At 43.2% G+C, this 144,179-nt stretch overlaps 2 protein-coding genes and 1 long non-coding RNA gene across 6 annotated transcripts; 1 reads left to right on the top strand and 2 right to left on the bottom strand.

Annotated features, from left to right (window-relative positions):
• Positions 1-24,886: 24,886 nt before the first annotated feature.
• Positions 24,887-57,245, bottom strand: EDEM1 (ER degradation enhancing alpha-mannosidase like protein 1). 3 transcript variants are annotated; one of them, XM_016940339.4, is made up of 13 exons: positions 57,139-57,245; positions 56,509-56,642; positions 49,543-49,615; positions 45,118-45,221; positions 42,888-43,059; positions 41,662-41,845; positions 39,571-39,745; positions 37,541-37,661; positions 36,551-36,721; positions 34,599-34,672; positions 33,637-33,733; positions 31,324-31,527; positions 24,887-29,022 (listed from the first exon to the last, which is right to left on the bottom strand). In XM_016940339.4, the coding sequence occupies exons 2-13, from the start codon at positions 56,628-56,630 to the stop codon at positions 28,933-28,935; spliced, it is 1,587 nt and encodes a 528-aa protein (XP_016795828.1). In that variant the 5' UTR covers positions 56,631-56,642; positions 57,139-57,245; the 3' UTR covers positions 24,887-28,932. The 3 variants fall into 3 exon arrangements, with proteins under 3 accessions (XP_016795828.1, XP_016795825.1, XP_016795827.1); XM_016940336.4 differs by lacking the exon at positions 57,139-57,245 and having other exon boundaries at positions 56,509-57,126; XM_016940338.4 differs by lacking the exons at positions 49,543-49,615; positions 57,139-57,245 and having other exon boundaries at positions 56,509-57,127.
• A 123-nt stretch (positions 57,246-57,368) lies between these two features.
• On the top strand, positions 57,369-102,969 carry LOC107970547 (uncharacterized). Of its 2 annotated transcripts, XR_010155487.1 has the most exons (4): positions 57,369-57,868; positions 58,316-58,403; positions 86,887-86,976; positions 101,052-102,969. It is a non-coding gene; the product is annotated as an uncharacterized LOC107970547 (long non-coding RNA). The 2 variants fall into 2 exon arrangements; XR_001713144.4 differs by lacking the exons at positions 86,887-86,976; positions 101,052-102,969 and adding an exon at positions 68,960-69,469 and having other exon boundaries at positions 57,450-57,868.
• Positions 64,076-121,676, bottom strand: ARL8B (ADP ribosylation factor like GTPase 8B). Its single transcript, XM_001142369.6, is given in 8 exon segments — positions 64,076-66,157; positions 70,364-70,434; positions 70,694-70,761; positions 72,025-72,118; positions 72,542-72,615; positions 74,181-74,261; positions 121,256-121,432; positions 121,434-121,676. Coding segments are annotated over 8 exon segments (831 nt in total). The 5' UTR covers positions 121,650-121,676; the 3' UTR covers positions 64,076-66,107.
• Positions 121,677-144,179: the final 22,503 nt, after the last annotated feature.

The following is a 144,179-nucleotide window of genomic DNA, read 5'->3' as shown; positions in this document are numbered from 1 at the left end:
CCTAATCTCAAGTACCCAGGGACACAAACGCTGCGGAAGGCGGCAGGGCCCTCTGCCTAGGAAAACCAGAGACCCTTGTTCACATGTTTATCTGCTGACCTTCCCTCCACTATTGTCCTATGACCCTGCCAAATCCCCCTCTCTGAGAAACACCCAAGAATGATCAATAAATACTAAAAAAAAAAAAAAAAAAAATTGGTAAAGGTAAAGGAAAAAAAGATGATTGCATTCACATCTACTTTCATTACTATTGATAATCAAAAAACAGCTTGCTCATTGAATTTGGTCCTGAAGTTTTCATGTCATATTCTCTTATGACTTGTTTTGGTATTAGATTCCTGTTATCATTTTAAAGCAACTTTACAGTCTCCCGAAACAGACTGGTAAGAACTGGGACTAATCACAGTATATTTTGTTGTTTCTATCTGGGTTACTATTATGAACACTTTATCAGGTAGTTGTCTTTTAAAAATCATATAGTTAAAGGGTGAAAAGTTGCTCATAGTTGTCTAGCCTCTCTGATCTAAGCCCTTTTTGTTAGGGAAAGGCATCGAATGTGGCACAGGAATATATAAAAATAAAATTAGCAATTGTTAAAAAAAAGAAAAAGAAAATGACGATAGTCCATTAATTCCATCAACTGCCCATGAAATGAAAAAGTAATTACATAGTCAGCCAGGTATGTTGGCTCATACCTGTAGTCCTAATTACCTGGAGGCTGAGACGGGAGGATTGCTTGAGTCCAGTAGTTCAAATTCAGCATGGGCAACATAGCAAGACCCCATCTCTAAAAGTAATTTTTTTAATTGTAAATAATTCCATAATGTTGTGAGGGGTCTCAAGGTCTAGGTAAGGGGTTTTTCTGAGGGGAATCCCATGAAATTTGCAGATAGTTTATATAAGCCCCTGATAGGATCCAAGAGGATGCCCAAAATCACCTCTATACCTTCATGGGACTCACAATTCAAGACGCCCATTGTAGTCAAAACTAGAATAGCCAGAATCGGTGAAAACATTCTAGATCAACGGAAGAGGCTGTGCACTACTATTCAGGAACAATGATAATGGCACCACTCACTTTTCATAGTGACATCAGTAAGGACAACAAAGACTTTTTACCTAGAGCCCTTGCTGGCAACAAAACATGAACTGGAAGGAGCTGCTACAATGGTCCTGAGACTTCACATCAGCCAGTCCACTTATATTATCTGCCTGGAAGGGATGGTATTAACGCAAGGTCTCTTGTAAAAAGGAATGACATCCAAGGTACTTCCAAGTTTCCAACCAATAATAAATGATACAATCTGCTGGCTCAAGCACTTGCTTCAGACAGCTTTGAATCCCAGCGTAACACTATCCTACAAGACCCTAAGAAAGTCATGTTGACCTCTTTGAAACTCATTTTTAATAATCTGTAAAACAAGGAGTTTGGACAAGCATAAAATGTATTTCTTAGAATACTAGAATCCCCTGAGAGTTAATTCCAGCACATACCTAATTTCTTATAAGACACTTCATAGGTCAGACCAGAAAAAGGGAAAAATCCTGTGATCAAATAAATTTGCAACATGCTACATATTGAATCACCCTTTAGAAGAAACACAAGATGTATTGACATATAAAGGTTCTGATAAGTCCTGCATTAAAGAAGCTTGTTTCACTTTGTTTAACTCAGCATTTCCAAAACACGTTGAGGAGAAAATTCATTAGTACTCCAGGAATGGTTCCATAAAACCCATTTTTGGAAATGCTGGGTTTTGTTCATTTATTCATTCACCAACACCTATTCTCTTAGTCTTACCAAATTCCAGAATTCTTTCGTTCAACCTTAGTTAGTTTGCTTGTTTGAATGGAACATCTGCCAAGGAATTTACAAGGGAACAAACGGAGTCAGAACCAGATCAGAGACACAACGTGCTTTCTGCTAAATTTGACTCTGGGACAGCCCCAGGTCCTATCAATAGGACTGTGGTTGCAAAAATATTAGCCAGTGAGTTCTCCAGGAAAAAAAAAAAAAAAGCCTGGGCCAGGCGCGGTGGTTCACACTTGTAATCCCAGCGCTTTGGGAGACTGAGGTGGGCAAATTACCTGAGGTCAGGAGTTTGAGACCAGCCTAGCCAACATGGTGAAACCCCGTCTCTACTGAAAATACAAAAATTAGCCGGCCATGGTCACGCCCACTGGTAATCCCAGCTACTCGGGAGGCTGAGGCAGGAGAATCACTTGAACCCGGGAAGCAGAGGTTGCAGTGAGCCAAGATCACACCATTGCACTCCAGCCTGGGCGACAGAGCAAGACTCTGTCTCAAAAAAAGAAAAAGAAAGGCTAACAGAAGCACTGAGAAATAGTTTTATCACCATGCTGATCGTTCCTATCTTTCCTGTTATGATGTACTACCATGATTCAGTCACTGCCTGGTTCACCAAGGTAAACCATTCTTCCTTAATAGCCACCCAAAATAGCAATAATGTTCTTCTCTTTCCCAGAAGTAGACAACTCTGAATAATTTTCTATTGCTTTCCTGTGAACTGAATATTTACCTTGCTGCACTCCAGATAAAATGACTAATCCAAAGACAGCAACTAGCTTTCAGACCTATTCTCTCAGTTTCTTGGACTTCAGGGGAGAGAAGGATGTGAGGCCACATCCAGAGTCATCAGCCAAGAGCACCGTGATTGATTAATGATGTCAGCCAAGGATCAGGGGGCAAAGACAAAAGCCTCTGATTTGTGGCCCTGGCTCTGAACTAAGATAAGGTGAAAGCCACCATCTGGAAACAGAAACAACAGTACGATTACAAAAATCACCACAAAACTTAGTCATATACTAGCAGGGGAAATTTAAACAGATGCTCTTTGTGTGTGTGCGTGTGTGTGTGTATGGTGTGTGTGTGTATGGTGTGTGTGTGTGTATGGTGTGTGTGTGTATGGTGTGTGTGTTTATGGTGTGTGTGTGTGTATGGTGTGTGTGTGTATGGTGTGTGTGTGTGTATGTATGGTGTGTGTGTATGGTGTGTGTGTGTGTATGGTGTGCGTGTGTATGGTGTGTGTGTGTATGTATGGTGTGTGTGTATGGTGTCTGTGTGTGTATGGTGTGTGTGTGTATGTATGGTGTGTGTGTGTGTGTATGGTGTGTGTGTGTGTGTGTATGGTGTGTGTGTGTTTACTATTGCTCTCTTTACACCACTAGCACTCAAGAAAAAAATGTGTGAAAAACGAGTTCATTTTATTACACTCCCAGATTCTGCTACTGATTCTAGTGGGACTGGAGTTAATAAACCTCTGAGATGGAAGATTGAATTGTAGTTGCTGCAATCCCCGTTTTATTTCGTTACAGAAAATATGTACTCGCCAAAAGTAACTTTATTATTCTTCTGACATCTTTTATCTAATTCAGAAATGGGCAATTTCAGCCATGAAATGAGCATGCCACACGCCAACATTTTCAGAAGTTGGGCAAAGCCCTGAGAGCTGGTGTGTGTGGAAGAGCCATACTCGGCCCCACTGGATGGAAATATACTCCCGGTGGCTGTGAGATCAAGTTCACAGGAGTGTGTTAGTGACAGCTGCTTCCAGTGTTCAGTCACTACCTCGTGGTGAAGGGGGCAGGATTAATTGAGCTGCTCTGGTCCCCGCTTGATTTTATAGTGTTTGGGGAGCACCCTGAGATCAAGCAGTGTAGAGTTACTGACTTCTGCCCCTCAGTGCTCAGGATCTCCAAACTGAGTTATAGCATCAGGGAATCTGACCATACATAAGACAAGGCATTTCAGGAGACCTGGGTTCTAGACCAGCGCTGTCCAAGAGCTGTTTCTGCCACAGTGGAAATTATTCCCTAAACTGCAGTGTCCAGTATGGTAACCAGATGTGTCTACTAAACACTCCTAATGTGGCTGATGCCACTCAGAAGAGGGAATTTCTAATTTCATGTAGTCTTAATTAACGTAAATTTAGATAGCCACTATGTGACTTTGGTCAATTTACTTAATTTCTCCAGCGTTCAGTTTTACTTCCTACAGACCTCCCAAATCCATCCACTTCTTTCCATGCTTCTGCTGGCACCCTCATTCTCCAATTCCAGCAACACAGGCTTTCTGTACCCCAGATAGCCAGAACAATCTCCTAATTAATTCTTTTTCCTGACTGTGAATGGTGAGCACTTCATAAAATTAAAATTGGATTTTAAAAGTCTGTCATTGGCTTCCCAGTGCTCTCCAGAGAAAGGCCACAGTCGTTTACATGGCCCATTGATGAAGCTCCGTGTGAGTGGTCTGGTCCCTCCTCTCTCCCCAGCCTGGACTCTCACTGCGATGCCCTCACTCTCTGGGCTCCAGCCACTCTGGCGTTTCCCTGTTCCATGAAGCCCATGTTTCTTTCTTCCCCAGGATCTTTGTACATTCTTCCTTTCCCGTTCTGTCCCCTCCCTTATCGTATTCTCTCCCTTTGCACAGATTAACTCTTTTACAACCTTTAGAACTCAACTTGGCCGCAGCAGGTCACGGTGGCTCACGCCTGTAATCCCAGTACTTTGGGAGGCTGAGGCGGGCAGATCACAAGGTCAGGATATCAAGACCGTCCTGGCTAACACGGTGAAACCCTGTCTCTACTAAAACATACAAAAAATTAGCCGGGCGTGGTGGCAGGTGCCTGTAGTCCCAGCTACTCAGGAGGCTGAGGCAGGAGAATGGCGTGAAGCCGGGTGGCAGAGCTTGCAGTGAACCAAGATCGCACCACTGCACCCCAGCCTGGGCGACAGAGCGAGACTCCATCTCAAAAAAAAAAAAAAAAAAAAAGAACTCAACTTCGCCGGGCGCGGTTGCTCATGCCTGTAATCTCAGCACTTTGGGAGGCCGAGGCAGGTAGATCACCTGAGTTCAGGAGTTCAAGACCAGCCTGGCCAACATGGTGAAACCCCGTCTGTACTAAAAATACAAAAATCAGCCAGGTGTGGTGGCACACGCCTGTAATCCCAGCTACTTGGGAGGCTGAGGCAGGAGAATTGTATGAACCCGGAGGCAGATGTTGCAGTAAGCCGAGATCATGCCACTGCACTCCAACCTGGGTGATGGAGTGAGACTCCATCTCTAAATACATATACATACATACATAGAACTCAGCTCAAGCATTCTTCCTCTCCAAGGAAACTTCCAGTTTTGGTCTCCACTGTCTGTCATACAATTTCTTAGAATTGAAGTCCACTCCTTCACAGATCATCATCTGCCAACTTTAAGTTCATTGCTCCAGTGATAAGAAAAAGCACAACCTTGTCAGAATCTTAGTAGCACTCAGAGTAGAAGGGCAAAGTTGGAATATTTAGGAGATTCAGGGGACTGGTTTAAGGCACTTCCTTCAACACAAGGTCTGATCGGGTTTGGGCAAAGTTCATAACATAATTGTTTCAAATTTGTGGACACAGCAAGGCAAGGCTCTTGAAGCTGTCTTGAAAAGTCATTTGATAAGCCTAGTTAAGGGAGCTGTTGCCTTGAGAAAGGGTTATTTACCCTAATGAGAGCTAGTTGAGAAGTCTCTAATATGGATACGTGGATTTTCTATATACCTATTTGCAACTTCAGCTTCCAGGACAAGAGTTTCTTGGAATGACAAGTCATGTTAATATGGACAGTCAACAGGAAAGTTTTGTTAAAGAAGAGATGGGTGTTTGTAGATGGCACTAGTTCTGAGTACCTATGAGAATTTGTAATTTTACAGTTTGGTGATTATTGTATGATTATTGTATTTGCAGTACATCTCTCTCTCTCTCTCTCTCTCTCTCTCTCTCTCTCTCTCTCTGCTACAAACTCCATGAGAGGAGGGACTCTCTGCTTTTTGAGTCACCATTGTATCCCAACACTTAATCCTAGCATGATGTCTGGCAATAAATATTTAACAACTAAATAAATAAACAAACATAAGGAAGGAGCGGACCAGTGAGATTTTCCATAGAATAAGAAAGTTAATTATGAAAAAAAATGCTGGGAGGAGGAAGAGCTGATTATTTAAGGGGTAGAGGGAAGCGGCACAAAACAGAGACCATGCTGCTGGACTATCAAGTGTGTTTCTGGCTACAGAGACTCTCAAAACCCAGAGTTGCTTGGCCTTCTGTCTTCAGCATCCACAGCTGCCTATCTCCGTCCCTCGCTCTCTCTTCCTGGGTATCTACACCCCCAGAGTATCCCCCTCCCACCTCGCCCCTTCCTGTATCAAAACCTTAGATTGATTACATCCCATCCATCCCCATAAACCAATGTCACGATAGCCTTTCTCCCAGAGGCTTCTTCATCTGCGGATTCATTTCCTTTTGGAGAAGCAAAGGATTTTCCCCGAATAAAGGGACCTCAGGCTGCCTCTTTCCCCAGCCTCAAGTAAGCAGAGGATCATTCCATAGACCTGCACTAAACCTCTTCTGTGTGTACAAGTACTCCTTGAGCAAGCCTGAGGCAGAGAGCTGGGCTGATGACACTTCTGGCCGTCTGCAGAGATCTCTGCTGACAGGCATCCAAGTGGTGAAAGGCCTTACAAGCAATCTTGCAGTCCTTCCCGTGCTAGAGGGTTCGCTTGTTGGTCTCATCTCCTGTGCTAGCAGATTATAGTTAGAATCCCCACGAGTTTATAGAGAGACATCTATGAGTGCGTTGATGCTAATGTGCATATTCACATCCTCCAGGTCACAGGAATCCTGAATTAGGCCTATTCCCTTTGTAAAAGACAGAAACTCAACTCAAACCAGCTTAAGCAAAAGACGAGAGTCTTGGTGCCCATTTCTAGGAAGTCCATGGATGACTAGATCTGGGGCTGAAACTCGTCCAGAGGAGACTGTTTCTCCATTTCCCTGGCTTTGTTAACTTCGTTCTCAGCCAGTCTCTGGGCTTATTTGATCCTGTCTATTCTCAAGCTCCAAAGGGAAATTTTCTTTATCATTCTGTATCTACCTTAATCCCTCCAAATACACTCTGAATGTCCCTACCCAAGTCGTATGCTGACCTGTGCACCACTCACCGGTTTTCTGACCCACCTGAGATCTATTTCCACCGCTGTGCAGCAGTGTTTGGGCACCCTTGGTTGGCAGCCCCACCCAGACTACAGAGGGTGAGGAGGAGGCAGCTGTCCAAGAGAATGAAGAAGAAAAGACCAAAGAGTGGCAGATGTCCACTGCTCTGGTGCTTCCACAGTGTGGCCTAAAGACCAGCAGCAATGGCATCCTTAGGGTGCTCATTAGAAATGAAGACTCCCAGGCCCCACCCCAGATCTGCTGATTCTGAATCCCTGGGAATGGAGTCCAGAATCTGCATTTGAACAAGGCTCCCAGGTGATTCAGATGCATGCTGAGGTATGAGTCCACATTTCTACTCACTGTTCAGAAGTCACAGGCTGAAAAGGAGTAGTTGTCCAATGGGCAGTCGCTCCTGGAAGCACACATAAGAAGTCTTGAAACAAGGCCCATCCAGCATTTCCACAGGCTTTTCCATCATCTAGTAATCACTAAATGGGCACGACTACGTGTCAGGCCCTGAGTTAGAGTCTGCAGATCCAGAGACAGATATGAACCCATCTTAGTGATCTAGAACCAAAGGTTTTCAGTCTAGAACGAGCTGTCTTTTGTTTTTTCTTTTTGAGATGGAGTCTCCCTCTGTCACCCAGGCTGGAGTGCAGTGGTATAATCTCAGCTCACTGCAACATCTGCCTCCTAGGCTCAAGTGAGTCTTCTGCCTCAGCCTCTTGAGTAGCTGGGATTACAGGCATGTGCCACCATGCCCGGCTAATTTTTATATTTTTAGTAGAGACACAGTTTCACCATATTAGCCAGGCTGATCTCAAATGCCTGACCTCAAGCCATCCACCTGCCTCAGCCACCCAAAGTGCTGGAATCACAGGCATGAGCCACCATGCCTGGCCTAGCATGAGCTTCCTTTATTAATTAATTTTTTTTTTTTTTGAGATGGAGTCTCCCTCTGTCACCCAGGCTGGAGTGCAGTGGCATGATCACTGCTCACTGCAGCCTCCGCCTCCCGGGTTCACGCCATTCTCCTGCCTCAGCCTCCCAAGTAGCTGGGACTACAGGTGCTCACCACCACACCTGGCTAATTTTTTATATTTTTAGTAGAGACGGGGTTTCACCATGTTAGACAGGATGATCTCAATCTCCTGACCTCGTGATCTGCCCGCCTCGGCCTCCTAAAGTGCTGGGATTACAGGCGTGAGCCACCGTACCCGGCCTGGATCAGTTTATATACAAATCTTGGTAGCATTATTCATCACAGAAAATAAAGACGGCAATCAGGATAGCCAATCATAGGAGAATAGCTAAATAAATTATGATTCATTCATGAAAAATCATATTTATGACTAGTTTTTAATGGCCTGGGAAAATGATTTCCTTATAATAGTAAGTTTTATAGAAGCACAATACAGGCTTTGTCTGTTTCCACCTCCCAGAACTCTTTGTGCTAGTTACCCACTGCAGGGCAGCAAATTACCCACGAACTTCGCAGCTTAGAACAGCACCACTGATTATGTCACAGTTGCCGTGTGTTAGGAACTCAGGAGCAACTTGTTTGGATCCCCTGGCTGCGATTCTCTGACAAGCTTGCAATCATCTTAAGAATCAACTAGGCTGAGGTGGATGAATCACTTCAGGTCAGGAGTTTGAGAACAGCCTGGCCAACATGGTGAAATCCCGTCTTTACTAAAAATACAAAAATTAGCCAGCCATGGTGGTGTGCGCCTGTAGTCCCAGCTATTCAGGAGGCTGAGGCAGGAGAATCACTTGAGCCCAGAAAGCAGAGGCTGCAGTGAGCTGAGATCACACCACTGCACTCCAGCTCTGTCTCAAAAAAAAAAAAAAAAAAAAAATCAACTAGGGCAAGATCAGCTTCCAGGCTCATGCTGGTGGTTGATGGCAGGATGCAGGTACTCACCAGAGGCCTCCTTCCATTCCTCACCACGTGGACCTCTCCACAGGACAGTTCACATCATGACAGCTTGCATCATCACAGCAAGCAAGCAAGAGGGCAAGCAAGAGTGTCAGCAAGACAGAAGTCACAGTCTTGGATCCTAAACTTGGAAGGGACATGCCATCACTCCTGCCAAATTCTGTTCATCAGAAGCACCTGCTCATAAGGGTTCATCCTGTAAAAGTCCTTGCAGGCAGCGTCGTAGTTCCTTCCTGTGCTTCTGGGTTACCCATTGACCTCAGGAGTCACGCTAGCAGTTTTGTAGTTAGGGTCCACATGAGCTTGCAGAGAGCCCCTGAAATCCAGCCCACACGCCAGAAGAGGGGATTCTACAAGGTCGTGAATACCAGTAAAAGGAATCGCTGGAGCTATTGCAGAAACAGCCTGCTTCACCTTCAACTGTCAGCCAGAGGCCGCCACCAGCAGGAAGCTCTCCTGGTCTTTCCCATGACCTTTGGTAATGCTTAGAGAACAAAGCAAGTTTTAAGCACCTGATGGTCTTCACTGAGCCAGAGGCCTGAGCACACGGAAGCAGCAGATGCAAACAGTGAGAAAAGAATTAAACATTTAGAAAGCTTGCCTCATGTAAACACAGACTGAAGCTCACCAATATTAGAGAAGCACCGGTTAAGCAGCTAGAGGAAATTCTGGTCCCTAACTTGAGATTAAACATCCCCAGAACCAGGGGCTCAGCCAGGATCGAAAGTGACTTTTTCACAGATCGCCAAAAAGAAACAAAACAGATACTCAGAAAGGTGATGCTGGGAGGCTGTGAGCCCCACCCAGATCTCCTTTCCTGGTAGGGCACCCACGCTTCCCCATCCCCACACTGCCCACCAGGAGTGTTGGTCACTAATGGTGTACAGTGGCCCCTTGTCCTCAAATGTCAGAAGCCCACTCTCCCAGAAAGTTGCATGCACACCCCCACCTGGGGTGACACCCTGCCTGGCAAGGGGATGGGGCTGTAGTTCAAGGTGGGACCACCCACATCCGCGTCATTGCATAGCTCCCTGCCCTTAACTATCCTGCTCCATCACTCTTTCACAGGCTTTTCTCCCCGCCAGAAATCACATACATCCAAGTCCCTGTCTCCAGCTCTGTCTCTAGGAAACTGAACTAAGGTAGTGATAAAAGATAGAAGATGCCAGGCAGTATTGAAAGAGCTGGTCTTCCAGGATGTATGCCAAGAGCTAGGATATTTGATTAATCATAGTTGGTAAAGGCCAACTGTAACAGAGGTCAGTGTCGGGAAGTGCAAAGAGCGGTCCTATAAGGAGTATTTGTTATTGTTAAGTGAACTGGCATTACAAACTCAGGGAGAGAAACAACGGAAGAGAGCTGCTCAAGAATAGTGCTGCTTTTCTTCTTATGAGTCTCAAGGTGGTAGATTGATCCCAGGCCATCGCTGAGGGGTTACAGCTAGTGGCTGCCAAGAGGATCATGTCAACAAGGATTCTGACCCTCATCTTCAGATCAGTTAAAAAAGAAAAAGAAAAAGCAGGATCAGGCCAGGCATGGTGGCTCACGCCTGTAATCCCAGCACTTTGGGAGGCTGAGGCGGGTGGATCACCTGAGGTCAGGAGTTTGAGATCAGACTGGCCAACATGGTGAAACCCCATCTCTATTAAAAATACAAAAATTAGCCAGGCATGGTGGTGGGCACCTGTAATCTCATCTACTCAGGAGGCTGGGGCAGGAGAATCTCTTGAACCTGGGAGGCAGAGGATGCGGTGAGCCGAGATTGCACCATTGCACTCCAGACTGGGCGACAAAGTGAAACTCCGTCTCAAAAACAGGATCAATTAGCAATAGTTAACCTCAGTGCAGGAGTGAAGTGCCAAGCCTGCAGGCTTTCAACAAGCCATCTCTGGACTGTAGATGGGAGAACTAGGCTTTGGAGCCTGGGAGGTCTATGTTAAAATTCTAGAACAACTACTTCCTAGCCCTAGGGCCTCAGGCAAATATTCAACTTCTCTGTGTCTCCTGTATTCGTTTCCTACTCTTCTACGGCTGCTGTAATAAATTACTAGAATTTTATTTTTGAGACAGGGCCTTGCTCTGTTGCCCAGGCTGGAGCACAGTGGCACAATCTTGGCTCACTGCAACCTCCACTTCCTGGGCTCAAGTGGTCCTCCCACCTCAGCCTCTCGAGTAGCTGGGACTATAGGTGTGCATCACCACACCAAACTAATTTTTGTATTTTTTATAGAGACAGTGTCTTGCCATGTTGCCCAGGCTGTTCTCAAATTGCTGGGCTCAAGCAATCCTCCTGCCTCAGCCTCCCGAAGTGCTGTAACAAATTACCATAAATTTGGTAGCTTAAAACAACACACATGTATTCTCTTACAGTTCTGAAGGCCAGAAGTCCAGAAACAGGTAGATCAGGTTAAAGTCAAGGTGTCGGCAGGGCTGGTTCCTTCAGAAGACTTGGAAAGAATTCTTTGTTTAAGGTGAGGTGCGGCCACACCAGATCTTAGGGTGGGGGTAGCTATACCTGACATTTATGGGGTGGGGGCTGGCCACACCAGAAAGGACCAACCCTGTGATTAGGGTGGGGCATTTGGCCAAGCTGTATCAATTGACCTGAAGTCTGAGTTCAACCACGCAGGCCAGGAGTCCCCAACCCCTGGACCACAGACCAGTACCAGTTTGTGGCCTGTTAGGAGCTGGGCCACACAGCAGGAGGTGAGCCTTGGGTGAGTGAGCATTACCACCTGAGCTCCACCTGCTGTCAGATCAGCAGTGGCATTAGATTCTCACAGGAGATCAAACCCTATTGTGACCTGTGCATGCGAGGGATCTAGGTTGCATGCTCCTTATGAAAACCTAACGCCTGATGACCTGAGGTCAAACAGTTTCATCCTGAAACCATTCCCCCAACCCCATCTGTGAAAAAACTGTCTTCCATGAAACTGATTCCTGGTGCCAAAAAGGTTGGGGACTGTTAATGTAGGCAATCAATCAATCGATCAATTATGCTTACATAATTGTGCCCTGATAAAAACTCTAGTCACCAAAGCTTAGGTGAGGATTCCTTGGTTGGCAATCACACATCAATGCCAGGAGGGCAAAATAGAAGAAAACAATATAATTTTTGCATTTGCAACTCTTCCAGACTCTGTTCCATGCTTCTCTTCGTTTGCCTAATTAATCTTTATCTGTTTCTGGGTATAAGCTGTAATCATGAGCACACTAGCTTTCAATGAGTTCCATGAGTCCCTCTAGCAAGTTATCAAACCTGAGGGTGATTTGGGGAGAGGATTTATCCCTCTGACTTTGTAGTTGGCTGAAATTCCTTGTATGTTGTGTCAGAAGTGAGGGAGGTCTTGTGTAGAAACTGTTCCCTCGATCTTTGCGTTTTGGTTAACTCCAGGCAACTATTTACTAGCTCTGTCTGTGACTTTGGACAAGTCATTTCTCTGTACGTCAATGCCCCAACGTTGAAATGGGGAAATCCGATGGGGTCATGGTGAGTATTAAATGAGTTGTTATAAGTAAGCACTCAGAGGACTGACTGTTGCATGCAGAGTAAGCACTAAATCATGTATCCTTAATGGGGTGATATCACCAAAGGGACAAAAATGGTTCTTCGAGACAAAAAAAAAAAAAGAAACAATTATTTTTCTGTATTAAATGCGGATATACACACAGTACATAAACAAGTATATAGTATATCTGTTGTATTAAAATTTGCCAGGTGCAGTGGTGCACACAAGTACTTCCAGCTACTTGAGAGGCTGAGACGAGAGGATCACTTGAGCCTGGGAGTCCAAGGCCAACCTGAGCAGTACAGTGAGACTCAGTCTCTAAGAAAATTATCTTTTAATTTGGTGGGAGATCAGAAGGGATTAGGGGGGAAAAAAACTATAAAAAAGTCTCCCAGAGGGCAGTCAATAAAAAAAAAAGATTAAAAAGCACGGTGCAAGATGGATGCTAACAGGGAAGATGGTCGTGACAGATAGAGACCAACTGCTCCAAGTGGCTAAAATGCAGAAATGGGCTGTTTCTGTTACTTGGGCAGATTCCCAGTCTAAGGACTGGTCAGTCCTGATTGCTTCTCCAGAGCCCTCACCCCATGGCACCCCCATCTCAGGCTGCCGGAGTTGCAATCTGGGTTGGGCTGTTCTCAGCTGGAGGAAATGCTGCCTGCCTCCTCCATCTGAAGCTCATTTATGCACGGCCAAGCCTGGCAGCTCTGCTCCCTCATCTCCACCCCTGTTTTGCATATTATTAAAAGCAAATCATTTGGATGTCTGCACTGAGAGAATTTTACTTCTGTCATCATATAAATCTGTTCTGAAATTGATGGATGTGAAAAAAAAAACCACAAGCAATGTAAATTGGCCCCAGAATGACTGACTTTTCTGTAATTCTGAGACGAGAGAAAGTGCTGCCCTAAGAAGGTGTCATCTATCTGCACACAATTTAGTTTAGAAAGAGAAAATCCTTATCAGTACCTTATTATACATCTCTCAAGCCAGCCGCAGAAAACACAGTGATTTGAGACAATGAATATCATCAATGCTGTGAATTCGATGTAATTGTATTTCATTGAGAAAAAGAAAAATGTCTCTACTCGGCACACTTGTGCACTGTACCATCTGGAGTATCAGAATAGAGAGAAAAAATAGACCAGCCACTCACCCTGTCATTGGGAACTCAGTCACGTGTTTCCTAAACACAAAACATGAACACCATGAGGCTAAGGTAACAGAAATCAGCTTGACAGCTTATTATTTTCTGGAATCCAGCCACTGGTTACCGAACACCCACTGCTGGCCACGGGCTGAGAGCCTCACAGGTTCTCTCCCTTTCCCGCATCCTCTTAATCAGCCCTTCTTGCAGAGGAAGCAATTGACACCCTGAAAGAGGCAGACGCAGGTGTTGAATTGCGTGTTCCCTGGGTTTAGTATTATGACCCTTTGCGTTTCAAAGGACTGAAACACGTTCTGCCGAAAATGTAATGTGTGGGCTCGTGAAACTAAAAAGTCCAGTGCTTCAGGTATGCCTGGATCTACTGCAGCAGTCCCCAGCCTTTTTGGCACCAGGGCCAGTTCTGTGGAAGACAATTTTTCCACAGACCCAGGGGTTGGGGGTAGGCGGGTGTGGTTTTGAGATGATTCGAGCACATAACATCTATAGTGCACTTTATTTCTATCATTATTACATTGTAATATATAATGAAATAACTATACAACTTGCCATAATGTAGAATCAGTGGGAGCCCGGAACTTGTCTTCCTGCACTAGACAGTCCCATCTGGGGGTGGTGGGAGGCAGTGACAGATCATCAGGCATTAGATTCCTATCAGGAGTGCACAATGTAGATCCCTCACGTGCATAATTCACAATAGGGCTCGTGCTCGGATGAGAATCTAATGCTGCCACTGATCTGAGAGGAGACAGAGCTCAGGTGGGAATGTGAGCAAAGGGGAGGGGCTGTAAATATAGATGAAGCTTCACTTGCTCACCTGCTGCTCACCTCCTGCTGTGCAGCCCAGTTCCTATCAGACTAGGGACCATGACTTACCAGTCTGTGGCCCAGGAGTTGGGGACCCCTGATCTAGTGGGGTCTGTAATGAGGACTCTCTCTTCCTCTCAGCCTCACTTTCTCTAGGTAGGCATTGTTTTTCAGGGAGCTTCTTCCCTCTCCGTAGTCCCCAGAAACCCCAAGCCCCAAGCCTTGCAGCCCAGTGACATCAGCAGTTATGAAGAGAGGTTTTTCATTTCTCTCTTTTCAGTAGTGTCTAGGAAAAGCCCCGGGATTGAATCTCCTTTAGGCAACTCGTGCCCAGTGCAGAAGCATTCACTGCTAGAGGCAGAGAGATGAATGCTTTGATTGGCCAGAAATGGGCCATGTGCCTATCCCTAAAACTGCAGGGGTAAGGAGGGTGGAAATTTTGAATTGACGGGGTGGGAAGAAAATCAAGGTGCTTTTCTCAGAGCAAGCACTAAAGGGCAAACAGAGATTCATCCTTTATATCATCCAAGAAAAAGCAAGTGGCCCCCTCTTCTCTTTGTGCATTCCCCTCTCCCACAGCGAACATTCTATTCTCTGGTTCTGCTTTGCCCTCAAAGCTATTGCCACTCTAGCATTATAGCAGGTATTTATTTTTTCATTCATTTCTTCATGTATTTATTCATTCATTTCTGCATGCATTTATTCATTTATTTATTTCTGCATGTATTTATTTCTGTGAAGGCATAACTCATCACTATATCCCCAGTACCCAGAACACCTGGCACATAATACTATTTAGTATTAGTTGAATAAAAGAATGAATGAATCAGAAACACTGCATTAGGTCATTCTGGGACTGCTATAAATAAATACCTGAGGCTGAGTAATTTATAAAGAAAAGAAGTTTAATTGGCTCACCGTTCCACAGGCTGCACAGGAAGCAAGGTGGCCTCTGCTCAGCTTCTAGGGAGGCCTCAGGAAACTTACAATCATGGCGGAAGGCGAAGGGGAAGCCAGCACTTCACATGACCTGAGCAGGAGGAAGGGAAAGAGAGGGGAGGTGCCACACACTTTCAAACAACCAGATCTCATTAGAACTCACTCATTATCACAATGACAGCACCAAGAGGGACGGTGTTAACCCATGAGAAACCACCCCATTATCCTTTCACCAGGCCCCTCCTCCAACACTAGGAATTACAATTCTACATGAGATGTGGGCAGGAACACAGATCCAAACCATATCAAACACCAATCTACCTCTCAACTATAAATATATGGTTTAGTTGACAGGGCAAGATAGATGCGACAATGAGTGATCAGCGGTCAGCACACTTAGTAGGTGCTTAATAAATGTTCACCACCTGCACACTCAGAAGAGTGGAGCAGAACCCCCACACCCACCCTTACCCCTACCAGCCTAAGGTTGGAAGAGACTAGATTCCAAGATCTGTCAGGGTTAGGAGGGTGTCTGCCACTGGCCCGAGGAATCACCTGGAGTGCTTGTTACAGCGCAGGTTGCTGGGTCCCATCTCAGAGTTTCCCATTCAATGTTGGGTGGGGCCCAAGAGTTGCCACCACTGCTGCTGTAGCTCCAGGAACCATAGTTTGAGAACCGAGCCTTCCTGCTGTCAAAGACAGCATCTCCTACTAGTTATTCCCAAGGTGATACAGCAGCTACTGAATGGCAGAGGGTCCTTAGGAAGGTGCAGCAGGGAGCCACCTAGAGGGGCCAGATTTGCAAATGAAATTAAATTGTGATTAAATCTATCCCCGAAGGGAAGCCTTTGGTGCAGGTTCCCCTAGCAAACTCCCAAGGCTGTGGTTCTCAAACTGTGATCCTTTGACCACTCACTTCAGAACCCCCATCCCTCACCCCTGGGAGACAGTTCAATGTAGATTCTGTCCAAGCCATCCAGCAATTGTTTAGCAATCGTGCCAGCCACTGCCCCCAAGGACCATAGGGTTGTGCCAGAACCCGATAGGTCAGAAACAAGTGTTCTGTGAAGTGCTGTCAGAACTAGGAATAATGACCACAGAGGCAGCTGATCAGAGGGCGAAGGAGGAAGAAAGGGAAAAAGGATTTGCTCAGTAGACCCATCCACCACACGCCAGGCCCTTGATACACTTGGTTGCTCGAATCTCCCACAAAACCCTGTGAAATAGCTAGAATTAGCCCCATTTACAGATGAGGAAACTGAGACTCAGAGAGGTTTACTAATTCACCCAGCTAATGAGCACAGTCCAGATTTAAATCTAAAACATTGACTCCAAATCCTGCCTTCTCTCTGCCAAATGGGTTAATGGAAACTGCAGGCAGGGTGGGAACTAGTAGGAGGCTCTAGGAGATGAGGCTCCACCAGACCGGAAGCTGCCAACATCCAGGGTAGAAGCTAGTGATGAGAGGCTGCAGGGAGGAGAGGCTGCAGGAGCTTTCGTCTCGGGAAACTCCCAATTGTGCAACATTCTGTGAGTGCTGAGAGATGCTGGGCATCTTCCCAAGCTTTATCTTCAACCTGATTTCATATCAGGCTGAAAGCAGCTTCATGGGATGAAAATTAAACCACTCAATGCCGAGGAAGGTGCTCTTCCCAAATAATAGGTCTCCATTTCTCCCTCTCCTTACTCATCCTTGGTGCTGAAATATCATGACCCAACTATGCAATTGGTGGCATTTCCCTGAAGCTCAGTTTTATTCTCTGGAAAATGAGAATACTGAGACATCACAGAATTGTGAGTCTTTTTTTGTTTGCTTGTTGTTTTGTTTTAGAGACAGGGGCTGCCTCTATCTCCCAGGCTGGGGTGCAGTGGTATGATCGCAGCTCACTGCAGCCTCAAGCTCCTGGGCTCAATCCTCCTGCCTCAGCCTCCCACAATGCTGGGATTACAGGTGTGAGCCACCATGCCTGGCCAATTGTGTTAACTGTGTAATACATATGAAAGAGCTATGGTCTTGGGACTAAGCCCCTATAGAGATACACAATGTCATCATTGTGGTCATCACTATTACTCATGTTTCAATCAGCAGCACAAGCCAAGATTTAGAAACAAGATCCTGAGGACCATGAAATTACATTTCTACGCACTGTCTTTAAAACATACAACACGGCTGGGCATGGTGGCTCAAGCCTATAATCCCAGCACTTTGGGAGGTCAAGGTGGGCAGATTACCTGAAGTCAGGAGTTCAAGACCAGCCTGGCCAACATGGTGAAACCCCATCTCTACTAAAAATACAAAAATTAGCTGGGCATGGTGGCGGGTGCCTGTTATCCCAGCTATTCAGGAGGCTGAGGCAGGAGAATCACTTGAACCCAGGAGGCGGAAGTGGCAAGTGAGCTGAGATCGCCGTTGCACTCCAGCCTGGACGACAAGAGTGAAACTCCATCTCACAACAAAACATACAACACTATTTTCTTTTTCTGTACCACTGGGTTTTTCAAACTGTTTTTTTAAAAGGCATCTTTGGAAAAAGTGAAGCAATAGTGGTCTCTTGTGGAAGTGAGCAGTATTTGCAACCATTTTTTATAAACTAAATGGCAAAGGACTTTTTAAATTGACAATAATCGTACATATTCATGGGGTATATAATGACGTTTTGACGCACATAATGTATAGTAATCAGATCAGGGTAATCGGCATATCCATCGTCTCAAACATTTACCATTTCTTTGTGTTGGGAAAGCTCAATAGCTTCCATCCAGCTATGTGATGCTATATATTATTGTTAACTGCAATCATCCCACGGGAATTTGATGCCCATTGGTGGAAAACGGCCCATTTTCAGAGTGGATGGCTTATGGAAATGCACGCATAAAATCTTAGCCTATATTTAGGAGCCTTTCCTTGGGAGCAGGAAAAGTTTTATTTTTCCTGTTGGCCGGCAGCTTCCTACTCTGTGCTCTCCAAGCCACCCAGGCGAGCCCGAGCAGGTGTTCAGGACGTAGTCTTTGAGATTCGGGGGTCCAGCAAGTCCTGCTGGCATTGTGTGGCGCACATCATTGTGTTTTCATTAAACACTACTGTTGGGGCTCTGAAAACAATACCCCAAAAATGAAGGCCTCAGAAGCAAAAGTTTTTCTCTGACCTTCTCTTGCCCTCCCTTCTCTCAGTTCCACTGCCCTTGCCAAGGCTAGCCGTAGAAACTAGAATCCCTCTTTTCCAAGGCAGGCCATAGAAACCAGAACCCTCTTTCCCCAAAGCCAGCCATAAAACTTAAAAATATTACTCTAACTTTCCCTCCACCTTTCTATGTAAAAACTGGCCATAAAGAAATTATCTGGGCCAGGCGCAGTGGCTCATGCCTGTAATCCCAGCACTTTGGGAGGCTGAGGCAGCAGGATTGCTTGAGCCTAGGAGTTCAAGACCACCCTGGGCAACATAGTGAGATCCCATCTCTAAATAAACTTTTAAAATATAAATACTTTTAAAAAGAAATAAAAAAATTATCTGGCTGGCTGCAGTGGCTAACCCTGTAATCCCAGAGTTTTGGGAGGCCAAGATGGGAGGATTGCCTGAGGCCAAGAGTTTGAGATTAGCCTGGATGACATAGTGAGATCCTGTCTCTACAAAAAAATAATAATAATAATAATAAATACATTTTAAAAAATTACCTGACCTACCTTCTTTGACTGCAGGCCCTAAGACCCCCATTCCAGAGAGGGTCCTGTCCCACACCCAGAAGGAAAGCAATGATGCATAGAGAAGTCAAGAAGAATCAAGACAGACAGGCCTTGCTGGGCTCCTCCGCTCAGTCTATTAGCATTAGATCAGACCTTTTTTATCTTTATTTCAACAAATAAGGCTGATAGGGTTGATTGGCTGGAAAACAAGGACTGGCTTAGCCAATTAAGTTATACGATGGATACATTCTCTAAATTGAATGAGCTAGAGCTACAGCTCTGAGCTTTTGTTGCAAATATAGTTAAAGGAGGTGACAAGATAAAGGCACTTTAAAAAACTACTCTCAGAGATGTGTTGAAGTTAATAGTACAGTAGACCCTTGTACAGCATGGGTTTGAACTGTGTGGGCCCACTTAATACACAGATCTTTTCAATAACTACACTGGAAAATTTGGGGGGGATTTTTGACAAATTGAAAAAGACAAATCACGTAGGCTAGAAATATTGAAAACATTTAAGAAGAAGATATGTCATAAATGCATCAAATATATGTAGCTACTAGTCTATTTTATCATTTATTACCATAAAACACATGTGAATTTATTATAGTTAAAAGGTATTAAAACTTACATGAACACACTGTACATTTATGTAATTAAATGTAAAGATGCAGTATTAAACCATAACTGCATAAATTAACTGTAGTACATGCTGAACTACTGTAATAATTTTATAGCCACCTCCTATTGCTAATGTGGTGAGTTCAAGTGTTGCATATATCTGCTTAAAATACTGGTAGGCCGGGCGTGGTGGCTCACACCTGTAATTCCAGCAATTTTGGAGGCCAAGGCAGGAGGCTCACTTAAGCCCAGGAGGCAGAGGTTACCATGAGCCAAGATGGCACCACTGTACTCCAGCCTTGGGGACAGTGGGAGACCCTGGCTGAACACATCCATGCACACACACACACACACACACGCACAGACACACTGTGTGATCCCTTCCACCTCTGCCACTCCTGAGACAGCAAGGCCAACCCCTCCACTTCCTCCCCCTCCTCAGCCTACTCAACGTGAAGACGAGGATGAAGGCCTTTATGATGATCCATTTCCACTTATGAATAGTACATATTCTTTCTCTTCCTTATGATTTTTAAGGTAACACTTTCTTTTCTCTAGCTTACTATATCATATAAATACAATATATAATATATATGACATACAAAATATGTACTAGCTGACTGTTGTATTATTGGTAAGGCTTCCAGTCAACAGTAGGCTATTAGTGATTAAGTTGAGTCAAAAGTTAACACGAATTTTCCACTGAGCAGGGGTTGGCATCCCTAAGTGTTGCTCAAGGGTCAACCGTATTTTTAAATTTCCCAGCACTTTCTGAGGGTTTCAGGTTACCTGAGCCTCTCTAAATAAAACAACAGGTACAATGAATAATCATTTGGTATGTTTTGGAGGGGCTTTCTGGAATATGTTCCAGAAACTGCAGAAATGAATGACTCTAATAGCTGAATACCTACCTTTTTGCAAGTCAGTGTTTTCCAAGTCTGCTTACAACAAAATTGAAAGAGAGCCTAATTTATCAGCACAGAATTCTCAAAAACGAGTTCTTATGATAAAGTATTACGTAAATTTTGACATTATTCAGACATACAATTAAGACATTTATATCTATGTATAGATATCCATATGTAATATCTACAATAAAAACTCTATTTCCGTGCACTTATTTGTGTGAATACATTACATCCATAAAATAAAAAATAAGGGCCAGGCACAGTGGCTTATGCCTGTAATCCCAGTACTTTGGAGGGCTGAGGCAGGAGGATTGCTTGAGCCCAGGAGTTTGAGACCAGCCTGGGCAACTTGGCAAGCCCCTATCCCTACAAAAAAATACAAAAATTAGCTGGGCATGGTGGTGCACACCTGTAGTCCCAGCTACTTGGGAGGCTGAGGCAGAAGGACTGCTTGAGCCCAGGAGTTCAAGGCTGCAGTGAGCTACGGTTTCTCCACTGCACTCTAGCCTGGGCAACAAAGGAAGACCCTGTCTCAAAAAAAAAAAAAAAAAAAAAAAAAGGAATATAATTCATGCTGAAACCCATCTCATTCCAACAGTAAGCAGTATTCATCCACAGCCATACAATTCAATTAAAGAGGTGGAAAAAAAAACTGTCATTTAACAAAGGGAAACTTTTCTAATAAATTTTTATTTTGTTAATAACTATCAAAATATATATGTTGTTTATACAACTAATTGTAATGTTAGCTCAATTCCAAAGACTTTTTTAATACTTAGAAACTTATGAACACAGAAAATTGTTAAGGATTTTATAGAATTGAAATATATTAAATCAGTATAAAATTCTGTGGGGAGGAAGAAATGTAAATACTAATTCAAGCAGAAAAAGAGACAATCTAAAATTCCCAATAAATAAATTGGAATATATTCTTTAATAGATGATGGTGGGTAACAAATTATGACGGTTTACAGATTTCAATGGATATATTTATAAGGGTTAAAGTTTTATTTTAAAATGTCAGTATTTACCCCCCAAAATCAGTTTAGGGTGGTCCGGATAGGTTTTCTAACAATGGCAACTGGCTCTTGTTCCTTTTTGGTGCCTTATTAAGCAGGCATTAAGCTTTTCAAATGATCAGGTCATTTTCTTCGAGAATTTGACGAGCCCATCATTGAAGGGCACCCAGCCGTGGAGCAGAGCTTCTTCAAAGCTCCCCACGATGAGAGACTTTACCTTGAAAAGGTGGATGTTTGAGAACCAAGCTCTTTAAAGAGGCGCTCTCTGTGGTGTGGGGCAGTGTAGGTCCCCAAAAGTAGCCTTCTTCCTACCCCCTAACACAGGCAGAGAGAATATTCTGAATTGTGGAGAAAGGGCATTCACAGTGTGCCTTCTGGGGTCTTCATCCCTTGCAGCTGCAGAGGGCCTGGTGCTGGGCTCCTGGCGAGCCAGAAGCAGGCGCGCAGCCCAGTCCCAGCCTCGCCCCTCCAGCCCTGGGGAGGGGCTACTTGCGTCTCTGACCAAAGGTTGAGCTACTCCCTCTGGGGAGAGACAGCGACATCCCTTCTCTTCATACGGGGGCTAGAACCAAACCATTCACAATGGCACCATGAAAATAAGTAATTCAAATTTAAGCTGTTGGAACTTTTAAATATTTCAAGCCTTAAGGAAATGTGATTATGGGACCTGAGTTCAGGCATCTGTAACCTTTATTTTTCTGACTATAGATTAGCCTTCCTCCTTACCTACATTGCTTTGTAAGAAGTGACTAAAGGGCACCAGGGAAGACTCCTTCCTTCTTCACTGCTGATCTTCACTATAGATTAACTTCCCTCTTCCCTTTCTCACACAAAGACTTCATGACTATCCCACTGTCTCAAGAAGGAATGTTAAATGGACTCTTAAATTGGAAAGGACATGAAAACAAGCTGTACAGAAAAGAAACAAAACTGTAACAAATTAAAACTGTTGTAACTCGTAAACCATCCTCGTACGGAATATGTTTTTATCCTACTAGATACCTTTGTCTTCTACCTATGTAAGCAAGACCTTAACTTCTAACTTGGGAGCACTGACCCCATTTTTCTGGAGTCTGTGTTCCCTGGGTAACCGGTTATTCCCGGCTTTGGGCTCTAATAAACTCTTAATCATATATCTAATATACTTCATCATATTTTCTGAATTTCATCATTTAAGGTTGACGGCATCTAAAAGAGAGCGTCAGGCTGTTGCTTCCAGTTGGTTCCGCTGTGACAGGAAGCAAGATTGTTTACTTTCCAGTGTCCTCTGCTGGAGAAATGGAATCATAGAATTTACTGCTCAGGACTTGGGTGAGGTTTGAATGTAACAGGCTTTTAAACCATACACACATGCACGTGAGTGCACACAAGCACATAAGCAGACACACACACACCACACACAGAGCCAGAGTGGGGAGGGACTGTTCATTCTATAGGCCACTGACTAGCAGACTGTGCCAGACACTTAAGCACAAAGACCAGGTGTACTGGGGCACAGGTACCACCACACCCAACCACTCTGCACCTCCTGGTCTGGGTTTCTGAGTTAGGAAGACATTAGCATACTTCCTTGATTAAACTTTAAGAAGGAAAAAAAAACTTTAAGGGACAAAGAGACATAACCTGTAAACATTGTAGCAGCTGCCGCCTCACACGCTGACAAATGTAGCTTCTAATTCATTTTGCCATCACGGGAACCCTAGGAGTTGATGTGCTATCATCTCTGATTTTAAAAGTGAGGACACTGTGTGAAGGTGAGTGCCTTGACCCAAGCCACACATCCAGGACAAAGCCAGGAGGCCAGCCCAGCCTCCCCATGGCCAGTCCATGTTCTTACTCTTCCTCCAGCATCCCTGTTTAAGCCCTAGGTCTGATCCTGGATGTCAAATCCAACTGGACCATAATTATAGGAAACACGTTGAGTGCCTTACACATATGAATCCACCCAGTCCTCACAACTATCCTGAGTATGGGCTATTATTATCAACCCATTTACTAGACAGGAAAACTGAGGCCATCAAGTCTGTAACTTGCCCAAGGCACACAGCTAAGTTAGGGGTAGAGTTGGAATTGTACACAGCACGGTGTGGCCCAGAGTCCCCATACTCCACCCGACACTGACTACAGCGTTCCACAGGACTGCTGGGCTCCACTTGCTCCACAGATGGCAAGGGCCTGGTGCTCCCACTACTGAGGCAGCCTGGAGTGGGAAAGGCAGGAAGGCAAGAACCTTGTGGCTCTTGATTTGGTCCCTTGGCCCACTGGACTTGCTTGGTTTTGTCAAGATCACAAACCCACAAGACTTCACAAACACGACCCCACCACCCCTCACAATAGTAGAGCTCAATGTGAGCAAGGTGTTTCCAGCCTTGAGAGTCTCTCCTTCGCCCTGTCATGCTTCGTGGCCTTTAAAAAGGCCCATCAGGCGTGGTGGCTCATGCCTGTAACCCCAGCACTTTGGGAGGCCAAGATGGGCGGATCACCTGAGGTGAGGTGTTTGACACCAGCCTGGCCAACATGGTGAAACCCGGTCGCTACTAAAAATACAAAAATGAGCCTGGTGTCGTGACACGTGCCTGTAGTCCCAGCTACTCAGGGAGGCTGAGACAGGAGAATCAGTTGAACCCAGGAGGCAGAGGTTGCAGTGAGCCGAGATCGTGCCACTGCACTCCAGCCTGGGTGACTGAGACTCTGTCTCAAATAAAAAAACAAACAAACAAACAAACAAACAAAAAACCATATCAGAATTGTCTGTGACCAAAGCTGGGACACAGATGTCACAAAGCAGGAGCAGGTCCCTTCCTCAGGATCCCACCATGGTCCCCAGTGGCAACACAGGGAGGGAGGCCAGCCCTCCAGAACCCTCTACCCACACGCTTCCCATGGGCCTCTGCACCCACACAGACCGTGAAGTGCCACTGCTCTCAGAGGGGAGGAGAAATGAAGCGCCTTGCTTAGATAACGCAGGGAACTGGTTTTAGATCCCAGATACACTCAGCTAATCGGCAATAAGAATAGACAATGAACTCAGTGGCCAAGAGAAAGGAGGCTGATGCAGAGGGGAAGGCCAGGGCTGGGACAAAAGTCATGAAAAGCAGTTCTGACCTGCATGTGAGGGGCATTTAATGGAAGAGTGTGACATACAAAAATGTAGTGGAATTCCACGGGGGAGGTATTACTTAGGGCCCAGCTATAAAAAGCAAGGTTTTATTCATCTAGATGGGCACTTCCTTTAGAGATTTTTCTCTCATTTGTCTTGCATGTAATGTAATGTACATGAGAATGTAAAAGAGAAACAAGATGACAACTCAAAAAAAGAAATCTTTTAATAAAAATTACTCATAAAAATCCTAATAAATTTTAAAGAGCAAGATATTCCTTATTACATTTATAAAAGAACATTTGGTCCTTTTACAAAAAGATCCCTTTTAATTTAAATACATTTCTTATTTACAGATTAAACATAAAATATCATCTACAGTTGCAAAGCATATTGCACATTACAGAGAGAGAAGCATTTGTGTATTTCCGTAAGTTTTCCCAGAGTTTCCAACTCTGTACTTTTTTTGTAAAAAGATTTACCTTTCTTATGCAAAATAAATAAAAATGCAGCTTGTGTTTTGCTATTTAAAACTAAAACAAAATAACCTTTAAAAATATTATTCCTCTGCCTTGCAGAAAGAAGGAAGAGGGTATAGAATCAGGGAGTTCCACAGGTACTTGACATTTTTACCAGATTCACGTCCAGATTCAAGCGGGAGCATAACCCTGAGCCCTGTGAAACCTGGGACACAGGGCCCAGCCCGTCCCACCTCCTTGATTTCCCAAGGGGTCCCTGCCCTGCAGGGAAGAGGCACTAGAATAGGAGCTGGATGCTGGGAATGGACAGGAAAGCTCAGGATTTTCTTCTAAAGTTCCTGCTCAGCCACCCTGTGGCTAAGGTAATCACTCAGCCCTACCTTTTCACCAGCACTACATTTGAAAAAAGATTTTTGTTTTTGTCAACAGACAAAAAAAATTTATCAAAGAGAAAGGCCCCTGGTGCCCTCCAGAAAGCAGAAAGGAATGTCTCATGTTGAGTCTACACAATCCAAAGAGGAATTACAGGTGGTAATCATTCAGTAAACTGAACTATGAAATCATTAAGAGGGATATTTTCCTTTGGTGGGGAGAAGGGGAAAGGGGAGGAGGAAACAAGGCCCTCAGATTGCACAACTGCACTGACCAAACCAGGTACTTCTACAGACGCTCCTCTAATAGTCAGGCGCACAGACACCATCCTGGTGCATTTTTCTTTAAATACATAGAAGATTATTTAAGTGTCACGTGCACAGTCCATGATCTAAAACAAGAAAAGCCCTGAGGATTCAGTTACAATGAGTAAGTTCCAGCACAAGCGCTGCAAAAAAAAAAATTTTTTTTAAATGAAGGGAAGATTTGAATACAGAAGCTGGTTTTTCACAATGGCCAGTGCAAATGGAGAGCTAGCAAACCCTCCCTTGCCACCTATTCTTCTAGAAGGGATTCCTCGGTCACATCAACTAAAGTAGCTAAGCCTCCCCTGTAATGATTTGAAAGTTTGTTATGAGAGAATTATGCTTTGTCAAGCCAACTATAAGGCAGCTTTCTACAACAGTTCTGCAAAATGTTTCCACCACATTGAGCAAAGCTGACACTAGACACTACCTACACGGGGGAATAGGAAGATGGGCCAGGCTCAGAGCCGCCGCAAAGGATGAAGTCCACTCAGATTTGAGGCAATCCTGGGGCAAAGCACTGAGCAAAGCAACTTCTCTGGTAATCTCCTCCTCAGCCATTCTCTACCCAGTATTTCAGAACACAGAACAGAAGAAACTGCAAAAGCCCTGCAGGATATATCACAGTTGTTAACATTCTGACTTTAAAAAAAAAAAAAAAAAAAAACAAGTAACCTTTGAAACTGGCTCAAAGAACCTTCTGGCATCCAGCCCCACAAACCACTGACTACATAGCATCAAACTTTGGACTGGGTAGTCTGGAAGCTCAACAACCAGGATTAATATGTACTAACTCACTCACCCTCAGTCTCACCCACTGGTATTAATTCCAGTACCCAGAAGTCCAGTGGGTTTGTGACTTAACATAAAACACGTTTCCTGACAGCCTGTGGCCCCTGGGAAGCACCTGCAGCATTGTGTAGTTTGCAAGCATGAGATCCCTATTCCAGGAGCATGAGGAGGAAAGAACACTCAGGCTTGCTCGAGTGACAGGCAAAGTGCCTCATTAAGAGAACACTGGAGTGCTTACCCACCACTGCCGCCACAGACGCCAGAGCGGGAGAGGAGGGGAGCGCCAAGAGAAATCACAGGCAGGAAGAACTCACCTCCTTCTCTGAGATGCTCTATTTTCCCAAATGGGTCACTAACAGTCCCACCTGTTTGCCCAGAGACAAAGGTACAAGTATGCTCATGTGTGTGCATGCATGCGTGTGTGTGTATTTAACATTTTCAATGAGTCAGTGAAAACATTTAAAATATATATATATATTATTCTCAAAGTTTTCTATTCAGTAGATGGGACACTGTTAATAAACAGAATAATGCTTCTGAAATGAAAAAAGGTAAAATAGAAGCATTTTATTTTTTCTATTTTAAAACAATTGTTGTAATAAATGTTTAAGAGATAGAGATGGCACGTTTATTACTGAAAATACTCTTCAAAAATCTCAAAGAACTGAACCATATAAAACCATAACACTTAAAATTTTCAAGAAGGAATAAGGTTTCTCCCTTTTGACTAAAAATGCAACATAAACTTAAGACAGTGCTTATTTCTAGCTTTGAAAAGATGTACATGAAATCCTTCAAGGTGGGAAAACAGTGACAGGTGAGAACCGTGGTATGTGAGGCTGGAAGTTTTAGGGATTTCCTACCTTTTTTACTAGAATGCGTTTCCACCCATGATGCTTCATGGAAGCCAGACTAAGAGTCAACCCTGCTGCACTGTGTAAGAGTAGCAGGTGTGTATCAGTGTGAGTTCAAAGAGAGATGTTCTGGCTAAGAAAATAATAACAAAAAAAGAAAGAAGGCATTTTAGCACAACTTCCTCCTTCTACATGCTTACTTTTACAGGATGAAAGGCAAAGACTGGCCAAGCAATTTCCATCCCCCTTTCACCATGGTCTCACCATGTGGCTAAACAGGCCTCCTGAAACCACAGCAGTAGCTGCGACATCCAGTGCCCCAAACCAAAACCAATATAAGGCACTAATCTAAAGCCTGTATTACACAGAGAAATGGCTCAAGGATGCTAGAAGTCATGTGATCATTTCTTTCTCCCTGATTTAGCTAATTGGCACTAGACACAGGAAACAGAAACAAAACAGAACTCTAACCCAAATACGGTCAGAACTGAGAATCCTTGCTTAGGAAATATGAGAAAGATGGAAGCTCAGACAATCTTAGGTATTGTTCTCTCCCTAAAAGGCACCTGATTCTGGAACTGTGGGAGTTCCTCAGGTAAGTTCATATTCAAAATGCAAAATACCATCCAAAAGATGTCAGTTAACCTCTTAGACCATAACATAATAACTTAAGAGACTATCTGTTAAGAATTCTGGTTAAGACCATTCTTCTTAAGCAAATAATTTGTAACACTGTAAAGATTACTTGAGGCAAACATGAAAAACTGGATGACTTTTTCTCCCATGTGATCCAAAATCATGGTTGGGTATCAGGGGAAGAGCCCAATTATCTAACAACAGAAAGGATGACATTTTCAACGCAATTAAGTGGGGATACCAAATGAACCATGGGCCCTTTTGCAGAAATTTCATTCTCAATCCTCTAACAAAGAAGTAGCTAGCCAGGTACAGTGGTGCTCACCTGTAATCCCAGCTACTAGGGAGGCTGAGGCAGAAGGATCACTTGTGCCCAGGTAACCCTGTCCCAAAAAAATATCAAGACCCTGTCTCAAAAAAAAATATATAATAAAAAAAATTTTTTAAAGACATAGCAATACTCCAGTATAGCAGGTGCCAGCGAAGTGAAGAGACTTAGGTTCTGAAGTATAAAGCGGTGCACATCAATCCAAAGATGCGCCATCTATTGTGCTTATAACATCAACATGTCATAAGAGGGCAATTTCCATGTATCTTCTCACTTCAAATTATATCCTTAACAGGGCATTTTATTGAACAGGAGAGAAACACTGAAGTGTGCAAGGATTAACCAGACGTGGTGAGGTGTTGCACAGAAATTCCTACACCACCATGGACAGCAAGACTTCTGTCCCCTTTCATTTCAGACTGGACTTTGGCATGGTCTGGGTTCGGTCATTAAGGTCTGGTTCAAGATGAGGCCTCACAGAGAGCAGATCAAATCAAACCAACCATCTGGTCAATCTGTCGCATGTAGACGCTCTTTAAGGGCAGGAAGTACCTCCTCTCATCAGGTACACGATTGCACTAGAAAGACAAAAACGAGGGAAAATTAAAAACTCATATGTTGCTCTCTCAGGCAATGTGACTGGATGACTTAATCCAGGCTTTCTCAGCCTGTGAACTACTGACGTGTGGAAGGAAGTAACTGTTGTGGAAGCTGCCTGTACACTGCAGGACGGTCAGCAGCACCCCTTGCCTCTCCCACTAGGTGCCAGTGGCAACTCCTACGCCTCAGTTGTGAAAATCAAAAACGTCTCCAGACGCTGTTCCAATGTTCCCTGAGGAGCAAAATCACCCTCAGGTGAAGACCACTGACGTAATTTAACATCCTCACTCACTTTATAAAGAAATGGCAGATCCAGGGAGGCTAAAAGGCATCACAGCAACTGCTCCGTGGCCAGGACTGAAAGCCACATCCCTGGGGTCCCTAGTCCACCCAGAATCTCAGAAAACATTTCTGCTATTTGAAAATACTGTGTTTTTCCGAGCTATGTTTTTCTCATTCACAACTAAACTCTAAATGCTTCAGACTATTTTTTTTAATTAAACCCCCCCCCACCCCCACCACTTTTCTTCCTCAAAGGAGATGCACATCTTGAGAACCAACTGTGACATCCCTGGAAGCAGTTGTCTAAATACATTCATTATCTGCTTCATCTCCAAAGAAACATTTTCCCCATGCCCTATAGTTGAACTTACTACGCCCTGCTCCTCATCCCTGGCAAGATCAAGACTGGCAGGTCCTTCCATTGGTCCCGACTGCCCCCACCAGACCACATCTCTGTGCTTTTGCAGGTGCTACTGCTTCTTCCTGAACACCCTTTCTGGGATACCCCTTTTCATCCTTCAAGGATCTCCAGCAAGTGACCTCCTCAGGGAATCCTGCCTTGATTTTCTCTGGAGATTACTCCCTACCCTCTGTGTTTCAACAGCACTACAGACAAACGCCTAGGATGGAAGTGGATTCCCCACTAGGCCATGTTCCTATCCAGAACTGGGAGCCCTTCTGAGGGCCTGAATCCCTGGTGCCTGGAATCATGGGATCAGATCTATTAGTGAGTATGGCAGGTCAGAGATGTCTCCTTCCTAAAAGAGAAGACACTGCCTGGGTCCAAATCCTGGCTCCACTGTGGGACCTGAGCCTCTCTGTGCCTCCCTTTCTTCATCTGTAAAACGGAGATGTTAAAAGTACCCACCCCTCACAGGGCTGTTGTTAGAAGTCAACAGATTAATGTACATAAGCGTTTAGAATGGTGCAAAGGTTAACCCTGGTATGTGTTTGCAAATGCTGGCTGTTATTAACTCTTCCCCCTCTCACTCTCCCTTCCCCTTCCTCCCGATTATGCTTTGTCCACTCAATCAGCGCTCCATGACTGATGGAAATGGGGGCGGGGGTGGTTATCTACACTCTGGCCTATCGATGTACTTCATAGACTGATGGTGAAGACCTTCACTGGGGCATTAACGGAAAAGCACTGAAGCACAGTCGGCGATGAGAGGGCACCCCTAATGCCAAGGCAACCCATCTGTGGGGAGGCTGCTGAACTCCTGACCACCAAGGCCCTGGGGGATAACAAGATTTGAAATTTTGACTGATCTACATTTCCCTATCCTCACTTCCAAATCATCCTATTTGATTCAAATCAACACAACTACCTGATACTTTCACTAGGGATGCAAGGACTTCCATTTCCAAATTTTTCCTGCTGCTTCTCAGGACAACCTAGGCATTTGGAGTAAAGCCCTATTTTAAATGAATGTGGGTGTTTGCTGCACTTCGAAGAGCATCTTCATTGGGACCATCGTGACTATGACTGCTTTTTTTCCCTTCTGCTGCTGGTAAATGATTTTGCTGAATGTCTTCCATTTGCCCCTCCAGGTCCACTGATGGATCATATCAACAGGCTCCCTCGGCCTCCAGCTTCTGCCCCAGGCGGCCAAGAAGATGCTCCAGCAGGCAACTGGCGGAGCGGGGAGGGGTCACATGTTGACTCTGCCGGCTCCCTCCAGGCAAGGCCTTGAAAGTCAGATCTGAGCCGTGGCTCCTGCTGAGTGCTCACGCCTCCCACAAGACTCCCCCCTTCCAGGATCCTGTAGCCACTCTCCCCACCAGCACCTGCAGCCAGCAGTGATGATGCCACCGCTGCTCCTGCGGTTTCCCTACACCCTGAGAACAGCTATGTAAATGGTGTCTTTCGGAGGTGTTTTCAAATCTCCCAATCTGCGTACACCATCAATTTTCTGTCAGGAAGTCTGAACAACTAAGCAATTCATAGTATTTTCTCTTCCTCTATATGCAAATCACCCCTGGAAAAAGCAACTCACGTTGGAGCTGGAGTTGATGACTTTTAACTCGTGAGGTTTCGGCCTGTGCACAGACTTTCCCCCTTGGTCCTGCCCTCCCTCTTCAGAGAAGAATTCCTTCCATGGCAATTCCCGAAGATGCTCATCCACAGATACAATGTGTCCCTCTGTTGTGAACATGTATCTGGTTCCAGACTTGTGTACTGGATTGTCTTCATCAAACAGCTAGAGGGAACGGAGAAAAAGATACAACCAATAATTGTAGCACACTGGGAACTGAATCATGGGGGCGTGTCCCAGCTACTCAGGGAGTAGAATTTGCTTGGGCCTCATGCTTCTCAGTGACAACTGGGTGAAAAGGAATTGACTGACAACTGTGGTGCCCAACCCAGGCTGCAAGGCAGAATCACCTGCTTCATCTAAACTCAGATGCCCAGACCTGCCTCTCCCCTACACATATCCTGCCCAGACGCAGAGACTCAGAAATTCCGAGGCTAAGGCCCAAGCACAGGTAGTCTATAAAAGTTCACTGGATGATTTCCATGTGCTACCTAAGAGTTCTCCTGCTGGAATTGTAGAACTACACCCAACCTCACACACACCTAGACCCTGAACTGTAAATGCTGACAGGGAGGGACCAAGTTTTATCCACCACCATTTCCCCAGGGCCTGGCACAGAGCCCAACACATCTGCCAACATTCACTTCACTTCTTGCACAACAAGGGTTGGGCTCTGAAGACGCAATGGACACAAGGCACAGTCCTTTCCCTCAATGGTGCATGTGACATGGAACGAAAGAGCATCTAGAAAGAACATCTAACCCAATATGGGATGCAACAGTGCAGGAGAAGGCAAGTGTTCTGTGAATGTTGAATGAATGAATACCTAGAAACTCTTTGAAACTTTACTGGTCACCTAAACTATTTCAAGATGAGGAAAAATGAGATTCAGTGCAGCTCGTCAATGTTTACACAGTAACAAGAGAAGAACAGGGTAGACCACAGGTTTTCCTCTCCCCAGACTCTAGGTTCTTTCAGCTAGCACACCCTACAGGGGTCACCTTCCTTTTACTCTAAAACTCGCCCTGTTAACGTCCTTCTGACACCAGTGGCTGCTGGATGGAAATACGTAGCTAGGCTCTGAGCAGCCTGATTTAGCAGAACTGAGCCACCTGCAAGGAGAGCAAGAACCACTGCACACACAGGAATTGACAGCAGGACAGCTGTCTTCCCACTGGACAGACCACATGGGCTGCTGGTGGACATACCTCTGCAGTCATCTGTGAAAAGACCCCAGACAGAGAAGAGTATCGTCTTAATGGATTAGACCAGCAGCTCCAAAACCTGGCTCATGTGAAACCACTGGAGGCACTTGTCAAAATGACAGATTTCTGAGCCCACTTATTCTGAAGATTCTGACTTAATATGGCTGTCATCTTAGCAAGGGGCCCAGGGTGATTTGGACCCAGCTAGCCCCAGGCCTAGGAACCACAGAACTAGATAAACACAATTTATCACAGCTGCTTCTATCTCTGACCCTCTGCCCAAGTTCTCAGTTGCCATGCTATCTTCTAATCTGGAAATCCTGCCCTGTGTTTCTATGTGGCCATACTGAGGAAAGTGGCAGGGGGCACGAGAGTGGCTGTATGCACGAGGCAGAGCGGTGAGGTGGAAAGAGCACCAGACAGGGAATCAGGACCACAGTTCACACTTCAGCTCTGCCACAGCCATCGCCATACTTTGAGCAAGTCGCCTGACCTCTGTGTAGGCTGTAGTTCTTGTGAGGGAAATGATGAACATATGAACATTGGGTAATACCAAAGGGTTCGTCCAGGTCCAGAAATTCTCTCTCTCTACACACACACACACAGACACACACAGACACACAGACACACACACACACAATCATGTGCCTGAGGATGTGTGTATGGACAGAGACAAGGCTGAGCTGCAGGTCTTGGCTAAGATCACATACATCAAGAGAAGTGAGAAGCCATTATGAACACAGCTCTCTTCCTCAGAGGCGTCTTCCCCGACCACCTGTAGTTAGATTCAGAACTAACACTGGTTCTGTATCAATCGTTACCAGCATTTCCCACAGTTTGTAATCATAAGTTCAGTTCTTGGTTTACATGACAAATGACTTTTCAACAAGGTTGGAAACCGTGAAAGAAGATAGTAATATCCTTTGGTTCTGACAGCGTTTGCATCCTGGGAATGCACAATGTCCAGCATGTAGCTGTAGCCAGTAAGTATCTGTCAGATGGAAGACTATGCGAATGCTTGCTCTAAGCAATACTAAATATTCCTGGGTTCATCTTGCAACACACATACCAGATACAAATATTTACAGGTCTCACTGAGAAAGAAGCTCTCCATCCGGTCTTCTGTGGACTTGTCAATGACGTGATGCAGCGTGGCGTACCCACACCTACAAAACAATCATCCGGTCAGTCCTGCCTCTCTTCCTTCCCACCTGCTGATTCACTTAAGAAGCAGAAACATTCTCTTATCAGAATAATCAACCAGTCATCCAACACCATATGAAACTATGTTTACATTGAAGGGCTCTCCTTTTTTATAGCCTGGGTTGTTTGCAAATATACTTAGCAAGTGCTTTTGGCTGCTAAATTATCAGGTGAGTTACAGGGTGTGGGCTGGTGGTGGGGTGCTGGCCAGAAGCATAACGTGGCACCAAGAAAATGACTGGCAACAAATTTAAAAGGACTAATTTAAATTTCTAGTCCTAATACTTGTAGAATTGACTTCTTATTGAGAATTGACTTATTATTTGAGTATTGACTTATTATTTAAGATAGTACTTTAAAAAAAAACAGCAGGTAAAAAAAAGCATGTCACAAAATTGAAATATAGAGTATGTTTCTTATATATACATATATACACACATCATATATAAAAATATTTAAAAGATTATAAGTACATACATTTCAATACTGACTACAGTTTTCTCTGTATGTGGAGATTACAGTGATAATATTCTACTGCTTTATATTTTCTGTACTCCCTAAACATTTTAGCGTATATGTTACTATATAACTAGGGGAAAGAAGTTAGAATGAACACCCATAATCTGCTAGAACCTCACGGAAAAGAAAGGGCAGTTCTCACTACAATGGAAAGGTTCTACTACACCAAAAGGTAAGCAATTTCCCTGTAAATGTAACATTAATGACCTGGTTCTATAAATTAAAATGCAAACTAGGATATTTCCCCAAAACAATTTGAAATAAATTAAAAGTGGCTGACAGAAAAAGGTAGGAACTTAGAAAACTGACTTGACTTTTGTGTACTTTTCCAGACTCTGCAGAATATCCATTCCTACATGGAGGTAGAAGGGATTCTTGGTTGCCTAGAGAGAACACGAGAGAATGTGATCCAGCATGGGCTTGGAAGACATGCCATCGACAAACATCATGGTGACTGCGGGGCTTCCCCATGGAGACGAGTCGCCAGCCAAAGGAAGAAACAGGGTCCAGGTCATTTATCTTGCAGGGTCACAATGGTTAGAGGACTAAGGTACTCCGTCAGTTCACATCAGAGAGTACCTGTGACTTGTTTAACTTTAGCCAGGGGTAAGACCATCTGTTCCAGGGTAGAACAATAGTCTACTTTGGTTGCCATCATGATTAGAAACAAAACAATGCCCACCCTGACAGCACCATATCTGAGAACAAATCCAATTTCTATCTTGCCTCGGAACTCTCCAGAAACTTAAGACACAGGCACAGGAAAGAGGACCTTGCCACCATTCCAGTTATGGCACCATGAGGCAAGGCTGATGGGAATAAGGCTTTCCGAAGTGTGGAAGGAGGCCGCCACCCTTTCCTCTCTAATCACCCTGAGAAATCAGTCCTCAGTTGCCTACTCTTCTCACACATACTCTTAGATGGTTTTACTAGAGAAAAACTTCTCTGGGAAGATAAGCCTTTATCCAACAAACAGTTTAAAAGTTGGGGATCTTTAATTCATGCCTAATGCCAGATTGCAGCAACAAACAACAAGGTTAGCAGTCTCCAGATTAAAAGTGCACACGGTGTGGCTTCGGAGGGTAAAGCTGTAGAGTGCAAGACATCTCTGTCAACGTGAAGGAGAAATGGAAAACATGAAAGAAGCAGTGACAGAAACAAAGAGGAGTAAGCTCACAGGCCACAGGACTAAGCTTAAGAGGAGAAATCAGCCAGTAACCGGCACGCCATCCTCCGTGTACAGTCTTTCTACTGGGCTCGGAAAGGCCAAACAGGTGGCTATTATCTTTTCCCTTTTTTGAGAGGTTACCTAAAACTCATGAAGTCCCTTTTTAGGCATGAGGACTACTACCAGTTTCACAGGATTTCTTTCCCCTTTTTTCATCTGAAGCAAATGGCAAGGATTTGGTATAAAAAAATTGTTGAATAAATAAATTCAAATCTTAGTGTTAGCTCCACTACCAGAGTTTCTAAAACTCAGGCTCTGCTTGCTAGGGCTGGCCCACGGTGGGCATCTGTTACAGGCCTACTGAATTTCACCAAGGCCAGTGTCTTGGTGAGTTAACCACTCGTGCTGCTGTGCATGTGGATGGAGGAGGACTCTCAGTGTGTATATATGTATGGCATGCACAGAAGTATAAATACCTGGCTTCAACCGTCAGGAAGAAGACATTTCACAGTTAAAGTCACATTCCCTCTGCCACTGAAGTAATCTCACAAAGGATGAACACTATTACATATGTTTGTGTGTGTGTGTATATATATATACACACACACACACACACAAACATTAAACAAAAACAGGCATCCAGATGAATCCCAGATGATTTCCTTTACAACCAAGAAAATGAATTTTCTTTTTGTCTGAATAGTTGTTACACAGACCGGGGCTCCACAGTACACTGATGCAGAATTGCATCCTAAAAACGGCTCTTCTGGTTACATACATTTGGAAAACACCTTAGTACCAAATCTTCCTCATGAATACTTACAGATGTGAGTTATAAGTCCTACGGTAAAAACATGATTCAGCTTTGTAGAATATTAGGTTAAAAACATATTTGACTGCAGATGCCTTCTCTGTCCTGTGAAGTTACGAATGACACTGAACACTAACAAGACTACGGATAGGGGGTAACTCAATCAGAGTCACTATGAAACAACATAACCCTAAATCACTCAGCAAATGTTCACTAAGAATGAACTGCTGGGGTCAGGGGAGGCAGTGAAAGGAAAAAAAAAAAAAAACACAACTCTAGTACCTGGTAGAGGAGATATGTGGATTCCACTAACTCTGGTCTCAGTGGGTAGAAGAGAACGTCAGGGGCCTGCAGCTGCCAGTTATATCTCTCAGGGAGGGCACCATATCGTTTCCATATGGCATAGTAGAAGGCATGAAGGCAGATGGCATCTTCCACATCTCCTATCAGCACCTAAGGAGAGGACACAGGTCATCAGGCTGAGATACCATTCCTAGAGTGACAAGACACGGCACAAAGGGCCTGCCTGGGCTCTCCTCTGCCCCCGAGTTCTTACTTGACCTACACATACGGTTAAAGACAAAACCAACCCAAAAGTGACAACCCAGACAAATAAATGCCCTCCCTATCTGGCCACTAATGCCAAATTGATGTGAACTGCACACAGAAAAAGAGATTACATGTACTCATGAACAAGGAATAAACAACTGAGCGATGGATTATCCAAAAATCACACACAGCCCAGCACAGTGCCTCATGCCAGTAATCCCAGCACTTTAGGAGGCTGAGGCGGGCAGATCACCTAAGGCCTGGAGTTCGAGACCAGCCTGGACAACACAGTGAAACCCCGTCTCTACTAAAAGTACAAAAAATTAGCCGGGTGTGGTGGCAGGTGCCTGTAATCCCAGCTACCCTGGAGGCTGAGGCAGGAGAATCTCTTGAACCCAGGAGGCGGAGGTTGCAGTGAGCCAAGATTGCGCCACTGCACTCCAGCCTGGGCAACAGAGGAAGACTACAACTCAAAACAAAAACAAACAAAAACAAAAATCACACACAGTCACTTCTCAAGCACGGTTTTGCACTTGTGTGGAATGGCTCTGCTCAATATTCTGGAGACTAATTTCACAAACAGAGAGATGAAGACGTATAGTGTCAGTGACCTCCCAAATCCAAAGGAGACAGAGAATGCTCAGGGTATTAAAAAAGAAAGAAAAGGAGGGAGAAGCCCTTTCTGGTGATTGGTTATTCTTAGGAAATCTGATGGCAAAATACCTGCAGTCCAGGGAAAAAGGCCTGCAGCGAGTCAATCCAGGTGTTCATCAGCTGCCCACTGAACATGTTCACGTTGACATAGAGTGGAGGGTCTCCTTCTCCTTCATTGCAGGCTTCCCGCCTGCAGACCCAAGCAGCACATTCAGTGGTGAAAAGAAAGCTCACTGACAGATCTCTACCTCTCCAGCAGCCGCTGGTAGTTTCATTTAAGTGGAATTAACATTAATTTTTTCTCCTAACTCATTCCTTAAACCTTTGGAGACAGACTGCCTTTAATTATCTACATCAGACTCTAGCAGAAGATAATATTTACCACAGGATCAAAGTTCCTAATGCAGCCATTGTAATATGTCAGGATTTCACAGTATTCTGCAGAAAGCACTTTGAGCTTTGGGTTTAAGAGCCCTGCCACATAAGAGAATTCAGTATATAGTATGGGCCTATGCTGGATTTCACCTGAGCAGAAAAGCTTGGTTCTTTTGGTACAAAGAGTCTCTTCTCTAGTAATGTCCTACAGCATGGGCCTGGAGAAATGCATCAGAGCAAGACCCTTGGGGATTACTGCTCAATTTAGTTTGTGGCTTTGAAAAGCAAAAATAAATAAATTCCACTCAAAAGGCCCCTTACTTAAACATAGCACATACAAGTGGTTCCTACAACAGCAATGTAGAAATGGACCCAAGAAAATCCAAGCAGGAAGCTCAGTAGCTATAACTTGCAATGAAACTGGACACTTAACATAGAAATACATACAAAGAAAGATCTGGGGGCCAGGTGTGGTGGCTCACACCTGTAATCCCAGCACTTTGGGAGGCTGAGGCGGGTGGGTCACGAGGTCAGGAGTTTGAGACCAGCCTGACCAACATGGTGAAACCCCATCTCTACTAAAAATACAAAAATCAGCCAGGCAAGGTGGCGCACGGCTGTGATCCCAGCTACTCAGGAGGCTGAGGCAGGAGAATCGCTTGAACGCAGGAGGCAGAGGTTGCAGTGAGCCAAGATCGTACCACTGTACTCCAGCCTGGGTGACAGAGCAAGACTCTGACTCAAAAAAAAAAAAAGAAAGATCTGGGAAAGAGAGTGACACTACGTAGAAGCCACTGTAGCTTCAAATGGCTCTCTCTCTCCTGTCATCCTGGAGGCACAACAGAAAATGGTGAATAATGTTTTAAACAAACTCAGAGAGAAAAAAAAATGTGGTAACTGTCCTTTCTATCACCAAGTATAAAAACCAATCCTAACAATTCTTTGGAAAGTATTAGAACCAAAACATTGTCCTGCATTGCAGATCTATCTGCAATTAAAGCCACAGTTAAACACTGGGATGTGTCAGCCCCTGTAGTAGCAGCAAGTCTCTAAGACGGCCCCCGAGAACCTCCATTCGTGCGAGTCACACCCTTGCACAGCCCCCTCCCACACTGAATGTATCATTTTGATCTGGGTGACTAATGGTCTGGCAGAAGTATTGGTATATCATTCCCAGATTAGTCATGAAAGCACTGTGGTTGCCATTTTGGCCTCTTTCTTTTTCTCTCAGATCACTCACTCTGGGGGAAGCCAGTGGCCATGAGCTACCTACAAAGAGGCCCCTTGGCAAAGAACTGAGCCCTCCAGCCAACAGCCAAAGAGGAACTGAAGACTGCCAGCAACCAAAGTGAGCCTGGAAGGGGATCTCCCAGCACCATTGGGCCTTAGCATGGCTGTGGCCCTGGCCACCAGCTTGACAACAACCTCAGGAGAGATCCTGGGCCAGAATGACTGGCTCAGCTGCTCCTGGATTACTGTCCCTAAGAAACTTCATGAGATAATGCTTGTTGTTTTAAGCCACTAGGTTCTGGGGTACTATGCTATGCAGCGACAGAAAGATAACACAGCTCTTTGCCCCCAGATGACTGACAAACTAGGAGAGGTGGTAAGGTGAGGGCAGAGATAAACAGACCCTGCGATTGTGTGTTAAAAAAAATACAAACGCTTCAGAATGCATTCTATTTGCTTTACAAGGCAACAGAGGAGATGTTAGGGAGACATACCCTCTTCTTAAGTAGTTCTGAATACTCTGATATGCAGCATTAAACATTTCTAGGTCTTCTTTTTCTCCAAAGAGAATGTAAGATTTCAAGAGGTATTCATAGAAGGAGTCCAGCCCGGCACCCAGGCCACTCTGCTTTCCAACCCAATGGCCCGTCTGAATGTTCACGACATTGCCTGCAAAAATAAACAAGGCACTTGAGGTCCCAGCTATCTCCTCGGGGAGGACATGGACGGAGACAGGCCCCCTACTCCAACCACACTGCTCCTCAGCACCTTTATCCTTGGCATACAGGAGAAGGAATGGTTGCTGGGACCTAACATTTTTATCAGTCTTATCATTAACTTAGCCTAGACATCTTCTAAATATATAGCATTTACTGACACAAACATGGGGATAAACATTTAATGCAAAATAAAAATACGTTTCTCATTTTGCTTTTCCAGATTGACGATGCATTTCAAAACCCAAGAGTTTTTCACAGACTTTAACCCAGTACTGCCATTCCTGGGAATTTATCCAAAAAAAGATGATTTTAAAAAGAAAAAGTGGCCAGGCATGATGGCTCACACTTACAATCCCAGCACTTTGGGAAGCCGAGGCAGGTGGATCGCTTGAGCTCAGGAGTTCAAGACCAGCCTGGGCAACATGGTGAAACTCTGTCTCTACCAAAAATACAAAAAATTTGCTGGGTGCGATGGCAGGTGCCTGTAGTGCCAGCTACTCAGGAGGCTGAGATGGGGGGTTCACTTGATCCCAGGGATCACTTGAGCCTGGGAGGAAGAGGTTGCAGTGAGCAGAGACTGTGCCACTGCCGTCCAGCCTGGGTGACGGAGGGAGACCCTGTCTCAAAAGACAAAAAAAAAAGAAAAGGGAAAAGATAATTTTTTTTTAATAATAAAAACAACAACAAAAGTGGTCATTATGAATGCAAGGCAACAACTTGGAAACAAATGATCTGCCAAATGTCAGGCAGAATCAAAATATATGTTTATATTATAATGAAAAATATATAAAAGTTACACAGGCCAGGCTGAAAGGGTCTATGGAAACCTAAAAAGTTGACAATCGGGAGTGACACTGGTCAACTATTTGGTGATAGGCTGACAATTTGAGTGACTTCTTTATTTCTATTGCTGTTGTTAAATACAACAAATGTATACATAAATTTCAGAACTTAAGACAGTTACATGAGTTAAAATAACACCTAGGCTGGGCACAGTGGCTTACACCTGTAATTCCAGCACTTTGTGAGGCCAAGGTGGGAGAATTGCTTGCGCTCAGGAGTTTGAGACTAGTCAGGCAACATAGTGAGACCCTGTCTCTACATAAAATAAACAAAATTAGCTGGACATGGTGGCACAAGCCGGTCGTCTCAGCTACTTGGGAGGCTGAGGCGGGAGGATCACTGAACCCGGCAAGCGGAGGCTGCAGTGAGCCAAGATCGCACCACTGAACTCCAGCCTGGGTGACACAGTGAGACCCTAACTCAAAATAAATAAATAAATAAAATAACACCTTGAGTTAGCAAAATACTGATAATTAGTGAAGATAAATGATGAGTACATAGGGGTCATTATTCATCATAGTTTCTCTCTACTATATTCTGAAATTTTCCATAATAATTTTTAAGTAACATCTTCACCAAACATTCTAAAGGGAAAAAACCCCATCTCATACAGGTTTAATCTGGACTTTCAATCTACTACCACAGGCCCAGATTTTTTAAAAGGAAAAAGCTGCTCCATCAGTAACTCTAAATTCCTATATTTAGAACCTTACATTGAAGCAATAAAATCTGCCTCAGAGGCAGTTCTTTTTACGGCATTTCCATTAACAATAATTTTCAAGTGGAATATGCCAGGGGATCCGAATCAGAAGGGAGCCCTCAAACACAAAAGCTTAATGCTTTTCCATCAGACCATGCAGCCTCTCTGCAAAGGGTCACATAAAGAAATTAGATACAGCTGACACAATTCTTGCGGAGTTGTCAATTGAGTTGAAGAGTAAAAAGGGGGCAGAGCCCAGAGAAGATGAAAGGAAAAGGGGACCAAGCAGTGTGCAGTCCCAATGGCGAGGAAAGGTGCCACACCTAGTAATCCTGTATCATTGCTCCGGAGGTTCCAAAGGGCTTTCACTGCTCGTCTGGCCACCCACTCAAATGTGGAGTCCCCCAGGAGTCGACTCAGAATCCCGAATTCCACCAGGAGGGACCCGGCTCCCGCTGTGCATGTCTCATTATTGGTGTCAGGAGGAACTCCTGTCTTTAGGTTCACCTGGGGATGGGAACAGATTAAAGACTGTGACAAAACTCAAGGAATCCACAGAGCTGAAAAGCCGGGTCTCAGAGACTACACTCAGCTAATAAACCAAGCTTACCATGGTGAGAGTCAGCCCTCTGCCTTCCAAGATACATCTGAGGTGAATACGGGAATTAAATTTAAAAGACACAAACAAGACAATAAGAACAGCAGAGCCTTGCTTTATGAATAAGAGCAAGTCTTCAGGGAATGGCTGTAACACTTCACTAAAGCTTCTCTTTCCAGCAGGTTTTCTTCATGGTAACACAGGCACCAGGCTTTAGGGTTAGAGACAAAGGCAAACTGTAGAATTTCTTCTAAACTGTAAATGAACCACTATGAACTCACTCCTGCTCAGCACCTAAACAAACCTCAAACTGGGCGAGAAAGGAGGCACTACCAGAATATGGCAGCCAGTTCCATCATGAAGGCTCTGTGCTCTGGCAGTTCTCAGCCAGTTACCTAAAAGGCTGACTCAATTCCCAGAGGATTTCTGGGCTTGGCCAATCAGATGTCACAAATATATAATCTAATTCCAGATCCTGGCATTTAAATCAGCAGCTAACTTGCTGGTCTGTGCAGCCTTTATTTGAAAGATCCACGTGAAGCATTGAAAAGAACACTCACCGAGCTCCCGCAATACCCATGTGAGGATCTCTGGGAAAACAGACCCAAGTCAGAGATGAAGACACACTCCCCACACTGCTTTGTAGCAGAGAATGTAAATCACACATGTAAATGGGCTTAAGAACACTGAACTTCACAGAACGTCAACTCTTTAAGGGGAAGGAATAAGTCAGATATATCGCTGTTTGCCTTTCATACAGTGGATGCTCAGTAAATGCTGAATGAATTTTAAAATATTTACATCATATTTAAGGCCAAATTCTTCCAAGGACACTGCATTTCTCATCTACCTCCATCCCGTTCCTTCTCCCAAATAAATTAGTAAGCAAAGAATTTTAATCCAGGAAGATAGTGAATTGTCAAACACAAAGGGTCAAACCAGTCTACTCACCCGAGGATATGGAATCCCTGTCTTGGTGTTTTCAAAAGCAGGGAGGAGCCGCACCGCCAGGTCATGGGCCATGTATAACAACTCATTATCATAGTCCTTAATTGTCATGTCACCAAAGGGCTGCTTGGAGTCAGTTATTATTCTGTGAGCAGAAAGGAGGCTTCCCAGGACCCTAATGACAGGAAGAACAAAAAGATAATACAATCATGTTGCTTGTAAATGCACATAATCCAATTCAGAAAGATAGAAGTATGTTCATATCCACATAGACTCAGAACTGCCTGACGTCAGAGAGACCTGACTTAATGGCCTCTTGAATTCCTTTCCAGCTCTAAGAATACACGATTGATTTTTGTTAACCATATTACTAAAAGAGAGAAAGGGAATCATTTATTCGAGACTACCAAAAACAATGCTATTTACAATATTAACAATTTTGGTCATCTGAATCTTAGGGCATTAAGAAAAGGGAGTTGGCTGGGTGCGGTGGCTCATGCCTGTAGTCCCAGCACTTTGCCAAGAGAGATGCATCTCTTGAGGCCAGGAGTTCAAGACTAGCCTGGGCAACAAAGCAACACCCTGTCTCTATTAAAAATAAAAAAAAATCTGCTGGATGTAGTGGCACACACCAGTAGTCCTAGCTACTTGGGAGGCTGAAGCACGACGATCTCTTGAGCCTAGAAATTGAAGGCTGCTACAATCATGCCACTACACTTTAGCCTGGGTAACAGAGCAGGACCCTGTCTCTTAAAAAAAAAAAAAAAGAGTGTACTAATAGTTCTCAGAATAAATATTACCTATTAGTATTATTAAATTACTCTTGATTTATTTCACTTGGGGAAAACACTCATAAAAAAACAGAAGCTGGGCATGGTGACATTTGCCTGTAGTCCCAGCTATTTAGGAGGCTGAGGTGGGAGGATCGCTTGAGCCCAGGAGTTCAAGGCTGCAGTGAGCCGTGATAGCACCACTACACTTCAGCCTGGGTAACAGAGCAGGACCCTGCTCTAAAATGAAAAAAAAAAATTTAATTTAATTCAAATTAAAAAAAAAAACAGAGAAAGGTAAGACAACAAATACAAAGTAATTTTTGTTGTTTTGGCTGCCAAGCAACTTCCCTAACACCGTAACATCTGGTAAAGAGGCAAGGTGAAGAGGAGGAGGAAAAAATGACCTACTAAGAGGCAGCAGGCTACCAGCTTACACCTAAGTCCTTGTAGACCCATAAAGTCCCATTCTAAAGATCTGAAGTAGACTGTGACATATGTCAGAACAAAGGTTTTCACCAATTTAATTTTAAATAAGTATTACATCTGTGAACTGGAATGTTATGCAGTTGATACAATTTTCAAAAGATGTAAACAGGAAAATAACCACAATGTATCAAAGAAAGCAATATACAATATACTAGGTATACAGCACGATCCCAATCCACTAAACAAATAGAGAAAAAGAGAGAGACAGAGAGAGAAATAGAAGTGAGAGATATACCTAACAAAGAAATATACTAAAATGGTAAGCAGTGATTTTCTGTGGGTGGTAAGATGGGAAACTCTCATTTCCTTCAGAAATATGTAGGGGTTGTCCTAGGACACAGTGAAAGAAGGAAATGAAATCAGACTATAAAGGGAAACCACGAAATCCTGTACTAGATAGACACCTATTTTACACCCCCGTTAAAACATAAATGTACCCAGGCATGGTGGCTCATGCCTGTTATCCCAGCACTTTGGGAGGCCAAGGCAGGCTGATCACTTGAGGTCAGGAGTTCGAGACCAGCCTGGCCAACATGGTGAAATCTCATCTCTACTAAAAATACAAAACTTAGGTGTGGTGGTGAGTGCCTGTAATCCCAGCTACTCAGGAGGCTGAGATATGAGAATGCCTTGAACCTGGGAGGTGGAGATTGCAGTGAGCCAAGATTGCACCACTGCCCTCCAGCCTAGGTGGCAGAGACTCCATTTCAAAAAAAAAAAAAAAGAGTTTAATCTATAAAAACGAAACGAAACAAAATACAAACGTGTCTTTCCCTTCAGTCTGGAATGTGATTACTTTGAAATAACTGTTCCAGTTTTGACAGATATGAACATGAAAAATGCACACTGCACCCATAAAGCCCATATGGACTCCCTGCCTGGATCATGTGGCAAAAAGACCCCCACAGGTATTTTTTTCTTTAAACACATAAAAAGAAGTCTCCAATTCATTTTATGAATATTCATTATTTTACCTTATCGTGGCCTCAAAGACTTGGACGGTGGAATCTTTGTCAAATGAAACTGTGTTGATCACTAACTTGACTGCTTTCTGGAACTCGGATGAATTTCCCATTATCTTTAAAAAGAGGAACACAGGTCATTACAGCAACTTGAAATGAAACTGAGGCTATATCATCACAGCAGCCCAGTCACGTCACCTAAATGTCTGTATGTGGTTTTGCTACCATAGGAGTAGAAACACAAGAGACAGAAAAGCAGTTATTTCTTAGAATATATTCCCAGCACATGGCAGGCCCATTTCCTCCAACTCAAGAGTCCTGTCTCCAAAGGACAAAACTGTGAAAATAATTCCTTGTAAAATCATTGGCACTCCTCATCTTCCCAACTCCACTCTCCAGCAAACTTCACTATGATCTTATTTAACATGCCAGGCATTGTGGTTTCTAAAATTTCTGGCAGGTATACAAATAAATCAGAAAACTGAAGAAACAAAAATATGTCTTTCTCTCTGCTCCTCAAATAAATCAGCAGCTTGGGTGCTTGGCTCCCAGGAGACCAAAACATGTGGAAAACTGAACGAACTTGTTGATTGTTATCCAGATGCCTAAACACTTTGAGAAATAGTGGTAATATCTTTTGGAGCACAGGATAAAACCAGTGACTGATTTAAAAGACACAAAACATATGAATAATCAGCTCTATGTCCTTTTTAAAAAGTGATCTAGAATTATCATTCCTATTTTGGGTATGTAGATACGATGTCACACTAAGCCACTCTCTCCTATGTGAAGCACAGTTGGGCATCAAACTTTATAGATTAACCTGAATCAAAATTATTTCATTCCACTCTAAATTTTATGACAACCCTGAGACTATAATGACATCATAAGGACATACTGTGAAAGAAAAATAAATTTCTGGGACCCCAAAATCACTAAGCCAAAGGGAAAAGTCAAGCTGGGAACTGCATCAGGCAAACCTGCCTCCCATTTTATTCCTAAATAAGATAGCTACAAAGATTCAAAAAAAAAAAAAAAAAAAAAAAAAAAAGCTATATATGTCCCTTACAATTTACCTACAAGGAAATTCCCTGTGGGCCTCAAGATCTTCCCCTCAAAACAATTCTGCTGAATTTCACCCAGACAATGTAAATTGACAGTTTATCTTCACAGGTACAAACAAAGGACAGAACTAGTCATCCCTCTGCTCACCTAAGAAAAATGCATATCTGATTGCTTCCTCTGCCCTACTGTTTATGTAAAACTGCAGATTCACTAAGCCAGACAAAGGCATAAGTGACTATTCCTCTACCTTTGTCACAGGTAAACTGTATATTCCGTGAAAGGCTAATCAGAGAGTCAACCAGCTGGACATGGTGGCTCAGGTCTGTAAGCCCATACTTAGGGAGGCCAAAGCGAGCGGATCACTTAAGGCCAAGAGTTCAAAACCAGCCTGGCCAACATGGCAAAACCTTGTCTCTACTAAAAATACAAAAAATTAGCCAGGCGTGGTGGCGCATGCCTGTAATCCCAGCTATTCGGGAGGCTGAGGCACAAGAACTGCTTGAACCCCTGGGAAGGTGGAGGGTGCAGTGAGCCGAGATCTCACCACTGCACTCCAGCCTGGGCAACACAGCAAGGCTCTGTCTCAAAAAAAAAAAGACAAAAGAAATGTAACCATTTGTCTTTTATCTGCCTGTGACTTGGAAGTGCCCCCTCACCCCACCCCCAGCACTTCAAGTTGTCTCACTTTTCTGGACTGAACCAATGTACATCTTACACATACTGATTGATGTCTCATGTCTCCCTACAATGTATAAAACCAAGCTGTGCCTAACTACATTTTTTCCACCTCATCGTTATTTTGCTGTAACCTACAGAGTAAGTACAGACATTTCTAGCTTTCAGTTCTTTCTTTTTAGAAGATGATGCAATAATGCTGCAAGTTGCATCCAATGGTCAGGGGACTGCTATCTTCACAGCGTTTCCCTAGCACATCTGTTAAAGCCTGTTTAAATGTTAGCAAAAGAAAAGGAAAACTTCAGCAGAAGTAACACCTGAAAAATAAGCCTGAAGCACTAAAGGCCGGATATTCTACAATGAAAACCACAGAGATGGATCTGTTTCCTTACAGATGTTTACCAGCAACAATATCTGGTGAAGCTGCAGGTGCTGACAGGAGCTCAAATCAAGTGAGGAAGGTGAAGGAAGTCAACGACTCTTACTTATTGTAGTTTATCATTATGGTCAGATAGCCATAGAATCCTGAGTGACTATGTTCTGAAATCACACTCATGTTTGAAAATGGCTGAATGGGACAGAGGAGCTAAATGGGTTTGTTTGTTTGACTGTAGGACTTCTCAGAGTCTTTAAAATGCTGATGGGCACTGTGGCTCTCTAATAGTGGGACCAGACATACAGAATTTCTCAAGTTCATTTAGAAACAGAACTCTTCTTTCAGGGAGTAAGTATATTTGGAATCTGTGTTGGGAAATGCTTCATTAGTCAGAATTCATTTTTTGAACAAACATTTGCACTGCTACTGTGCACCAGACACCATTAAGTGTGGGGGAGAGTATGGTGAACAACAGAATAGCAGGTAAGATGGAGGGATAAAAAAACAAAATGGGGCAAAAAAAAAAAAAAAAAAAAAAGCCAGCTACTCGGGAGGCTGAGGCAGGCGAATCACTCAAACCCAGGAGTTGAAGGTTGAAGTGAGCCAAGATCACGCCACAGCACTCCAGCCTGGCGGCAGAGCGAGACTCTCTCAAAAAAAAAAAAAAAGAAGAAGGAAAAGACGATGACGACAAAGCTCTCAGGGACAAGGAGCTTTCATGAGCTATACGTGAGTCTTAGGGCGTTTCCTTTAAGCAACACTTGTAGGCTGAGTCAGCCTCTGGTATCATCAACAAATTAGCTCTAAGGTCGAACATACTTGTCTGGGCACATTTTGATCAGTGATGGTAAATGACTGAAACAGAGCAGCAATAACTTCGGAAGGAGATATTGGGAAACTAAGTTGCTTTGTAATTTAAATTATACTAAATCAGTACCCCAGATTTCCTATTAGACCAAGGGCCTAGTCCTATTTCTACTACTTATTTATAAAATGAGGACGTAGAATGATCTCTCAAGCTCTTTCCGAGTTCTGGTAATTCTACTACTAGCAAGATACTAGACAATCATAATGCAAACTTGGCTAGCACATTACCCAATTCTTTTGTGTGTGTGTGTGTGTGTGTGTGTGTGTGTGTGTCTCCAGAGATGGAGTCTCACTCTGTTGCCCAGGCTGCAGTGCAGTGGCGCAATCTCAGCTCACTGCAACCTCTGCCTCCTGGGTTCAAGCATTTCTCCTGCCTCAGCCTCTTGAAGAGCTGGGACCACAGGCGCCCGCCACCATGCCCAGCTAATTTTTGTACTTTTAGTAGAGAAGGGGTTTCACCATGTTGGTCAGGCTGGTCTCAAACTCCTGACCTCAGCTGATCCTCCCACCTCAACCGCCCTAAGTGCTGGGATTACAGGCGTGAGCCACTGCGCTCGGCCCCAATTCTAACTCCTAACAGACAGCTTTAAACTCTTCTATGGCATGTTAAAAGAAACAAGAATAAATAAAAGTACAACATTTGGGCTAGACTGCAATAAGATATTTCTCATGGTAAAGACTTGCTGGACAATGAAGGAAAGCAAAGAGGTTGTAAAAATCACCTTTACTAAGAAGATTTTAAAACAACACTATGCTGGAATACAGTCCCCTGGAAACTGCTTTAATGACAAAAGGTGAAGCAGATGAAGCACACAGACATGGCACCATGTACTGAGTGCCACACTGCCTTCAAGGTGCTTCTGCATATCTGCTCAAAGGTCTCTAGTTCTCCAGAGTCAAAGAGCAAAACCACAGGATGAGGCGGTAATGCCAGCACCCACGTTGGCAGCTCAGGCATGGAGTGTCCACAAAACAGGAAGTAGCAAATGAAAGAGAAGGGTTTCTAGGGAGCCCCACATAAGGACGGGCGCTAGGGCTCCAACTTGCTCCTGGGGGAGCCGGTGGCTAGATGACATTTCAGGGTACCTGCCAACCCTTAGATCTTCTCTCTTTTACTCCTGGAATAGCAACGACTGTAATTATCAATATTAATGAGCTTCATTATGGGTTCTTTTAGGGAATAAGATAGAAACTGGTTAAAAAAAAAATAGGTTCCCTAAAATCAATCGTACATTTCTTCTCCTTTTTTTAATGGAATCACATTTCCCCTCATTTAACCTTCAACACTTTTCTTGTTCTCCCCATTAAGGTCATTAAAATAAATAACAGTTATCAAAGCTAATGATACATTTTGACTTATCAGGCTCCCTGGAATTCCCACTGCTGGAGGGAACTAGGGATAATCAACTCTAAAACATCTTAATTCATTTTTTTAAAAAAAGGTGAACACTTACTGCAAGTGTATCCAATGCATCAACAAGAGTCAATGAGTAGTTCCCTAGTACATCATTGATGTTCAGATTTGAACTGAAAAAGAAAATTAAAATTCAACAAAAAGACTTTATTTCAAAAGAGAAGACAATAAAAGTAAACACCCATCAGAAACTATAACTGCCAGCAACTCTTATTTATTCAGGAACTAATTATGGGTGAATTAATACAGCAAAGGTCTTTCTACCCCCAAAGTAACACTTTCTATGGTGTCCATAAGTAGAATCAAGTCACAGAACTGTGGAGACACACTTGTACCAGAGTGGAAAGAATGCTCACAGGAAGTCAGGAGGCATTGAGTCATCTCCTCTCTGAGATTCAGGTTTATCACCATAGACAATCTCCTTGGTCCTGTCCAACTTTAAAAAGCTCTGATTTCACAACCATTAGGAACTAAAGGAGATCCCTTGTCATACGACCCACCTGTAATACTTTAATACAGAGATTAGACACCACAGCCTATATTACACACAAAAAGAAGTAAATACATTAATTGACAGTGTCAATATTACTCATCTGCCCTATGGTTGGGGGCATAAATTAACTTCTTTACACCATTTCTTCATTAATAACTCATCCAAAGGGTCTTCATTATTTCCGTTAATTCTGAGATATCATTTAACATGAACCTAGGCAGGAATTGAGGCCTTTCTCCCTTCTTGACTGGAGCTACATAAACGTTTCTGCCACACACCTCTCACCCCATAATCTACACCAATTTTCCATTCTGAAACAACCTTAAGAAACCAACTTCAGGATGACGAGGGTGAAGCTCCTCAGGCACTGTGGTATGTCTTTGTCACACTTTAAAAAAAAGCCAACAACAAAAAAACTAATACATCTGGGAGAATAGGGATGAAGAACTAGTAAAATAAAGGACAGTTTGAGAAATTCTGGGGACTTCGTTTATTTATTTGTCCCATTCCCAAAAATCCAGAAAATAAGTGCAGAAGCTTGGAAAAAATGATAGTAAGAGAAGACATAAGACAACTGTTTAAAGATTTTATTAGCAACCAAAGCAAAAAAGCTCCAGTTTTATTTCCAGCAAGATGCATTGATATCTGCAGTGTTCCATCATATCCCAAAGCACTTCATCTGCTCCTTGGATCACCCTAATGGGTCCTTATCTCACTTTCCAGTCAGAGAAGCTTCTGGTGCACAGCACCTCTCGTGTTGTGATGGCTTGCTGTGGTCTCTGAAAGGCCTGTGCCTCAGCTGGGGGAAATGGGGCTTATGTGAAAGAGGCATAACAGCTCCAAGGTCTCATTTTATTTGAACCCTCCAGTTGCCTTGTTTTATGCTGTTACACCATCTAATCTAAAGCAAAGAATTTATAGTAAAATTTTAGGCTTGGCGCGGTGGCTCACGCCTGTAATCCCAGCACTTTGGGAGGCCGAGGTGGGTGGATCATCCAAGGTCAGGAGTTCAAGACCAGCCTGGCCAACATGGCAAGACCCTGTCTCTACTAAAAATACAAAAATTAGCTGGGTGTGGTGGCAGGCGCCTGTAATCCCAGCTACTAGGGAGGCTGAGGCAGAAGAATTACTTGAACTCAGGAGGCGGAGGTTGCGGTGAGCCGAGATCATGCCATTGCACTCCAGCCTGGGCAACAAGAGCGAAACTCCGTCTCAAAAAAAAAAAAAAAATTTTAGATACTGTTTTTTTGAAACGAGATATATATGGGGGCTATAGTCTAGGAACTAGGGCTAGCTCATTTCCTATAAGCTGGGAAGTCAGAAAACTGCTTGGCTGGAAAATTGTACCTGTTTTTTCTATTTGTTGATTTTCTGGAAATAAACTTATACAATAGCAAAAGGTCCCCTCAAAGCAAGAGCTATGGATTCAAATATGCCTCTCAAGCGCAAGTGACAGCCAAAAAAGGTACAAAAAGTGCAAGGGTTGCAGGAGGGGCTCAAAGGAGACAGGGAGATCCTTACGCCCAATTCTGCCAACTCAAGAATGTTCTGCTCTGTGTAAATATTTCACTCTGTTGCTCTGCCGCTTAGAAACAGAGTGGGCTTCAACAGCCCACCTCATCAGAAAACAGCTCCCTCATCATGTAGCATCCAAGCTAGATGGTAATCAGGAGAACCACATGTAACTCCCCTCTCCTGAGTCACACCCAGATCTGCGGCATGTGTCATTCTATCCACCTGCACAGGCCCATGGAAGGAAGGTACTCACTGTGAGCACTGAACTCCTTTCCATGTTTTATTGTGCTTTGCCTTGTAATCTATAACTAAAATAGACCCAGTTTTAAAATATTTTTTACAATGCCCAGTCACTAAAAATTAATGAGCTGCCACAGTAAAAAAAAAAAAAAAAAAAAAAATTACTTGCAGTAACTGTGGGGTTTCTTCTCTCCACTCTAGTCAGACAAATCCTCTCTAAGATCTGGGGTATTTACTCATTAGAACACTTTTAATTCTTTCTTACCAAATAATTGCTACATCCTCTTTCAAAAGGTGCCAAAATAAGGGGGAAGTGGGAGTGAGGATGAAGGAAAAAAAAAAAAACACCATAAAACTCTCCTGGCCTAACAGCATGAAATTATTATGACTCCATTTATGCCAGCCCACCATGCAGCTCAGACTCTGGATTTGTTCTTTGTAGATATTCTTGTCAATCTCCAGCCTAACCTGATACCTTTAAGTTCATCCAGCAAGAACTCAATACCTTTCCCTGTAACCAGCTGGCTGAACCGCACAACTAAACGCTCCACTTACTTCACCAGGTACAAATGTTCATGGCATTCACCCCACTGTAAATTTTTAAAGTTCACCTCGAAACAGAAAAGATGGAGAAAACCATGGCCTTTGATAGAAAATGTTTGACTATGTAGCTAACAAAATCAAACATATGTGTTTTTAAATTTAAATTCCCATGTATACTTAACCTGTAACAGCTGTTCAGAAATCTACCTGGTGTGGTGTAGGCACAGAGATAACATAAGAAACAGTCCCTGCGTTCAAGGGATTGATAATCTGGAGAGACAAGACAAAGGGAAATGCAGGTGAATACACAACAGTACTCAATCCTCAAATAAGGTTAAAATGTAGAATCGCAGCTCAAAGGAAAGGAATCAAAAGAACTGAGCAAATAAAGGAAAATCATCTTCAAACAGTTAGATGGTGTCACGGAAACAAGACGAGCCTGACTCTGAAAGAGGGCAGGACTTTCCAAAGAAAGAGGAATGCAGAGGAGGCCATCTTGAGCTAGTAGTACCTAAGCATTTGAGGGGCCAATATTTGTTTGGCTTAATTTGAGATTTGCTTTGTTGTTTTAATAGCAATACAGTTGAGAAGAAATTGAGAATGGTCACATGCCCAAAAGCCAGAACTACAGTTAACCAGTCACAGGATTACAAAAATATAATATCCACATTTACTCAAAGAAACTTTAAATTTGGATCCTCCAACCCAAATTGAGGATGTGAGAACTGACTTTGCATAGTTATCTTAGACAGATCTGCTCTTTTTAGAGTGTTCAGGTTTTATTCACTTCATGTTAACTCCTTACCTGATACCTCCCCAAGAACAAGTCACATGTACTTGAGGCAAGATAAGTTTGGAGCATATATGACTACAGAGAAACGGTAAGAGTGTTTAGCACCGAAATTTTCTATGTGTACTTTTTATATAATACTCTAATGGCAAATTCACTCTTGTTAAATGAGTCATTAGAATACATTTGATTTTTTAAAATCTGAAAGATTTTCAGCTGGGCTTGGTGGCTCACACCTATAATCTCAGCACTTTGGGAGGCCAAGGCGGGAAGACTGCTTGAGGCCAGGGGTTTGAGACCATCCTGGGCAACAAAGTGAGACCCCACTTCTACAGAAAAATTAAAAAAAAAAAAATTAGCCGAGCATGGTGGGGCACACCTCTAGTCCCAGCTATTCGGGAGGCTGAGGCAGGAGGACTGCTTGAGCCCAGGAGTTCAAGGCTGCAGTGAGCAATGATTATGCCACTGCACTCCAGCCTGGGTGACAGAACAATACCCTGTCAATTAAACAAACAAACAAAAAATATGAAAAATTTTTATTACAGATTATTTAGTTTGGGGATGTGAAGTACCCTCCTGTTTCAAAGTCAGCATGACAATACTCTGGTTTTATACTTTCCTCAAGGCCTAGTATTCGATAGCATAACAGGAGGACTACAGTCAATAATAATTTAACTGTACATTTTAAAATAACTAAAAGTATAATTGGATTGTTTGTAACACAAAAGAAAAATGCTTGAGGGGTTGGATACCCAATTTTCCATGATGTGATTATTACAAATTGCATGCCTGTGCCAAAATATCTCATGTACCCTATAAATATATACACCTACTGTGTATCCTCAAAAATTAAAAATAAATTTTTTAAAAAATATTTTAAAAAAAAGCAAAGCCTGAGAGGAGTTAAAGGAAGGAGAGTACAAAAAATTAAGTTTTCCACTCTTTGTAAGTGGCAAGTGTGAGGCGTCTATGCAAGGCTTCTTTGGCCTCCTCAAAGACAACAAAGGTTTACCAACCAACGGGCCTACCCAGCTCAGGGCACAACCCTTCCCTAATGCCATCCCCACCTCCTCAATACTTCTAACACCCTCTTTCCAATAACATATCTGTCTCAAAGCAACCTGACCTTAACTTAGGCATAACCAAACCAATGCATAACCAAACCAAAACACTCATCGGCAGCCTTCATCCTGAAATAAAGGCCAACAGCACACATGATACCACAAAGACCAGCAAGTTAAATCAACCACCACCTCACTTTGCTGGGAAGGGATTCTTAAGGTTCTCCAGAAGCGCTTTTAAGGTTCATTAAGAAAAACATTAAAATGTCATCAACTCACTCTCCAAACCATCATATTCTCAAATGAAAGTGTTATCACAATTCCCCGTTAAACTGTTTTCAACTTCAGTCCACCTGATAAAAGGTAATCTGAGAAACAGTCTGTGAGCAGGAATAAAGGCACTTATTGGAAGTGCTCTCTCCCTTCTTGTAATACCAAGAGCACTAGTGGAAAAGCACAAATTAAGATCCAAAATATGTACACATACTATGATTGCAACTATGTAAAACATGCATAGACATATGGGCAGGAACTAGTGGCAAAGATAAATTTAAAATAGCTGGTGGGATTTTATGATATTTTTCAAACTTTAATGATGTTGATTTAAAAAGAAAAAACATCAAAGCATGATGTAGGCGGACAACAAAAAAAAGACCACAATTAAATGAAGTTTATTACCCCCCCCAAAAAAAAACTAAGTAAGAAAATACATTTATAGGTATAAAGTCCCCTCTAGTTAAGTGAGCCAAATAATTCATTCATTTCTTAAAATCTGGAAAGACCATGGCCGGGAGCGGTGGCTCACGCCTGTAATCCCAGCACTTTGGGAGGCCCAGGCGGGTGGATCACGAGGTCAGGAGACGAGACCATCCTGGCTAATACGGTGAAACCCCGTCTCTACTAAAAATACAAAAAATTAGCCGGGCGTGGTGGCACGAGTCTGTAGTCCCAGCTACTCGGGAGGCTGAGGTAGGAGAATCACTTTAACCCCGGAGGCGGAGGTTGCAGTGAGCGGAGATCGCGCCACTGCACTCCAGCCTGGGCGACAAAGCGAGACTCCGTCTCAAAAAACAAACAAAAAATCTGGAAAGGCCAAATACTTTTTTTTCAAAATTTAATATTTTTTCTCAAAAAAATTGAGATAGAAAATACACTTATACGTATAAACGCTATGGTTAAGCAAGAAAAACTCATCGGTTTCCTAGAATTTTGAAAAGGCTCAGTCCTTTGAATTTAGCTTGGGATGTCCCCTTGCTTCGGTAGAAATCATGCTCTCAAACTGCAATTTAAAACATAAATGTGTAAATAACCACACCATTTTAAAAACCCAAGTCCGTTTAGTCTATAGGCTTCCTTATCAGAACCTAAGGACTGGACTCCACTGCTTTCCTCCAGGTGAAGGAAAATGCTTGCCCCAGACGGTGCCAAGACACTGAGCAAACCAACTCCTCCACTCCCATCCAGGGGAGGGGAGTCAACTATCTGGACTAACAGGGTCTATGGCAATGCACATTCCTTCCCTACAGGTAAGAGGTCCTTAGCTGGGTGTACTGCCCTCTTGGACTTTGATGTCAACAGTGGTGACCCTTGGAGCTCAGCCTTTGCAAACAAGGCTGGTGAACAGGGAGGACTGCCTGACCTTCCCGGACAACCACGCCACCAGAGGGGGGGGATTTATAGAACACATCGTACAGGGCGATGACGGTGACAGTCAATCTGGCATCCAGTGAATTTCACCTCAAGTATCTGGACCCCAAAAGTGGGCCACATAGCTTCCCTCCCCACCACCTAACTATCCTCAGCCTAAGAAGCAGCCCCTGTGAAGGAGAGGCTGTAACCCCGTTCTGCCTCAAACTCAATGGACGGCTTTGGAGAAGTCAACTCTAGGCTTTTTACATAGAAAAGACGTGGGTGTGGCAATCTAGAGGTGGGGGTGCGAGGTAAAGGCTTGTTCTGAGGCTGCGTTTACACAGGGAGCACGGAGATTTCATTTAGAGTTTATGCTTATCCGGAGGAGGGGCTCGGATGGAAGTGGAAAGCCCTCCAAGCCAGCCCTTGGCACTGCCACTGTCCCTTCTGGTCCTGGACCTCAGTATCCTCATGTGTAAGACACTGAGCTGGACAGCAGTTCTGAAGTTTGGAGATTCCGGGAGAATCAGGAGAGGAAGGCCACCGGCCCACCCCGCACCCTCAAGCTCGGGGGTCTTCACAGGGACTCAGACGGGACAGGGCGCGGGAGCGCTGCCCGGGACCCTAACGGCCCTGGCGCCCTCGGGGGCCCCGGAGGACAGAGGGCTGCACCCCGGCGCGGAGGGCGGAAGGAAGCGCGTGGGCGCGCGGCCCCGGGCGGCGGGGGCTACTCACGGGTCCCCGCGGTCGGGCCCACGGCCGCGGCAGTGGATGGGGTTGAGCTCGTCCTGGGGGAAGGCGTGAGCCATGTAGTTGTCGTAGCCAAAGACGAACATGCCCCGTGCCAGGTCGCGCATCTGGGCACGCAGCTGCGGAGGGAAGGCGCCGCTGTAGCGCTTCTCGTACTCGTCCGGGCCGCGGCCCCGGCCGCCCAGCACGTAGCCCCAGTGGGCTGGGCCGCACACCCCCGGCCCAGGACGCCGCGGAGCCTTGCGCGGGCTCTGCGCTGCCCCGGTCCCCGGCGGCTGCAGCCACGACGGCCCGGATAGCCCCCCCGGCCGGCCCACGGGCCCCGAGGTGGGCGACGCGGGGCCGTCGGGGCTCCTCAGACGCTGGAAGCCGAAGCTGAGCGGAAAGCGCTGGTAGAAGCCCATGCTGGGCCCCAGCCCGAAGACGAGCCACAATACTCCATGGAGGCCAAGCCGGAGGAGCACCAGCCCCAGGACGAGCGCTCGCCATTGCATGGTCGCGCGGGCGCCGCGGGCATTATTTTAAAGCGCGGGGGCCTCCCCGCCGACCACCGCACCCCGCGCTCGCCCCGTAGCCCGGCTCACTTCCCCTTTAAGGAACTCCCCCGTGACGCACCAGGAACTAGTCCATCGTCCCCAACCCCCAGGCTCTCCGGCGGCCCGGCCTGGCCCCACGGTCGCCCGCCCAGTGGCCCGGGATTGGCCCGGCCTGGGCCCGGCCTCGCGGGGCGCGGCCCAGGACTCCCTCCCACCCAGTAGGCCGCCAGGACGTCCGCGACGCCCCGAGGCCCCGCCCCTCACCCGGGCCCCGCCCCAACCCCCAAGCCCCGCCCCCCTGGGCGGTCCGTAGCCCGATGGGCCGGCGTGGCGAGCAGGAGCCGCGCCGGCCCGCGAGGGAACTTCCAGCCAATGGGAGAGCGGCACGGCAGCGCCCGCCGGACGCTGGACACAGACGTGACCCCAGACCGCCTGGCCTTGGGTAGATCGGGTCTCTGGGCAGAGCGTGTGTCCGGCAGAGCTAGGACCGGAAAAAGCCACTCTAGGTCTAGGTTAGGAGTGATGACAGTTAAAAGATATATAAGGAAAAGAAGGAAAGGATCGTTTCTGTACAAAAGGAGCTATTTTTGCATATCGAGCGCATAAGTTTTATAACTTAGGTGTCTGTTTATGGAGAGGGTGGGATACTACCTTTTAGCTCAAGGAGTGCACAAAACGGTATCATGAATTCTGCTCTTTTGATTCAAACACCCAACTTTGAAGAATCGCTCATGGTGCTTGTAAAACACATATCCCCAGATCCCTCCCTAGACCTATCGAACAACTCCAACGGTCTCGGGAATGTGCGTGTAAGTACTCTTGGACAGTTCTTAGAAACTGGAAGTTTCAGGAAATACTAAGTTATGTTATACTGCTTTTGTCTCGGAAATAGGATTTTTTTTAAAAGGGGGGGGCGGGTTGGGGGTGGGAATGAAGGCTCCCACCACCACCAAATTATTTACCAGATATATCTAAACATGTCTTCTCCTGTCCCTCCCATCCTACCATCTCTCCTGTGCACCCGCAATTAGTGACCTAACCTTTGAGGTGTGGGGTAGATTCCCAGTTAAATAACTTTACCCCTCTGTATCTACTTCCTATAATAATTAAGAAGGTTGCAAATGTTAGCTCTAAAGGGCTATGGCTTTCACATAAAGATTCAATGGTTTAGGCGCTTGTTTATTTTGCTTGCTGCATTTGGAGTTGGCTGTAAGTTTTGCCCTCCCTAAGTTTAGACCCAATGCCTGTTTCATCAGGGTTTCTGAAAAGCTTGGGAAGCAAGACCTGACTAGACCCCCAAATCTGATAATGGCTGAATGGCCGACCAATGGAGTGCATAAGAAGGTAAGTTGTCATGTGGCACTCTCATCACATTTTCAGGGTAGAGGACTTTCTGAAATACAGAGGAGGTGTAAGGAGAACTAAGAAAACACTTGATTACAGCACATGGTAGCTGGCACATAGGAAGGTCCTTACTGTTGGCTGAGCCTTGTTCTTTCCCAACATTGAGACATCGAGAGCAGCCCAAGCAGCAAAAAGATTACCAAGACAGCTTGAGCCAGGGTCTTTAGACTACACAGCTTCTGCTTTTTCCGCTCTGTGAAGGATGCCTGGGGACTGTGCTGGCAGCCCAGCTCCAGCCCTTGATCCTGAACTTCTGCCTTCCTGGAACTTGCAAACTGAATGTGAATATTCAGTTGCATGTTGCATGTTTCCTTCCGGGGCTACTTTATTGCAAATTTTAACTTAAATTTGACCTGGTTAACTGCAGGCCACATTGAGGACAGCTCCTGTCTTGATGTTAGAGAAAAACTCTTATTAAAATAAATATTTTAATAACCAGAGAAAACCATCCAACTCCTGAAAGATGCTTTTCATAGTAAAACCGATGGTTTTCAAAACACTTTGACATGTATACTTATTTAATCTTCATAGAAAACTGTAAAGCTTATTCCACAAGCCATAATGGAAGAAATCAGGTTGGGGGCTCAATTCTCAGAGCCTGTTGGCTCTAGGCAGAAAGGGAGTTACTACACTTTAGGGCAATTTGCACTTCAAATAGCTGGCCCTTGAGCAGACAGGTCCCTCTGCTCTTTCCAAGCCACCCAAAAGCAATAGTTTTGACATTAGTGCCCTGCAAGGCATAGCCTAGGCATTAGGGTCTAGGTTCAGAAAGTGTTTCCTTCTGGAATGAAACTGAAATGAAAGAAATGGGTTATTTTGTGCTAGTCCTTTCGATTAGGACTCTCCTTAAGCTAAATGTAACTGATAAGATTGGGACAACACCCATACCCAATCAGAAAACTCCAGTCTTGAAAATCAACTCTTTAAGATAAACAGTTTGATTTGTGACAGCTTTTCCGGTAATCTCACAAGCGCATCAGGGACTGATAAAAAAGGAAAGGAGGCACTTTTTCAATGTAAAAATGGCTTTACTCTGGGGAATGCAAAGAGATGACAACTAAGAACTCACATTCAGAAGTCAGGTGTTCAAATCGTAGCTCTGCCCTAAGAGTGACCTTGGGAAGTTACTTTTCTGGACTTGTTTCCTCATCCATAAAATGGGTGAGTGATGAGGACAATGTTTATCACAGTTGTGATTACATCATATATATATATAAAGTACTTACAACCGTGCTACATAGTGAGACCTATTAATACTTTTCAACTCTGAAACTTTTAAAACTAGCACCCGGCTGGGCGTGGTGGCTCACACCTGTAATCCTTTGGGAGGATTACAGAACTTTGGGAGGCCAAGGCAGGCAGATCACTTAAGGTCCGGAGTTCAAGACCAACCTGGTCAAAATGATGAAACCCCATCTCTACTAAAAATACAACTACCCGGGTGTGGTGGTGGGCGCCTGTAATCCAAGATGCTCAGGAGGCTGAGGCACGAGAATCACTTGAATCCAGGATGCAGAGGTTGCAGTGAGCTGAGATAGCGCCACCACACTCCATTCTGGGCAAGAGAGTGAGACTGCGTCTCAAAAAAAAAAAGTATTTCAAAAGCAGAGGTTTTGCAAAGCTGAAGGCCTAAAAAAAAGCATATAATTACAGTTCAAACTTATTTGATGGGCACAAATCCAAGTTTGTCAACATGCTCTGTTAGCAAGATACAGGATACTCGAGAGGCTGAGGCAGGAAGATCCCCTGAGCCAGTAGTTTGAAGCTGCGTTTCCTATGATCATGGCTGTAAATAGCCAATGCAATTACCTGGGTAACAGTGAGACTTCATCTCTTTTTTAAAAAGGCATAGGGGACTGGGACTGGTAAAAACAAAAACTAGTACTTCCCGTGTGAAGGGTCATTTGGCAATTCCTAGTGTCAGAAAAAAATTACAACAAATTTACTTACAGATCTAACTGGCGTTTATTTATAACTTATGAATGGGGCAGCCTCCATTCTACAAAACAGAATGAAAGCTCCCAATGAGAAACAGCAGAATAGTGGGTTTTGTAAGATGAGAGCAAGGAAACAAAACTATGAAAAATAACTGATTGGTTAACATCGGGTTACTTTTTTTTTAAGGGTTAAAGAAGAAGGGACTTCCTTATTATTCTGATTCAGACAGACTGGGATTTTCTGTTTTCAGGAAAAACTGGTCTGTAAAGTTTCCATGTAACTGTGTGGCATTTAATATATGTAACTACTTTGGTCTGCTAGGACCTAGTGCAGAAACTCAGTCCACAAAAAATGACCCCCCATAATTTTGGTTTAACATTAGCACAAGTCGCCAGGTGCGGTGGCTCACGCCGGTAATCCCAGCACTTTGGGAGGCTGAGGCGGGTGGATCACTTGAGGTCAGAGTTCAAGACTAGCCTGGCCAACATGGTGAAACCCCATCTGTACTAAAACTACAAAAATCAGCTTGGCATAGTGGCACATGCCTGTAGTCCCAGCTACTTGGGAGGCTGAGGTAGGAGAATTGCTTGAACCCAGGAGGCGGAGGTTGCAGTGAGTCGAGATTGCGCCACTGAACTCCAGCCTGATGACAGAGCAAGACTATCTCAAAAAGGAAGAAAAGATAGTGAGATTCCCTTCTAGCAGTTCTAACACCAAACCACTGAAACAAATATATGAACTATACATCAAAAATATTCATCATGCACATGCCCATACCATGCTCTAGCCTTTAGGTTACTGATGCTTCCAGAGAATATAGGAATTCTATAAATCCTTAACCCTTCTTTGAATGAGGGCTAGGGCTTATAAATTAGCTAATAGTATGACAAATAAGAGCAATTTGAATTTTTCTTACAGAATAAAATATACAAATGGAAGAGTTATCTAATTCACGTATTGGGTAGTAGATAGAAATGGTGAATTCTCTTAAGCCACAGAAACAAGCTAGCACATTGTGTGATACACATTGTACAACACTGAGGGTAGGTCACAATTGTAGATAAGAATTGGTTAAGGGAGATGCTATAATTAGCAAGTGGACACAATGGTTTTGTTGGTCCTCCAGCCCCTTTACTTTTAAGAGTGGTATTTTCTAACCGTTCCAGGTTTCTCCAAAGCTCTGGATAAATTCTAGCAGAACCTAGCTGGCCGGGCATGGTGGCTCATACCTGTAATCCCAGCACTCTGGGAAGCTGAGGTGGGCAGATCACAAGGTCAGGAGATCGAGACCATGGTGAAACCCCGTCCCTACTAAAAATATTAAAAAATTAGCCAGGCGTGGCGGCGGGCGCCTACAGTCCCAGCTACTCGGGAGGCTGAGGCAGGAGAATGGCGTGAACCCGAGAGGCGGAGGTTGCAGTGAGCTGAGATGGCGCCACTGCACTCCAGCCTGGGCAACAGAGTGAGACTCCATCTCAAAACAAACAAACAAAACAACCCCCAAAAACCCAGCAACACAGCAGTTATAAAGGATTAAACCTTAGCTCTAAACCACCTACCCTCAAATTGGTAGTAGGTATATACACTTTTCCAGAGTGCATACCAAACATTTTCTGCAGTCTGGGGAAAATGTTCTAAAATTTGTAAATGCCTTTCAAAATATAAGCCGGTATATTTACAGAATTTCCTTCAAACAAAATAAATTTACTGTATCATTCTGTAAAATGTCTGCAATCTCCAGCTTTTGTGCTAAAATTTAAAGTTGTAACATGTAAATATTTCTGTATTTTTGAATTACCTTCTATTGAAGGAACATGTAATATTAACATATTCACTAGGACAAATCGGTGTTTTTGTATCTCTTTTTAAACACCAAGCAAATTTCTAGGCTGCTAGAATCAGCCTGTCAGTGGCAGAAGTTATGGTTAGAAATCCTCTCTCCTGTTCATTTTATAGATGGGAAAACTTAAGGAGCCATGAGGGGGTTCTGCAACTCACCAGTCACACAGTCAGTTAATGGCCAAGGAAAGAACCCATTCTCCCAAATGCCAACCCAGTACTCTCCACAGAATTAAGCTATATTAGCATCGTAAGCTAACAACTCTTTTCCTACATCCCTACTGTAAGCCCCAGTAAAATGAAGCTAAAGTATCTTTTCCCCCTCCTGATTATTGGGAAATCTGCATTACCTAAATGCCAGATGCCTTGGGATTTCAAAATAGAATTATCTTACTGAAGAGAGGGCTGGTTAATAGAATGGAATAATAAATGACTACTGCTGTGGCTTTGATTTTTAAGAGAGTCCTATTGCAGTCTGTCTACCATGACAATGACCTGCTTTGGTTTCCCTAAGAACACCCAAGAGGAGCAATGACAAAAGTACACATTTTTATTAATAGCTGAATTTTAAACAGCCAATGTATGGAGGTTATTTACTAACCAACAGGAAACACCTGCAGCAGGCTGCATACTTATAGAGCAGCAAACTTAAGGGAAGTCTGTAAGGCTTTACTGTCTTCCTTTTCAAGTCTCTTCACTGCTATGCACAGTTGAGGGCATAACCTTAAAAGTTGGTAACATAACAAAAACATTTTAAACATCAAACATCGTGCTTTCCCCACTGTGGCACATTTTTAGAGTAAAGCATTTGGCCAACTGGATGTTACAGCATGATGCCCACTACATTATGTTTAAGCTTCCATTCCAGTTCTGAAGCCACCAGACCCTTAGAGCAGCTGGAATTACCAAATCAACAGGGTATCAGTGTAACTCAATCCTACATGGAGCAAATAGACAAAGCAGTTAGTTCCTCAAACACCCAATTTACTTGACAGAATCAAAGACCAACTTTGTAAGTTTAGAAGTTTTTAAAAGCAGATACACATTTAGAATTAAGCTAAATGTATATCCTCCGTGTTCCCCCATCCTCACCCTCAACTCTCACACACTCACCCCTTTGGTAGGAGAATGGTGAGAAGTGGATGAAACTTGATGCTTGACTACATGGCTCCAGTAATGCAGTGAAAAGACAAAAACACATCAACGTGACGTTCCAGGGAAATAAACGCGAAATCATGCATCCAACTGGCCACTAAGGGTTGGCTGTACAGAATTGTAGTATGCGTATGGAGAAAATGCTAACTGAACTTTTCTAAACAAATAAAAATATACACAATTATTTTTCCAATAGCTCAAGTACTGACTTATTTTATGGGCAGATGATACCAAACTAGCAAAAAGCTTTATCCTAAAAATGTGCCTTTGTGGGAAAACCAGCATGTTCGGTACTTAAAATATTTTCATTCTGAACTGAAGTCAGTGAATAGGCACGTCTTGCAACTTCATTTGCTTAGCAGGGTCTTGGTTTGATTTGTAAAAACTGGATCATAAAATGTTTTACTAGCACTTGCCACTTAAAGTCCTAAATTTGGTGTATTGTGACCGTTGACAAGTAGTAGCATTTCCCCCGCCCCCAAAAAATCACAGTATCAATTCTGTGGATATTTTAAAAGTTTATTTCTATTTTAACTAGCCCACAGACCCCATTCTTTGAGGGCTGATCTGATTTCTGACAAATGGTCTATAGACCCTCCTCTCGGAAACTTACTATCCCCTTCCAAAAAAGTCTGCACCTTCCATCATGATGCACATTTTAAGTTAAAATTGCCAATACAACCCTTAAAATGCAAGTTTATTGAATAAAGCTGAGAAGAGCAGTAAACAGACAAAAAATGCATCCACCTAAATAAAAAAATTCACATATTTACATAGTTCAGTAACTGTTAAAAGTTTTCACATGCAGAGGTTAATGCACAGGAAAATGTTGGTAATAGCGTCTGGATGTCTTGAAATGCGGAAAGCAATGTATAGACACACAAACACATTAAGGTTTAGCTATAGGTCAATTAACAAACCTATGCAGTCCCCACAGAGTCACACATTCTAGTTCCAATTCCTCCTTTTAGGCACAAGCAAGTTGCCACATTCTTTGTAATGGTTCACACTGACCATTAATGGTGTTGAACAACAGTAGCAAGTTTAAATATCCCTTCATTTACAGAACCATCCATCCCACCAGGGAAGTATGCAACATGCTTCAAAGAATAAGAAGAGAAATTTAAAAGCCCAGATTCTACTCATAAAAATATGAATGGAGAAAAGCAAGTAGTGTCTGTGCAACACAGTGCAGTATATTGTACAGAATATTTTTAAGGCCATGGCAGTCTATAAATTAAAACTGATATTCATTAAAAGAACTTACTGTTGACTACACTCTGAGTGCTCAACACATTTGGAAATGCAGTCTACATAAGTGCTGCTTAACAAAAGAAACAAAATCACACACAGTGTGAGGCAACACATAAGCAGGTGTACCATAGAGTTTCATCTACTACAGTGGTCTATATGAATAATAATTTACAAATGAACCAGTATTAATATGTCCCTTTATGTATACGGAAGTCGCTAAACTACAAAACATGTCCATTTGAAGTTTTTAGACATCTCTGTATCATAGAAGCAAACAAACAGCATCAGTTCCTCAGTTCTCTGTGTGACTGATTATTAAACAACCTGTAGACATTGAGCATGATTACATTAGATAAAGCAGGCAGGTCTAGAGTTGTCACAATAATCAAGATGTCTAATGGCACCAGTCAAAAGAGTGCCAAAGCTTACATCAATAAGAGAGAAAAATAAAATTTTTTTATTTGTTTATAAGTATCTTTTGTGCTGAAAGTCAACTTTATGACTGGATATAAAAAGTCAGGAGTTAAGAGTGTCATGCAGCAGCACTGATTTAATGACTGGAGATAGAACAAACAGATGTTTGAACAAAGACTGACATTCTTAACAGGTTTTATTATATTGGGTGGAATGCTCTAAATTCATGAACGCTTTTGGAAAATCTTCAATTCTCAACCCCTTAAAAAAGTATCCTGAACCAGGAAGAAAAAACAAGAGACAGAAATAATGATCTGGACAGATACAAAACAGGATGCTTTAGTTCCTTCCATATCCCAACTGCCATCTGGTGATAGAGTTCTCAGAAAGCAGGATATCTTTAATATTCATCAGGCAGAATCTCACCAGTGCAAAGAACCAACATTGATCTGGTGCCTCCGCTCACTCTCTGCAGACCATTTTGGATTCCTAAGATGTAATTATACATTTCACATGCATTTGTGAGATAAAATAAACATTATGTTTACATATATCCCACATGAGTCATTCACGCCTAAAGGTTTTCTAAATACTGTGTGTGGCACTAGAAACTTCATGCTGTATCAAGTCAGTGTCAGTATTAAGCTACTGGACTCTATAATGAAATATTATAGACAGACATTTACTGAAAACCAATATAAAAATCTGGCCCAGAAAGACCAGAATGGAAATATGCAATTTTCTTGATTTAAGATGGTCATAAGTATATGGGGTTTTTTTTCTTTTTTTAAAGCTCTACACATGGTTTAAGACAGGTATGTGTAAGAAGCCTTTTTGTGTGTGCTGACTTTATCATGACAACTCTAGCTGATTCTTTATGAAGGATTAGGGATATTCATCTTCAGCAGTGCACATGAGAAATAAACTCTGAAAAAGGCAATTTCTGGGGTTTAGGAAGGACCGTATTCTGGGAATTACTTCAGAGGAACGGACAATAATTCTAGGATTATAGCCAAGAAGGACTGGAAGACTTCAGGAGATGCTTCAGCTTCTTCTAGATTTTGAATGCTGAATAAGCCACTGAAGTGTGATATCTAAAGATAGAGGGGAAAAGTGAAGACATTAAAGTTAAAAAACTAAACATCAAACAGAGACAATATTTAAAAGGCAGCTAATTCAAGGCACACACTATGCCTGACCTCTGCTGCTTTTCTGCATCTGCATTACCATACTCCATTACCTGAACTTCAAGAGAATATGAGGAATTATCAGAGACTGAAGCGTTTTCTGATTTAAAAATTAAGTTGTGTATAGGACGGCTGGTGCCACCTTTTATGTGTTGCCCACACAATCAATCAGGTGTTGCATGCAAATTGCCAGGAAGGCAAAAAAAAAAAAAAAAAGGAATAACCCCTGTTTGCCCTCAAGGCGCTTTTAAGTATAATACACAGAAAAGATGCAGTAATTCCCGGGGCTTGGGGGCCACCCCACAAAACTCCAGGTTAAAAAAAAAAAAACAGCAAAAGAATGTTAAAAGGCATGAAACATTGTGGAGCTCTGGATGGATTGTGAGTGATACAATGTGACTAAAGCACAGGGATGGGAGAGGAGGCTGTCACTGCCAAGGCTGGTGCAGGGTTCACACCATGCCCTTTTGGCATCTGGGGCTGGGTAATTCTTGTCCTCACTTCTTCAGAAGGGTACATGAGAGTCTATCAGAAGCACCACTCTATTCTCCAAGCCTGAAAGATGAGGGTAAATTCACTACCAGTTTCCCAGCTAACATGCATTAATGAAACACCGCAGGGCTGAGCTATAACAAATATGAACTGTTCACCATTGTGGAAGCAATGATTTAACCCAACTACTGAAGAAGCACCTCTGCACCTTAAAATGGGGACAACAGTGCACAATACGAGCAAAGCCACACGCATTTGAACTGAATGGGAGAAAGGTAAATCTGAAGTGAAATAACCAAATTTAAATATTTAAGAAATTCATGGCCGGGCACGGTGGCTCACGCCTGTAATCCCACACTTTGGGAGGCCGAGGCAGGTGATCACCTGAGGTCAGCAGTTTGAGACCAGCCTGGCCAACATGGTGAAACCCCATCTCTACTAAAAATACAAAAATTAGCCAAGCACGGCAGCGGGCGCCTGTAATCCCAGCTACTCGGGAGGCTGAGGCAGGAGATCACTTGAACCCAGGAGGCGGAGGTTGCAGTGAGCCAAAATTGCGCCATTGCACTCCAGCTGGGCCACAAGAGTGAAACTCCATCTCAAAAAAAAAAAAAAAAAAGAAATTCACTAAAAAATTACACAAAGCCTCTGTGGATACTGATAGAAGTTCATATCCTAAAGACAATTGGACCTTTATGAATAGGCAAAAAGACAATAGAAATAAGATACTCAGATGAACTGACTTACAAAATACTTATTTCAAATTTTATTAGACTGGATCTTTTTAGACTGGATCAGATTCCTTGGGCTTGATAACCTTTTAAGTGAGCCAGGAGTTCTAAAATTACTACTGAGCTATTTAGCCAACTACAAAGATCAGCCTCAAATAGCGAAAGAAGTCCTCACAGCTCTACTGCACTTCCATATATGAGCCCAAGAGATTTTTTTTTTTTTTCAGGAAAGTATCCAACTAGTTTGTAACAATGGAAAAACAGAAAACATATAGGGAGTAATGGATTTACAAAATAGCACAATGGACTAAAAATTACGGTTAGTGTAGAACAGGATTTCTCAACCTTGCCACAACTGACATTTTATGCTGGATAATTCTTTGCTGTGGAGGTTATAGTATGTTTAGCTACATTTCTGGTATCTACCCACTAAATGCCAGCATCACCCTCCTAATTATGACAACCAAAAATGTCTCCAGACATTGTCAAGTCTCCTGGGGGAAAAGCTCCCCATTGAGAACCACTGATGTAGAAATAAATGCTCTCATGGGGCATATCTTAAATTTTAAAAAGAGTTTTCCCCGCCACATAGAGAAAAAACTTTTAAATAAAGTCTAAGTAACCACAAGTGCTTGAGGAGTCTGTTCTCAAATAAATGCTCCCGATGTAACAAGTGAATTATTCTATCCATTTATAAAGGAAAATTTGTGTCTATCCGCTGTTACTAAGGCTGAGACTGCCCTGGATGGTCTTTAAAGGAAGCCCAAAATTAGCCAGAACAACTATCCACACTTTAAACTGAATAAAGCATGTTTGTGGCTGGGCGTGGTGGCTCATGCCTGTCAATCTAAGCACTTTGGGAGGCTGAGGCAGGTGCATCACCTGAGGTCAGGAGTTCAAGACTAGCATGGCCAACATGATGAAACCCTGTCTCTACTAAAAATACAAAAATTAGCCAGGCGTGGTAGTGGGCAACTGTAATCCCAGCTACTCAGGAGGCTGAGGCACAAGAATCACTTGAACCCAGGAAGTGGAGGTTGCTGTGAGCTAAGATCTTGTCACTGCACTCCAGCCACGGTGACAGAGTGAGACTCCATCTTAAAAAAATAAAAATAAATAAAGCCGTGTTTGCAGGCGGGGTGGAAGGTGAGTTAGGGAAGGATAGACTGGAATACAAAAGCTAAAGAAAAAATATCAGCGTAAACTTTATAAATATACTATTCTGGTACTATTTATTACATTTTGTTCCAATACATTCATTTATCAAATCATCTCAAACCAAATTAGTTAAGAAACTAAAGTTGAGCCATACATATTTATTCTGTAACCATACTATGCTAGAATGTTTAATGTCCCCCTAAAAAGTCATGTCCATCCAGAACCTCAGAATGTGACTTTTACTGGAAATAGGGTCTCTGCAAGTTATTAGTTAAGATAAGGTCACACTGGATTAGGTGGGCCCTAATCCAGTGACTTGCGTCCTCAGGAAAAGATAATACACCGACACAGAGACAACTACAAGGGAGAAGCATGAATGTGAGGCAGAGACTGGAGTGGTATATCTACAAGTGAAGGAATGCCAAGGATTGCTGGCAACCACCACAAGCTAGAGAGAGGCAAGGAGGGATCTTCTACAGCCTTCAGAGAGAACACGACCCTGCTGACAACTTGATTTTGGACTTCCAGCCTCTAGAATTTTGAATGACTTAAGTTTCTGCTGTTCTAAGCCACCTTGTTTGTGGTACTTTGTTATGGCAGTTCTAAGAAGTTAATATGGGCATTGAGTAAATGAAGGGTATTTTGGGCTTATAATTCCAATAGAGTGCTAACATATTGCAGTAATATACTGGTTCAATAACTGAAAAATTGTTGTAGTGCCTGTAGACTAATTTTTGTAAAGTCTTATTTCAAAAATGCCATTTTGTTATAAAGCACAGCGGGATACTAGCTCTGCAAAAATTAACACAATAAATTGGTATCACATAATCTTAACCTCACGACTTTATTGCATTTTCTTCTTTAAATAGCACAAAGAAGATTCAGGATGTTATACATTCAGTCCTCACTTAACATCATTGATAGGTTCTTGGAAACTGCCAGTTTAAGTGAAATGGTGTATAACAAAACTATTTTTTTCTCATTAACATTGTAACGCTGAACGAAATGAGGGCCTACTGTATGTCATTTCGCTTAAAAGTGCAATTTCCTCTTTTTAAAAAATTTTTTGCTGTTCAAGAGTTTGATAACATATAGGCCGGGCTCACACCTGTAATCCCAACACTTTGGGGGGCCGAGGCAGTTGGATCATTTGAGGTCAGGAGTTCAAGACCAGCTTGGGCAACATGGAAACCCTGTCACTACTGAAAATACAAAAATTAGCCGGGCGTGGTGGTGCACGTCTGTAGTCCCAGCTACTCAGGAGGCTGAGGCACAAGAATCGCTTTAACCCAGGAGGCAGAGGTTGCAGTAAGTCGAGATCACGCCACTGCACTCAAGCCTGGGTGAAGGAGTGACACTGTCTCAAAAAATACATATACATATAATATTATTTATATATATATTAATGTTATATATAAATATATATTTATATATATTATATATTACATATAATATATAATACATATTACATATATTATATTATACATATATTTGTATGAGAGAGAGAGAGAGAGAGATAACATTGCAATTTGAAAGAAGCCATCAATGATGTTAAGTGAAGATTCACTATATTTGTTGTCAAAAGGTATGTCTATTCTTTTTTCTCAGGCAAAAGCAACAGTATTCTGAAAAGGAAGTCACTTAATGAGAAATCGAGACAATAAGCTGTAAGAAGCATAGACATTCCTTCCAATGATACCCATTTCTTCCAAAATTACCAGTCATTTCTTACCTATATTATCCTTTTCTTTGCAAGAAATTGAATAGCAGCAAATTTCTCTATCCTGAATAGCAGACAGATTCCTATGAGAAGAATTAAAAGGATAAGTCTGTGCTTAGAACAGCTGTCATACTTATCACTTTGTTCAATTTTACTCATTAGTGTTATTACTATACTGAAGAAATCATCGTAGCAATCCTAAAATGTTAGGATTCGCTTCTCTGATGGGCCAACTTTTATCTACCTAAAAAAAATGGCTATGATCATTAGGAATAACACAACAAGTGGGCAAAATATGGTAATTTAGAAGCAAATTATTAAAATAGCATATTCAAGACATACATTTTTTCAATTAGCTGTTTCTCATCCAAGGCATTAGGAAGATCTCTCTTGTTTCCAAGCACTAGCACCTTTAAAAAGAAAAGATATTAAGAGCACACGTTTATGTAAGAAAAAGTCACAGAAGTTTATCATCTTGATATGTGAAGACACGAAGTTGTTAACACATTCCACAATATTAAGGCCTATTTGTGTAACTGGTGGCTTGTCTCATTCATTTCATTGCTCACACTGGTATTCACTCAACTCCCACCATGCAGGTGCTCTTAATTCAGTATGTGGCTGCCAACTGCTATGTAAAATAGTCTGAGTCTATGATACACATTCTGCTATTCTTTTTGTTTGTTTGTTTGTGTGTTTGAGACAGAGTCTCGCTCTGTCACCCAGGCTGGAGGGCAGCAGCCACTGGGCTCACTGCAAGCTCTGCCTCCCGGGTTCACGCCATTCTCCTGCCGTAGCTGGGACTACAGGCGCCCGCCACCACGCCCAGCTGATTTTTTGTAGTAGAGACGGGGTTTCACCGTGTTAGCCAGGATGGTCTCGATCTCCTGACCTGGTGATCCGCCCATCTCGGCCTCCCAAAGTGCTGGGATTACAGGCATGAGCCACCGCGCCCGGCGGCATTCTGCTATTCTTAATACAGGTTTACTATCCCTTATCCAAAATAGCTGGGACCAGACGTGTTTCGAATGTTGGAAATTTTTTGGATTTGCATTATATACTTACTGGTTGAGCATTCCTAATCCAAATGCAAATTCCTAAATGTATTCTAGAGACTGGCCTCTTCTCAGTTTCCCACTTCCTCCCACCCAAAGGCCTTTGCCTGGCACTCTCTTCCCCTCCAACTGTCATATACCTCACATTTGTATGTATCCCTTGGATCTCAGCTCAACCATTACTTCCTCGTGAATCCCTCCTTCTTCCCTCAAACTACATCACATCTCCCCTCTAAATTACAACTCTCATATCCCCTTGCACCTTTCTTCCTAGCACTTAAAGCTGCATTATTCAAGTGTTTTCAGAGTATCTACCTTTCCCACTAAACCATAAGGTCCATGATGGCAAGGAGTATGTTTCTACTGATTTCCGTTCATCACTATATCCCTGGGCCTACGCACTGCTCCTGCTGCATAGTAGTTTAGTAGATACGCGGTTATGAGATTCATATTTAGCACAACGCCCAGTATATGGCAGATACACGGTAAGCAAGTTTTCCAGATTTTAAAAATGAAGACATGTTACTGATTTCAAACATAATTAATATCACTGCATAATTACCATAATTAATATCATTATATAATTACAATGTAAAATAACAAGTATTCCATACTTACTGGAATTCCTTGTAACTGTGGTTTATCTAGAAGATTATGTAGCTCATTTCGGGAAGCTTCTATCTTTTCACGATCTGCAGCATCTATCATGTAACTTAAAAAAATGAAGTGATCTCAACATACCTTCTCTGTATGCCTTGATGATGACAACTAGTATTATTGATTTTTAATTTTTGTAAGATTTACATTATTGAAATTATTAACCAAAATAAACTATGTCATAAGAAAAGGCTCAGCACCCTTTAATACTTTTTAACTAGACTGTTTTTAGAGACTAATACATGATAGTAAAACATGTATACCCCTTAGCTCTTAGCTCCAGAAACAAACAACATAAAGATCTTATTCTATGATTAATTTTTTTTAAATCCCATGTTGGGAATTACACTAGGATATTAGCTAAGAAAGATTTTCACTGCCTGAGATAAAAATTGAGCCTCTGGAAATACTAAAATAAACTTTCTTCTTTGATGCCTACATTGATTTAAAAGCAAACAAACAAACAAAACCCACTTACACAATAGCATTGACTCCTCTGCAATACCGCTCCCACATGCTTCGAAATCGGGGTTGTCCTCCTATGTCCCAGATCTTTAAATCAAAACAAGGCAATTCTTAATAAAGATATTTTAATTAAATGATTGCAAGAGGAAGTAACAGAAAAAAAGAAAGATCAGGAAGATACGTTTATTTCTACGATGTTAGAGGCAAAGTGCTCCTGAAAGACTTGACCTCAGACAAGCTCTTAATATGGGAATTCTCGGGGCCACTTCTAAACTTGGAGTCCGCATTTAATACACTTACAATACATCTACAATTCTGCTTAAGCAAAGATTTGGTTTATGTGCAACAGTTTGCCCGTTAACGAATATACTTCTATTATTGAAAACATATGTCTTTATGATAACAATTTAAAAGCTACAGGACCATGCACCATCCAGATTTGAATGCCAAGACAGAAAACAACAATTCAGAATCTATTAAGTCTTAACCGTCTGATTTGTTCTACATTAATGCCTAACCTTTTAAAATTATCCTGTAAATAAGTAGCCAACATTTCCACATAGGTGTTTTTCTTGTATAAAATTATTTTGGTCGGGCATGGTGGCTCACAGCTATAATCCCAGCACTTTGGGAGGCCGAGGCGGGTGGATCACTTGGGGTCAGGAGTTCGAGACCAGCCTGGCCAACACAGTGAAACCTCATCTCTACTAAAAATACAAAAAATTAGCCAGGTGTGGTGGCAGGTGCCTGTAATATACTCGGGAGGCTGAGGCAGTAGAACCACTTGAACCTGGGAGTCGGAGGTTGCAGTGAGCCGAGATCACACCATTGCACTCCAAGCCTGGGCAACAAGAGTGAAACTCCATCTCAAAAAAATAAAATAAAATAAAATTATTTTATGCACATGAAAGCCACATCCATAATCATTTTATTATTGTGTCTACTCCGTAGGGCGTCACACTAGACACTGGGCTACATTAAAGTCTCAAGTCACAGTATTAATCTTCAAGAGGCTTCCGGTTTAACTAAAGCACTGGTAATAAGCATAAAGAAACCTGCACTTGACTAAATCTGGAACTTCATTAGATGAGCCACAGAGAAAGTGAACAGCTTCTGTCAACCACAATAATTGGGCAAAATGGACATTAAGGCTCAGGCCATAGATTTGATTTTTGAAAAACAAAATAGACTAAAAATCTATTCTTGGCCAGGCGTGGTGGCTCACGCCTGGAATCCCAGCACTTTGGGGAGGCCGTAGCAGGCAGATCATTTGAGGTTAGGAGTTGAGACGAGCCTAACCAACATGGTGAAACCCTGTCTCTACTAAAAGTACAAAAAATTAGCTGGGTGTGGTGGCACAAGCCTGTCATCTTAGCTATTTTGGAGGCTGAGGCAGGAGAATCACTTGAACCGGGAGGCAGAGGTTGCAGTGAGTGGAGATCGCGCCACTGCACTCCAGCCTGGGTGAAAGAGCAAAACTCTGTTTCCAAAAAAAACAAAAAAAAAAACAACAAAAAAACCTATTCTTTTGAAACATGCACATTCATTACTGAAAAACTGCAAATTTTCAGTAAAAACACAGAAATTTAACAGAAAAATTTCTAGGGGTCTGTGCTAACAATTTAAATTGCGTACGGCAAGAAATAACTTACCTTTATTGTGACGTTACCTTTAGTTACCTTCCTCATGTTGAAGCCCACTGTGGGTATCATATCTTCACTGAATTGACCTGACTGAACAAAATAAAACATCTGAAGTTAGGCTACTCATTTATAATGACACTGCATAAACTTCTAATATCAACATTGCATTTGTAACCATTTTAGTAAATATTTTTTTACCATTGGTAACAATCTACTTTAAGAACATGTTCCTTATGGCCATAATTCTTGAAGAGATGCATTATTTTGTCCCAACAAAGATATATTCTTCCATCTAAAAAAGATATTTTTGAAACTAATGTAATTTTTTACATATTTCCTTATGCTAAAAGAATTTTATATGACAAATACATACGAAAATTTTTAAATGTGTTCACCTAGATGTACATTTCCACAAAGTAGATGAGATCAGAAATAAAACTTTCAGCATTTAAATTATTCTGACAGTAACTATTAAAATTCACTGCTAAACAGCATTTCCAAGTCTGTCTTTTAATAAGGCTTATAAAATATTTTGTCATACAGAAGTTTTTCCTTTTATGTAATCAATTTTGTTCTCTTTTTGGTTACTTATCTCAATGTCATGGGTATTGTCTGCTATGGCCTTATGCTAGCCACATACACATGTATTCCAAAATTGTCTTAAATCTTGAGCACAACGAATTCCAACTGTACAAATAACTTCCTCTACAGAACTCGAATTGTGCCTCTTTTAACTGTTCAGTGGAGTTTTATTAACTTCAGAAAAAATGTTAACACAGCCATAGTCACTACTTTCACTTATATAAGACATTATAATTCTCAGGACTTTCACATATGTGATTATATGTGAAAATCTAGTCATTCTATCTAAACTAGTTATATCAAAACTAAGCCATGATAAAAGATAAATGGCCAATAAACTCATGAAAAGACATTCGACTCACTAATCATTAGGGAAATGCAAATCAAACCCACAAAGAGATACCACCTAACATCCAGTAGGATGGCTACTATTAAGAGAAAAAAAAAAAAAAAACAGAAAGCACTGGAAAGAATGCAGAGAAATAGGAACTCTTGTATACTGCTGGCAGGAAGGCAAAATGGTCTAGCTGCTATGAAAAATGGTATAGCAGTTCCTGAAAAACCTAAAAATAAAATTATCGTATGATCCAGCAATTCAACTTCTGAATATACACTCAAAAGAAATGAAGACATTTTGCTAAATGAAATGAGCCAGAAGTCACACACACACACACACACACACACACACACACACACTGTATTTCACTTTATGAGGTACCTAAAATAGTCAAATTCATAAAGACAGAAGATATTAATTTGCTTAATGGGTATGGAGTTTCAGTTTGAAAAGATAACAAATTTCTAGAAGTGGACAGTGGTGATGGTTACACAATGTGAATGTACTTAACACTACTGAATTGCACACTTAAAAATGATTAAGATGATACTTTGTGTTTTATGTATTTTACCAAAACTTTTAAAAAACTAGTCATCATACAGGGAGGGACAATTATCATTATCATTTCATAGAACAGGTAGTAGAGTCCCAAGGTCACATGGCTAAATCGTGATTATATTTTTCTTAAATATTTTCATTGTAATTATATTTATTGTGATAGGCTTTAATCTCTGAGGAGAGATCTATGTGAGATAATGCTCATTTATTTCATATCATTAAGTGTTTTACATAATGAAGAGGCAGGAAAAATAGTAGCTAAAATTTTTAGGTACCAAACTTTACAACTAGCTTGCATGGAAAGCTTTCTAAAAGGCAATACACACTTGGCTAACTTCCCACAAACAACCTATAGAACATGATTTAATGTGTTCTCAATGTTTCTGGGTCATTTTATCTACTGCAAAACAAGAAAACTAAATTAGATAACACTCAAGGGCCCTCCCTATTGGAGGTAAAGTTTTATGATTATGAACATCAACTACAGCACTTCATAATAAAATAATGTAGGGGGCTGCAGTATACTGGGGTACCCCCGAGCTTTCTCAGGGGTTCATTTATCTCTTTTCTTTACCTTGGCCAACACTAACAACTTTTCTGTAACTCAGTTGCTACTGCTAACATGCAAAAACCGAAGATTAGCTAATCAAGTCCTTGAGTTTTTACTCCAAAATTCTTGAGTAGAGCAAGATATTCAATAAATATTTGTTGAACAAACTAAGAGTTATTAGGGCCAGGCATAGTGGCTCAAGCTTGTAATTCCAGCACTTTGGGAGGCTGAGACAGGCAGGTTGCTGCAGCCCAGGAGTTCAAGACTAGCCTGGGTGACACGGCAAAACCTTCTCTCTACAAATACAAAAATTAGCCAGGCATGGTTATATGCACCTGTAGTCCCAGCTACTAGGGAGGCTGAGGTGGGAGGATTGCTTGAGCCTGGGAGGTGGAGGTTGAGATCTTAAGAACAATATGACTTTAAGACAAGATTGTGCCACTGTACTCCAGCCTAGACAATAGAGAGAGAGCATGTCTCAAAAAAAAAAAAATAGGCCATGAAGGAGGAACATGCTGGAACTCTTCTGCCAATAAAGTGCTTAACTTTGATGCATGAATTTTGTGCAATAATTACTTTATGGACCTGGAAGTATTTTCTACTTCTTTCCTAGTGTCCAATCTTAATCATCACTTTTCGAAGCTTGTGTTGAACAACTATAACCACTCAGTTGGCAACTGGGCACTAGATACCTGAGAATTTATGTCTGAGCTGTCAAGAAGCTGCTTAATTAAGACTACAGGTTTGGGAAACAGATGTTTAGAAAATACTACTTAGTAGTATATCATTCTACTTATTTTAACAAATTTAACAAACACATAATACTAAGCACTTAACATTCATCAGCATAGTTTAATCCTTATAACAACCCAATGAAATGAGTAGCATTATCTTCATTTCTCAGATGAGAAAAACAAGGCAAAGTCAGCTTAAGTCACTTGCCTAAAGTCACATTGTTCTTAAGATCTGGATAATTATGAGTTAATCTGACTTGGGGGGGAAAGAGTAGAAAAATAAAAGTAAGTAGTCCCTCCTTATCCTTGGGGGATACGTTCCAAGAACCCCAGTGGATGCCTGACATCACAGATAGAACCTAACCCTATGTACACTATGTTTTTCCCAATACATACATACCTATGATAAAGCTTAATTTATAAATTAGGCACAGTACTCTTCTGCTTTAGAGTCATTATTATTTCAGAGGTTGATCATAGGTAACTGAAACTGGAAAGCAAAACCATGGATAAGAGGGACTACTGTATGCTTTCATGCCTGCCTTCTTAAATGCCATGATCACACGTGGCACTCGCTGTGATTCTGTGATGGCAGATGGAGCTGTCACTGTCACAATGCTTACCCTCCTATAAGCCAAAGTTGCAAGGCAGTGTACCTGGAACTTGGTTGAACAAAATAAATCTGAAGCAAAATAAGATGGTGAAAAGAAGACTATTCTCAAAGTCAGGGAATCTTATTAACAATTATGCTACTTACTAACTAGATGCAAGTCATGTGACCTTGGGATTCAGCTTCCTTATCCAGAAAAAGGAAATTGGAAGAGTATCTCCAGTCACTTCCAGCCCTAACGTTTATGGTTTTATGTTCTATTCATAGGCCGTTCATTTAAAATACAGCTAAGCAAGGAGATGAATGCTACAACAGCAGAAAAATGTGGCTTTTCCCAAATTCATTAGCATACCAAAGGCTAAAGCAGACCTTGTCCCAGAAAGTTCTATCAGTGCCAACACTCCACTTTGCAGCACTTACCTACATTTTCTACTAGAGATCTCAGAAATGAGGCAAATGGAAAATGGTGAAGAACGTACAGACAGCAACCAAAGTTAACAGCAGGAAGACTGAAGACATGAGGCAGTGAACCTCCAGTAATGAAAGGACACTTTACTAAAGATATCTTAAGACAGCCGGGTGTGGTGGCTCACACCTGTAATCCCAGCACTTTGGGAGGCCAAGGCAGGTGGATTGCCTGAGCTCAGGAGTTCAAGACCAGTCTGGGCAACATGGTGAAACCCTGCCTCTACTAAAATATAAAAAATTAGCCAGGCATGGTGGGGCGTGCCTGTAGTCCCAGCTACTCCTGAAGCTGATGCAATCGCTTGAACCCAGGAGGCGGAGGTTGCGGTGAGCTGAGATGGCACCACTGCACTCCAGCCTGGGCCACAGAGCATTACCAAAAAAAAAAAAAACACGAAAGATACCAGCCAGGCGCGGTGGCTCACACCTGTACTCCCAGCACTTTGGGAGGCCGAGGTGGGCGGATCACGAGGTCAAGAGATCAAGACCATCTGGGCCAACATAGTGAAACCCCGTCTGTACTAAAAATACAAAAATTAGCTGGGCGTGGTGGTGCGCGCCTGTAATCCCAGCTACTTGGGAGGCTGAGGCAGGAGAATTGCTTGAACCCGGGAAGCGGAGGTTGCAGCGAGCCAAGATCACGCCACTGCACTCCAGTCTGGTGATAAAGCAAGACTCCGCCTCAAAAAAAAAAAAAAAAAGATATCTTAAGACAATAGAAACGGGTGAGGGGCGGGTGCAACTATTCTTTGTAAACAGGTTAATATACCAGAGATGTACTGTGCACTGACTACTTGTAAACAGTGATATCTGACACTGGAAAGAACACAGTGAAATCCTCTTCATATGTTCTAGTGCTTTCAAAGTAGAGTAGTACTAAATGGATTAGGTTAGATTTCACAATTGTTCTTTTAAATGAAGACATGCAGAAAGCAAGCTATTAACAACAACATGGGAAATGAAGTTTCTCTTTGCTTGACCTGTCCATCTATAGCAGCAGTCCAATACAATACAATAAACTTGAAAAGACAAATAGAAAAATACCTACTTTAACAAATGTCTCATGGTTTTTTTTCTCTAAGAATCATTTTTCAAGGGTGTGGTTATCAAGCCACTTTGTGAAGACAGAATGAAATATGGAGCATGACAAAGCCTCATACTAGATTTTTTCTTTTGGTACAGTACAGAAGAAGCTACTTTTCACATACTAAGCAGAGTGGTCTTTTCTTTCTTTTTAAAACAAAACACACTAGGACTCAATTGTTTAATTCCAAAATTCACACACTGGGCAAACGAGAGGATATGACCAACTAAATACCCAAATTAGTCATTTTTCCTTCTAAGAACTTTTAATTCATATATGAAGTCACTATAATTACCAATACTCATTTTTCAAATTAGTATTATGCTTTCTATATTTCTGTAGTAAGTAGAATTTTTTATTTCAATTTACATTAGTAAGAAAAAGAATTACAAACAATTTTTTTTTTGCTAGCAAAGCACTTAAAAGGAAGGTAATAAGATACTCGTCTAGGGGGAAATTTTGATGAAGAGCAAGAAGTTTCACAGTCTGAAAGTGTATCCCCACAAACTGATCATTAGCTGCAAGATGGGGAAAACTAGTATTATACAATGGAGAAATCAGGCAACACTTTGTGTGATTAAAATTAGTATCTCAATGATGCTCAGATTAACATCATGTGCCTACAGACACCATACCATTAGAAGGACACAATATCCCCTATGTAGTATTCCAGCTGAGAATATATAACAGAATCTAATCATCAGACAAACCCAAAACGAGGAACACTCTATTTAAAAGAAGGGTTATGTGTGAATTTTTCAAAAATGTCAATGCCAGAAAAAGAAAAGCTGTAGAAATGTTTCAGACTAACAGAGGCTAAAGAGACATGACAATTAAAAGCAGTACATGATCCTAGACTGCATCCAAAAGGTACCTGATCCTAGTTGGATCCAGTACTGAAGGACAAAAATGGCAACAAATGATATTACTGGGTCAGTTGACAAAAATGGAATAGGTAAAATCTATGATGTATTAACTTTTAAATGTACTAAAGTTGGTAACTTAACTATACTCATGTAAAAGAACATCCCTAATCTTAGAAACTACATACTTAGAAAACAAGGGCCTCACCCTCCGATGTTTCAGAAAATTGAATGCTGTAAGGTGATACAAATACACATCGGAAAGCAAATGAGGTAAAATGTTAACCACAGTTTGATCCTAGAAAGGGGTATGAGTGCTGTTTGCAATGCATTTATTTCTGCAACTTTTCTATAAATTTTAAATAATTTCCAAATAAAACAAATTTTAAATAGAAATAATCAAATACTACCTTTCTTTATTATATCAAGTGCATCTCAAAACAGAAGACAAATTAGTCATGCCACTACCACCTATTACCTACTACAATAATAATAATAGTAAAATTCATGAACAGAATCAATCATAAAGAATTCTGACAATTAGTTCAGGAAAAAGTAGAAGAGTTATAACTAAAGTTAACCCTTGAACTACACAGGTTTGAAGTGCATATGGGTCCACTTACACATGGATTTTTTCCAAACAAATGCAGATCAAAAATACAGTATTCATGGAATTCAAACACCTAATATATAGGGGGTGGGGAACAACTTTTCATATGTGCAGGGCCGACTGCGGGACTTGAATACGTACAGATTTTGATATACAGAGGGGGTCCTGGAACCAATCCCCCGCATATACCGAGGGACAAAGTATAATGATATTCTATTCTTTATCTTCCTCTTCTTTACAATATTTATTGCAAACACATACATGATACTCAAATATGATATTCCCTTTACAGCACTCTCTCTTTTTTTCTCCCAAGACGGAGTTTTGCTCCTGTCGCCCAGGCTGAAGTGCAATGGCACGATCTCGGCTCACTGCAACCTCTGCCTCCCGGGTTCAAGCAATTCTCCTGCCTCAGCCTCCCGAATAGCTGGGATTACACGCGCGTGCCACCATGCAGAGCTAATTTTTGTATTTTTAGTAGAGACGGGGTTTCGCCATGTTGGCCAGGCTGGTCTTGAACTCCTGACCTCAGGTGATCCACCCACCTCGGCCTCCCCAAAGTGCTGGGGTTACAGGCATGAGCCATGGCACCCAGCAGCACTCTTTTTAAAGTGCTAGAAAATATGTTCATAATCATTCACTACAGTAACATTTCAAGAATCATATATACAATGTTCATTTTCTCCCAATTTCAGAACACTATGGACAATCCTCAAATAATTTTGCAAAGATCAATAATTTGATCTGTTTTATATGCAAATTTGGATTTACTTCCAACCACAGACATAATTCCTTCCCAAAGGATTTTAGTTAAAAAGTACATGTTAAAAGATTCAGCGATATTAATACAGAAGCAGAAAACCAAAAACTGCATATTCTTACTTATAAGTGGGAGCTGGTCAGGCGTGGTGGCTCACACCTGTAATCACAGCACTTTTCGAGGCTGAGGCGGGCGGATCACCTGAGGTCAAGAGTTCGAGACCAGCCTGGCCAACATAGCGAAACCTTGTCTTTACTAAAAATAAAAACTTAGCTGGGTGTGGTAGCACACACCTGTAGTCACAGCTACTTCAGAGGCGGAGGTAGGAGAATCACTTCAACCAGGGAAGCGGAGGTTGCAGTGAGCTGAAATCACGCCACTGCACTCCAGCCTGGGTGACACAGCAAGACTCCGTCTCAAAAAAAAAAAAAAAAAAAAGTGGGAGCTAAACACTGAGTACACACAGACATAAAGATAGGCCCAACAAACATGGGAGACTCCAAAAAGTGGGGAGAGAGTAAGGACTGAAAAACTATCTATTGGGTACTGTGCTCACTATTTGGGTGACAAGATCAGTAGAAGCCCAAACCTCAGCATCACAAAATATACCCATGGAACAGACCCGCCCATGTTCCTCTGAATCCATAGTAAAAATAAAAGATTCATTTGGGCAGTTAAGTCTTATTACTAAAGAATAAAGTTTCTCAAAACTTCAATGGATTTATTTTTGTTTCTAAAGAAAGTGCTCTTCTGTAATTATCACAGTGAATTAAGTAGCGTGCAAAAATTTTAAACTAATACTTCAAAATTCCTTAGTGATATAATTAATTAAGGCTTCTTTTACCTGATGGCCCAAATTCTCCCCATGGGCCAACATCCCAGATAAACAAAAAACTCAGAAATTATTTTTCTGAAGCAAATCAAATAAAACCTTCTACAAAGTCATAACATTCCAAGATTATCATTTCAAAACTGACACAATGTACAACAATACAGACTCAAACAAATCTAACTCTTCCAAAAACACTAGCCAGAAAGATAAAGGCAACCCTAGATTCTTCTAAGAACAGGCACCCTGCGTAGACTGTGGCCTGCATGCCAACATTTCATCTAGCTTACTAATCCAAATGGACTGACTGTGGCTCCAACCTGAGGTCAATGAGTGACATTCTCTTTCATCTGTGGCATCTGCATAGATGAAGAAGTGGCTATAGCTCTCATACTATGCATTTATGAACTCTGGCTCTAGTTATTCTAAGGCAGACAGGCCAATTGTAAAAGACTGCTACACAAATGATCCAGTCCAGTGATTAGCAGCTGATTTACACAGATGCATTTTGTGTGCCTTGACAGCATACACAGATAACGAATCTATGGCAAACTGATTTACAAACACCTATTGCTGTTCACTTTTTCCTGCGTCTTATAAACTCTTAAAGCTACTTGTCTGTGCCTCTATGTACTCACTTAGCCATCAGTCAGTAATTCAACAATAAAAAGAAGAGAAACTAGGAAACAAACATACAAACATCACCCAATAAATATATGCTATGCAAAACAGAGGAGACTGTATGAGGTGATTGAGTATCCAAGAAGGCCTTTCTTGAAGTAGTGACATTTAAGCCCCTAAGGACTAACTTAAATCAACACATAACAATAGGAATGTTTCTGTAGAGTGCCTACCCACTGTGCTACTTGAAAATGAGTCAAGAAATCTAAATTTCAGTCCTAGCTATGTCACTTTTGATTATATTAGATACAGAGACTCTAAACCCTCTTACTCAATCAGAATGCAGAGGTGTTGTCTCCTTTCTCCTTACTGCCACTTCTCCTAAGTGCCTATACTAGCTCAAACCTCAAGTGTTTACTGCCGGCTTTGCTTCTTTTCTTCTTTCCTGCTCCCGAACAGCTGGCCTTTAGATGAGGCAAACAAACAGACCCACTCAAACCCTTAAGATGAAATATTTAACTCTTAACTGCTGTGTTGTTTTTTGCAAACCACTCAAACATTGCCTCTCTGATGTCAGTGGGGCTCTTGATACACTTCAGACTGAGGACCACACCTTAAGGCAAGACTGCAAGTTTCAGTGTTAATATTGCTGGGTTTTTGTTTTGTCTTTTTTTGATGTTGCTGAGTTTATGGTAATCTGGCAAGCAATCAGATTTGCCTTAGGGGACAGGGGCTGAATCATTTATTTTTTCAAGATAACTAGTGGTAAAGGCCGGTACAGTGCCTCACGCCTGTAATCCCAGGCCGTGGGAGGCCAAAGTGGGTGGATTGCTTGAAACCAGCCTGGACAACAAAGCAAGACCCCGTCTCTACAAAAAATACAAACATTTGCCAGGTGTGATGGGGCATGCCTGCGGTCCCAAGCTACTTGGAAGGCTGAGGTGGGAAGATGGCTTGAGCCTGGAAGGCAGAGGTTAGAGTGAGCTGAGATGGTGCCACTGCACTCTACCCTGGAGGACAGACACCTGGGGGACAAAGCCAGACCCTGTCTCAAAAAAACACTAGTGGCAAGTTTTCTTTATCCTGTCAGGATCTATAACATCCCAAATAGTAGCAACATGGATTTTTAAATAGTTCTTTTTGAATGGGAACAACGAAACTCAGTGAAAAACTCATTACATTTTCTTCAGCATTATGCTATGAAAATTGAATATAGCAGATAAAAATTCTCTAGAAAAATTTTTAATTGTTTTTATTACAGGGGATCAACTGGTCATATCACATCTAGATAACTTTCTATAAAGCATAATGGCATAGGAACTCTCCAACTACTAATTACATGCTGTCGTTCCAATTCTAAAATTCTAACTCACTTGAAACAACTAACTCTACTGCCTGTTAATACAAAGGGAGCTACTCTGCAGCAACTTCCTTTAGAAAGACAACCCCAGAGGATTAAAATGTTCTCCAAACCACAATTTCAATTAGCAGCCTGAAGACTCATTCTTGCTTACCTCTATTCCTGAAAAATAGTCATTTTAAAAGGTCTCTAAAGATTATTTCATATGATCACTATACCTTTCATTAACAGCATTCTAGTAACGGTGCTACTAAATCCATAGCCAAAAAACTGCTGAATAAAAATTCAACTTGCTTGTCTGTGATTAGTTTGCTAGTGAGTATCCCTTGTCAACCAACCAGCAGTTTCACTCAAACATTCAGAAACATCGATGAGCCAACAGCAACATAAAAAGGGACACTAAAAGAAATCTTAGTGCTAGAGAGCTCAAGCAAATAACACTTTTTGTCAACTTGTGAAGTCACTAAAGTTATCTGGATATATTTCCCATGAAAATCAAAGGTCGGCCATAATCCTTAATAAACACCTGCATTTTTACATAAAAAGATGATTACCGTCCACATGCAGGCTGCGTGGGGTTCTAAAGTAGGGAGCATGAGTGTTGAGGTTATTAGTATACCAGTCACATTTTCAGGCCTTGATACTATTGTCCTGGTTGGTCTCTAAACATCTGTACTACTTTTTGAATGTTTGCGTTTCTAACATAAAAACTTTTTAAAATTAAGAAAATAACTTTATTTAGAAGTTTATTTTCTTCTTTCTTGGGAAAACTGGGTATTTTGGGAACTAAAATGAGAAAAAGACTTGTCATTGTGTGCCCTTCTATGAGTACAAATGCTGCTTGTTCATTAAAAAAACTGTAAAAAAGTTTCTTCCTAAATCTATTTCTAGGTTTCTATTACTGAACTTAAAAAGGGGGATTTCTAGAGCTACCCAAATGATCTTAGTAAGATATGTATGTAACAAAAATCCTTCAGTCTTTTTTCTTTTTCTTTTTTTTTTTTTTTTGAGACGGAGTTTCACTCTTGTTGCCCAGGCTAGAGTGCAATGGCGCGATCTCGGCTCACCCCAAACTCCACCTCCCAGGTTCAAGGGATTCTCCTGCCTCAGCCTCCCAAGTAGCTGGAATTACAGGCATGCACCACCACACCCAGCTAATTTTGTATTTTCAGTAGAGACAGGGTTTCTCCATATTGGTCAGGCTGGTCTTGAACTCCCAACCTCAGGTGATCCACCCACCTTGGCCTCCCAAAGTGCTGGGATTACAGGCATGACCCACCGCACCTGGCATTTTTTTTTTTTTTTTGAGACAGAGTCACTCTGTCACCCAAGCTGGAGTACACTGATGTGATCGTGGCTCACCACAGCCTCAACCTCCCGGGCTCGGGTGATCCTCCCTCCTCAGCCTCCCAAGTAACTGGGACTACAGGCACACACTACCACGTTTGGCTCACTTTTGTATTTTGTACCAAAAATACAAAATTTGAGCCAGGCGTGGTGGTGCATGCCCACATGTAGGGTTTTGCCATGTTGCCCAGGCTGGTCTCGAACTCCTGCGCTCAAGTGATCCTCCAACCTTGGCCTCCCAAAGTGCTGGGGTTACGGGCATGAGCCACCATGCATTGCTGTCCTTCAGTTTTAGAAAAACAAATAAATCCCTTACGGAGGAAGACTTCAGCATATACTACAAATTTGTAAGCCATAAACAACAGAATGAATTTCATATTCATTAAAATTTTAAAAGCCTAATCTTTATCAAGACCTATTAAAGTAAGACATAATCAAGGGACTAATAAAATAAAATTTTAAATGTCATTTATAAAGCCTACTAAAACAGTAGTCACATAACTGATAAACAACCATTTCAGTTTAACATAAAGAGTTTCAGTGGCTCTAGAATTACTGTAAGAGACCCTGTTCATTTTTTCAGGTAATAAATGTTAAAACAATGATATACAGGCAGTGTTATTCTGGTGGTTATAACGGACCCTGGAGACAGTCACACTAGGTAACAACTCTGACGTTACCTCTTGCCTATCAGTGTGCCCTTCTTACACACTCCTTAACTTTGTAATGCCTTACTTTGCCCAAATATAAAATGGAGATAACCACAGTCTCTACCTCACAGAGCTGTTTAAAAGTAAAATGAATTAAAACACATACAGCATTTTGAACAGTGCTTGGTACAGGGAAAGCATTCAATGTTTGCTACCATCACCCAGGGTCCATGAAACGTGACATTACCTGTTCCTTCCACTGAATACCATTACCTGTTCCTTCCACTGAATACAACTAAAACCCTGGACAGAATGCATGCCCCAGGCTGGGCGCGTGGCTCACACCTGTAATCCCAGTACTTTGGGAGGCCAAGGTGGGAAGATTACTTGAGGTCATAATTTCAAGACCAGCCTGGCCAACATAGTGAAACCCCACCTCTACTAAAAATACAGAAATGAGCCGGGAGTGGTGGCAAAGTGGTAAGCACCTGTGATCCTAGCTACTTTGGAGGCTGAGGCAGGACAATCATTTGAACCCAGGAGGCGGAGGTTGCAGTGAGCTGAGATCGCTCCACTGCACTCCAGCCTGGGCAACAGAGCAAGATTCCATCTCAAAATACATTAAAAAAAAAAACCTCTCTGAGGACTCTGAAAAGTAAATGGTAGCAGATAGATTTGAGAAGGGAACTAGAACTTGAAGCACAATCAATCTGGTGCTCTTTCTTACTTTTGCTTGTTTTCTCCCAATCTTCCAGTCTGGATACAAAGGCAGCCCAATTTCTAGAAATGTATACCAGCCATGAAGAGATAAAGCTCCAAGAGGAGATTTCTCTTTCTGGTATAAGGTATGTGTGTGTATATGGGGGGCGATAAGGTTGGGAGTGTGAGGAATACAGAGTGGGAGAAATCCATTATTTCCACCCTCTCTCTTGCCATTGCACCCAGACAAAACCAAGCCTGGAAGCTGTGCACACTTAAGGCAGCTATGGACCAGCTGTACTTACGGAGAAGAAAATCCTCTCTGACCAGAAAACTGTGGTCTAACTTAAGTGCTTTGGGGAGGGGAGGGAGTAGAGTGGTATGGAGAAAGAACTTGTGTTGCTTTGGGGTTTTTTTTGTTTTGTTTGTTTTTTTGCGATTCCTTCTCCTACCTTGTGGCCCCTGAGACAGATTCAACTGAGGGAAAGGCAGGAGCCTCAAGCTTTCCAGGCTCAGGACCAGGAAGTGGGAGATGGGAGACTAAGACAGTATCAAGGAAACTCAGAAGGGAACGAACTGGAGTAATACATCTGATAAAGTTGTGTATGAACTCCTGGGCTCACCCCCAAGCTGTGACATATGGATCTGATCCCAAACAGCACAAAGGCTTTGAGAACTAAACTATAAGGTAGACCACCACCCAAGTGCCTGGTTGACCCCTGTGTGGCACATAGCCAGAAATGACCCAAATAGCACCAGCAAGGCTTTGAAAACTAACATCATATTAGAACCAAAGCCCATAGAAGGTGGGTTGGATCTTGTGGCCTAAACTGAGTTAACTGTCTGCTGTAACAAAACAAAATAACAAATCAATATTCTCCACAGGATTTAAACAAAACCTAGAATGTCGCAGTAGTCAAAGTATCCAAAACAACTGAAAAATGAAGAAGAATAAAAGAAGAATCCAAAAGTATCCAAAATAACTGAACATATGAAGAATCATGGCTGGGCACAGTGACTGGCTCATGTCCGTAATCCTAGCATTCTGGGAGGCTGGGGGCGGGGAGGCGGGGACAGGGATCACTTGAGGTCAGGATTTCAAGACCAGCCTGGCCAACATGGTGAAATCCCATCTCTACTAAAAACACAAAAATTAGCTGGGTGTGGTGGCGCATGCCTGAAATCCCATTTGAGGCTGGGCATGGTGGCTCAGGCCTATAATACCAGCACTTTGGGAGGCCAAGGCGGGTGGATCACTTGAGGTCAGGAGTTGGAGACCAGCATGGCCAACATGGCAAAACCCCATCTCTACTGAAAATACAAAAATTCACTGGGCATGGTGGTGTGTGCCTGTAATCCCAGCTACCTGGAGGCTGAGGCAAGAGAATCGCTTGAACTTGGGAGGCAGAGGTTGCAGTGAGACAGGATCGTGCCACTGCACTCCAACCTGGGTGACAGTGTGAGACTCCGTCTCAAAAAACAAAACCAAACAAACAAACGAACAACTGAAAAAAAAAAAAAAAGGCAGTAAACTCTGGGGAAGGGGGAGAGTCTGATTTCCAGGGTTACAACATTATTAGATTCAAATTTCCAGTTTTCAACAAAAAAAAAATCACGAAGCATAAAAGAGACAGGGAAGTATGGTCCATTCAAAGGAAAAAAAATTAACCAACAGAAACTGACCCTGAGGAAGACCAGTAAACAATTATCTTAGGCCAAGTGCGGGGGCTGACGCCTATAATCCCAGCACTTTGGGAGGCTGAGGCAGGCAGATCACTTGAGGTCAGCAGTTTGAGACCAGCCTGGCTAACACAGTGTAACGCCATCTCTAACAAAAATACAAAAATTAGATGGGCATGGTGGTGTGCACCTGTAGTCTCGGCTACTAGGGGTGCTGAGGCTCAAGAATCACTTGAACCTAGGAGGCGGAGGTTGCAGTGAGCTGAGATCGCGCCACTGCACTCCAGCCTAGGTGACAGAGCAAGACCCTGTCTCAAAAACAAAAACAACACACACACACACACACACACACACACACACACACACACACACATTATCTTAAAGGTACTCAAAGAACAAAAAAAAAAAAAAAAAAAAAACAACAGAAAAATGCAAGAAAACTATGTACGAACAAAATAGAAATACCAATAAAGAGGTAGAAAACTGAAAAAGATGCCGAAAAGAAAGTGTTCAGAGTTGAAAAGTACAATAAAGCAAATGAAAAATTTACTAGAGGAACACAAAGGCTGATTTGACCAGGCGGGGGTGGGGGGGCACGGGGAATCAACAAACCTGAGGATAGGACAAATGGAATTAATTATTCAGTCTGAGTCAGAGAAAGAAAAAAAAAATGAAGAAAAGTGAACAGAGCCCAAGGGACCTATGGGACACCATCAAGAAAGCCAACATGCACACTGTGGAAGTCCTAAAAGAAGACAGATAATAGGAGGCAGAGACATAATTGGAAGAAATAATGACCCAAAACTCCCCAAATTTGGTGAAAGACATGAACATAAACATCCAAGAAGCTCATCAAACTCCAAGTAGGATGAACTTAAAGAGATCTATACCAAGACAAATTATAAACAAGCTATTAAAAGACAGACAGATATAATCTTGAAAGCAGCAAGAGGCAACTCATCAAATATAAATAATCAATAGTAGCAGCAGATTTATCAGAAACTTCAGAATTCAGAAGGCAATGGGCCAGTATATTCAAAGTGCTAAATGAAAAAACAAAAACTGTTAACCGAGAATCCTATTTTCAGCTAAAATGTCCTTCAAAAGTTGGAGAAAAATTAAAACATTCCCAGATAAACAAAAGCTGAGGAAATTACTACTAGACCTGACCTGTAAGATAAAATAAAGGGAATTCTGCAGGTTGAAATGAAAGGATAGTAACTTGGGCCAAGCCCAGTAGCTCATGCCTGTAATCCCAGCACTTTGGGAGGCTGAAGTGGGAGGATCACTTGAGGTCAGGAGTTCGAGAACAGCCTGGCCAACATGGTGAAAACACAAGTCTACTTTAAAAACAAACAAACAAACAAAAACAACCACAAAAATCCACCGGGCATGGTAGCATGCCCCTGTAATCCCAGCTACTCAGAAGGCTGAGACAGGAGAATCACGTGAACCCCGGAGGCAGAGGTTGCAGTGAGCCAAGATCATGCCACTGCACTCCAGCCTGGGCAACAGAGCAAGACTAATCATAGACAGAAGGTAGAATAGTGGTTGCTAGGGTGGTGCTGGGGTGAATGAGGAGTTACTGTTTAATGGGTACAGAGTTTCAGTTCTACAAGATAAAAAGAGTTCCTGGAGATGGATAGCAGTAATGGTTGCATTCAATATGAAGGTACTTAACATCACCGAACACTTAAAAATGTTGAAGACACAACCTGGCCAACATAGTGAAGCCCCATCTCTACCAAAAAACAAAAATTAGCTGGGCATGGTAGTGGATGCCTATAGTCCCAGCTACTCGGGAGGCTGAGGCATGAGAATCACTTGAACCTGGAAGGCAGAGGTTGCACTGAGCCAAGATCGTACCAGTGCACTCCACCCTGGGCAACACAGTGAGACCCTGTCTCAAAAAAAAAAAAAAGTTATTTTACCGCCAATAAATTTTTTTTTTAAAAAATGAACAAAACTGTGAAATGAACAGGATCTGTGGGACAATATAAAAAGGACTAACAGTCATGTCAAAGTCCTGGAATAAGAGAGAGAGTAATTCAGGAAAAAATACTTGAAAAAAATGACTGAAAATTTCCAAAATTTCCAAAGACAAAATTACAGTCAAGAAGTACAACAAACACTAAGCAGGGTAAGCAGAAAGAAATCCACATCCAGGTATATCACAATTAAACTGCTATAACCAAAGACAAGAAAATATCTTAAAAGCAGCCAAAGAGAAATGATGCATGACATTAGAGAATAACAATTGAAACGACTACAAATTTCCCATCAGAAACAATCAAAGCCTCTTCTGAAGTGCTGGAGGGGAAAAAAAAAAAAAAGACTATCAGTCTGAAATTCTATATTCAGCAAAAATATCTTTTAGGAATTAAGGTCATAAAGACATTCTCAGATGCAGGAAAACTAAACTAAACTAAAATCTGTAGCCAGCAGACGTGCTCTAAAAGAAATGTTAAAGGAAGTTCTCCAGGCATAAGAGAAACTACCAGAGGGAAAGCTGGGACTTCAAAAATGAAGAGAAGTCAAAAGAAATGATAAATACCTGGGTAAATATAATAAACTCTTCTCCCCTTAAATACTTTAAAATGTTTGATGGCTGAAAGGAAAAAATTTTTTTTTCAAAGAATAGGTAAAATTCGACATTGGTGTCGTTTTCCATTTAGGTAGGTGTACGTATTAGTCCATTTTCACGCTGCTGATAAACACATATCCAAGAGTGGGCAATTTACAAAAGAAAGAGGTTTAATGGATTTAACAGTTCCATGTGGCTGGGGAAGCCTCACAATCATGGTGGAAGGCAAGCAGGAGCAAGTCACTCTTACATGGATGGCAGCAGGCAAAGAGAGAGCTTGTGTAGAGAAACTCCCTTTTTTAAAACCATCAGATCTCATAAGATTAATTCACTATCAGGAAAACAGCATGGGGGAAGATCTGCCCCATAATTTAATCACCTCCCACCAGGTTCCTCCCATGACACATGGGAATTGTGGGACTTCAAAGAGGAGATTTGGGTGGGGACACAGCCAAGTCCTATCAGTGTAATACCGATAATGACTACAATATAAAGGGGGGAAGGTAAAGGGGCCTCTACGTTGCTAAGGTTTCTACATCCTACATTAAGTGATATACATTAATTCTAAGTGGACTGGGAAATGCATACTTGTAAACTCTAGAAGAACCACTGCAAGGAACAGTCAAAACCCCAATAGAGAAATTAAAATTAATATAAAAACACTCCACTGAAATCAGCAAAGGTAAAATAAGAACAAAACCAAAGGCACTGAACAGAAAACAAATAATTAAATGATTATTTGAACTAAATACTATGTTTAAACTAAGTCTTAAATATCAATAATTACATTAAAAGGCAATGGTCTAAACACATCAATGAAAAGACAGAAACTGTCAAAATGTATTTTTTTAAAAAGACCCAACCATATGTTGTCTTCAATAAACCCAGATTTTGTCCAGGCACAGTGGCTCATGCCTGTAATTCCAGCACTTTCAGAGGCCAAGGAGGATCACTTGAGGCTAGCAGTTCGAGACCAGCCTGAGCAACCTAGCAAGACTCTATCTCTACAAAAAATTTAAAAATTAGCTAGGTGTGGCGGCACGCACCCTTAGTCCCAAGCTACTCAAAAGGCTGAGGTGGGAGGATTGTTTAAGTCCAGGAGTTGGAGGTGGCAGTGAGCCTTGATCACATCACTGAATTCCAGCCTGGCAACAGAGCAAGAAAAAAGAAGAAAGAAAAGAGGAAAGAAGAGAAACCCACTTTAATATAATTTAGGGAGAGGTAAGTTAGAAGTAAAAAGATAGAAAGACAAACACCATGCAACCACTTATCACAGAAAGCTGAAATAATTATTTTAATATCAGAAGAAAAAGCCGACTTCAAAGCAAGAAAATATACCAAGGATAAAGAGGGACATTACATAATAAAAGGATGAATTCACCAAGAAGAAGGTATAACATCCTAAATGAGTATGCACCTAACAAAACTTCAAAACACATAAAGCAAAAATTGATAGAATTGAAATAAACCCACAATTATAATTAGAGATTTCAACATTCCTCTCATGTTAATTGATAGGGAGAAAACCAGCAAGGATGTAGAACTTACCACAACAACCAATTGGATCTACTTCACAGTTACAGAACATCTCATTAAAAAAGAATACACATTCTTTTCAAATGCACATGGGAACATTCACTCAACCATATTCTGAGCCACAAATCAAAGCTTTGCCTGGGCACAATGGCTCATGCCTACAGTCTCGATACTTTGGGAGGCCAAGGTGGGAGGATGACTTAAGCCTAGGATTCAAGACTGGCCTAAGTTACATGGCGAGACTCGGTCTCTACAAAAAAATTATAAAAATTAGCCAGACGTGGTCGTGCGAGCCTGTGGTCCCAGGTACTCAGGAGGCTGAGGCTGACGTGGGTGGACTGCTTGAGCCTGGGAGGTTGAGGGTGCAGCCAGCCGTGATCACACACCACTGCAGCCCAGCCTGGAGGAAGACAGCAAGATCCTATCTCCAAGGGGGGGGAGAAAAGCTTCACAAATGTAAAAGGATTCAAGTCATACAAAAATCATACAAAGTATGTTCTTTCACCATAATGGAATTAAACTAGAAATAATTAATATAAAGCTATCTGGAAATAACCAAATACTTGGCTATATAATCTATTGGTCACAGAAGGAAGCCTCAAGGGAAAATAAAAACATGTTGAACTAAATGAGAAACATGTCAGAATTTGTATAATGCAGCTAATCAGTGCTCAGAAGAAAATGTATAGACTCAAATGCTTATATGTTTTAGAGACAGGGTCTTGCTCTGTCGCCCAGGCTGGAGGGCAGTGACATAATCATAGCTCACTGCAGCCTCAGACTCCTGAGGTTCAAGCAATTCTTCTACCTCATCCTCCCAAGTAGCTGGGACTACAGGCACACTTCACTATGCCCAGCTTCAAATGCTTATATTAGAAAAGAAGAAATGTCTCAAATTAACAATCTAAGCCCCCTATTTAAGAAATTAGAAAAAGAGCAAAATAAATCCAAAACAAGCAGAGGGAAATGGTAAGAGCAGTAAATAATACTGAACACAGAAAAACTTTGAAGCAAATCAGTGAAACCAAAAGCTGATTCTCTAAAAAGATAATTAAAATTGATAAACAAAGGAAAATAAATAAAAATCACCAATATCAGTAAGGACATCACTACAGACTCCACCGACATTAAAAAAGATAAATAAGAGAATACTATAAACACGCTATGCTCATAAATTCAACAACTTTGATGAAATGAACCTATTTCTTGAAAATCACAAACTACCAAACACACTGGAAGAAAAAACGGCCCTCTCTCTACTGAAGAAATTGAATCACTAACTTAAAAGCTCCTTAAAAAGAAATCCCGGGACTAGAATTATTTTCCTGCTGAATTCTACCAACTATTTTATTTTATTTTATTTTATTTTATTTTATTTTATTTTATTTTGAGACAGAGTCTCACTCTATCACCCACGGTGGAGTGCAGTGGAGCAATCCTGGCTCACTGCAAGCTTCGCCTCCCGGGTTCAAGTGATTCTCCTGCCTCAGCCTCCTGAGTAGCTGGGATTACAGGCATGTGCCACTACGCCCAGCTAAGTTTTGTATTTTTAGTAGAGACAGGGTTTCACCATGTTGGCCAGGCTGGTCTTGAACTCCTGACCTCAAGTGATCTGCCCACCTTGGCCTACCAAAGTACTGGGATTACAGATGTGAGCCACCATGCCTGGCTCCAAACTTTATTTATTTATTTATTTATTTATTTATTTTGACATGGAGTCTCGCTCTGTCACCAAGGCTGGAGTGCAGTGGCAAGATCTCGGCTCACTGCAACCTCTGCCTCCTGGGTTCAAGCAATTCTCCTACCTCAGCCTCCCAGTAGCTGGGATTACAGGCGTGTGCCACCATGCCTGGCTAATTTTTGTATTTTTAGTAGAGATGGGGTTTCACCATGTTAGTCAGGCTGGTCTTGAACTCTCAACCTCAGGTGATCCCCCTGCCTCAGCCTCCCGAAGTGCTGGGATTACAAGCGTAAGCCACCGTGCCCAGCCCTAATTCTACCAAACATTAAAGAATAACACGAATTCTACATAATCTCCAAAAACAGAAGAGGCACGAACACTTCCAAACTCATTTTATGAGCCCTGCATTACCCTCATACCAAAAAGTAGCTCACAATATTCAAAAGGACTGACACACTGTCCTAAAACAAGTACAATGATATAAGATACTTAACAGCAAGCAAGAGGGATATATCACTGCAGCTAGAATATTCATGCCAATCCACAGCAAAGTTCTACAAACTAAAGGATTTGTGCAATTGGGGTCAAGACCTTGACTAAAACATCTATCGTGTGCTGAATGGTCTAAATTGTCAAGTTTGTCCAACCAAATGTGGTAGGGATGAGGGGTGTGAGAAAACATTTTAAATGGTCCATTTTCAAGTCATAATAAACCTAAGGACTGGCAGCCAGCCTGCGGATGTAACAAACTGCACAGCTCACGCACCTAGAAGGTCATGATAAGTGAACAGACTGTAGAAGAGGGGTCAGCCCATAAAAGGAAAGAAAGTTTTGTTATTGGGAAATCGAAACTTAAGTGGGGAAGGGGACCAGGATATAACCTTCTAAGGGTGATAATAAAACTTACACAACGTCTGGGAAGATTGTAACTCCACAGTACTCAACCAATGAAGAACTGGGGGAGGGACTTGTGTGCTAGGAGATAAATTGCCTGTCGTAACTGCCCCAGGTGTGCCTGCCTACCACACACGGGATGGTGTCTCCGAGTCCATTTTTTGGGTTTGCATGGGTGAATGTGTGTTTCTCACAAACCTGGGGGCCCAACTAGGATCTCTGTGCCTGCATGGAGTGGAACTCCGGTCAAGGGGGAGACACATCCCATCAATTTAGGTGGCCTGCTCTGTCTGGGTATTCCAGCACCCGGCAGAGGCCATAGACAAACCCAAGACTGTTATTCCAGAGGCAGCAGAGACAACACAGGGAGAAAAGCACACACTGCAGCAACCAGGCAACCTTGTGCAGGAGCCCAGGTAGGAAAATTAGACTGTAAGTACTGCCTTAGAGGTTGGGCATTTTCAGAGGTCAAGTGTGTGCAACTGAGATGTATCTTAGATATGAAGCAAGTGCGGAGTCCCAATCCACGGTTCCGTTCTCCTGCGAGGCAAACAGCCAGAGACGGACAAACCGATTCTCAGGGTGTGCAAGAAACCTCTAGTAGCGTGGGTCGAGTACACAGGGAAAAAAGCTCAGACATAGAGGCTGATCAAAAATGGGAAACAGAAATCCTAGACCTAGGGTACAAATCAAAGAGGGAGCCAAAGAGACTCCCTCTGACATTCCCCCAGATAGTCCTTTGGGGAGAATGCTGAAGGTTTGAAGGGACAACCCTTGAACCAGGGAAAAGGAAAAGCAAAAGATAAGGCATCGCTGTTTTATCTGGCCCAAAGATCCTATTCATAAGCCTTCGATCTTTTTTGGCCTAAGTTTGGCTCAGATGAGGATTGGGTGTGCCAAGCTTTAATTCTCTATGTGAATGATAAAACTCCATCCTCACAAGAAGAGGTAGGTTACACTCTGCTGGATCAAAAAATTAGCTCCCATGTTCCCCCTCAAAGAAGAAGAAAAAGAACCTAATAAAAAGCCCTCACCCAGTGAAAGGCCCTGGAACCTCCTATCATGCATGCCCCTCCATACATCTCACAAAATAGTGGACAGGAAAATCAAGGGGCAGCAGGAGGGTTAGAGGAAGATAGACCTGGAGACCACAGGAGAGCCAAACCAACTGCTCCTTTAAATCCTTATCCAAATTTAAGAAAAGAATTAGAACAGTGTAAGAGGGATACTGAGAACTTCCCTATCCCTTCCACACAGCAGGCATCTAGCAATGTTCCCTCTTAGGGAGGCTCCCATGGGACACGGAGATACTGGCTTTGTAAATGCTCCTCTTACAAGTACTGAAGTTAAGAATTTCAAGAAGGAAATGAAATCACTCCTAGAAGATGCCCTCAGTTTAGCAGTCCAGCTGGACCAATTCGTAGGACCCAGCTTTTACACCTGGGCTGAAATGATATCTATCATGAATAGCCTATTCACAGGAGAAGAAAGGGGAATGATTAGGAGAGCAGCCATGACCATCTGGGAGAGGCAACACCCTCCTGGGCAAGAAGTCTTGCCAGCTGAACAAAAATCTCCAAATGTTGATCCCAAATGGGATAATAATAAGCCCAGGGACCAAGCCCAAATGCAGGACCTCAGAGAATAATTAAAGGGATCAAAGAGTCCACTCCTAGGACACAAAATGTCTCAAAGGCATTCGAGATTCAACAAGAAAAAGAGAAAATTCCCTCCGCATTCCTGTAGAGGCTCAAAAATCACATGAGAAAATTAGATCCGGAGGACCCAGTAGGGCAAGGCCTTTTGAAGGCTAACTTTGTAACATAGAGCTGGCCTGACATTACAAAAAAATTAGACAAGATTGATGGATAGAATAAAAAACTGATTAAGGAATTATTCAGGGAAGCTCAGAAGGTCTTTGTAAGGACAGAGGAAGAGAAGCAAAAACAAAAAGCAAAAATCATGGTTTCCACTGTGGAAGAGGTAGTCAGAAAAACGTTAAATCAAAATCCCCCTCAAAGGAGGGAAGGGAATGATAGATTCTGACATAGAGAAAGAAGGGAAACGCAGGAAAAAGCTCCTAAGACTAAGAGTGGATGTTACGAGTGTGGAAAGCCAGGGCATTTTAAGAGAATGTCCTGAATAGAAAAAAGAAGACCCCAATAGCAAAGACTTGGAACCAACCCAAATGTCCAACAATGATAGACTGGATTAAGAAAATGTGGCATATATACACCATGGAATACTATGCAGCCATAAAAAAGGATGAGTTCATGTCCTTTGCAGGGACATGGATGAAGCTGGAAACCATCATTCTGAGCAAACTATCGCCAAGGACAGAAAACTAAACATTGCATGTTCTCACTCATAGGTGGGAACTGAACAATGAGAACACCTGGACACAGGGTGGGGAACATCACATACCAGGGCCTGTCGTGGGGTAGGAGGAGGCGGGGGATAGCATTAGGAGATATACCTAATGTAAATGACGAGTTAGTGGGTGCAGCACACCAGCATGGCACACGTATACATATGTAACAAACCTGCATGTTGTGCACATGTACCCTAGAACTTAAAAGTATAAATCAAAAAAAAAAAAGAGGAAGAAAAGGTAATCCCCCTCATGACCATTAATGAAGACTATTGGGGTCAGAGGTTCCTTCTGAGTAGGTCCCACTAGGAACCCTTGATAAATTTGAAGGTGGGACCTGAGGAAAAAGAAGGGACATTTTTGGTTGATACTGGGGCGGCTTGCTCCTCCCTAATTCACCAAGGGGTACCAAACCAGGGAAAAATTGACAGTATCAGGGATTAAAAGGGAGAGATTTCAGGTTCCAATATTCAAGAAAATGTTAATTAGATTGGGACCAGAACAAATTGAGAGGTCACTCTTATATGTTCCCAAAGCAGAAACTAACCTCCTGGGTGGAGACCTGACTGTGAGATTGGGTTTAGAATTAGGAATACAGGCAGAACAATTAAAAGTAATAATGGGCCTCCTAATAAAGGAGGAAGAAAGACAAAATAATCCCCATGTGTCGATTAGAAAAAGGCAACAGGGGAGGGTTAAAAATCACACCCTTACAGATTGAACTAAAACAACCAGGAGAAGTAGTTTGCAGAAAACAATATCCCATTTCTACTGAAGGGAGAAAAAGGCTCCAACCAGTAATAGAGGAATTAATTAAAGATGGACTATTAGAACCCTGCATGTCACCATACAATACTCCAATTCTCCCAGTCAAAAAGCCTGATGGGTCGTATAGATTGGTGCAAAATCTAAGGACTATAAATCAAATTGTCCAGACCTGCCACCCTGTGGTGCCCAAGCCCTACTCCCTCCTTAGTAAGATACCCTATGAACATAAGTGGTTCAGTGTGGTGGATCTAAAAGATGCATTCTGGGCATGTCCCCTAGACCTTAGGAGTAGGGACCTCTTTGCCTTTGAATGGGAAAATCCTATAACTGCGAGAAAACAACAATACCACTGTACTGTGCTGCAAGAAGGCTTCACGGAAGCCCCAAACTTATTTGGTCAAGTCTTAGAAAAAGTCCTGGAGGAATTCCAACCTTCCAGGGGAACCCAGTTGTTACAATATGTAAATGATCTTTTAATTTCTGGGGAGAGGAGAGCCAAGGTATCAGAAACCACTATAATAATTTCCTAGGAGAGAGGGGATTGCAAGTCTCTAAAAACAAACTGCAGTCTGTAGAAAAAGAAGTTAAATATTTAGGACACCTGATTAGTGAAGGAAAGAGAATAAACCCAGAGAGAATATCAGGAATAGAGGGTCTAACTTTTCCTAAGACCAAGAGAGAACTCTGAAAATTTTTAGGTTTAACTGGCTATTGTAGGTTATAGATTAACTCATATGCTCAAAAGACAAAGATTGTGTATCTGAAACTACTAGAGGAGGAACCTGATTCCTTGCAATGGTCCCCAGAAGAAATTCAGGCAGTGAAAGAACTAAAGCAGGCCCTCATTACAGCCCCGGCCCTAGTCCTCCCATCTTTAGAGAAACCATTCCATCTGTTTGTAACAGTAGACCAGGGCATGCCCCTTGCGGTGCTCACTCAAACCTGGGGAGGGAAGAGGCAACATATTGCTTTTGTCTCCAAGCTCCTTGATCCTGTCTCTCTCGGGTGGCCCGAATGTGTGCAAGCAGTAGCTGCCACAGCCCTGCTGGTAGAGGAGAGTCGAAAGCTATCCTTTGGTGGGGCCCTAATAGTAAGCACCCCACACCAGGTCAGGAATATATTAAATCAAAAAGCCGGGAGATGGTTACTGGATTCTCAGATTCTAAAATATGAAGCCATATTACTAGAAAAAAAAGATTTGGTCATAACAACAAATACTTGCCTGAATCCAGCCAGTTTCCTATACAAAGGAGAGAACAAAGAGCCATCAGACCATAACTGCTTAGATATCACTGAATACAAAATCAAAGCTAAACCTGCCCTTAGGGAAGCTCCACAACATGATGGGATAAGGCTGTTTGTGGATGGGTTGTCCCAAGTGGATAGATGGCAAGAGACATAATGGTTATGCTATCACTGATGGAAATAAACACTCCTTATGTGAGAAAGGTAGATTACCTAATGGTTGGTTGGCCCAAACCTGTGAATTATATGCTTTTAACCAGGCGCTAAAGCTCCTTGAAGGCCAAGAAGGCACTATATTCACTAATTCTAAATATGCCTATGGGGTAGTACACACTTTTGGAAAAATCTGGACAGTGCAGGGCCTAATAAATAGCAGGGGAAAAGAATTGGTACATGGGGAACTGGTCAAACAGGTTTTAGAAAGCCTCCAGCTTCCAGCAGAGGTTGCCATAGTTCGCATAAATGGTCATCAGAAAGGTAACACTATAGAAGCTGTAGGAAACAAGCTTGCAGATAAAGCTGCTATGCAAGCCTCCCTGGAGGAAGAAATTAGACTATTTAGCCTGATCCCAGACATCCCTAAGGTAGTATTAAGGCCCCAGTTTACCAGAAAGGAGAAGGAAGAATTAGAATAGGGGTCACACAAACTGAAAACGGGAAGTGGGTACTTCCTGATGGGACAGAAATAAGTAAACCCCTGATGAGAGAACTAACGTCTGTATTACACAAAGGGAGTCAATGGGGACCCCAGGCTCTGTGTAATACAATACATAGGAATGATGAGTGTATAGGGAGTTACACTTTCGCTAAACAAGTACGTGGAAGCTGTGTAACTTGTCAAAGGATAAACAAAAAGGTGATTAGAAAACAGGCCACAGGAGGAAGACCTCCCAGACTAAGACCATTTCAAAGCATTCAAATAAATTTCACAGAAATGCCCAAAGTAGGAAAACTAAAGTATTTACTGGTGATCAGAGATCACCTTTCTGGCTAGGTGGAAGTCTTTCCACTCCCAACAGCCACTGCTGGGAATGTGGTCAAAATAAAATTAGAACAGAATGTACCTAGATTTGGCCTGGTGGAAAATATTAATTCAGACAATGGGAGCCACTTTACCTCAAGGGTATTAAGGGGAATTATGGAAGGTTTACAAATTAGATGGGATTATCACACTCCTTGGTATCCCCCTTCCTCTAGAAAGGTAGAAAGAATGAATCAAACTCTCAAAAAGCATATCACCAAACTAATCTTAGAAACTAAAATGCCTTGAATGAAATGTCTCCCAATAGCACTCCTCAGAATTAGGACAGCCCCAAGAAAAGACTCGGGATTGTCCCCCTATGAGTTATTATATGGGCTCCCATATTTGGGCAGAGCTACAGATCTTCCTAACTTTGGAAACCAAGGATCAATTCTTAAGAAATTATATACTGGCCATATCCTCTACCTTGTCATCCCTTAGGTTAAAAGGACTTCTGACTCAAACTCTGCCTCTTGAGTTCACAGTTCACCATTTCCACCCTGGTGACTTGGTGCTGATTAAGACTTGTTAAGAAGACAAGCTCCACCCAACCTGAGAAGGTCCCTATGAAGTGCTCCTGACCACTAAGATGGCCGTGCAAACGGCTGAACAGGGGTGGACTCACTGTACTCAAGTCAAGGGACTGGTAAAAGAGACCTCGGAAGGGAAGGAACAAGACCAGTGGAAAGTGCATGGGTCACCTGTGCTACGGGAGGACCTCAGGCACAGGTGGTTCCATTTCCCCTAGGATGGGATGCTGATCCTGAAGAAACGGATTGCATGTTGGCTCTATACCAGGACAAGGATGCATGGGGAAACAAGACTTGTAAAGAGTCTGTCACTGCTCTTTCCCACATTGCAGAGGTCAGATCCCAAAGCAATCCCCTCATTCTCTCTAGGGAATATGAACCACTCCTCTTGCCTCTCTAGATAGGGGGCAGAGTTCAATAAGCCCGTGGGAAAACTCTCAACTTGTACGCACATCCTAAACATCACTGGTAAGTCAGGCGATGGCAATCACTCGGCTCTCCATATACCCCAGGCTAACGTCTGGTGGTACTGTGGGAAAAGGAACCTCCCCAACTTGTTACCATCCAACTGGACCGGGACTTGTGCTTTAGTCTAATTGGCCATTCCCTTCACCCTGGCATTCCATAAGATACCTGAAAACACACACGGCCACTGAAAGCAGAGAGATTTGACAAACTCTTTTAATGTCAATATATATGTTGACTCAATAGGAGTCCCTAGGGGAGTGCCGAATAAATTTAAGGCCCAAAACCACATAGCTGCTGGGTTTGAGTCAGCACTCTTCTGTGGTCAACTATTAATAAGAATGTGAACTAGATTAACTACATCTATTATAATCAACAAAGATTCATCAATTATACTCAGGACACCCTCAAAGGGATGGCTAGCCAGTTAGATGCCACCAGCCCAATGGCCTGGAAAAACAGGCTTGCACTAGACGTAATACCAGAAAAAGGGGGTGTAAGTGTTATGCTGGGTGGGAAACGTTATACTTTCATTCCCAACAATACTGCCCCAGATGGGACCATCACAAAAGCTTTACAAGGACTGACAACTCTAGCCAACGAACAGGCAGAAAATGCTGGAATTAACAACCCATTTACGGGTTGGCTAAATGGTTGGTTTGGAAAATGGAAAGGCATGGTGGCTTCAATCCTTACATCTCTCATAATTGTAGCAGGAGTCTTAGCAGTGGGATGTAGTATTACTTGTGTGTGAGGGGACTAGCACAGAGATTAATTAAAAGAGCTATTAATAAACAATGCCAATAAGTTACCAGCAAAATAACCTGCTACTATTAGAAACCAAAATAAACTCACTCTCCTATAAGGAAGAAAGTAAACGACTTCTAAAGCAATTTGAGGAACAAAAGGGTTTAGATGAAAATGAGACCAAAGGAAGTAAATAGAAAAGGAAGGAAATTTGTGAGAAAACATTTTAAGTGGTCCATTTTCAAGGCATAATAAATCTAAGTACTGGAAGCCAGCCTGTGGATGTAACAAACCACACAGCTCATGCACCCAGAAGGTCATGATAAGTGAACAGAATGTAGAGGAGGGGTCAGCCCCTAAAAGGGGAGAAAGTTTCATTAATGGGAAATCAAAACTGAAGTGGGGAAAGGGACCAGGGTATAACCTTATAAGGGGGATAATAAAACTTAGGCAATGTCCAGGAAGATTGTAACCCCATAGTACTCAACCAATGAGGAGCTGGGGGAGGGACTTGCGTGCTAGGAGATAAATTACCTGTTGTAACTGTCCCCGGTGTGACTGCCTACCAGACACCAGATCTTGCAAGACCGCCAATAAAAGTCTTGCTTCCGCTGTTCTTCATGTCTCCAAGTCCATTCTTTGGGTTTGGATGAGTAAATGCGTGTTTCTCACAGGCGTGAACCAACATCCCACCAGAATGTTATTGGTAGTAACCCGTCATGGTTTCTTTGAGCCCCAGGAACAATTATTATAGCCTAGAATTTCAGATTACAACAAATCACAGCTCCATACATACGGCTGCACACATACAGCCCCTCAGGGCATATTTTCCTTATGGACTGTACCCCTAGTTCAGTTTTAAGCAATCTGGAAACTGCTCCAACATTCACTAGAGTGTTAAAGACTAACGTGTTGAAATTTTGCCAAAAAAAAAAAAAAAACAAGAAGGTGTATGAGTCTGTTCTCATGCTGCTAATAAAGACATACCCGAGACTGGTAATTTATAAAGGAAAGAGGTTTAATTGACTCACAGTTCCACATGGCTAGGGAGGCCTCACAATCACGGCACAAGATGAAGAAAGAGTAAAGGGGCTTCTTACATGGTGGTGGGCTAGAGAGAAGTGAGAGCCATGCAAAAGGGGTTTCCCCTTACCACAAAACCAACAGATCTTGTGAGACTTATTGACTACCTCAAAAAACAGTATGGGGAAAATCGTCCCCATGATTCAGTTATCTCCCACCGGGTCCCTCCCACAACATGTGGGAATTATGGGAGCTACAATTCAAGATGAGATTTGGGTGAGGACCCAGCAAAACCGTATCAGAAGACTTTGTTCCCTAAGAACCAACAGGAGAGCATTATTTTTAAACACTGCCACACACGCTCCCCAAAGTGAGGAACAAAAACTAATCACATCTTGGAGGCAGAGCTTACAGTGAGCAGAGATGGTGCCACTGCACTCCAGCCTGGGCGACACAGCAAGACTCCGTCTCAAAAAAAAAAAAAAAAAACAAAACTAATCACATCTTGTGTAGTGAGAAGCTATCCTGACCATTGCTACCCCTGAAAGAATATAACAGAAAGACCTATGAGCCCTGCAAGCCTTGCACTGCATACTGCCCTAATTTCTTTCAGACAGGATACCCTGCAGGAATTGAACTGACTCATTCAGAATTCCCAGGTCCAACATCATCCAGTAACTACTTCTGCTTCCCGTTCAGTTTCATTTCTCTAAGGGAAATTACATAGGAGTTTTTCTGGGCCATGAAGAAATACAGCTGATGACAAGCACTCTACAATATTCTGGGTCAGCCTCATTCTACTTCCAGGGAAATAAACTTCACTGCTTACTGAAACTGCAGTATCCATCAGTGGCCATTTAGGTCTGCAACTAAACAAATGTCAAAGATGTTACTGAGAAATTACCCAGAAACACTGGTCTGCAAGGCTCCTAATGACACTCAGATCCTTTGTATTAGAATAAAAAAACTTATAAATGTGACCAAGGATTATCGCATATAATGCCAGGTGACAACGTCTCCATAACCCCTTATCAGCTCTTTTCTACCTGGAAGATAAATGAAGCCCCTAAAATTCTGTTCCACAGGTATATCATAAGATAAATAGGCAATCCTCCCATTAAAGACTATCTTTAAAGACTGCTAGCCTAGGCATAGTAGAGGCAAGAAAATGTTTACAAATACTATTTTGCCTGTTAGACTCTGGAGGAAGCAAACCATGGCACCTGTCATTGGATACATTAAAGCCAAGATTGTAACTTCTTAGTCCTTTAGTGCCTACTTTTAACATTTTTCTGCCTCACAATTTTGCAACTTCATCTCCCAAACTAATAGTATCATATGGATTGTCTCATGTTCCCTTCTACTGTAAAAAAAATTCAGTAACAATTTTTAAAAATATGATTAATAATTCCCTAAAATCATTTTAAACTACAGTGTATGGAATCTTTTAGCTGTCTGCTTATATATCAGTAGAGACATCTGTTTCTCAAGTGATCCTGGCAGTACAGTGGTGCGGCTGCAGAGAATGCCATGGGCTGAATACATTCTTTCACCGGCTCCTCCACACTGCAGCTCTCTCTGGGTATTACTGAAGAAACAGTAAGCACTGTAAAGCCACTCCATTAGCCCAGTCAGTGCTTTCGACATTGTTTCACAGTGAAACTCAACTCTTAAAATGATGGACAGTCATAAAATACTAAGTCACTGTACACTTCTCAGGTTCCAAACTGCAGTGCCTTCTAGATAGTAAAATCATTATTTATTCAGTAGCTGCCTAAAATTCCACTTACTATCATCAGGGTGGGGAGTGTGGCAGATGCAGTAAGCGCAGTAAGAAGTTGGAGTGACAGGAATGTTTTTCAATCACATGTGATGACTGCATCAACAACACATCCTTATTAGCTAAGCCATATGTAATTGGCTTATACTATTTAAAAATAATAATGATAATAGCTCAGCATTACTCATTTTACTCTGGCCTCGTATTACAGAAAAGAAAACTTGAGGTCAAGGTCACAAGGTCACATACACACAGCTAAATAGTGGCAAAACTGGAATTTGAACCTAAGTTTAAACTTAAAAGCCCTAAAAGTGATTTTCCACTTTAGTGTAATGCCTCAGGCATTTGGCAATTATTTGTTGGCAAATGAACGAGAGTCATTATTTGTACAAAAGCTTGAAGTCAATGTTAGACTGCTGAACAACAAAATACAAACTCCATGATAAATTGAGAGGTTGTAAATAGATGCTCTGCTAGTCTTCTACTCTGGTGGAAAAAAAAAAAAAAACTTAGAGCAATCACCATCTCTTCCACCAAGCCAAAACTATTAACTACAACCAAATTTATCAGCAGAAGAAAAACCCAAATAAACCAGTAAATTTTTCACCAAGTTGCCCCTAACATCCTAGCACATCTAGGATGGGTTATGGCACCGAAAAAAAAAAAAAAAATCCCCAACAACAACAACAACAAAAACCTGTCATTTTAGTTTCTCTCTCAAAATGACAGAAAACCTTCAAGAATCAGAAACCATTAAAATATAATAATAGTGAGCAAAGAAAGAAGATTTAAAAAGAAGAATCAGAATCAGAAACCAGGCTAGGCACAGTGGCTCGTGCCTGTAATCCTAGCACTTTGGGAGGCTGAGGTGGGAGATTACTTGAGGCCGGGAGTTTGAACCAGCCTGGGCAACACAGTGAGATCCTGTCGCCACAAAAAATAAAAAGTTTTTAAAAATTAAAAAAAGGGCTGGGCATGGTGGCTCACACCTGTAATCCCAACACTTTGGGAGGCCAAGGCGGGTGGATCATTTGAGATCAGGAGTTGAGACCAGCCTGATCAACGTGGTGAAACCCTGTCTCTACTAAAAATACAAAAATTACCCAGGCATGGTGGTGCATGCCTGTAGTCCCAGCTACTTGGGAGGCTGAGGCAGGAGAATTGCTTGAACCCAGGAAGCAGAGGCTGCAGTGAGCCAAGATCAAACTACTGAACTCCAGCCTGGGTGATAGAGTGAGACTCCATGTCAAAAAAAAAAAAAAAGAGAAAATTAAAAACTGGTCCCTTGTGCCCAGTACACTTCTACTCTGAAACTCAGGAACTTTCATTACCTTCTGAAATTGAATTCCCACTCAGTGCTCACGTGAAAGGTGAGGGGGTTCCACTTCATCTGGCATCTAGTAGAGCACATGATCCTGCCCTAACCCCCGAATATCACATCAACCTACCACCTAAGGAGTACTCATTCTATGCCAGTCACTGTGCCAACTGTCTTACCTCACCATGAGCTCATGGGGCAAGTATTCTCATGCCCAAATCCCCAATGAGGAAACTGAAGCTTTGAGGAAGTCACAGAATTCTGGCATATCCAGAATTTAAATTTAGGCCTGCCTGATCCCACATACTTAAACATTACCCTATACTGTTTTACTCTATTTAAGTCAACAATTACAGAGCAGTAGGCACACTGCTTCATTTAAAGGCCATAAATATTGAAAGGGAGGTTGTTGTCTGAAGGTAGAGACCAATGAACAGATAATTTGCACAGATAAATATAATTTTGATCAAGTGCTGTGAGGAGAAGAGTTAGGGCAAAGTTTTACAGACCTGGGACCTGAACCATGAGTAAGACAGCGCCATCTAGGGGGAAAGGAGTACCAGCGGACAAAAACAAGCATTGCAGGCAAAGAAAATCAACTGGTATCTTGGGCGTCTCATTCTCCATCATTACCACAATCTAACATTTACTTCAAAGGCCTACTTCCTCTATCCTTCTGCCCACAGCCATTCTGCTGTAATTTCACTAGCTAATTTAAATCCCCTTTCCAAATCCTGCCAGAATAAATACTAAAATTTGTAAGTGTTCCTAGGAAAGATAACATAGGGTAGTACTAACAGCTAGTAGAGTAGACTTAAAACACTTGGCACAAAGAGCCAAAGAAAGCAAAAAATGCACATGGAACACTATAAGGTCATGCCCAGCTTCCAAACTAATTTCAGTGACAGGAGGCGGAAGAATTAGATTTATCAGGAGTCAAAGCAAGACCCTAAAGGATGTGTAAAAATGGAACCCAGATTCCTCATAACTCATCTATTTTATGGAACAGTACACTTCAGACTGAATTGGAATTGAATTTCAGACCCAAATGACAATTAACTGTGTCACTTAATCTTTCTTTATCTTATATAAATCAGTAAATGTCTACTTAAAGCAAGGGGGCCAAAAGAATAATATAATGCCTTATGTGAAAACATTTTATAAAATAATCAAGTTCACTTGAACCCAGGAGGCAGAGGCTGCGGTGAGCCAAGATCACGCCACTACACTCCAGCCTGTGCAAAAGAACAAGACCCCATCTCAAAAATATACATAATAATAAAAATAATAATAATAATAGGCCTGGCGTGATGGCTCACGCCTATAATCCCAGCACTTTGGGAGGCCAAGGCGGGTGGACTGCCTGAGCTCAGGAGTTCGACATCAGCCTGGGCAACATGGTGAAACCCCGTCTCTACTAAAATACAAAAAAATTAGCCACGCGGGGCAGCATGTGCCTGTAATCCCAGCTACTCGAGAGGCTGAGACAGGAGAATCGCGTGAACCTGGGAGGCGGAGGTTGCAGTGAGCCAACATCGCGCCACTGCACTCCAGCCTGGGCGACAGAGTGAGACCCTGTCTCAAAATAATAATAATAATAATAATAATAATAATAATAATAGTAATAGGCCGGGTGCGGTGGCTCACGCCTGTAATCCTAGCACTTTAGGAGGCCGAGGCAGGCAGATCACAACGTCAGGAGTTTGAGACCAGCCTGGACAATATGGTGAAACTCCGTCTCTACCAAAAATACAAAAAGTAGCTGAGCATGGTGGCGTGCACCTGTAATCTCAGCTACTTGGGAGGCTGAGGCAGGAGAATCGTTTGAACCTGGGAGGTGGAGGTTGCAGTAAGCCGAGATGGTACCAATGCACTCCAGCCTGGGCGACAGAGCGAGAATCCATCTCAAAAAAATAATAATAATAGTAATAATTAAGTGAGCCAGGAACAATGGCTCACACCTGCAATCTCAGCACTTAGGGAGGCTGAGGCAGAGAATTATTTGAACCCAGAAGGCAGAGGTTGCAGTGAGCCAAGACTGCACCACTGCACTCCAGTCTGGGCAACAGAATGAGATTGTCTCAAAAAAAAAAAAAAAAAAAAAAAAGATCAGATGTGTTTCATTAATTAAATGAAATAATTTTTACTGAATGTTCTTTGTATTGGAAATGGGAGGAAAGGATGATTACATAAAATAGGATGTCTAGGAACTATATGTTAACTAGCCTAAAGAATAACATAGTAGGCCAGGCGCAGTGGCTCATGGCTGTAATCCCAACACTTTGGGAGGCTGAGGTGGGCAGATCAGCTGAGGTCAAGAGTTTGAAACCAGCCTGGCCAACATGGCGAAACCCTGTGTCTACCAAAAACACAAAGATTAGCCAAGCGTGGTGGTGTGTGCCGGCAGTCCCAGCTACTCTGGGAGGTGAAGGCACAAGAATCGCATGAACCTGGGAGGCGGAGGTTGCAGTGAGCTGAGATCATGCCACTGTACTCCAGCCTGGGAGACAGAGCGAGACTCCATCTCAACAAAAAGAATGACATAGTGAAGGTGGAACAGCCATTTCCTAACTTGTTTTATGGTAATGTCCGCATGTTCCAAAATGAACTGCTATCTGTGAGCACTATAAATCCATTATTAGACTGCTCTAAATGAGTCTCTAAGCAGATATCAAAGAACCTAACTGGGCTATGAGGACCAAGGATCACACTTTGTCTTTTCAACCACACAGTAAAATGATCAGTAATGTAATCTGAGTAGAAGAAAAATGATACTCTAACACTATCTACGTGTTTACCTGGCACCAAAGAAAAATCCCAACTTAAATGTCAAGAAATCAAATATCCTTTAGACTTAAAGCACACAAATCACACCTAGAAAATTTTCTCTTCAGTAGAAAGTCACTATACAAACCTAAGCCAGGCACTTTCCAGAAACAGAAAAATTACTCTTCGAATTCGACAGCAAAGGCTTCCCAGCCTGCAAACGAATCTGACCCACTCTGAATATACAGCCTTCATCCCAGCTATTAAAGACCTCTTCTGGGCAGACTGCATTCTGGCCACAGATTCATGTACATAAATACCACAAATAAATCAAGATAGCCCAACAGCAATCCTGAGTAGTGGAGAACATTCTGCCTAGTCCTTGTGTCCGAAACATTGGCAAAACGAGTCATCAGCAGGGTACGGTAAGTGACAGCAATCAGTAGAAATAAAAGATCCTACAACCCACTCTTTTGAAGAGAAACTAGGAATGGATCTCAACTACTTCCTGTATCTCTTACTACTCCTGAAGACAAAATTAGGAATTGGATGAAATGTTAATTCTCAGTTTTTGTGCCACTGAACTCAAATATAGCATTCATAGCCTGTCATTTCCAACCAGCCATCCCTTTATATCATTAATTATGTAACACTTTTTTTTCCAGGGGTGTGGGGTGTGCTGTGCAGTGCAGGGGAGACCTGGTCTCACTCTGTCGCCCAGGCTGGAATGCAGTGGCACCATCATGGCTCACTGCAGCCTCCTGGACTCAAGCCATCCCCTTACCACCTATGCCTCCCCGGCAGCTAGGACCACAGACACACAGCAGCACATCCAGCTAATTTTTTTTATTTTTTTATTTTTTGTAGAGACCAGAGTTTCACTATGTTGCCTAAGCTGGCCTTGAACTCCTGAGCTCAAAGGATCCACACCCTTCTCAGCCTCCCAAAGTGCTGGGGTTACTGGCATGAGCCACCACGCCCCAGCCTCTAATACAATTTATACTCAAATCATCCCTTTTTCTTCTAAACCCATTCTTTCTTCCCCACCCTGTCACTGCTGTTTGCTGATGGTACAACCATATTCCCCACCATTCAATCAAATCTTTAAAAGGGTCTTTGCAAATTCCCCTTTGTCCTGTACCTCTGACTTAATTGCTAAACTGTACTCATCCTATTTCCATAATAATGCGTACCTTTCCCCTCCTCCCCAACTGTCTCCCTCAATGTCTCTCAACCAGACCTCTGTAATAACCTTGTAACCAATTTCCTTGCGGATGGTCTCTATATTGCTGCTAAATTAATCCTTCGGAAACACAGGTCTTATCTTATTCCTCTGAATTAAAACCTTCAGTGGCTCTCCATGCCTAATGTCATACTCAGTCAAGGCCCTGTGGGAGCTGATTGAATCTACTTTTCCAGCCTTTGTTTCTTTTTCCTTCACTAAGGTTATGCCTAAACCAACAAAAAAATTTCTTTCCCTCAGCTGTGCCTTTGCTTTTCCCACTGTTCCTGCTTGAATATCTTTTTTTCCCCACATGATATCGGCAGTTCCACAAGGGCAAGAACATTGTCTGCTTTGCTCCCCATTATATTTATGCTGCCCAAAACACTGCTTGACCTATTTGTTGAATAAATGAAATTCCTCTACTCTTATAACCCAGCTCAAAAGCCATTCCTGCCACTGTCCAACCAAAACTCAGCAAACAGCCTTACTAAATAAAACTCCTCCAATGTCTTAATGGGGTGGGTCAGGGGAGAATTCCAATAGCATTTTGTATCTTAAGACACTTAATATTCCTCTCCTATACATGGCACATACCCGACCATAAATGACCTTGTCTGGTACATTTATAAGTTATCTATCACAATGCCTTGCACCTAGTTTAAACATGCATGGAGTAGGTATACTTTGCTGTTATTATTCATTCATTCATTCATTCATTCATTCAGTATTTAAAGAGCTTGTCATGTGGCAGGGACTGTTCTTAGCACTGGGGTACAGCATTGTAAAATATGATGAAGTCTTGGCTCTGTGAAAAGGGACAAAGACTATTAGAAACAAGAGAACAAGATAATTTCTGATGGTTAAAAATAAGGAGAGGGGCCGGGCGCAGTGGCTCACGCCTGTAATCCCAGCACTTTGGGAGGCCGAAGCGGGTGGATCACCTAAGGTGAGGAGTTCAAGGCCAGCCTGGCCAACATAGTGAAACCCTATCTCTACTAAAAATACAAAAAAATTAGCCGGGCATGGTGGGGAGAGCCTGAGGCTGAGGCAGGAGAATCACTTGAACCAGGCAGGCGGAGGTTGCAGTGAGCCGAGATCGCGCCACTGCACTCCAGCCTGGGAGACAGAGTGAGACTCTGTCTCAAAAAAAATAATAATAATAATGATCATACGGAATATGATCAATCCTAACTTAGGGCAATATCTACTACAGAAAGGATGGTAGGACTTAGGCACAGTGGCTCATACCTGTACTCCCAATACTGGGAGGCCAAGGAAGGAGGACAGCTTGAGCCCAGGAGTTCAAGATCAGCCTGAGCAATACAGCAAGATTCCACCTCTACAAAAAAACAAATTTTTTAAATTAGCTGGGCATGACGGCACATGCCTGTAGCCCCAGCTACTCAGGAAGCTGAGGCAGAGGACTGCTTGAACCCAAGAGGTTGAGGCAGCAGTGAGCCATGATTATGCCACTTTACTCCAGTTTGGGTGACAGGGTGAGACCCTGTCTCAAAAAAAGGAAAGAATGACAGAAAAATTCAAAGGATAAAACTAGTCAAATCATTTCATTTCTGAAATTACCGGAACTCTGAAAAAAATGACAAAAACCAAAGTTAAACATTTCAGTCACTTAAGAGTAGAAAATAATGGCAGTAACCAAAATATTCATATAAGGGTTAATGAAAACCTGTAACGTCAATTTAATATTTTTAAGAAACGGGTAGGCTGGGTGCAGTGGCTCACACCTGTAATCCCAGCACTTTGGGAGGCCGAGGTGGGTGGATCACCTGAGGTCAGGAGTTCAAGACCAGTGTGGCCAACATCGTGAAACCCTGTCTCTACTAAAAATACAAAAATTATCTGGGCATGGTGGCATGCACCTGTAACCCCAGCTACTCAGGAGGCTGAGGCAGGAGAATCGCTTGAACTCGGGAAGCGGAGGTTGCAGTGAGCCGAGATCGCGCCATTGCACTCCAGCCTGGGTGACAGAGTGAGACTCTGTCTCAAAAAAAAAAAAATTTTTTTTAATTTTTTTATTGAAATAAGAATGCCAAAAGCTAGAAACGAAATAGCTACATTATGAAGGAGAGAAATGTAGGTTTCCTTTCTTTTCCTAGATTTTCCTCTGATAAGAACTATTTACAAATGATGAAGTCCATGTATTGGCATTAAAACATTCTCCGAACAAAATGAGCTTTCAAGAAAATGGTGGCCGGGCACGGTGGCTCACACCTGTAATCCCAGTACTTTGGGAGGCTAAGGCGGACAGATCACAGGAGTTTGAGACCAGCCTGGCCCACATGGTGAAACCTCGTCTCTACTAAAAATACAAAAATTAGCTGGGCGTGGTGGCGGGTGCCTGTAATCCTAGCTATTCGGGAGGCTGAGGCAGGAGAATCACTTGAATCCCCGTGCCACTGCACTCCCAGCATGGATGAGAGTGAGACTCCATCTCAAAAACAAAAAAAGAAAAAGAAAAAAAAGAAAAGAGCGAAGAAAAGGCAGGCCTAACTATGTGTGTAACCTAGATTTTAAGCAACCTCATTCTTAACATTATGCTACATTTTGCATACTGAAGTAAGAATATAGGTTCATAGGCTGGGCGTGGTGGCTCATGCCTGGGCCGAGGCGGGCGGATCACTTGACGTCAGAGGTTCAAGACCCGCCTGGCCAACATAGCGAAACCCCATCTCTACTAAAAATACAAAAAATAGCCAGGCGTAGTGGCGCAAGCCTGTAATCCCAGCTACTGGGAAGAGGCTGAGGCAGGAGAATCATCTGAACCCAGGAGGCAGAGGTTACAGTCAACCGAGATCATGCCACTGCCCTTCAGCCTGGACAACAAAGCAAGATTCCATCCCCCCGCCAAAAAAAAAACCACACACACACACAAGCAAGCAGCATCCCACTATAATAGGTCCAAGATTAGGTAAGGATTATACTGAAATATATCAGGGTTATGGAATATGCAATCTACCAATACTTCTAAAACAAAATAGCAGCATGATAAGTAAAGGGGATGAGCTGTATTTATATTTACATGGCTTGCCTGGGAAGCTCAACAAAAAAGAACTATGTTCTCAGGGGCAGGCGTGGTGGCTCCTGCCTGTAATCTCAGCACTTTGGGAGGCTGAGGCAGGAGAATCTCTTGAGCCCAGGAGTTCCGGGAGCAGCCTGAGCAACATAGTGAGATCAAGTCTCTACAAAAAAAAAAAAAAAAAATCTTTTTTTAAGAGAATATGACCTTGGTCAGGTGCAGTGGCTCACACCTGTAATCCCAGTACTTTGGGAGGCCAAGGCAGGCAGATCACCTGAGGTTAGGAGTTCGAGGTCAGCCTTGCCAACATGGTGAAACCCTGTCTCTACTAAAAATACAAAAACTAGCTGGGTGTGGTGGCACGTGCCTGTAGTCCCAGCTACTTGGGAGGCTGAGGCAGGAGAATCACTTGAACCCAGGAGGCAGAGGTTGCAGTGAGCCAAGATCATGCCACTATACTACAGCCTGGGTGACAGAGCAAGACTCTGTCTGAAAAAAAAAAAAGAGAGAGAGAGAATGTGGAGAATGTGGCCTCACTATGTTGCCCAGGCTGGTCTTCAACTCCTGGCTTCAAGTAATCCTCCTGTCTGTGCCTCCCTAAATGCTGAGATTACAAGCGTGAGCCACCACACCCAGCAGCAAAAATCTTGTTTAAAAAAATTAGCCAGGCGTAGTGACATACGCCTGTGGTCCCTACTACTTGGGAGGCTATGGTGGGGGGATCTCTTGAGCCAGGGCCCAGGAGGTGGAGGCTGCAATAAGCCATGATCATGCCACTACACTCCAGCATGGGCAACAGAGCAAGAACTTGTCTCAGAAAGAATTATGTTCTCTATAGTTATCAGTCTTGGCAGTTGCTGAAATATAAAAAGGAACTTCTTAAAATATATTAAACACAAACAGAGCAGTATCTAATAGGATAATTTTAAAATACCGTTCTACTTCATCAACAAAACTATGTTTGTCCTAAAAAACACCAGAGGACAAAGTGCTTAACCAAAGTCCAACTTTATATATGAAATCTGCTCAGTATTAGCTGGGCGAGGTGGCAAACACCTGTAATCCTAGCTACTTGGGAAGCTGAGGCAGGAGAACTGCTTGAATCCGAGAGGTGGAGGTTGCAGTGTGCCAAGATCACACCACTGCACTCCAGCCTGGGCAACAAGAGCGAGACTCTATCTGGAAAAAAAAAAAACAAAAAACAAAAAACAAAAACTGTTCAGACCTTCTCAGTGGCAGTGTACACTTTCTGGAAAGCAATTTGGCCATATGACATAAAATGCGTTTTTGACCCAGAAATACCAACTCTGGAACACATCCTCAGGAAGTGCAGATCAAATTGAGTACAATAGGAAAACATAGGAAATCCCTCAATGTCCAATAAGGGAATTACCAAATATGTTATGGTATATCCACAAGACATACCACAATGGAATAAACTATGAAGACATGAAAAATGTTTTAGATAGAAAAATGCATACACTGCAACAATTAAACCAGAATATAAAGCATTATAAGTAATATTATCTCAGAACTTTTTAAAAGACATCTGGATATACACATTAAGAAGACAAAAACGAAATGCTTTTAATGTTGACAGTAGTTAATCTTGGATGGTAGAAATAAGTGGCTTCTTCTACCTTATACTATTCTTTTCACATCTCCGCTAATGAGCCTGTATTGTTTTGATAACACAAAAAAAATTTCAGAAAAAAAATTTTTTAATAATATTTGAGTAACTTTTTTATAGGTTCAATGTATTTTGTATCCATGTTCAGTAACCATCCACTTACTATATCTTTGAAAAACTTAAAAAATCCATTAACTTGTGAAATATCTTCTAAGACAGGCATTTAGAATGCATTATTGCACTCTAACAGCTTCTTAATGAGAACATTTGGCTTTCAAGATTCTTGGTCTGCAAGGAAAACAAATAATTGGAGCGGGGATGAAGGGTAGAAAACTTTACAGAAGGTAGAGATGTTCCTTTGTAAGATGCCTCATTTTCCACAACTCAGAATCTATACTTGAAGACCCACCTTATTGGAAGACTAGCTTCTCCAGTCGAGTTTCAGATGTGTAAAACATCTAGACTTCAACCACAGCCCATTTTCTTTAAAAATGGTTTTTGCCATTCTTACCTCCAAAGAAATTAAATAATAAGCAATACAATCAAATACAAAATTATTTCTGCTTTTTTTTTTTTTTTTGAGACGGATTTTCACTCTGTTGCCCAGCTGGAGTGCAGTCGCTCAATTTCGGCTCAACGCAACCTCCACCTCCCAGGTTCAAGCAATTCTCCTGCCTCAGCCTCCTGAGTAACGCCAGGCTAATTTTTGTATTTTTAGTACAGATGGGGTTTCATCATGTTGGTCAGGCTGGTCTCAAACTCCTGACCTCATGATCTGGCCGCCTTGGCCTCCCAAAGTGCTGGGATTACAGGCATAAGCCATTGCGCCTGGCCCTCCGCTTTTTTTTTTTTTTTTTTTTTTTTGAGACGGAGTCTCGCTCTGTTGCCCAGGCTGGAGTGCAGTGGCGCAATCTCGGCTCACTGCAAGCTCTGCCTCCGAGGTTCACGCCATTCTCCTACCTCAGCCTCCCGAGTAGCTGGGACTACAGGTGCCCACCACCACACCCAGCTAATTATTTGTATTTTTAGTAGAGACGGGGGTTTCACCGCATTAGCCAGGATGGTCTTGATCTCCCTCTGCTTTTTAAAGATACTAAAGGTAGTTCAACAACTCAGTAATGCCTGTTAGCCAGTTATTTAAATATCCAAACATAATATTCCACTCTTACTTTCCACAGATTATCATTCCTTCTCCTAATTCATGTTCACAGATAAATATATAGTCCTCAAATGTTAGTCAGTATGCTTAAGATGCCTGGATTTAAAATGCTCTCTCTAGAGTGACACATAGTACTCATTACGTCTGTATTTCTGATTCTATAAAGCAAACATTTCATATACGATACAAAAACTGCAGCTGATTTTTAAAATTAAATTAAATACAAAAAAGATGTTTAATGGATTAAGATCTCCCAATCCACAGTTCTATGGTTCTAACCTCAGCTGGATCTAAAGAGGTGGGAAAAGTAGAAAGTACACTGGCCCCAGATTCTAATTCTATCTCTGCTACTAATTAGCTTTGTTGCCTTGGAATTCCACTTAACCTCACTGGATCTGCTAGCCACATCTAAAAAATGAGGGGAAAATTAGACTACTTAATCAAGGTTTCTACAAACTCTTTAAAAAATGATTCTAGGTTCATATTTCTACAGTCTTCCCAAATATCTTCTTTTCCTAATTCTCAGCAGTAATAAACTTTTCCTTGGATTAACCTTTCAGGTATCAACAATGTGCAAAAGTGTAGACAAATTTTTATACTTCCATTTAAAAAATACATAATGTCCATAAGATTTATCCTATATTATTTTGGTAAATCCTATTAGATATTTTTTAATAACTATAACATATCTAAAAGCCCCAGTTAAAAATAAAGATTACTCAATATACATTACACATATAGGCACATGACTTATTGTGCAATAACTGCCAGAACAGTTAGCAATGGAAAAAATACTTCATTCCCTGACACTAATCAGAAAAGACAAGACTAGGGTGTTTCTTTTTTACAATGTTCAAAACAAAAGAGAACACTACATATATCAAGTGTCTCTACATAAAATTGGATTAAATTAGGTATCATTTCAGTTTTAAAATCCTAAGGAAAGGCATTTTAAGTCTGAGCATTCTGTAACTAAGCTGCATTATCTTTTAGACTCAAACCAAACCCTACATGTAATAGTAATTCAGTCTCATGAACCTTTTGAGTAAGTTAAATGACATCTATTAAATCTTCCTTAATGTTTAAGGCACATGTAGTGACACTTTAACGTTTACAAAATGTTGATTTTTACAAAAAGAAAATTGGCTTCAGCTGAAGCTTTTCATACCTGAGAAGTTGCTTCTTAAATTTGAATAAGTAAATGGCCAACTTTCTAGAGTGACACATAGTACTCAATACATTGGTATTTCTGATTCTATAAAGCAAATATTTTATATACAATACAAAAAGTGCAGCTGATTTTTTAAAAGGCTAAACTTACTATTTTGGACACATTGTTTCTACCTAAAAATCTCTAAAATCATCTTTAATCACTAACTTGGATTTTAATCACTACATCCTCAACATATTCTATAAGAATCAGGGGTTAGGTTAGAGCCTTGAGGTTAAAAAAAAAAGTATGAAATTTACTGAGGTCCCTTTCAGCATCTTAAAAGCCACAGCCAATTACAGCCCAGATGTCTTTTTTCTTTTTTAAATTAGTATTACTTTTAATTGACAAATCATAATTGTATACATTTATGGAGTACAATGAGATGTTCTGATACATGTTTACAGTGTGGAATGACTAAATCAAGCTAATTACACATCCATCACCTTATCTTTGTGACTTTTTTTTTCTTAACTGAAGCTACCCACACCATTACAATTTTAAAAAGAATAGTCTAATGATAACAGTGGGCTGGGCACAGTGGCTCACGCCTGTAATCCCAGCATTTTGGGAGACCAAGGCAGGCATATTACTTGAGACCAGGAGTTCGAGAACAGCCTGCCCAACATGGTGAAACCCCATCTCTACTAAAAACACAAAAATTAGCTGGGCATGGTGGCAGTCGCCTGTAGTCCCAGCTACTCGGGAGGCTGAGGCACGAGAATAGCTTGAACCCAGGAGGCAGAGGTTGCAGTGAGCCAAGATCATGCCACTGCACTCCAGCCTGGGCAACACAGCGGGACTCCGTCTCAAAAAAAAAAAAAAAAGATAATGGTGAAGCCACTGGTTCACTTTGACTTCAACAGCTTTGCAGAAGTTTTGTTGTTGTTAAAATCTAATGGTGGGGGCGGGGCAGGGGGAACACATGATGCGATTACTTTCCCCAATCCATAAATCCACTACTGCAGCCCACATCTGGACAGATACAGTGATTCAAAGTAGAAAATGATACCAGTTGAGTCCCTTCTCAGTATTTTTCAAGCCATTGTTCCTGCATTAAACGGGTACGCCCAATTACAAATAACAACAGTTACCATTTACCTATCCCCTTCTGTGGGCCAATATGAGTGCTAGCCACTTAACATCTTTCATGTCATTTAATCCCTAGAGCAACTCTGTAAGAAACATATCATTACCTCCATTTAATAGATGGGAAAGTAAGGACTCAAAGAGGATATAAGGCTGCTAAGCGGCAGAGCCAGATTTCAAATCCAGGGCTGTCTGACTTCAAAGGTCATGCTCATTAAGCTACACTGTCTACTGAAAACAGACACATAAAAATCACCAAGAAGTTTCTCAAAGATTTGCTCAACTTTTTAGAGTTCCCAAGCACAACAACTCAACTGCAACAAATACAACTGGCTGTATTAATACACCTATCTACATGATACATTAATTCCATGTTGTCAAAGAGCAAGTTTTACAAGATGACTCCAATTCTCAAGGGGATATGAGAAAATTTACAGTTAACTGAGCTCAACTTCACTCAAGCTTATGCCTCATCTTTTCCATATTATATAAAAGCTCTAGCAGGCTTATAATCCCAGTATGCTGGGAGGCCAAGGCAGGAAGACTGCTTGAGGCCAGGAGCTCAAGACCAGCCCTGGCAACATAGCAAGAGCCCGTCTTTATAAAAAATAAAAATTAAAAATAAATAGCGAGCCATGGTGGTGGCACATGCCTGTAGTCCCAGCTACTTGGGAGGCTGAGACAGGGAAGATCACATAAGCCCAGGAGTTGGAGGCTGCAGTGAGCTACGACTGCACCACTGCACTCCAGTCTGAGTGAAAGCTCAAGACCCTGTCTCCAAAAAAGAAAAGAAAAAAATTCTAATATAAATATGTAACCCGAAGTTCATGTTTCCTCATTAATTTTAGTGGTATTAGGCCAGGAACGGTGGCTCATGCCTGTAATGCCAGCACTTTGGGAGGCCGAGGCAGGAGGCTCGCTTGAGCCCAGGAGTTCAAGGCTGGCCTGGCAACATAGGAAGATCTTGTCTCTACCAGAAAAAAAAAAAAAAAAAAAAATTAGTGGTATTAGATACACATTCCACTCTTCTATTCCTGCGGAAAGATAGTCATTCCAAGCGCAAAAAATCATAATATTACAATAGGAGGCCAGGCGCGGTGGCTCACGCCTGCAGTCCCAGCATTTTAAGAGGCCGAGTCGGGCGGATCACATGAGGTCAGGAGTTTTGAGACTAGCCTGAGCAACAAAGCAAAACCCATCTCTACTAAAAGTAATTAGCCGGGCGTGGTGGAGGACGTCTGTAATCCCAGCTACGCAGGAGGTGGAGGCAGGAAAATCGCTTGAACCTGGGAGGTGGAGGTTGCAGTGAGCTGAGATCTCGCCACTGCACTCCAGCCTGGGGGACAAAGCGAGACTCCGTCTCAAGAAAAAAAATTAATAATAATAATATTAGAAAAGGAGCCGAACAACAAGCAGGTAAATCTTCCTTATACACACCATTCTTCAAAGGACTTTGGGGTTTCTGCTAATCTCTTTTTCTTCAAGACTTACTCATTCCTGTTGCTTTATTACTGCAAGGACTAAGAATCACAAGTTACCTATTTTCTCAAACATGAAAGCTGTGTTTGAATCATCTTGTGTAACCTAACCAGTCGGACAGCTAATCTTCAGGATTTCAACAGTCATCGAAAAGGTGGAAGAACTGCTGCCATCTCTCTTCAGAACAGTTCTAAAACTCCCCTGGCGTGTACAAGCCACTACCAGCTAAAACTGAGTCACAACAACTCTTGGGCTCTAAATAAAGATCGAGGCGAAATCTTTCACTCCTATTTATTTCCCAACCAACCAAACAAGCAAAACGAAATAATCACCTTTCTACTCAATCATTGCTGAACAAACACCACATTCTATGTAAGTCCTCAGTGCAATTTTCCTTCCACCCATTCCCTGGGCCTGCTAAGCTATGTTCCTGCCCAGTACCTTCTTTTCTCTTCAAGTGAAAAACACCATTTAAAGACCAACTCCTCTTTCGCAGGGTAGTTAACTTTATGCTAACTGCAGATCCATCTTATCTACTCGCTTAAGACAATTAACTCTTAGCTTAATAAATAATATGTTTTGTGGGCTAGCTGGAGCTCAGCAATCAGCTTGGTCTCCGCGCCTGGGGGACGGGTGAAAACAAGTAACAGAATTAGATGGGAACAGCGGCCCACAGAATTCAGGAAGGCGCCCACACTGGTCTCCCGCTTTCACAATGGGTCTATTGGTCCGAAGTGGCAACTTAAGAGAGGCTCTTAATGCTTACGCTTTCTCGTGCGGCTGACGGATTTGCCAAATCCCACCCTTTGGGAAAGTGACAGACTGGACTTAACTCTTTGGCTGCCCCTACTGTGCAAACCCAAGGGAAACCCCAATCCCCAAGCGCTTTAAAAATGTGACGAGTTCAAGTTAACTCTTTCCGAGCCCCCGCGGCGTTGAGGACACAGCCCTTGGAAAATGTCTACACTGACTTAACCCTTCCGCTGCCGATCTCAGTGCTACTCCCCGCGCCGCCAACACGCGGGAAATTCCAAATCCTGGCCCTCGGGAGATGACAGGCCCAGCTTCGCACGCCCCCCGCCATCAGTCCCATCGCGCCGAGGGGAGCCCCAACTCAGGCCTTGGAGAGGCGCCGGGCCGGACTCCTGGCTGCGGAGCCCCGGGCGAGTGAGTGGGCGGGCGCTCACCGCGATGACATTGACGAAGGTGGTCTTGCCCGAGTACTGCAGCCCCACGAGCGTCAGCTCCATCTCTTCCTTCCAGAAGAGCGAACGGAACCAGTCCAGCAGGCGGGAGATGAGCGCCAGCATGATGGCGGCCGGGAGCGAGAACGGACGGGAGGACGGACGAGCGGCGGCGTCGACGACTTCCACACGAGCGGGCCTCCGCCCGGACCCTCCAACGGCTCCTTGGTGCCCCGGCGCGACACGGGCGGACACCGGCGGGCGGCAGCAGCCAGACCCAGGAAGCCGAGCGGATCATATGACTCGCCCTACCCCCCACGCCCGTCCCGGCGCCGCCGTCGGCACCCACGGCAAGAGCGGCGCGGCCAGTCCGGCCAGGCCCGCCCGCCGCTGGCATCGCCACCTGGTGGGCATGCTCCGCAGCACAGCGTACCCTCGGGCCCCCTTGAGGCTTTCTCTGCATTCATTCATTGTTGGTTCATTCGTCATTCATCCACTTATACATTCGTTAATTCATTCATTCATTTTTTTCTATAATTGTTCATTAACAATCTGCAGGAAGACTTCAAGACTCTGGAAGAGTTGGCGTGGAATAAAAATTCCTGTCCTACATTTTTGGTAGTAGCAAAAGATAGTGTTAACTTAAAAATGACACCGTTTATAAATTTAGAAAGGAGAGCTTTATTTCTTAAGAAGGGGATTATAAGCTGTAGGCAGGACGTGCAGCCTCAGGCCAAAAAAAACAAAAGTAAGCACTTTGAGAGAGGGAAGGGTGCAACAAGAATTTATATTGAGGAGTTGGCCAAGTAAACATATTTAACTTATGGAAGGAGCTATTAATATGTATGAAGGTGGTCTTACACACATAGTGAACAAATCTGTATGTTGCATATGACCTATGTTCATTTGGGGTGGCGACTTAACATTTAAATGTATTATAATCAGGCAGGGCGCGGTGGCTCATGCCTGTAATCCCAGCACTTTGGGAGGCAAAGGTGGGCAGATCACCTGAGGTCAGGAGTTTGAGACCAGCCTGACCAACATGGGGAAGCCCCATCTCTACTAAAAATACAAAATTAGCCGAACGTGGTGGCGTGCACCTGTAGCCTCAGCTGCTTGGGAAGCCGAGGTGGGAGAATTGTGTGAACCCAGGAGGCGAAGGTTGCAGTGAGCTGAGATCATGCCACTGCACTTCAGCCTGGGTGATAGAGGGAGACCCCCGTCTCAAAAAACAACAATTAAAAAATAAATAAAGTAAAAGTATTATAATCAGGCCCTCCACATCAGAAAGTGAATCAGGGATGGGAAAGGTATTGAAGTGCTTGGCCTCTGTAAAACCAGCCAGAACTGGGCTGGGCGCGGTGGCTCACAGCCTGTAATCCAAACACTTTGAGAGGCTGAGGCGGGTGGATCAGGAGGTCAGGAGTTTGAGACCAGCCTGGCCAACAAGGTGAAACCCCGTCTCTACTAAAGATACAAAAAATTAGCCCAGGCCGGGTGCAGTGGCTCACGCCTGTAATCCCAGCACTTTGGGAGGTCAAGGCGGGCAGATCACCTCAGGTTGGGAGTTCAAGACCAGCCCGACCAACATGGTGAAACCCCCTCTCTACTAAAAATACAAAAATTAGCCGGACATGGTGGCACGCGCCTGTAATCCCAGCTATGCTGGAGGCTGAGGCAGGAGAATTGCTTGACTCCGGGAGGCAGAGGTTGCAGTGACCGAGATCATGCCACTGCATGCCAGCCTGGGTGACAGAGCGAGACTTCATCTCAAAAAAAAAAGAAAAGAAAAAGAAAAGAAAAAGCCAGCCAGAACCAATGCATGGATGCATGGTTAGTTGTCTCTTAACAGGAGAAAGTTACAGAAATCAGTCTCTTGTCTAATCAAAGCCATAGTTAGGCTTGTGGAACAGGTCAGTTAGCCTGCATCTGGCAGAGAGTTGTAACTGTTTTAATTGTGTTTATCTCCAGGCCAGTGCTGGTTTAGCTGGTAGAGAAAAAGAAAAACCTTGCACTTAGTCATTTAACCCTTGCCTAGTATGGCCTTAGGTCCTGTTTATAATTTGGTATCTAATTGTCACAAAGAGTCTGTTCTGTCAGTCTTGTGATATCTATTTTAACGTTAATGTTGGTCGTTTGTTGTTTCTTTCTTTTTTTTTTTTTTTGAGACGGAGTCTCGCTCTGTTGCCCAGGCTGGAGTGCAGTGATGCGATCTCGGCTCACTGCAAGCTCCGCCTCCCGGGTTCACGCCATTCTCCTGCCTCAGCCTCCCGAGTAGCTGGGACTACAGGTGCCCGCCACCACGCCTGGCTAATTTTTTGTATTTTTAGTAGAGACGGGTTTCCACCATTTTAGCCAAGATGGTCTCGATCTCCTGACCTCGTGATCCGCTCGCCTCGGCCTCCCAAAGTGCTGGGATTACAGGCGTGAGCCACCGCGCCCGGCCGGTCGTTTGTTGTTTCTAAACGACATAAGGGAGGAGGTATAACCAGGTGTGACTGACTTCCCATCTTGTCGAGGGAAGGAACTCAGTTTTTAAGACTTTCCTAGAATAGGCCGGGCGCGGTGGCTCACGCCTGTAATCCCAGCACTTTGGGAGGCGGAGACGTGCGGATCACGAGATCAGGAGATCGAAACCATCCTGGCTAACACGGTGAAACCCCGTCTCTAATTAGCCGGGTGTGGTGGCAGCGCCTGTAGTCCCAGCTGCCCGGGAGGCTGAGGCAGGAGAATGGCGTGAACCCGGGAGGCGGAGCTTGCAGTGAGCCGAGATCAAGCCACTGCACCCCAGCCTGGGCGACACAGCGAGACTCTGTCTCAAGAAAAAAAAAAAAAAGATTTTCCTAGGATCTCTTTGTCCAGGAAGGATCTGTTTAGTCAGTTGAGGGGACTTAGTTTGTTTGTTTATTTGATTTTGAGACAGAGTCCAGCACTGTTGCCCAGGCTGGAGTGCAATGGCAGATCATAGCTCATTGCAGCCTTGAATTCTTGGGCTGAAGTGATCCTCCTGCTTCAGTCTCTCAAAGTATTGGGATTACAGGCGTGAGCCACCATGCCCACACCCAGCCCAGGAATTTTTTTTTTTTTTTTTTTTTTGAGACAAGTCTCCCTCTGTTGCCAGGCTGGAGTGCAGTGGCGCAATCTCGGCTCACTGCAACCTCTGCCTCCCGGGTTCAAGCAACTGTCCTCCCTCAGCCTCCCGAGTAGTTGGGACTACAGGCGAGCCACCAAGCCCAGCTAATTTTTGTATTTTTAGTAGAGATGGGGTTTCACCATGTTGGCCAGGATGGTCTCGATCTCTTGACCTCATTATCCACCCACCTTAGCCTCCCAAAGTACTGGGATTACAGGCGTGACCCACTGGGTCCAGCCCAGGATTTTATTTTTAGTTTACAATGGGAAGCAATTAGTGTCTATCAATAGGGAACTGATTAACCAGGATGTGTCCCCAAAAAGGAATACTATGCAGCTGTAAAAAAAAAAATACAAGAAGAAAGTTATCTGTAAACTGATAAGGAATGATGATCAGGAAATATTTTCAAGAAACAAAAAAAAATCAAGGTTCATGGCTGTGCACGGTGGCTCATACCTGTAGTCCCAGGACTTTGAGGGGGGGGGGGCAGATCACTTGAGGCCGGGAGTTCGAGACCAGCCTAACCAACATGGCAAAACCCCGTCTCTACTAAAATTACAAAAATTAGCCAAGCGTGATGGTGCATGCCTGTAATCCCAGCTACTCATGAGGCTGAGGCAGGAGAATCCCTTGAACCCAAGAAGCAGAGGTTGCAATGAGCTGAGATTGCACCACTGCATTCCAGCCTGGGTGACAGATTAAGACTGTCTCAAGGCTGGGCGCGGTGGCTCATGCCTGTAATCCCAGCACTTTGGGAGGCTGAGGCAGGTGGATCACGAGGACAGGAGATCGAGACCATCCTGGCTAACATGGTGAAAACCCATCTCTACTAAAAATACAAAAAATTAGCCGGGAGTGGTGGCGGACGCCTGTAGTCCCAGCTACTCGGGAGGCTGAGGCAGGAGAATGGCGTGAACCCGAGAGGCAGAGCTTGCAGTGAGCTGAGATCATGCTACTGCACCCCAGCCTGGGCAACAGAGCGAGACTCCCTCTCCCAGAAAAAAAAGACTGTCTCAAAAAAACAAAAAAATCAGGGTTCAGACTGTGTACGTAATGATATTTGGAATGTAAGGTGAGAAAATAATAACACATATGCTTATACATATATATACATATATAAGCATATGTGTATGGTATCTGCATAAAGAAATACTGGGAAACTAATAAAAATGGTTTCCTATGGGGGTAGGAAAAACCGGATGTCTGGTGGCAGAAATGGAAACGAGACTTGTCTACATAACTTTTAGACCACTTTGACTTTCTCTTTTTCTTTTATTTATTTATTTATCCTATTTTATTTTACTGTTATTTTTTTTTTTGGAGACAGAGTCTCATTCTGTTGCCCAGACTGGAGTGCAGTGATACAATCTCAGCTCACTGCAACATCCACCTCCCAGGTTCAAGTGATTCTCTTGCCTCAGCCTCCCAGGTAGCTGGGATTACAGGCGTGTGCCACCACATCTGGCTAATTTTTTTGTATTTTTATTAGAAATGGGGTTTCACCATGTTGGCCAGTCTGGTCTCCAACTCCTGACCTCAAGTGATCCACCCACCTGGGCCTCCCAAAGTGCTGGGAATACAGGCGTGAGCCACTGTGCCCAGCCTATTTTAGTTATTCTACAACATACCCCTAGAGGCAAACTTTGACTTTTCAAACATGTAAATGGGTTGTCTGTTCAAAATACAATTTACTTTTTGTTTTTTTGAGATAGCATCTTGCTCTGTCGCCCAGGCTGGAGTGCAGTGGTGCGATCTCAGCTCACTGCAACCTCTGCCTCCCAGGTTCAAGCGATTCTCCTGCCTCAGCCCACTGAGTAGCTGGAAGTATAGGCACATGCCACCACACCCAGCTAATTTTTGTATTTTTAGTAGAGATGGGGTTTCACCATGTTGGCCAGGCTGGTCTCGAACTCCTGGCCTCAAGTGATCTGCCTGCCTCAGCCTCCCAAAGTGCTGGGATTACAGGCATGAGCCACCATGCCTGGCCACAATATAATTTACTTTAACAGTAATTAAAAATATCTTCAAGGCTTTAAAATTTTAAAAAAAATTCCTTCCCTCATGGAGCCTACAATCCAGTGGGGGAGACATATGCTATAGTAAACAAATTAAGAAATGAGGCCTGGTGGCTCACTCCTATAATCCCAGCCCTTTGGGAGGCTGAGGCAGGGAGATCACCTGAGCCCAGGAGTTCAAGACCAGCCTGGACAAGATAATGAGAGCCTGTCTCTACAAAAAAATTTAAAAACTTAGTCAGGTGTGGTGCGCATGCCTGTAGTCCCAGCTTCTTGGGAAGCTGAGGCAGGAGGATCCCTGAGCAAAGGGATCAGAGGCTTCAGTGAGCCATGATTGTGCTCCAGCCTGGGTAACAAAGTGAGGCCCTGTCTCAAAAAAATAAAATAAACAAATAAATCTGAGACATAATAGCATGTAGTACTGAACGTTATAAAGAAAGCTGAACAAGAGAAGGAACAGGAGAGGACTCTGTTCTACTTCAGGTCAGGTGGCCCTGGGTGAGAAGACTTAGAGGAAGTGAGAAAGAGATCCAGGCAGACATCTGGTGGAAGCACATTCCAGGCAGAAGGAACAGCAAACACCCAGTTTGGGAGAAGGAGTTCAGAATGCTCTGGGCAGAGAAAGACAGTCGGCGTGGCTGGCACAGATTAGTAAAGCAGGGAGTTGGAACAGATGTGGATGGAGAAGGAGGAAGGGAGCAGATTGAAAGTTGGCATGGTGGGCCTACCTTGGATTTTACTCTCAGTGTGATGGGAAGCCAGGAGAGTGATCCAACTGATATTTTTAGTTCGTTTTTCTGTGTCTATTGATTATTTAAAAAGAAAAAAGAAGCAGCAGCAGCTCACTATGGCACAACTGTGGCAAATTGACTGTAAGGGGGTTTTAGGGGTTGAATTGTGCCCCCTCCCTCCTTGAAAAGACATATTGAAGGCTGGATGTGGTAGCTCATGCCTGTAATCCTTGCAGGATTTGGGAGACCGAGGTGGGACATTGCTTGCACTCAAGAGTTCAAGACCAGTCAGGGCAACAAAGTGAGACCCTGTCTCTAATTAAAAAATACAAAGGGAAGGGAAGGGGAAGGGGAAGGGGAAGAGGAAGGCGAGGGAGAGGAGGAGGGGGAGGGGGAGGGAGAGGGGAAAGACGGGTGTGTGGTGGCTCATGTCTATAATCCCAGCACTTTGGGAGGCCAAGGCAAGTGGATCACCAGAGGTCAGGAGAGAGAGGGAGAGGGAGAGGGAAAGGGAGAGAAAGAGAGAGGGAAGGAGGGAGGGAGGGAGGGAGGGAGGAAGGAAGGAAGGAAGGAAGGAAGGAAGGAAGGAAGGAAGGAAGGAAGGAAGGAAAAGAAAGAGAGAAAGGCAGAAGGGGAGGGGAGGGAAGGGGAGATATTAAAGTCGTAACTCCCAGTACTTCAGCATGTGACCTTGTTTGAAACAGGGTCACTACAGATGTAATTGGTTAAGATGAGATCATACTGGAATAGGGTGTGTCCTCCATCCACTATGATTGGCATCCTTTTAAGAAGAGGAGAAGAAATACCGACACACGACACACGAGAGAGAATACCATGGATGACCGAGGCAGAGATTGAGTTGTTACAGCTGCCAAGTCAGAGAACAATGAGGATTGCCAGCAAACCACCAGAAGCCAGAAGAGGAGAGGAAGGATTTTCCCCAAGAGCTTCAGAAAGAGCATGGCTCTGGGGCACTGTGATTTTAGACTTCTAACCCTCAGAACTGAGAGACAATAAGTTTCTGTGGTTTTAAAGCACCCAATTAGTGGTACTTCATTACAGCAGCCCTAGCAAACAGATACAAAGGGGTAAAGAGTTTTTTGGTTCTTTTTTTGTTTGTTTGTTTTTGTTTTTGTTTTTGTGACAGGGTCTTGCTCTGTCACCCCATGCTGGAGTGCAGTGGTATCATCACAGCTCACTGCAGCCTTGACCTCCTGGGCCCATGTCATCCTCCCCTCTCAGCCTCCTGAGTAGCCGGGACCACAGTTGTGCACCACCACACCCAGCTAATTTCTAAATTTTGTGTAGGGAGAGCTTCTTGGTATGTTGCCCAGCCTTCTATTTCTTTATGTTTTTTTTTTTTTATTTTGAGACAAAGTCTCACTCTGTCGCCCAGGCTGGAGTGCAGTGGTAGGATCTCAGCTCACTGCAAATCCTGCCTCCAGGGTTCAGGCAATTCTTGTGCCTCAGCCTCCTGAGTACCTGGGATTACAGGCACCCGCCACCACGCCCAGCTAATTTTTGTATTTTTAGTAGAGACGGGGTTTCACCACGTTGGCCAGGCTGGTCTTGAACTCCTGACCTCATGATCTGCCTGCATTGGCCTCCCAAAGTACTGGGATTATAGGCGTGAGCCACCGCGCCTGGCCCTTATTTCTTTATGATTTTGTTTAAAGACTGGGTCTATATTAGGCTATATTGCCTAAACTGCACTAAAACTCCTGGACTTAAGGGATTCTCCTACCTAAGTCTCCCAGGTTACTGGGACCTACCACCATGCCCAGGGAGAGTCTCTTATTTACAAAAATGAGAACATGTAAGCATTACTCAATAGCTCCCTTTATTCACTTAACGTACAGTTAAATACATTTTATTAAAAATAAAGGCAGGCCCTCTCCCCTCTCCCCTCTCCGCTCTCCCCTCTCCCCTCTCTCCTCTCTCCTCCCCTTTCCACGGTCTCCCTCTCATGCCGAGCCAAAGCTGGACTGTGCTGCTGCCATCTCGGCTCACTGCAACCTCCCTGCCTGATTCTCCTGCCTCAGCCTGCAGAGTGCCTGCCATTGCAGGCGCGCGCCGCCACGCCTGACTGGTTTTCGTATTTTTTTTGGTGGAGACGGGGTTTTGCTGTGTTGGCCGGGCTGGTCTCCAGCTCCTAACCGCGAGTGATCCGCCAGCCTCGGCATCCCGAGGTGCCGGGATTGCAGACGGAGTCTCGTTCACTCAGTGCTCAATGGTGCCCAGGCTGGAGTGCAGTGGCGTGATCTCGGCTCGCTACGGCCTCCACCTCCCAGCCGCCTGCCTTGGCCTCCCAAAGTGCCGAGATTGCAGCCTCTGCCCGGCTGCCACCCTGTCTAGGAAGTGAGGAGCATCCCTGCCCGGCCGCCGTCCCACCTGGGAAGTGAGGAGTGTCTCTTCCCGGCCGCCCATCGTCTGAGATGTGAGGAGCCCCTCTGCCTGGCTGCCTAGTCTGGAAAGTGAAGAGCGTCTCTGCCCGGCCGCCATCCCATCTAGGAAGTGAGGAGCGTCTCTGCCCGGCCGCCCATCGTCTGAGATGTGGGGAGCACCTCTGCCCTGCCGCCCCTTCCGGGATGTGAGGAGCATCTCTGCCCGGCCGCCCCGTCTGAGAAGTGAGGAGCCCGTCCGCCCGGCAGCCACCCCGTCTGGGAAGTGAGGAGCATCTCTGCCCAGCAGCCACCCCGTCCGGGAGGGAGGTGGGGGGGTCAGCCCCTCGCCCGGCCAGCCGCCCCGTCCGGGAGGTGAGGGGCGCCTCTGCCCGGCCGCCCATCGTCTGGGATGTGAGGAGCTCCTCTGCCTGGCTGTCCAGTCTGGAAAGTGAGGAGCGTCTCTGCCCGGCTGCTGTCCCATCTAGGAAGTGAGGAGCGTCTCTGCCCGGCCGCCCATCGTCTGAGATGTGGGGAGCGCCTCTGCCCCGCGACCCCGTCTGGGAGGTGAGGAGCGTCTCCGCCCGGCAGCCACCCCGCCCGGGAGGGAGGTGGGGGGTCAGCCCCCGCCAGGCCAGCCGCCCCGTCCGGGAGGGAGGTGGGGGGTCAGTCCCCTGCCCGGCCAGCCGCCCCGTCCGGGAGGGAGGTGGGGGGTCAGCCCCCCGCCCGGCCAGCCGCCCCGTCTGGGAGGTGAGGGGCACCTCTGCCCGGCCACCCCCACTGGGAAGTGAGGAGCCCCTCTGCCCAGCCACTGAAAGGAGCCGGGCACATTCCTCAGCCCCGGGCTCAAAACAAACAAGCCCAGTACCAACACATCCCATCCTCCCATCCCACCACATATCGCCATATATCTCTCAAACTTCCTGAGCCCAGTACAAACACCACCAGGAAAGTCTCCGATAAGGGGACAGCAGTTCAAAGTTTTACTGAAAGAGCGGGAACCAAAAGAATTCCTTTGTTCCCCTGTAACTTTCAGGCTATAAAAAGCAAACACTCGCATTGTTCAGGGCCCTCTTGTATGCTGTGGAATGGAGGGACCAGGTTCTAACTTGTAGTAAAGATCCTTGCCGCTTGGCTTTGACTCTGGACTCTGGTGGTCTTCTTTGGGGAACTAACGGTCTGGGCATAACACCACCACACAGTCTGGGAGGAGGTACCCAACAGCTCATTGAGAACGGCCCATGATGACAATGGCAGTTTTGTGGAATAGAAAAGGGGGCAAGGTGGGGAAAAGATTGAGAAATCGGATGGTTGCTGTGTCTGTGTAGAAAGTAGTAGACATGGGAGACTTTTCATTTTGTTCTGTACTAAGAAAAATTCTTCTGCCTTGGGATCCTGTTGATCTATGACCTTACCCCCAACCCTGTGCTCTCTGAAACATGTGCTGTGTCCACTCAGGGTTAAATGGATTAAGGGCCGTGCAAGATGTGCTTTGTTAAACAGATGCTTGAAGGCAGCATGCTCGTTAAGAGTCATCACCACTCCCTAATCTCAAGTACCCAGGGACATAAACACTCTGCCTAGGAAAACCAGAGACCTTTGTTCACTTGTTTGTCTGCTGACCTTCCCTCCACTATTGTCCTATGACCCTGCCAAATCCCCCTCTGCGAGAAACACCCAAGAATGATCAATAAAAAAATAAAAAATAAAAAAAATAAAAATAAAGGCAGGTCAGGCACAGTGGCTCACACCTGTATTCCCAGCACTTTGGAAGGTGGAGGTGGGCGGATCACCCGAGGTCAGGAGTTCGAGATTAGCCTGGACAACATGGCGAAATCCCATCTCTACTAAAAGTACAAAAATTAGCTGGGCATAGGGGCCAGCGCATGTAATTCCAGCTACTCAGGAGGCTGAGGCAGGAGAATCGCTTGAACCCGGGAGGCAGAGGTTGCAGTGAGCCAAGACCACTGCCATTGCACTCCAGTTTGGGTGACAAGAGCAAAGCTCTGTCTCAAAAAATAATAATAATAATAAATAAAAATAGGCTGGGCGCGGTGGCTCACGCTTGTAATCCCAGCACTTTGGGAGGCCGAGGTGAGCAGATCACCTAAGGTCAGGAGTTGGAGACCAGCCTGGCCAACATGGTAAAACCCCGTCTCTACTAAAAATACAAAAATTAGCGGGGTGTGGTGGTGGGTGCCTGCAAACCCAGCTACTCAGGAGGCTGAGGCAGGAGAATTGCTTGACCCCAGGAGGCAGAGGTTGCAGTGAGCCGAGATCATGCCACTGCATTCCAACCTGAGTGACAGAGCAAGACTCTGTCTCAAAAAATAAATAAATAGATAAATAAAAATAAAATAAAAAATAAAAATAAAGGCAGCCAGGAGCAGTGGCTCACGCCTGTAATCCCAGCACTTTGGGAGGCCAAGTCGGGAGGATTGCTTGAGCCAGGAGTTCAAGACCAGCCTGGGCAACATAGGGAGACCAGTCTCTAAATAAGTATATACAGGCAATAAATACTAAAAACTCATCATTTCCTAGTTATTTTGCTGTAGCTTGCTATTATCTATGTTCCTGTAGCTATTTATGGGTAGTGCATCTGTATAATGGAAATGCCATGTAATGCAGAGCTACTGAACATCTCAGCTCTGTGTTCACTGATGTCACATTGGTAGCTTGAAATTGGCCACAGTGGAAATATTTACACCACAGAAATTGGCAAACACTACAAATCAGTATTTCCTGTCCCCTAGAGAGTTGATTGTTAGATATTTACCACCCCACTACTGATAATACCTAACGTACTGTTAGAATGAGGAGTAAATAAAATAAAATAATAATTCCAGCCATGCCAGCAGTTTTTTAAAACTTACATTAAATAAAGCAATAAAAAGCAGGATGATAAAGTTATCCTGAATATGGTCTACATAGTTAAAATGACTGACTTTCATACCAGCTTTTCCTTTCTTTCTTCTTCTTCTTCTTTTTTTTTTTTTTTTTTTGTTTTTTGAGACAGAGTCTTGCTCCTCTTTCCTGGCTGGAGTTCAGTGGCATGATCTCAGCTCACTACAACCTCTGCCTCCCTGGTTCAAGCAATTCTCGTGCCTCAGTGTCCAAAGTAGCTGGGACTACAGAGGCACGTGCCACCATGTCTGGCTAATTTTTTGTATTTTTAGTAGAGACCGGGTTTTGCTATGTTGGCCAGGCTGGTCTTGAACTCCTGGCCTCGAGTAATCCCCCTGCCTCAGCATCCCAAAGTGCTGGGATTACAGTCATGAGCCACCGCGCCCGGCCTTATACCAGCTTTTCTACCTAGCAGCTGTATGAACTGTGCAAGTTGTTTAACCTCTCTGTGCCTCCATTTACTATAAAGGGAGAAAAGGTTGTTATCTGCCTCATAGGATTATTGTGAAGAGTAAATGAATGAGTTCATATCAAGCTCTTAGAACATAGCCTAGCACAGTCCAGGCTTGGTGGCTCATGCCTGTAATCTCAGCACTTTCGGAGGCCCAGGTGGGTGGATCACTTGAGGTCAGTAGTTCAAGACCCCCCTGGCCAACATGGTGAAACCTCATCTCTACTAAAAATACAAAAATTAATAGCTGGGCATGGTGGCACATACCTGTAGTCCTAGCTACCTCGGGAGACTAAGGCAGGAGAATCGCTTGAACCTGGGAGGTTGAGGTTGCAGTGAGCCAACAGTGCACCACTGCACTCCAGCCTGGGCTACAGTGAGACTCCATCTTTTTTTTTTTTTTTTTTTTTTTTGAGGGTGAGTCTCACTCTATTGTCCAGGCTGGAGTGCAGTTGTGCAATGTTGGCTCACTGCAACCTCAACCTCCCAGGTTCAAGCGATTCTCCTGCCTCAGCCTCCCGAGTAGCTGGGATTACTGGTGCCCACCCCCATGTCTGGCTAATTTTTGTATTTTTGGTAGAGACAGGGTTTCGTCATGTTGGCCAGGCTGGTCTCGAACTCCTGACCTCAAGTAATCCACCCGCCTCAGTCTCCCAAAGTGCTGGGATTACAGGCGTGAGCCACTGTTCCCGGCCAAGACTCTATCTAAACAAACAAACAACAACAACAACAACAAAACAGCCTAGCACAGCGTTAACATTCTCTAAATCCTAGTCATTATTTCGGGAACATAGTGACTTAGGACATATGATCAACAATTCAGGGGCTTAGTTTCTCATCTGTAAAATATGGGTAAGGTTACCACCCTTATCTGATGTTTTAGCTGAGGAAGTATTTTCTGCTGAAGTCGCTGGAATAGTGTACAAAGTCATGTGGGTGGCTATTCCCTTTGAACTTTGCCTAGATTTAAGTTACAGGAATGGGAACTGAGGATCATGTGCTGAGACACATGGACCCATTGATGCATCCTTTATAGGGTCAGGAATCCCAGAGCCCTGGGAATGTAGATGGGGAAGGACAAGGGTGAGAGATAAGATTGACTCATGTATTTGCTTTGTGTCTGTTATGTAAGAAAGGTAGAATTCTGTGGCATCACAGCTGAATGACTCCAAGACCATTCTAGTTTTACTTAGTGAAAAGCTGAGGCACAGAGAAGGGATATGTTACAGTTAGAGATGTGAGTTTAAGTCATAATCTTTATTTATTTATTTATTTAGCGACAGAGTCTCGCTCTGTCACCCAGGCTGGAGTGCAGTGGCACGATCTCGGCTCGCTGCAACCTCCACCTCCCAGATTCAAGTGATTCTCCTGCCTCAGCCTCCCAAGTAGCTGGGATTACAGGCGCGTGCCACCACACCCAGCTAATTTTTTATGTTTTTAGTAGAGACAGGGTTTCACCGTGTCAGCCAGGATGGTCTGAATCTCCTGACCTTGTGATCCACCCACCTCGGCCTCCCAAAGTGCTGGGATTACAGGTGTGAGCCACCACACCCAGCTAAGTCATAATCTTCTTAAGGACAGTAACCATTTCTACTTAAATTACTAAAATCATTTTAAGTGAGTGAGCCAGCCTGGGGAACCTGAAATCTCATCTCTCAGGCATTTGTTTTATTATTACCTTTGCATTTGTCTAAGGTGATCATTGTTTTGGCTCCAAAGAATGAAATAAGTGTGACACATTGCATAGGTTCCCACTGGCCTGATTACCAACCTAGTAGCATCTGAAACTGAAAGCACCTGAGCCTTATCTACAGGACATTTCTGCATTGGGCCAAGTCAATTAGAGAGCCAGAGTTTTTCATCAGCTGTGGATGTCACTACAGGTGCTCCCCAAAATCTGCAAGGAGCAGAATGTCAGTTCCATCTTTTAAAGGAAGAGTTTTGGCCTTCAGGAAAAGGGAAGCAAGACTCAATTAGGACATTCTCTTTAGAAGGAACATTCATCATTCTTTCTTTCTTTCTTTTTTATTTTGAGACAGAGTCTCACTCACCCAGGCTGGAGTGCAGTGGTGCGATCTCAGCTCACTGCAACCTCCACCTCCCGGGTTCAAGTGATTCGCGTGCCTCAGCCTCCCAAGTAGCTAGGATTATGAGACGCGCACCCCACCAGTCCCAGATAATTTTTGTATTTTTAGTAGAGACATGTTATTCAGGCTGGTCTTGAACTCCTGGCCTCAAGTGATCTGCCCACCTTGGCCTCCCAAAGTGCTGGGATTACAGGCATGAGAAACTGTGCCCGGACCATTATTTTATTTTTATTTATTTTATTTTGCTTTTCAGAAACAGGATCTTGCTCTGTTGCCCAGGCTTGAGTGCAGTGGTATAATCACAGCTTACTGCAACCTCAAACCCCTGGGCTCAAGTGATCCCAGGCATGATCCACGAGGCCCCGCCTCTTCATTATTTAAAAATTGAGCTAGTCACCCCCATTTTAAGAACAACCAATCATATGAGAATTCCATAGGTGGAAAACAGATACTCAGTGCAAAGTAGAGTGGTGTGAAGAGTCCTGTGCAGGAAATAAAAAGACCACACTGCTGGAAGAAAAGCCGTGTCTTGAATTAAAGAGTTCTTAGGTTGGGTGCAATGATTCACGCCTGTAATCCCAGCAATTTTGGAGGCTGAGGTGGGTGGATCACCTGAGGTCAGGGGGTCAGGAGTTTGACACCAGCCTGGCCAACATGGTGAAACCCCGTCTCTCCAAAAAAACAAAACTTAGCCAGGGATGGTGGCATGCACCTGTAATCCCAGCTACTCAAGAGGCTGAGGCAGGAGAATCGCTTGTGCTCAGGACGCAGAGTTTGCAGTGAGCCAGGATCGCACCACTGCACTCCAGCCTGGGTGACAGGGCAAGACTTTGTCTCAAAAAAAATTCTTGGCTTTGATAACTAAATGGCTGTGTGACTTTCAGCAAGTCACTTCCTTTCTCTGGGCTTCAGTTTATTTATGAACTGAAGAGTTTGGATAAGACAAAATTAAAGAACCTTTTATCTCTAAAACCTTCCCATTTCATAGCAACCTGACTGAAATGAGATAAGAGGAAGGGATTCCTGCATGGTAGAGATGAGAATTCTCTCTTTATAATAGCCATTATAGGCTGGGCATGGTAGCTCATGCCTGTAATTCTAGTACTTTGGGGGCTGAGGCGGATGGATTACCTGAGGTCAGGAGTTCAAGATCAGCCTGGCCAACATGTCAAAACTCCATTTCTACCAAAAATACAAAAATTAGCTTGGTGTTGTGGCATGTGCGTATAATCCCAGCTATTCAAGAGGCTAAAAAAAAAAAAAAAAAAAAAACAGGAGAATCTCTTGAACCCAGAAGGAGGCTGCAGTCAGCCGAGATTGTGCCACTGCACTTCAGCCTGGGTGACAGAGAAAGACCCTGTCTCAAAAAATAAACATAAAAAATAAATACCCTTTGTAAGTCGGGCATGGTGGTTCACGCCTGTAATACCAGCACTTTGGGAGGCTGAGGTGTGCAGATCACCTGAGGTCAGGAGTTCAAGATCAGCTTGGGCAACATGGTGAAACCCTGTCTCTACTAAAAATATAAAAATTAGCCAGGCATGGTGGCGCATGCCTATAATCCCAGCTACTCGGGAGGCTGAGGCAGGAGAATTGCTTGAACCCGGGAGGCGGAGGTTGCAGCGAGCCAAGATCGTGCCACCGCACTCCAGCCTGGGTGAGAGAGCGAGACTCAGTCTCAAAAAAAAAAAATTAGCTGGGCGTGTGTTGATGAATGCCTGTAATCCCAGCTACTCAGGAGGCTGAGGCAGGAGAATCGCTTGAAGCCAGGAGGCAGAGGTTACTGGGAGCCAAGATTGTGTCACTGCACTCCAGCCTGGGCAACAGAGTGAGACTCCATCTCAAAAATAAAATAAAATAAAATAAAATAGGCTTTATATTTTTTAGAGAAGTTTCAGGTTTACAGAAAATTGAGCAGATAGTACTGATGGTTCCAATGTACTCTTCCTCTACCCCCATAGCTTCCCAAATTACCTTTGTTTTAACTGAGGAACCAATACTGCTACCTTATTATTAACTAAAGTCTATAGTTTACAATGGGGTTCAGCCTCAGCATTGTATATTCGATGGGTTTGGACGAATGTATAATGTTATGTATCAACAATTACAGTGTCATAAAGAATTGTTTCATCTAAAAATTCCCTGTATTCCACCTACTCATCTCTGTTATTTTTAATTTAATTTAATTGTTTTAATGATGACGTGGGTGGATCACTTGAGGACAGAAGTTCAAAATCAGACAGGGTCTTGCTGTGTCACCCAGGCTGCTGTGCAGTGACATGACCACAGCTCACTGCAGCCTTGGCTTCCCAGGCTCAAGCAATCCTCCCACCTCAGCTTCCTAAGTAGCTGGGACTGCAGGTGCATGCCATGACACCCAGCTCCTTTTTTGACTTTTTTGTAGAGATAAGGTCTCATTATGTTGCCCAGGCTGGTCTTAAACTCCTGGGCTCAAATGATCCTCCCACCTCAGTTTCTCAAAGTGCTGGGATTATAGGGTGAACCACTGTGCCTGGCTGCACCCACACATCTCTGAGATAATTCTCTTTCCATTTTGACAGTCTGTGGTTTTTAATATTTATAGGAAACAAAGGAACATCAAGTGGCATAAACACTAAGACAAGGGTCATCATTGTAACTAGAAACACCTACGCGACCATTTAGCAGAGGAGAAGGTTTTCTGGTGTTATTTTGGTGGAGCACCCTGACTGATCTGGACCTGAAGTTGTTCTGAATTTTTCATTTAAATGACTCCACTGGCTGGGCGCAGTGGCTCACGCCTATAATCCCAGCACTTTGGGAGGCCGAGGTGGGTGATCGCTTGAGGACAGGAGTTCAAAATCAGCCTGGCCAACACGGTGAAACCCTGTCTCCATGCAAAATACAAAAATCAGTCGGGCATGTTGGCGCATGCCTGTAATCCCAGCTACTCAGGAGGCAGGAGGCAGGAGAATCGCTTGAACCCTGCGGGGGGTGGAGGTTGCAGTGAGCCAAGATTGCGCCACTGCACTCCAGTCTGGATGACAGAGGGATACTCCATCTCAAAAAAAAAAAAAAAAAAAAAAAGATACCATCAATCTCTCTCTCTAATTAGTTGGATCTGGGTTCCTGTCAAGTGCACTGGTAAGGATCTTATCTAAAATAGATCTAAGTAATCAAAACACAAACAAGTCTATCTATGAAAGAAACAAAGTTAGGAAAGTGAAAGAAAATGCAACAAAGTACAGAGAACAATAGAAAAAAGGAACATAGAAGTACAGGATAGAAACTTTTTTTTCAAGTGGGCAGGTTCGTCAAGGTCATAGTTGCTTCTTGCTGGATCTGATTACTGGTCAGTTGTGTAGGGTTTTTTTGTTTATTTGTTTTGTTTTTGTTTGTTTGTTTTTTTGTTTGAGACAGGGTCTCACTCTGTCACCCAAGCTGGAGTGCAGTGGTGTGATCTTGGCTCTCTGCAGCCTCTACCTCCCAGGCTCAAGAGATGTCCCACCTCAGCCTCCCAAGTAGCTGGGACTACAGGTGAGAGCCACCATACCTACTAATACATACATACTAAAATTAGTACATACAAAATTAGTACACACATACTAATATGTTTATTTTTTGTAGAGTCGGGGGATCTCACTATGTTGCCCAGGCTAGTCTTGAACTCCTGGGCTCAAGCAATCCTCCCACCTCACCCTCGCAGACTACTGGGATTACAGGTATGAGCGGCTGCACCCAGCCATCAGTGGTGTAGTTTGATGGGTAAAAGCAAGCAAGCGTGCATTTTTGACATCAAGCAGGTGAGCGTTTGCATCTCAATTCTCCCACTTCTGACCTTTGATATGTTGCTTCACCTCCCTGAGCCTAAAATGGGAATACCAATAGGTACCTCTCAGGGTTATCAGGAGGGTCGAATGCAGCAACAAACAAAATCTCCCAGCACAGTGCTCTGCCCACAGAAGGGGCTGTGTAAATGATACTGTTCTTTCCCCTCGCAGCTGAGATTCCAATGCCTAGTGCATAAGCTTCCTTTCTGTGTTCCCTTGACAGGCGTGCTACCCAGAAAATGACCTACATAATCCCCTCCTTCTGAGAGTTTACAGTCTACAACAACAGGCCCTGGGAATCCACCCTAGGCCTTTCTCACCCAAAGTTAAGGAGTGCTTCCTGCGCATCCTGTGATTAAAATGTCAAGATCAGGTTTTCTGGACCTGGCACTATTGGCGTTTGGGGCCGGACAATTATGCGTGGCTGGGAGCCATCCTATGCGCTGCAGGATGCTGAGCAACATCCCTGGCTTGTATCCACTAGGTGCTGGTAGCACCTCATCCCGCTTCTAGTTGGGACAAATAAAAATATATCCAGACATTGCTAGATACCCCCAGGAGGGGGAGAGGGGATCGTAGGTGGGGCAAAATAACCACCAGTTGAAAACCGCTAGATCAGACAATAGTTTTTTTATCTTTTTCTATTTTCCACTGCCATGTCCTTTAAACCCTCTCTGGGGCAATGGTATACCAAAGAGGTAGGGAGTGGTGGGAGCAGCACCCCAGGCAAAGAGGAATGTGTTATCACTGACAGTGTTCAATATTGCCAGCATAGTGGTGATAAAAAGTAGACCTGGAGGCTGGGCACAGTGGCTCATGCCAGTAATACCAGAACATTGGGAGGTGGAGGCGGGAGGATAGCTTGAGGTCAGGAGTTTAAGACCAGCCTGGCCAACATGGTGAAACCCCATCTCTACTAAAAATACAAAAATTAGGGCTGTGGGGCTCACACCTGTAATCCTAGCACTTTGGGAGGCTGAGGTGGGTGGATCACGAGGTCAGGAGTTCGAGACCAGCCTGGCCAACATAGTGAAACCCCGTCTCTACTAAAAATACAAAAATTAGCTGGGCATCGTGGCGCGTGCCTGAAATCCCAGAAACTCGAGAGGCTGAGGCAGGAGAATCGCTTGAACCCGGGAGGTGGAGGTTGGAGTGAGCCGAGGTCGTGCCATTGCATTCCAGCCTGGACAACAGGGCGAGACTCTGTCTCAAAAAAAAAAGAAAAAAGAAAAAAATACAAAATTTAACCTGGCATGGTGGCTCGTGCCTGTAATATCAGCTACTAGGGAGGTTGAAGCAGGAGAATTGTTTGAACCCAGGAGGCAGAGGTTGCAGTGAGTCGAGATCGCACCACTGCACTCCAGACTGGGCCATAGGGCTAGACTCTGTCTCAAAAAAAAAAAAAAAAAAAAAAAAAAGTAGACCTGGCTGGGTGCAGCAGCTCATGCCTGTAATCCTAGCACTTTAGGAGGCTGAGGTGGGAGGATCGCTTGAGGCCAGGAGTTCAAAACCAGCCTGGTCAACATAGTGAGACCCCCATCGAAGGAAGAAGAGGACTGGGGGAGGAGGGGGGAGGAGGAGGTTGGGGGAAGAGGAGGGGAGGAAGTCGGGGGGGAGGAAGAAGGAAGAGGAGGCAGAAGGAGGGGGAAGGAGGGGGAGGAGGGGGGAGGAGGGAGGAGGAGAAGGAGAAAGAGAAGAGAACCCAAGGTTAGAGGATGGAGGAAAAAATGCAGACTAACTTGTATTGGTTTATTGCTGTGTTTAGCTTCTCTACGGACAATACACTTATTTATTGCTGCACCCAGATTCCACTGCTCTCTGCGCACTGGTTCTTTCCTTCCTGCTGTCACTTTTTTTTTCTTTTTTTTTTCTCTTTCAGTCATTTATTTGTTTTTATTTACAATTTGTGTTTAATGCAAATCAATTCGATAATATGCAAAGTTACTATGAATCAAAGCATAAACATACAAACTGGCTGGGTAAGGTGGTTCATGCCCATAATCCCAGCATTTTGGGAGGCTGAGGCAGATGTATCATTGAGGCCAGGAATTCAAGACCAGCCTGGGCAACATGGCAAGACCCCATCTCTAAAAAATAGAAAAACAAAAACCACGATATACGACCCAAAATAGATGGGCGACATTGTGAAAGTGGTCAGAATCAAAGTGGTGTCAGCCAGGTGCAGTGGCTCACGCCTGTAATTACAGCACTTTGGGAGGCCGAGGTGGGCAGATCATCTGAGGTCAGGAGTTTGAGACTAGCCTGGCCAACATGGTGAAACCCCATCCCTACTAAAAATACAAAAATTAGCCAGGTTTGGTGGCAGGTGCCTGTAGTCTCAGCTACCCAGGAGGCTGAAGCAGGAGAATCAGCTGAACCAGGGAGGTGGAGGTTGCAGTGAGCCGAGATGGCACCACTTCACTCCAGCCTGGGTGATAGAGCAATGTTAAGAAAACACTGACAAATAGAGCCAGTAAAGACCATGAAGAGAGGGTTCTTATTCTTTTATGCCTGATAATAAAAGAGACTCTGCAAAAACTACAATCTCACACAAAGGCCATGTCAACCTGACAGAAAAAATACTCCTGCAAGGACATCTGCCCAGTAACTGCCTGTCCAACCTCAGACTGGCATCACCCTTGCTATTGATCTTTGTAGCCAAGGATGGTTCTTTCAAAACAATTATGTAACCCTCTTCATTTCTTTCCTTTAAAAACCTTTTTCTTCCTTTACTTCTCTAAATACACACACAGTTTACTATGGTATGTATATTTCCATCCCAGTGCTCCATTCCCAAATATCTTTTTTCCTTTAGAGAGCTGCTCTCTGTTAGTTAGGTTGACAGCATTCAGGTATGAAGCAAAAGGAGTATTCATTCACATACGCAGTAGCTTCAGATCTGTTTGATCTCGTCTCCATGTAGGTTCTGGAGATGGGAAAAAATGACATTGGTTATCAATACTACTGTGGCCATATTTGTTACTGCAACGTCTAAGCTTCTGTGCATGACCCTGCACTCAAGACTTCAGAAATGTCTGTTTTTTAAGAGATTTCTGTGTGTAGAGGCAATTGTAAAATATTTACCGCAGAAACAAGCTCGCTTTTAGGCTTGGGACCAGGTTCTTTGTAAAAATATTGCCTGATAACCAAACAATATGTTTTCAATGTGGCTGTTCTGATCCATTTTTAAAAGATATTTACAGAGTGAATATTAATTTCTTTCTGAATTTAATGCAAGACAACTTCCAGTTTTCACCTCCCAAATACTTGGTTTACAGTTTTGTCTCCTTCACATTTTTCAATTTTGCCCTTTCTTTCTCTTTCCTTTCTTTCTTTCTTTCTTTCTTTTTCTTTCTTTCTTAGACAGAGTCTTGCTCTGTCACCCAGGCTGGAGTGCAGTGGCACCATCTCAGCTCACTGCAAACTCCACCTCCCAGGCTCAAATGATTCTCCTCCCTCAGCCTCCCGAGTAGCTGGGATTGCAGGCACGCGCCACCATGCCCAGCTAATTTTTGTATTTTTAGTAGATACAGGGTTTTGCTGTGTTGGCCAGGCTGGTCTCGAACTCTTAACCTCAAATGATCCACCTGCCTCGGCCTCCCAAAGTGCTGAGATTACAGGCGTGACCCACTGTGCCTGGCCTTCATTTTTGTCTCTTTAATGTCAAGATTGGTTATTTTATCTTCAAAACAGATGATTTTTTTTTTTTTTTTTTTGAGATTGAGTTTTGTTCTTGTCACCCAGGCTGGAGTGCGATGGTGCTATCTCGGCTCACCAAAACCTCCGCCTCCCAAGTTGAAGTGATTCTCCTGCCTCAGCCTCCCGAATAGTTGGGATTACAGGTGCACGTCACCACGCCTGGCTTTTTTTTTTTTTTTTTTTTTTTTTTTTGTATTTTTAGTAGAGATGGGGTTTTGCCATGTGGGCCAGGCTGGTCTCAAACTCCTGACCTCAGGTGATCCACCTGCCTCGGCCTCTGAAGTGCTGGAATTACAGGCATGAGCCACCATGCCTGGCCAAAGCAGATGATTTTTTAAATTATAAAATGTATTCAACATATGCATAAATACAAAGAAGCATTTTGAAATTATTTGAGGTCAACAAAATTCTACTCTTTGGATGCAGCTTAGCTAAGTAAATTGGGTGCTCTTGTTGAATGAAAATAGATGATGGGAAATGCCTACCATTTGACTTTATGAGGATAAGCAAGAGTTACTCATGATGCTTGAAGTTGGGGGTAAATTCTGTTAATAATCCATGACTGCCCTGGCACATGTCAATTACTACATAAAAGGTCACATGCAATGTCAAATCCAAAGATTTGGAGAAAAAAAAAGTGTTTAGTTCCCAAGAGAACAGTGATAGCTTAACAACGTAAAACATCTAGGTATAAAAGCATTAAATTAGTACTGTGAAAACAATACATTGAGGATTTACAGTAATACCTGGAAGTTCCTTCTGAGGTACATATAAACAGAATCACGGAAGAAGCTTTTCATTTTACCTGTTTTATGGCCTTATAGATTTCATGAACCAAATGGAAATTGAATCTCTATTCCACATCCCATCCTTTATCTCTAGATAAGACAAAATCAATACCTGCTTTTTTTTTTTTTTTTTGAGACTCTCATTCTGTCACCCAGGCTGGAGTGGAGTGGCATGAGCTCAGCTCACTGCAACCTCTGCCTCCCAGGTTCAAACAATTCTCCTTCCTCAGCCTCCTGAGTAGCTGGGATTACAGACATTCACCACCACACCCAGCTAATTTTTGTATTTTTAGTAGAGAGGGGATTTCACCGTGTTGGTCAGGCTGGTCTCCAACTCCTGGCCTCAAGTGATCTGCCCATCTCGGCCTCCCAAAGTGCTGGGATTACAGGCATGAGCCACCATGGCTGGCCTCAATTCTTTTTTTCTTTCTTTTTGAGACAGAGTTTCTCTCTTGTTGCCCAGGCTGGAGTGCAATGGAGTGATCCCAGCTCACTGCAACCTCCACCTCCTGACTTCCAGCGATTCTCCTACCTCAGCCTCCTGAGTAGCTGAGATTACAGGTGCATGCCACCACGCCCAGCTAATTTTGTATTTTTTTAGTAAGGATGGGGTTTCACGACGTTGGTCAGGCTGTTCTTGAACTCCTGACCTCAAGTGATCCACCTGCCTCAGCCTCCCAAGGTGCTGGGATTACAGGCATGAGCCACCGCACCCTGCCTCAATTCTTATTTTTAAGGCAGAGTTTTAGTGTCCACATTTGTTAAGCCACATACAAGGAAATCATGTCTCAACTAATTTTGGATGTTGCCTGTCTTCATCTTGTATGTGAAACTCCAGCAGATACACTATTGGCATTCATCATCTTGTCAAACCCTTCACACATTCTTCGAGCCAATCAAATTTAGGGTTTTTTGTTGTTGTTGTTACT

The sequence above is a fragment of the Pan troglodytes genome, chromosome 2 (assembly GCF_028858775.2).
Source record: "Pan troglodytes isolate AG18354 chromosome 2, NHGRI_mPanTro3-v2.0_pri, whole genome shotgun sequence".
NCBI lineage: Eukaryota > Metazoa > Chordata > Mammalia > Primates > Hominidae > Pan > Pan troglodytes.
Note: the sequence above shows the minus strand (reverse complement) of the source record. Positions and strands in the feature narration are given on the sequence as shown.

What these genes read in the sequence shown, in the direction of transcription:
- EDEM1 (XM_016940336.4), bottom strand. Translation starts at nt 57,017, where the DNA reads ATGCAATGGCGAGCGCTCGTCCTGGGGCTGGTGCTCCTCCGGCTTGGC. An exon ending in ATGCATTGGATACACTTGCA is followed by an intron (nt 45,222 to 49,542) that starts GTAAGTGTTCAC and finishes CTCTTTTTAAAG; the next exon opens with ATAATGGGAAATTCATCCGA. An exon ending in TCATCAACTCCAGCTCCAAC is followed by an intron (nt 29,023 to 31,323) that starts GTGAGTTGCTTT and finishes TTGTCTTTCTAG; the next exon opens with TGCAATCGTGTACCTGATGA.